Below are 144,179 nucleotides of genomic sequence, written 5' to 3' on the forward strand. Positions count from 1 at the left end.
GTAACTATTTCAAACAGGTGGTTGCTTTGCATGGAGTTACATGCACGCAGACACATGAACTACACATGCACAGATAATTACTTTGACTAACATGCACCAAAGGGTAGTAGTCACACTTTTGCCTTTAGACAAATAGACCAAAAGACCAACCAATAAAAAGAAGCATATTGAGGTTACGGAGCTTTAGGAGGAATACATTAGCAGAGAGGAACAAACTTGAGTTAGAGAAGCTGCTTTAGCTTCACTATTAAAAATAGAGAACATAATGTACCAAGTAATGTACACAGTATTGTGCAAAAGTATTGAGCCACTCATTATTTATTTATATTTTTCTTGTATTTAGTATTCCATGTATTTAGCATACATGAAAATATAGTATATAAGGCAAAAACCTTCCAACACCACCTTTGTTCTTCAACATAGCCTGAACTCTCTTAGACAAGCTTCTTGTAATTTCTTTAAGTGGACTCCAGGAATAGTTCTTCAGGCCTCTGGAAGGACTTTCATGGTTTTGTTCCATTTGCTGTCCAGATGATCCCACACTGATTCAATAATGTTGAAGTCCAGGCTCTGGGGGGAGCAAATCCATGACTGATAGTGTTCAGTTGTTTGCTTTTTCTGCATTGACAGTGTGTTTGGGATCATTGTCAAGCTGAAAAATGAAGCTATTGCCAATCAGATGCTTTCCAGATGGTGTGGCATGATGGATCAAAATCTGATGGTACTTTTCTGTGTTCATAATTCAGTCAGTTTTGACAAGATTCCCAACACCACTGGCTGAAATGTGTCCTGAAACCATGTAAGCGCCTTCCCAGTGATTTACAGATGGCTGTAGCAGACTCACTGTTGTACCTCTATCCTGACCTCCTCTGTACATACTGATGACAATTTGAAGCAAAAAATGTACGTTTGAAGTCATCACTCCAAAAGTCCTGTTGTCACTGTTGTTCAGTCTAGCTTTTGTGTCATTTAGCATACCTCGGACTTTTCTCGCTGTTTCCTTTCATTAAGAATGGCTTCTTCACAGCCGCCCTTCAACTGAGATCATTTCAGATGAGGTCTCAATGAACAGTAGATGGATCAGCTGATGTGCCGGGTGCATCTCTCGGGCCCTATGTCAGGTCTTTGCTGGACTTTCAGATACTGTTTATCTGCTGTACAAAGTTTCTTTTTTTAACTATTCCAGTTTCCTCAGTTTTTCTAGGACACCATTCTGAGATACTCTGATATGTTTTGGGGTTATAGTTCTTTCCAAATCATCTTTTTGGTGCAACAAGACTATTTTATGCCTGGAAAACTGTGTCAAGCATAAAAAAGTATGACAACTGTGTTATATTTGGCATTTTTGTTGGAATTTCAACTTAAGAAATTGGAACAAATTATGTGTCTTTTTGGATGGGCAAGAAAGTGGTAACAATGTGCCTAAATATAAAATGTAAAATATATTATTTGCTTAGGTCTCTGTTAAGTGTAGACACAACAGTGGTTCATCCCGTGAGGTAGGTGCCTTTTTGTGCTTGAATTACTCATTGGCTATTGTTAAGTGGCTGGAAATGTCAGGTACAAAGACTGGACTGAATGAGTTAAAAATGAAAAAACTTTAGAAAGTCTGTCAAAGTCAAAAATGAAAAAGGGTGTCTCAAGACTTGCACAGTACTGTAAAACTTGTGAGTGTTGTCTTTAGGAATCTAGTCTCTAAATTTCCCAGGAAACAGAGCACTCAGTGCTGGAGGGGGGAAAAGACAAAATCCATTTATGTTTGCTGTAATTCTTTATATTTAATCAAACGTATGATTTGTGACTTGAAGCTGAGAAAATTAATTTGACAGTTGGACTTGGAGTGTTCGGACCACCTGGATACAGTCAGAGAAACTCACGAAGCCTCTGGATATGGTGAATACAAGCGATCAAACAGCTCTGCCTGCTTTTGTGAGAGTGTGTATGGAAGTGTATTTGTGAATGTACATTCCTTTGTGTGATACGGGACTCTGAACGCACCTGTGTATACACACTTCTTTTTCTGTTTGTTTGATTGATTATCCAGGAGCCAGTCAACACTTTCCTATCTATCACTCTCTTTTTTCTCTACACACACACACACCCACACCCACACACACATATGTACACAAGCCATATAAGAGGTGAAGGCTCATGGCATATTAGCCACCTGTGGGTAAGCCAAGTACTGTGTAAATACCCCGAGGACTAAAGGGATGAGCCATGGCGCCCCGTCAGCCCTAATCTAGGAGGACACCTAATCTCCACAATCCCCAGAAAGCCTCTTCCATCCCTGCTGGTTGGAAAGGAACAGTACCTGAAGGAACTCCATGAGAATATTGCTGGAGAGAGAATTCCAAAAAACTGTTTTGCTTATTTCCAACTGCCTTTTTTGACTTTTTATAAATCACAGTCTAACATAATCCTCATTAATGTTATACTGCACCTCAGCTGATGCACTGTCTGAAACAAGCACTTTTATGTCTCATCCCAACCTTTTAAGACAGCTTTCTTCTGATTGGCTGTCCCTTGCAAACAAAAGATTTGGCAGATGGCTGGGGCTTTTATGCTCACAGCTAGAATTGTGTGTCTGAGATTACCATTTCATTGTCATCCTCTCTCACTGACATTCAGCATATTCAAGAGTAGAAGAAATGTATGTATAAATTACTCTGCACAAGTCTTGTTTCGTATCTAACCCAAGGGATGAACCAGTGTTAAGTCGAAACATAACACAACTTAGCAAACAAACAATTTTAAATTGCATCTTTAGACACTTTGTTAATAGCAGACATTTAGAAGAACACATATTCAAAAATGTTTTGGGGATCTTGTCAGAATTGATGGAAATATGAATTATGAAGTATCAACAGATTTTCATCCACCATGCAATACCATCTGGAAAGTGTTTGACTTGCAACAGCATCACAAAAACATGTAATAACCTTTTCGCTGTTTAACAGAATCAACAAATTGATGATTTTCACCACTTCATATATAACAAGAAACTTAGTGGTTGTAATAGCACATAGCAAATATTCCATTAACTGTGCTCTGTAGTCGCTGTAGAACGTGCCCACGCTGCAGTTTTGTTTGGTCTGTTCATGCTGTTGGCAAACTGATAATATAATCACACTGAGAAATACAGATGTTGCTTATATAAATAAACAGAAGACAAATATGGGACCCATTGTGTGTTTATACACAGAGAATGCTTTTACATTTATGTATGATTGGGAAACCATGCATTGTCTAAATAATAAGTACAGCACCACACACTATCCACCCCCATAAAGGGTATAGTTAAAAATCGTTATACAAGATTGTCTTCTAACTAAATGTGCATCCATATAGTAAAATATGATGTCACAACTTTTACGATGATTGCATGTTTCCATGTGTTATGGTTTACCTATACATGTCAATAACATGTACCTGATAAAATTATTATAAGGTTGTTTTTTTAATAATAATAATAATAATGATAATCACTTGAAATCCCTTGAAGTTGAGACCTCAGTGAAGATAATACAGGACAGTTTCTTGTTGCTGACTTTCCTAAATATCCTTGATGCATATGCTTATACTTTAGCTTATACTCATAAGAGCGTAGAAGAAAGTGTAATAGAAGTAGACAGATGTAGTGGAAGACAGATGTCCAATAATTTGATTGGATTCTTCTGAGGAACATCTGAATACATTCATCTGAATTGAGCATCTGTTGAAATAAATTCCCAGAATCACGGAACGAAGAGCTATTTATTTATTTTATTTATTTTTTTTACACCGGAACAAGCGCTTTTCTGTGGAAGTGGATTTGAGCTGAACCTCCACCCTAAACCAGTTACTCACACCCAAATGTTACTAATAGCCTATCTGCACTTCAAACAGCACTTGAAAGGTTATTGGGGGAGGGGAGAAAAAACAACAACCAATTTGCATTTTTCAAGCACTGCTCTGGCAGGTGGAGTGCTAATGAACAATTCTATGATCCATTAATCGGGATCTCGTTTGCACATGGGCGTCATCATAAAGTGCCACTTGAGTTTGCGTGGCTCCATCAGAAGGGCTAATCGAGACAATGGTGCTAATCAGTCCAAAGCAAACAGCTCCCCTCCAGTTTAAAATGAACAGAAGCAAATCATGTAGCTAATGGCCTACTGGGGGGAGGGGGCTGGTTTAAATGTGCAGCACTTAAAATGCAGGAGGGGAATAACAGTATACACGGTCTATGATAATGGACAAATACCAGTGAATTTAAATACATTTTTTATGTATGCCCTCAATATGATATGATAATATTATATTAAAATGATTGTGATTATGTCTTGATGCATGCTCAATCATCCAGGTAAGGAAATCCCGAAAGGTTTGGGATTTTGTGATTATGGCCATGATCGACTACGCCTATGTGTCCTAACCACAGCTGCTGTATGGCTTGCTTTGTTACAATGAATTTAACTAGTTACTAATAATAATCTATATAGACATTCTTATGTGTGTATATATATATTCAATTCTTTTGTATATTTTAATACCTTTAGATTTAGATTGTGCAGGCCAGCGGGTGTATGCTCTGAGTGACAATAAAGTGGTTATTCTAGTCTATTCTAGTTAGTTTCTGTTATCATGGTGTGGGTGGTATTTGATAGATTTATAATTTAAGAACTTCAGAACAGTAACAAATTAAAGCAAAACAACACCCAACCATAATTTATCCTGCTCTCAGTGAATAAAAAGCATCAGCGCTTTCTTCTGACAGGCTTTGTTGACAATGTTAAACAAATCAACAAACCCCAAAACTAAAGATTTTTCTTTTTTTTCTTTTTTTTTCCCTCAAAGGTTAGTTATTGTTTTTATTTCATGCTTTTACACATTTAACTTTTCTTTAGTGTAGTTTTAGTAGCTATATCATCCTCCTGCTGTCTTACATAATCTGCCAGTTCCTGTGCTTCTGTTACAGTGGCACCAAAAAGAGTCGATTATCGGCCTGCTATTTAGGCCAACATTTCCTGTTATTGAGAATGAAGATGTCAGGGAAGATTACAAGGTGAGCTGACAATGGCGCTTACAAAGCAAGACACACATACACACCTAGTTACCTTGTTGCTAAACATAAAAGGAGAGTGCAGAGAGATCCAGCCCATCCAGCCTTGAACCTATTAAGTAATCTTCAGCTATAAGCAATTTTCTTATTAAGTAAATCAGATTTATCGAATTTAATGAAAATTATTTAACACGGCATCTTGTACAGCTAACACGACTTGAAAGAAATCTTGATATCATCAAGGAAAAAGGCTCGTTGGTGCAGACTATGTGCATAAAAAACATGAGGATATTTCAATAACTGCAAAAGGTGAGATTTCAGTGATCGGGTACAGTAGGTTAAAATATATTAAGCTTTTACTTTCATTTCCATGACATGATGACATGTTGCATAACAAGCATTTTAATGAACCCATTCAATTCAGATTATCATTGCAATTGTGCCACTGTTATTTCACACCGCATGCATTCACACTCCATACAGTGAGCCATACGTTTATATTGGTGTAAACACTCAACAGGAGCTGGGGAGGGGGTTGCATGCCCTAATGAGTCTGCACAGAGCTGTTTCCTGTGCAGTGATGAATGATTTACAGTCACTGTGAAGATTCTGACAAGTTAACTTATTATTATATAATCAGTTTTTCATCTTATTTTCTCAAAGTGTTTCAATTTCCCGCTGGTGTGATGTTGCAGTAAACCCATAGACAATTAATCTAAAAAGACAGTGATAAAAAATACAATGAATCAAGCAGGAAACAGGGCTCAGTAATCAATAATTAAATGACAGTGACAGAGAACGCACAGTGCGACCTGCAAGGAACGTTCAGTTCCACTTTTGGGAATGCGAGTGCTCATCAGATTTCCTTACACGGCTATTAAAGCAACTTAAACACCATATATGAAGACACTAGATGTTGTGCTTCTCTATCCCTCCTCTCTCTCGGTGCCTATTTGCAGTGATATGCAAATAGGCACCGATCTACTCAGGAGACAAAAAAAAGGAGACAAAGCAAATGTCAAACTCTGCTCCCCTGAACTGGGGACCAGGGGTACAGGACTGGGTGGGTAGGGACTGGTTGGTGGGGTGCTTTAGGCTTATGCATTCAAGCAAATGTGCAGAAACACACATTAGTGCACTTATTCATATGTGGATGTGTGCATGCGTGTTTATATATGCAATTATGAGCTTCTTCAGACATCACCATGTCACAGCTAGGTCCTTCTGTCACCCAGCCATCCCGACAAACGCACACACAAGGCTCACAAGCCTCGATACTTAATGCATGGAGGGGAAGAGGGTGTCTGGTGTTACTGTGAGGCCCTAAGCCGGTTAATGACGCCGGGCACCAGAAGCCCCACAGATGGCTAATCTAACCATTGTCTTCAGCACCCAGTCCCATTCGAGCAAACTCCTACTGGCCCCCCATGCAGCATGCTACTGTTTACCCCTCTTCCAGCTAAATCTAATCCTGTTTAGCAACATTCTCAAAACTCTGAATGGCCTTTTTTCCCCCACTACCCTCTCCTACCTCCAGTCCCTCTACCCTCTTCTTTTGTCTTTTCAAATGATAAAATGGGACGGCTGGGTGAGAAAGGGTCACGGCTATCCTCCCTTCTGTAAAAGGAGAGATAGGACCACTGGGGAAGTGCTGGGGGGATGGAGGGGAGCATAAAAGCAAAAGAGAGGGTGGGAAGACCTTGGAATGTTCTGGGTTTCTTTCAAGGCTAGTTCATGCCCCAGCTAATTAACAATTATTCTCCATAGTTCTTGCATTCACTAATATGTAGGGATGATGGATATGGTGCTGACATTTGCAGCCTCCTCATGCTACTCCCAGAGCCTCCACCCTCTCCCTTTCCTCACATCATCTGTCACTCCAAGTTGACTGTGTCAATCTGGGGCCCAGTCTGCCTGATAGACACTCCAGAATTCCTTTTCCTATATGTGGTGGGAGGTGTCCGAGTGTGAAGAGCTGAATGTAAAAGTCTGCCAGACACACACTGGCTGCCTGTAACCTCTGCCGGTGCAGGAATGTCACAAAGCAGCCCAGCTAGGATCAGTGCATTGGGCCTGCGTGCTCACTCTGCCCTCTCTGCTAGTCTTTTTCACTTTTGTTTCCACACATATCAAAGCATTTTTCAGTTCTTTTTCTCAGCTTGCTAATATGACACACTGCCGTTTATACTGATTTGAATAAGTGGATAAGGGGCACAAAGGCCCACAGAGAATAGGGAATGACTTGAAGCTCTTTCATCGCCCGCTGAAAAGGACATTGTTACTGTCCGAGCTCACCGCCGAGTTCCAGAGGCATTTCAACAGCGAGCAGAGATTACAGGCGATGAAGGAATCCACTTAACATGTTTTGTTTTGTATTTCTATCTTTTCTTCCCCTCCTATTTGCTCAGCGGTGGGGATATGAAAAGGAGGAATTATACACAAATGGGATTGCTTTCTATCTGTTGCACCTAGGCATTGGCACGCTATGACTTCAAAGGCGACTGGAGTGCTTTGAAGTGTAGCTTGAAGAGAGACACATGCTTCTTTCTTGTCGTAATAATTGCTCAGTACATGATACTTAACACCACACCGAATGACAAGCTCGGATTCTATGAACATGACAACTGAGCTGGGTCACTGTCTCCTTTGACGCCCAGTGTTCTGACAGAATAAGGGTCGCAGGGTGTACCAGGAAGATTTTAAAGGTGCTTTTGCAGTTGCTCGGCTCCGTTTGAGCTCAGAGTTCACTACATTTGTCAAAGCGAAAGGTACAGTATTCATATCCATTTGGAAGAGGCTTAGTGTAATTTTTCTCCAGTTAGGCGTACTTATGTCTTCTACACATGGTGTGTATATGCTAAGCTGATCTGAAATGCGGAAATGTACCAGTGATTAGTACAGGACATCGGCATCAAAAGTTGTTCTCTGTATCTGTAGTCTACACACAAAGAAGTTGACCTTTGTGTCCCTTTCTGTTGACTACAACTGAGTTTGCAAGCACGCAAAATTGTGCCAAATGTTGTCCTTGCCTGTGCCCCTAAAGCAAAGCAACACCAGAGAAATACTGATGCACGTAGGCAGCATATTAGTTGGATTTGGCACCTACATTTTTACTGTGTTTACTAGCGCTGGATAGATTAAAATGTAGTTGAGGTCTGATGGCAATCACAGCGGTTACATTCTGTTATCAGGTACCACGTTCCCTAAAAAACTTTAAAGGAGTTCAGGTAATTTGGGAAATATATCATGAGTCTGTGGTGGTGAAATATCCACAAACCCATCCAGAGCTAAATTTGTTGTTAAAGTGAGTCTTTAGACCTGTGACTCCTCATCCTTGGCTCTTGGAAATAAAAAGGTATTATGTTTCCGACCTCGGGCAAGACACCCCGTTTTTGTCGTCTCTCTCCTCTCAATTGAAAGTGTCACATTCCTTCTGCCATCACATCGCTTCATCTTATCATACGCTGAATGCTTCACGCAGCAAATTGTTCACTATGTTTCAAACTTTTTTAAAAATTATTTATTTTTTAAGCTATAAAACCTAGATTCGTGACAACACATTCCCATAAAATAGATAATCTATGAAATCGACCTTGGACGCTGTAACTCTGTAAAGTTTCATTTTTTTCATGGCAAATGGGCAAGCCAGCTTATTTCACAGCCTGCAGATGAAAAGCAGAATTACATTTTTTAAAAAGCAAATGAAAAGCATACAATTGGTGTTTTGGTCACTCGATGTATTAATTCGAGAAGCATTCATTCCTGGTAGAATATAAAATGTTTGTTGTGTCTATTTAGTGAGCTTTTGCTTGTGTTGCTGCCATGTAAGGATTATCCCAAACAAAAATTTGTGTGTTAAATGAAAATAAAGAATAGGTAACAATGAATTAAATTCGCCTGAATATTTTGCTGTTCATTGTTCCTGCTAGAAGCAGAAACTTGGAATTATATTGCTGCGCACAAGGCTGAAAGTTAACAAGTCCATGTTCTTGCATTCAAGTGGTCACATCAATCACCCATCCTTACCTCTGTGATGCATTTTCTTTAGCATTTATTCAGCTCAGGCGAGGTACACCCTGGACCGATCGCCAGCACTGTGGCACGATACTTCAGTCTAAATATATTCCTAGTTCCCCACAACACAGTATGTATATATTTTATATTTTAAACAGTTTTTTTTTTTGTTTATCATGAGACCAATCTGTCAAATCTCAGGTATCCCATGCTGAGACTGAAAAAGAAAAGAAAGAGAGAAAGCAAGACTGGCAGACCAGCAGCATCAGCAGTGTGATTCAACAATGTGGTTTCCATGCTGAGCAATGGGGAGCCTCCAGCACAAAGAGAAGTTCTGTTCCCCCTCTGATGAGCCAGCACAAACTGCCAGCCTCCTCACTGAATCACTCCCCTAGTAAATGTCCTTCACCATCAGCTTTTATGCAGCGCAGCTCTCTCACCCAGACTTCAGGCACTGTAAACGGCAAGCAGGGTCAGAGTAATTGAAATCATTAATCGTGTTTTATTCCACTTTGGGGCAAAGTAAGCTTGAATTGGAAAGAGGTTGGTAATGGCTTTGGATAATGTGCCAGTCTTTGAGGGGAAGCGAATGAAACAATATTGAGTTGCACATGGAATTGAGGTTTAAAGGTAGAATATTTGTAGATTATATATTACGCTGTCGTTATAAAAATCATTGATTTATTCTTTTGAATTACTTTTGTACTGTATTGATTTATCACCTTAAATTGTAACCACAAAAGCATAAAAAGGAACAAACCCTCTTAGATTATCAAATAAACCTGCTCACATGTGCGAAACTAACTGAGATGGGGCCTTTGTGGCTTTGATATTCAACCTCGGGTCATTTCTTGGAGTAATGCAGTAAAGTACTATTATCTGGACCAGATAGGGCTACAGTTCCACATAGCAGAACACGCAAGGGTGAAAGGGCGTAACCTGTCCCCCACTCAGTGCTGACCTCTAGCAGTATGTGATTTGGCTATGACGTTGGGATTTCACCACCACCCCCAGCCCTCACTGGCTCAGTCAAGACAACAATGTCAGCTTGTTTCTGACCTCCCACAACCTCGCAGGCACACTGGGTGAGGACTTCGAAATATGGTAACTTGCTCCATCTAATATTGGGATTCAGCAGTTTAAATTGTTATCCATCACAGCTGTAATCATCCATCCATCCATTTTCTACTGCTTATTGAGGGCAGTAGTCTAAGCAGAGAATTCTAGACTTCCTTTTCCTCTGCCACCTTCTCCAGCTCTTCTGAGGGCCTTCCCAAGATAGTCGAAAGATGTAATCTCTCCAACATATCCTGGGTCTCCCCTGGGGGCCTTCTCCTGGTAGGACATGCCAGAAATACCTCAGCCAGGACACATCCTAGTCAGATGCTCCAGCCAACTTAGCTGGCTTCTTCCATTGTGGAGGAGTGTTTTGTTGACTTGGAGACAAACTTCGACTGCATCCCTCTGGGGATCCTGTGGAGGGTGCTTTGGGAACATGGGGTGTCTGGCCCATCGTTACAGGCTATTTGGTCCCCTGTACAGCTGCAGTGAGAGGTTTGTCTGTATTCCTGGTAATAAGTCTCATTGGCTGCTGGTGGGTGTTGGAGTCCTCCAGGGCTGCCGTTTGTCACAGAATCTGTTCATAATTTTTATTGACGGAATTTCTAGGTGGAAGCACATTCTGGTAAATTTCCACTTTGGTGGCCTCAGGATCTCATCTGCTTGTTGCAGAAGATGTGATTATGTTACCTTCATCAGGTAGTGTCCAGCTCACTCTGTGGTGGATGGCAGCTCAAAGCAGTTTATATTAAATAAGACTGAAAAAGGCAACAAAAAAGATCTGTGTCAGTATTGTGTAATTAACATGAAGTAGAAATATGAAAAGGAAAAAGTTACCGAGGTTATTAAAGATAATATTTACTGGCATGTTCAATGCCATGTGTTCTAAAATAATTTAGATTGCAACACATACCGTAACTATGTAACCAGACATAAAACAACTTCATATTGCTGACATGAATTTACATGAATTCTTTGAGTGATTTGTTTAATGTGTAAAAAATATTTTGATAAGACTCAAGTTCACCGTCATCTCACATCTGTTGCTCACAGCATTTTTGTTTAATCCAAATGTTAACACTTACTGCCACAATCCAATCTGGTGTTCTGACTTTCAATATTAAGAATCATGCAAATGTTTACATTTTAAAATGTCAGGTACTTTCATCTGTCATCTGTCTGAAGTCTAGGTCAAGGCTTCGATCAGTGCAGTAAGTCCAAATGAGTCTGAAATCATTAATCTGCAATGTGAGCCTGTGCCATGTTACCCTAGTCGCCTGCCTCTGTCTCTTAGCCTCTGACTTGGTGTGTGTTATCCTGTGTGTCCCAAAGTGGGAGGCTATTTGAATAGCTGTTAATAACTGTTTTTTCTACATCTAAAGTGAAGCAGGTCAGCCTCCTTTTTTTCATTTTTATGTACAATACTAAATAATATTTACATCTTTTACATTAATTTATAATTTGTAATCACACAATGACTATGTATTTTAATATTTATTGTAATCAGGCTTTAAACAAGTTGTGCTAAGTGTTATGCCACTACAGTCAATGACAGGAATTCAGGAGTACATAGAAAGCTTTTTTTTTAACCTTTTTTCTAATTACAAGTAGAAAGCACTACATTAACATTGCTGTACATCATTATATCATATCCATATAATGCCTGTAAACTTATACAACAAAATTTCAAACTTTAAGAAAAGCTTTAAATTTCAACAAAATGATAAAGTGTTAAGTAATACAAAAATGATGTCTCCATCCTTCGGTCTAAGGGTAGGAAAATAGCATATCACAGTGCTGACTCTGTGTAGGATAGCTGAGCATGCATTAAGTGCTGGCTGCAGAAGGAGTGGGATTGCTTCCCCTGCAGTCCACCAGCAAGCACACCTATCCTTATCAGGATAACTGGCTTTGGACTGGTGTAATAGTGCTTCCTCCATATCATGAAAGGGACACTTACAGCAATAGCAAGAGCGTGACGGTGAATAGTTTAGTTCCTCTTATCAAGTCATGTGTTTGCTTTGATTTTTTTTGTTTATTCTTCTTTATTTTTGACTTTCTGCCTGTTTGACCGAATTAAATCAACATCATACACATGAGTGACAATGTGGTGCAAGACCAAGAAAACACAAACACATTTTTGTCTATCTGGTTCACGTTGATCCTAACATAGCTATGACCACATAGCTTTGTTTATATGCAAAAGACATGCAGAGACATCAGGAAACCAGACAGCTATTACAAGAGATGGGAATCGAGACTCAGGTTCCCAACTGGAGTTGTTAGCCTGCTCGTCAATTGATCCCAATTATTGGTTCCACTTGCACTTGCATTACAATCAGCTAATTTCAGTTTGTTTGCAGGAGGAAGTTGTGCAGTCTACAGCGTGGATATGGACATAAATTTCATTTTTATAGGACAAAAGATGAGAGATAGCAAAGTGTTAACTGCATCCAGGACAGAAACAGCTGCATTATTCTACTAACACAACTCCAGCTCTTTGCAAGCATCTACATGCTAATGCTAAGCTAGCCAGGAACCTAGAGTGACTAAAGCTGAGTGAATGCCGACCCCAGACGCAGCAGCCAGACCATGAACCTCAACAGGTAACAAACTGATGAGCAATCAGGCTGCAGCCTCTGCTTCTACCTGTTCTTATTTCTAAAGTACTATCACCGTGGCGATCACTTTGAAGTCTCTTTGTGCTGGTTTTCATCTTTGGTTTGTGCTGTTGGCGAGTGACGTACTGCAATACTTTTAAGAAAAACATTTTGTGTAATATGTGTTATAATTACTTTTTGAGTGACGACCCCAACACTGATCACAACAAAGAGTGGAAATACCTCCAACCATTTGACCCACAGCTTGCAATTAATTTGCATCAATTTTATGTCTTTGATATGTTGCTTAGCAATGGCGGTCACTTTCGGAGTCAATGAAAACCCAATAAGAATCGATAAGAGAATCAAACCAATAAGTGATGTCTGCGTGGCTTCTCTCCGGAAGTCACAATCGCTAAATTCTTATCCCTATCTCATTCTCACAGTTCCCATCCCTAGCTATTACAGATGTGTAACCTGCTACACACATTTTTAATTCCAGCAAAATGAAAATGGTGAAAAGCTATAAGTTGTGTCACAGACACAACTTGGAAGATTGAAGTATGTGAAGTATGTGATTTAAAGCTAGCAAAACCATCAATGCATAATGTACCAGTAAACCACTAACATTGATATCTTCCTAAATTGCTGCTTATTTAATCCACTGTTGGCCGGCTAGAAAATAACAGTCAAGAGTAAATGCAGTGTGATGTAATAAAATAAATGATGGTATAACTTCAGTCTACCACTTTTAAATTCTACAGATTGATGGCATTTCACCAAAGTGCTCATTCACCTCAACAACTTTCAAACACAAATGAAGTTTAACTTTCACTCATGTCAGGTGAATACAAATGACCTCAAAGACATATTTCAAGTGCCATTCCATCTCATCAGTTTGCAATGAATTTTATAATCCAAATACCCTTTCTTCTGAACAAGCCCTATCTGACTAAACTCTTTTCAACAGGTGTGTGAACCCATTTTTTTGTCTGATTGAAAGCCATTCATCACAGCTGGCAGTCTCTTCACTGCCAGTGTGACATATATATATATATGTGTGTGCCTCATCTCAGCCCTTCAAAAAAACCTGCATGTAATACAGATACATTGGTTATATGCCTGTACTCACTACCTTAAGGCAAATGTAAGATCTTTTATTTTGTTTGGTCGTTGGTCATTTATTGTTCACTGCAAATCAGATGGCAGACCTCATTGAACATATTTGATTAGGTATGTTAGATGGACTATGTTGAAATAACCTTCTATTTTGTGCTTCAGCAAACCATCTAAACGCAAACAGGGACATACAGGATATTACTTGGTAAATGTAGGAATCATGCTGTCATACTGCATTGAAATGGTGGGTGGAACGAGAAGTACAGACAGCAGCGGGAGTAACGTGGCCAATGTGCTTCCCACAGGCTGAACTGTTCGCTCACATTGTATTAAACCTGCGGTAGGTTTATACTTTCTCACTAGAACTGAACCTGATTTTATGAACATGACCTCTCTTTGACACTCGGAGCAGGCGGGCAGATGGTGATGAGGATTAAAAAGGAGCGCATCAGGCGGATGATGGGGGCGAAGGCGTAGCAGATCAAAGACGACGCAACAAAAGGGAACAGTAGAGAGAAATTAACACCCCTCTTACAGTCCAGCTGTATTGTTTTTTTTCTTTCTTCTTTTCAATATGCCATAACAAAGACATATAACCATAATCGCAGTTACTCCACCATCATCAAATCGATTCATTTCTCCTCCAGTGTTCTCCAGGTGCTCTGGGAGAAACTTTAGTATCTTTGTGTTTAAGGTGAGCGATGTGTAGAGGAATGCTTGACAGTGCATGCATGTAACATTTGTCTGTGTGTGTGTGTGTGTGTGTGTGTGAGAGAGAGAGAGAGGAAGGAGAAGATGGACAGTGCTTGTGTGTGTGTATGTGTGTATAGAGAGAATGTTCTCTGGCAGAGGAAATTAAGTCTGGCAATAATCACTAGTCCAGTGAGAGCGTGTATGTCCGGAGGAAAAAATCGGCTCAGTCAGTAACTACAGCCACATTATCTCAACCACACATGGCAGCGAGTTAACAGCGGGAGAATTGAGCTTTTGACCAGAGCTGGCAGTTCAAACCAATTTAGAAACTGTAACAAGAAGGTGTGCAACATGTTGTTTTGCCTCTCAAAGTCTGAATCGAGTTAGCATTTCATTACATTATCGTTACAGTAGCACAAAAATAGGGTTATCTTAAATCAGTTAATGGATTACAGATAAAATGACATCAGGGACCCAGGACCTCAGTCACACAGAGACTGGTCAACAACCCCCTGGCAGCTGTCCAGTTGCTAACGAAAAATGTGTTACTAAGTAAAAATGGTTGCAGTTTTAGCTAGCAATGTTGTACTGTCAGTGTCCATGCATTTTCTTGGGTCCCTAGCAGGTTGCCATGATTGCCAGTAGCGTGCTTGCAAGACGCTGACTGGTCTGTAAAAACTCGCCATCTGCTCGACAAGCAGTCGTGAAAGTGTGAGAAAAGCGACGCAAGCCAGAAACAAAGTAAAAGTTGCTTCGTTTGAAATGTGTTCGCTGCAGCGAGTAGGGCACAAATTGTACTTTCCAGTTTGCATCACACATTTTCAAGTTTCAGTACGTTGAAGGCGGATATTTACCAAGAGTCTACGTACAAGTCAGCATCTTCCATGCAAACTACAGGTGACTGTGACAATCTGGTGCTGACCAAAGAAGCCACAGGAGGTCTTTGCTACAGAACCTTCTTTGCGACAGATTTCACCCACAGACAGCCAGCAATCTGCAGCAAACTGTACCAAACTGTAGGGGAATACACATTTTTCCCTAGCGACAGGAGGATGCCAGGGGTCATTGAGCAGTCTCAAGGCCTGTGTTTTGGAGTAAAAAAAAGGTACTGTTGACACTTATGTTTATAATGCAGTGACAAGATTGTGTCTATGAGGTGGGAGTTCATTTTTCAAGGCATAAAATATAGTAAAGAGAATATTTAAATCAAATGTTCATTTTCTACCCGTGTCTACGTGGGTTCTCAGTGGGTACTCTGGCTCCAAAGACATGCAGTTAGTGGGTTTAGATTAATTGGTGATTCTAAATTGCCCATAGGTGTGAATGTGAGTGTGAATGGTTATTTTAGCACTGGGACAGACTGGTAACCTGTCCAGGGTCGACTTTGCCTGTCTCCCTGTGGTAGCTAAGATATGGATAAGCATAAGAAAATGGAAAGATGGCGTGCAAACTAACAAACAAGTCTTATTTTTTGCACTTATCTTGAAATTAACCGATTACACTTTGGAGCGGTCACACACTATTTTGGCCGGTTTAGAAAATCTACCGTTTAACATCAAGTTTTGGTAAGAGAATTTTGTAATTAACTGATTTTCGATGCACAAGAACAGAAAAACTGAGAGATTCACTATCTAAAGTGACACACTAAGAAAATATACAACAGTTAAAAAAAAGGAAACGGGTGCTACATGTAAGAAATGTTAGTGTGTAGAGTGGATGTTTATTTTTACGCACTTTACTACAAAGACAACTCTGTAAATATGATACAGTCAAACGTTACGTGTGAGTGTAAGGCAGAAAATCAAATCAAAGTAAGTCATTTAATGTTACACTTTCTTAGCCGCCTTCCTTGGAAATAAAACAAATCGAATAATGTGTCACGTTAAATTTGTGTTTGTCGCGTTGAAGCCATTTTGTAAGGTGCAGGTGCGGCCTCGTCTCAACTCAGTGGTGCATAGTGCGCCGAGACAAGTGATATCTATTGGATTGTGCTGTGTCTGTGCATGTCTCCCAACTGTCTGCCATGCCTCTCAGCCTATGCGATGGTTTTTATCACATCACACGAGACCAGTGGAGCATGTGTGGTAGGAGGTATGCTTGTATTGTTGTTGTCAAGCATGTCTAGATTTTTTTCTTTTTAAACCTGCTGCTAATCCTTTTTTCTGCTCCCGTCAGGCAGGGATGGCGTTCGTATGTCAACAACATAGCAAAGCCGCACATACTCTTTCAGCTCAGTACGAAAACATGAAAGCAGTAATGAACAGCAGGCAACGGCGCTCAGTTTCAGTCATGGATTGATATGTACAGTAGTCACCAGTCAAGCACAGGTAGAACCGTGTGAAAACGCTCAGATTACAGGTGGTAGACTTCAGCTAAAATGCTCACAGAAGGAACTAATCATTTTCAAAATGCCAAATTTAACATTTACAGTAACATTTTACCAACTGAACCCGTTTATGCTATCACACGACGCTACTGCGAAAGCTGTAAAATCACTAGCTTTGTACTTAAAGCATGCTCTGTAATTGTACACCGATATATTAAAAGAATCGAGCGTAGGATTAAGGGGAGAAGGATTAAGGGTAGAACAGATGTGCAGAACAAACAGGATGTCACTGCTGTTAAAAGTGCATCTGAAAAATTCTTCCCCTTCTCAAACACTTGCAACATAGCCCTCTAAAATGCAGCTTCACAAATCAGTTCATTTTAATCTTATTATGGAAGCTGAGTTTATGGGATGTCTTTGATGTGTGGAGTATAGCTTTTATTTCACATTTTCCATGTGTTTAATATGACGGCTCTAATGATCTAGAATGTAATGAGAGGTAATTGCCAACGCTAACTACGCCGCTATCGAAAGCCTTTATTGTTCTTTATTGGGCACCATTTGCACCCTGATAGTGCACTCTGCTAAATTAGGCTTGATGCAAATCTTGGTTAATGAGCGATATGTGAGTACTGTGTGTTTAGGCTTGTCTCAATACGGCTATTAAACACAGCGCTCGCTGGTGTGGCACGACGGCAACAACTATCCTCAGAGCATTAATGTCTGATTAGTTTATTTAAATCTGTGTCTAGTTTAACAGAATGACGGCCTCTCTGTTTGCCAGCTGTCCTACATTTTTGCTTCCACAACTGTGCTCCTCCTCCTTCGTGGAAAAAGGGGGCATGCTTTTACCCAGCATGCATCACGATTTGGCCTTTCTGTGACCCCGCGTCCACCGCGACGACGGCGTCTGGCTGCGGGCGGAATCGCGTAACGTTCGTTTTTGACCAATCGGAATTCTCTGCTGCGACTGATTGGCGTGTGGAGCGGCGTCGCCAAGCAACACCAATAAATATAGCAGAAAAACAAAACGCGGCAAGTCTCTTAATCTGTGAAATCTGTCAGTGTTTCACTTTTCACGAGTCATATTATTTTACTGAACAGAGAAAACTTCGTCCCGCTGCGCTTGCCTTACATTTTCTAAACCTTCGCCTTTGTTCCGTGACAACTCATTGTAACTCGTACTGTTTACAGGTCACTGGCGGGCCAGGAAGATGAATCCAAGTTCCTAATGAGTTGACACTTTGTTCCTCATAGAAACAACTCGCAGCTGCGAGAATTATCCAACACCCCCCATCGCCTCACCTTTGTGTCCCTGCCACCTGACATTAGACTGGTCCACACCGGCCTTGTTAGAGGTCCTTAGTGAGGTCAAGGAGTAAGACCGGACACCTGATGGCAGACACAGTTTGTGTGTGAACGAGAAATTAATTTTTATTCCGCATGTTTGCAGTTTATTCTACCAGGGATTTTTTTGACTGCTAAAATGCTTTATTTAAAAAAGCATTTCTGTCTTTTACCTTGTGCTGTCCCTTTATGTTGAAGCCACATGTTGTATGGAAGGACTATTCTTCCCTTCTCCTGTGATGCATCTGTCTGCCTCTGTCTCTGGTGAAATCTTTCCCCTATGAGCGCCAATTTGGTGACCTCCCCAGTACCCTTAATGTACATATACATGTATAAAACATGGTTTGACCATCATTAGATTAATTTCTGGGATTTTCCAAGGGTATCTGCATGTGCAACCAGTCATTTTGTTCTATAAGCAGGCCTGAAACAAGACAGAAAGCACTCAGGCGTTCAAGGGGTTAAAAAACAAATTGTGTGACCAGACAAAGTTATATATCTTGAATGAATAAAAAAGAATTGCATGAATTATAAAAGGCAGTGTCAACCCGAGGTTTTCAATTCACTCTGTTCTCTTATTTAATCATTTTCTGATGTATTAATATTGCTGTTTTCAGGTGAGAACATTTTCCCAGCTTCACATCGGAAATCAAGATTAAATATCGGTTGTTTCTGTGCTCATGTTTCATTTGAAAATGCGAGCGCATGCTATAGATAACGCAAGCAATAAAAAACAAAAAGGAAATCTCACATACAAAATAAATGATCTGATGGGCAAAATGGTTGTTAAAGTTATTCTGAAAATACCAGTAAAAGATGGGCATGGTTATGTATTCAGCACACTGTGAGATGTGAAATCTTGGCTGTTCGATAAATCGTGGTTGTTTATGTTGCAGACGCGCAAACAACAGGTTTCTTTCCCCCCCGTGAAATTTTAAGAAAGAAAAACAAATAGTCTGTCGTGGCTGCCAAGCCTGGATTCTGATATATTCCATCTTGCGCGGTATATTTGCAAATAGAAGCGATAAGGCAGGAGGTGGGAAATATGCTCTTTTTTTCGACTGCATCTTCTCTTTACGTAGTCCTTTCAGACTTCCTCGACCATGCCGGGCTGTTTTTTCCCTCCATAAATCAAGGACAGTGGGGAGGACGAGGTGTGATTGCTTTCACACCCAGGAAGTAATCACACCGGACCTGCCACAGCTCTGATTAAGACTGATAAATATCGACGAGCAGTTAATGAGATGTCAGGCAGGAACAAGGCCCTTTCCTTCATGCCTATGGAGACACCAATGGAGAGGAAAAATGACCTCGACTTTGCAATGTCACGACCGTCTTTCATAAAAGCAGCACGACGTATTCTGTAGTTGGCGTGCCAGATCATCAATAAAGCAGCTGCACTGTTTTGATTGTAAGAAGCGGCCGGCAGTTGTTGCATTTCTTGATTTTGTCAGCTAAAAAGATAACGATTAATAATTTTTTTTTCAAAGGATTGATTTTTTTTAGATAATAAGTAGAGAGAGACAACAAAAGGGTCATTCAGGCAGGGTGCATTTAGCTGATGAAAAGTGCGTCTTAAATGTTTGTTGCTGGCGCCCCGTCATAAAAGTTGACTCCAGTAACCGAGCATACAGTTCTTCACTTTAGAATTCAAATCGATAAAAGCTGTTTGTAGGGTTTTGTAAACACTGCACTGCATTAAACTCCTCCAAAGGCACACGAGTGCAATGCTGCCTGATAAAACTGTGATGATGACACAATGTTAGCTAGATTCAAGTGTCCAGTCCTCTCTCAGTCTAAGCTTGCACTGCGTGGGGCTAGTATCATCTGTTTACAGTAAATTCAGGCTCTGCAGCCATGAGGACATCTTATCTCCATGCAGCGGCCTTTTCATGCGAATGCTCAGTGGCGCTGGTGTACCTGAAGGCTGCCGTACCTCTCACATGTGACAGATTCCCACAAATCGTCCAGTCCTGTGACACTGAACTTCAGGTCACCCCCTGGTCCCTGGGCGCAGTCCTGTTGAATATTGTTTCCCTGGCAGACATACTCATCCCATCAGACAGAAAGCCCATGCAGCTGCACCCATACACCCAACAATAGGATGCTTGTTCTAGGGCAGAAGAGGATGGGTCCCCCCTTTTTTTTTTCTTTTGGGGAAGGGGGCGATGTGAATGGGTGGCCAGATATTTCAGGGGTTTTGCAATGGGATAATCCTTTGTGATGTCTCTTTGAAAGGAAGCGATGGTCTGAAGGTTTCGGGAGCATTAGATAAAGTGAGGAGCTTACGGTTTTCTTTGTACAGTCGAGACGATGCATTCCTACTTTTTATGCAAAACAACATGACACAGTTTTTCAGAAAATGATCTGTTTTTTCTTCCCCTTTTGTTTATGCACGGGTAATGTCTCGATTCATTGTCAGGACACATGAAAGGAGCAAAAATCTTAAAATTCTGGATTTAATAAAATATCAAACAAGGTTACAAGAAAACATGGAATGTGAGTGCTTTTGTTGGAATGTTAAGATGGACTGACCTAATCTAACCAAACAGCAACGCATGTAATTAGCACTGTCATAACAGACAACAAGATAATACAGCAGCAACAAGGCATGTAATGTATGACAAAACATAACTGACACTTTAAGGATAATCGCTGCATGACTCTTCAGTGACGCATCATGCATACTGCTTTTTATTTTTTTGTGCAGTTGATTTCTTTCTCATTTTATTCTGTTTCAAAGGCCCTTAATTCAAGAGAGGAAATGCCGGCTGCAGACAAACGCGTGCACAGAGGCATACACATATTCTTTTGTTGGGAGTATTTGCCAATTAGCAAGTTGTGGGACTGGAGTGGTAATTAGGCTTTCCAGTCGGCTGGTGTCTGTGTACAGCTTAGTTGAGACAGGTCTGAAGCTAAACGCCTCGCTATTTGTCCAGCAATTATGTCAGGTCCCCATGTCATAGTACAGACGTGACCAATTAGCTGTGCCAAGCTGAAGTGAAAGAGAAGGATTATGGGAGAAGAGATGGGAGAGGATGAAAAAAGTAGACAGAGAATGGGCTGTGCGGGTGTTAGTGGGGAGCCCATGCGGGGGTGGGGGGTGATGGGAGGTAGTCTGCAGGGACTAGGAGAGAATAAAGGGACAGACAGACTCTGAGGGGAAGAGGGAGCGGATTTCTCCTTTTTTCCCTGCCGCTGTATGATCCGTGTTTTCCATTGATTCTCTTCCTGACCGACATGTGCCTAAGACATGTTAATGCATAGCAATATTTATGCTAATGCTGCCTTACTGACCGAGCTGGGATAAGAAATTAATCTTTATTGACGTCTTAATAATTCTCCCCTGCAAAATGTGTCCCCCGTGACATATTTTGATGAAACTAGACTGCCGACAATCGATATTCTCCAGCTCGGAGTAACGTGACACAATGTCAATAGGTGTAGGAAAGTATACAGTGCTCTAGTTCATCTTGGCATTTGTCCATATTTACTTCAGACTGATAGATTATACTACAGATCGAGTACTGATAGAGCACTAGCTTCAAGGGCTAGCTCAAAATCTATGCTAGCAGGTAGTCAGGTTTTTAGAGTTCTCTGCTAAGGTGGTTAAGTGTGTTAAGAAAACAAATAAAAAGGAGCAATAGAATGATATGTGTCTGATAAAAAATCAAGAATTGTCCTGTGAATTTTTTACTTTATTTACAATAACTGAAATCAATCTGTAAAAAGGCTAAAAACGTAATTTCGCTTCAACGCATTTCAAATATTTCTATGTTCAAACTTCTCTGAGCACATCTACTACAGGTGGAGCATTTGGAAAATATCTGATTTACCCAGACACCGAGGAAGACTGATCCAAAGCTCTGCGTTTAATTGGAAGAGGAAACGAAGGAGAGGGGAGCCAAGGGACGAGGCGAGGGGCAAATGAGGTAGAATCTATGATCTGAGCGTCTTTGCCTTTCTGCTGGAAAACAAAATTGTTGGCTCAGTGCCTGCAGAGAGGAGTCGAGCTCATATTAATTAGTGAGCTTGAAAGAAAATATGGGGAGCTTTAAAGTTGTCGGTTATTGACATAACTTTTTGATTTGATTGTGACCAAGCTTATTATGGTTTGTTACAACCGAACTAAAAGCTGAAACTGAAAAAAAGAAATACCAACCCATCCTCTAATAAGAAAACTTGCATCACAAAAATCGTTTTATATACACCAGAAATGTCTTTATTTTGTATATTTGGATAAATTATGCATTTGTAGAATTTTAAAAGAAAAGAAAAAATATCTTTAGAGGATATTTTACAGCTTACAATCACATACAGTTAAATGTTAGGTAAATAAAATCTAGATAAAAACATAACCTCTCATACACCCATGTTTTATAGAAAGCATTTTAAAAGTGGTCTAATAAGGATTCTAGCTGCTCAACAGTCCCGGGTCTCTGCTGCTATATTTTTCGCTTCGTGATCCGCCAGATGTTTTCAGTTGGTGAAAGGTCTGGACTCCAGGCAGACCAGTTTAACCGCCCTTTTACTGTGAAGCCATGCTGTTGTAATAGATGCAGGATGTGGTTTAGCATTGTCTTGTTTAAATATGCAAGGCCCTCCCTGAGAAACACACCATCTAGACGGGAGCATATGTTGCTCCAAAACCTGTGTTTACCTTTCAGTGTCTTTCCAGATGTGCGAGCTGCCAGTTCAATAGGCGCTGATGTACTCTCACACCATCAGCCCTCAGTTGAAACGTAGGCTTTGAACTGAGGGCTGATAACAAGCCGGATGGTCTCTCTTCTCTTTAATCTGGTGGAAATGGCGTCCATGTTTTTGAAAAAGAATTTCAAATTTCAACTCCGCTGACCACAGAACAGTTTTCCAATTTGTCTCAGTCCATTTTAAATGAGCTTTGGCCCAGAAAAGACAGCAGCATTTCTCGATCATGTTCACATATGGCTGCTTTGCATGATAGAGCTTTCAGCAAGCGTTCTGGATAGCACAGCGAACTGTGTTCCCAGACAGTGATTTCTATGACAGACTCATTTGATTCTCTTCGATGCAGCTGTGTCTGAGGGATTCGAGATTAAGGGCATTCGGTATTGATTTCCTGCGCACAGAGGTTTCTCCAGATTCTGTGTAGTTTTAGAAAAAATATTATGAACTGTAGATGAGGAGATATTCATTTTATTCATTGAGTAGGTGCAGTTTTTTGCAGACTGGTGAACCTCTGCTCATCTTTATTTCTGAGAAACTCTGCCTCTCTAAGAGACTCTTTTTTTTATACTCAGGCACGTTACTGACCAACTGGCTTTGTAAATGCCATCATGGAACTACAGGTGCAGCAGAAATAGATGAACTCTGGGTAACGTCTTCCATAGATCAGTTTCTATTCATTAGTGTCTTAAAGATTTTGTTATCTTCAGGTTTGGTTTTGTTTGTTTCTGTGGGAAGAGCAGTAATGCAGCTTAAGCCTGTCTTAAACCTTATTGCTTCAGTAGGAGTTAAGAAGGCAGCAAGCAGTACGATGAGTTGCCCTGTTGCCTCACAGCATGAAGTTCCGGAGTTCAATTCCACCACCTGGCCGAGGACCTTCTGTGTGCAGTTTGCATGTTCTCCCCATGTTTACGTGGGCTCTCTCCGAGCACTCCGGCTTCCTCCCACAGTCCAAAGACATGGAATTAGTGGGGTTAGGTTAACTGGTTATTCTAAATTGCCCACAGAGTTGGATCTTAGCACATGTATTGTTTAGCTCAGGGGGAGGCAACTCCAGGCCTCGAGTGCCGGTGTCCTGCAGGTTTTAGATCTCACCCTGGGTCAGCACACCTGAATCAAATGAGTAGTTCATTACTAGGCCTCTGGAGAACTTCATGACATGTTGAGGAGGTCATTTAGCCATTCGAATCAGCTGTGTTGGATCAAGGACACATCTAAAACCTGCAGGACACCGGCAATCGAGACCTGGAGTTGCCTACCCCTGGTTTAGCTGAAGCTGATTTGTCTTTTATTTTTGTAATTCTTATTTATTAATGTGTTTCTTCAGTCTTAATGAAGGGTTTGATGTTGCTTTACCCAAGAAGACATGTTATTGTCATTACTTTAAAGCCCTGGGTTTGTCACAGTAAGATTCAATGTTTGTCTCGGGCAATTATTTGACTGCAAAATATGTGAGTGATTACGAACTGGCATGGCATAAAATAATAACATGATACGTCCAAGTCCACAGGCATAAATGATCAATTCAAAACACAACACAAAGACTTAATTTCTTAAATAATTTAATGCAAAAGGGTCTTTTAAAAATATTTCTACAAGAATGCATCATCACCTTTTAGTAATTTCTTGTTTATGTCTGCATCATTAAATACATCTCAATCCTTTTCAAAGAGGAATCAACAATTGAGTCTATCAGTTCTTCATTCACCCCCACCTCCTGCCCCCATTTCACTAAACATGTACAGTACTCTCTGAAACATGTCGCTTACTTTTACGAGGGTTTTTAAAAGTGGCGAGAAGACATATGCGTAGTGAGAAGAGAAGACAGAAGAAAAGACAGTACTGTATATATTTATTTAAAACACAACTGAAGAAAAAAAAGCTAAAGATATATAAGTGAGGGGCGGGGGTAGGGGCGGGGTTTGGCGAGGGCGGGTGAATGTGCTGTGGTGGATGATGTAAAATGTAAAGAAAGGCAGGAATGTTTGGATAGTTTAAATCCATGTGGCACACAAGGAGAGCAGACAAAGCCCGATCTCTGCTGATCAAAACGGCAATACTTTTCTAACATATGGTCTCACACACAAACACACACGCACATGCTCACACAGACTAAAAGTACCAGTTTATCTCAATTTCAGCATCATAAAGTCTGATAAATGAACAAAGAACACAGGAGAGAAAGCCATTTCCTCTCAGCGATGTTAAATGTGAAACACTCTCCCAAATGTGTGAAAAATACACTTAAAGATTAATTGTTTGCGTTGATGTGGTGACGGTTTAATCTTTTAAATATGTGCAACGCTGCCATTTGAGCTCATCACTCATGGCCGGTTAACTTTGGTGAACCCAACTCCAGGCTCCGGAACACCATGTGCACCTCATCAAGAGTTCATGCGAGCTCCAAAACTGTCATTTTTCATGATTAGGCATGTCTGCCATCTGATTTCGTTGAGCCCCTTTATTCCCTGCTTTCTAGCTTTGTATGCCCGTCAGCTGTGTCTCGTTTGGCACCGCGTCCAAGTTGACAACAGTGGGGTTAAGCTGAGTGACTGAGCCAGTGGAGGAAGTGTATGGTAAGAAACTTTGACAAATAAAAAAAGCTAGACTATGAGTCCGTTATTTCTGCATCTGTCATTTCTCAATGTCTGTCGCTTTTTTCCAACAAAACAGTGTTTTGCATCAGAAGAGGAAACAATATAATTGTGAAAAAAAAGAGCCTGCTAACAGATTCTGCTTGTGTTAGCAAATGTTGTCGCCGGTACTGACACGCCTGGTTGTGAGCCATCATGTCAAATACGACCTGCCAACCTCGATGAAGTCTGACTTTACTGCAGAATTCCTATTTGAGCTTCTCCTACAACTGTTACATGTTAGTAAGCCCTTAATGAGTGTACTAGCAGTAGTGACAACACATGTATGTGGAATGAGAACACGCAAAGGTGGGAACGCATTGTGTGTTTTGCATAACGTCCTCCTCATTTGAAAGAACTTACGAGGGGGTTGGCACGCTCCACGGTCACTAACATCATGCTGTCCTTACATATCTATGGAATCATATTGTCATAATGTGCTGATCACCTCTGGAAGGTCACACCGGTGATGTACCTTGTGGATCCTTATTCAGCTAACTTGAAATACCTCTCTGTGAGGAGTGCAGATGGTGCAGTCTCAGAATTGTGGCTTTCAGTTACGATGAAAGGAGCTGCAGATTTTGACTGCGTGTCTGGGCTGTTGATCCTGCACTGTACTAATCGTGCACTAGCGGCATGAGCTGAAACAGGATGATTACAGGCCACAGAGGGAATGAAGAGCTCTAATGATAGGTCATCTTGCCCTGGATGTCTGCGTCAGCCGCATGCTTATATCCTTGTGAGACCTGATGGGCCTCAGCATTACTTTAACCAACAGTGACCAGCAGGTTTCTCCTCTGATGTCTCTCACGTGAGTATCGTTTTGTAGGGAAGTGCAGGTCACATGATGGAGTTCCACCTCTTGGGGTGCTCTGGTGAAATGACTAGTCTGACACAACAATGCCTCTGGACCTGCTCCCTAATAATAACAGTCCTTGGTAAGATGTGTTGGTCTGCATTTAAGTGACTTTAAGGAGTGAAAATAATGTGCCTGGAAGACGATTAAGTACAGCTTCACAAACGCTCTTCATGTTGCGAATGAGAATGGATTCAGGGAAGCTTAATATCGAGTTTAAATGGCAGACAAAAACTTAAACACACCTACAGTGAGTTGGCAATTCAGACGAGACCCAGACGAGTGGTGTTCAACTCTTCCACCCTACTTCCTGACTTTCCCTCTTCTTCCTTTGTCCTTTTTTCACTCAAAATCAAACATTTCACAACAGCACGTCCGTTTTGTCAAAACACCATTTTTTTCTCTTGTTATTTATCTTATTTTTCGTTACAAAACATGTACAGGCTGTTTAGAACAACAACAAAAATACAATATCCAATTATTATGCAATTTCTCTTCTTTTAATAATCATCAATTCAATAGGTGAATCCTCTTGGGAGTTTCTCTTCCTTCTGATTGTTGCAAGTCCCCAAACGGCCTAAAGTCCTTCTGGGTGTTGTTGGGGAGGGGTGTGTGGGTTGGCGGGTGAGGTACAAATAAATACATAGGGCAGGATGCCAAGAAATTAAAACAAGGATTCTGATTATTTCTAAACCCACACAATAGAAAGTAGAAATCAAAGTGTCCATCATGGTTTGTCTTCAGTTTCTGCATGATGCATATATATATATATATATATAATTTTATATATATATATGTTTACGTCCAAAGTCCATTTTTTTGGATTCAATAAAAAAAAAGAATGTTTTTAACAGTTGTCCACAGAATATAGCATAAGTGTTTCAGATATATTTGCTCCTTATCACAGTTCAGTTCATGCGTAAATTCTCCATGGTGGCAAATAGCGGAAGCCGTATTGTACAGTATATTTGTGTGCAACTCGCCACACCCGCGCATCCAGTCGCACTTGATCACACGTACAAACCCACATGCACACACGCACACATACAAAAATGCACACAAAAAGGCCAAAAGGGTCTTTCTATTTTGTTGCCACAGTCCTCGTCTCCCCCCCAGTCGTCACCACGTATCCAGCGGGGGTACTTCAGTCTGACCAGTCGTTTTGAAACCACAAATCTCCCAAAATATGATCAAGAAAGAAAAACATTAAAATAAAAAAAATCAGACAAACAGAAAATATGGTGCGGACAAACGAAAGTAGCAAAAAAAAAAAAATACCAGGTGTAAAATGCAGTTGATGAGCAGGTGTTCCCATGCTGGGAAACTATCCTGAGTCACTTCAGGTCAGAGTGAAGAGGTCGTCTGCTGAGCTACCGAGGATCCAGCAACCAAAACAGGTGTCCAGAAATATGGCCGCCTCCGTTTGACCTTTATTGACCTCCGTCACTCCTTCGACCTTTAGACCGCAGCCCATCGTATTGCCCTCCTCCACCTCCCACCTTTTTCCAGCAAGTGCCCTTTTAGATAACACACCTTCAATATGAAGATGGAGAACAACACACGTGCACAATAAAACAACTTCTAGCAAGGAAAAAACAAAACAAGGAAACTGTCCTCTCGCTCTCCCGTGGTCTGAAACACTTTTTTTTTTTTTGCTTTAATTTTCGTTATATGTAAAAACTTTTTCACTTTTTATTTATACAAGGGTCTTCCTTCGTTCCTACATAGATCATCCAGCAGAGCTGGGAACAGGAATCAAGGGGAGGGGCTCTTGTGTGAGGATAAGAGTGTGACATTTAAGTGACAGGACTAAGGCCAACTCCACTACAACGCACATGCATGCAAACATCAACTCACTCCAGAGCTGGTGAGGCACGCGTAAGGATATACGGGGGTTAACTATTTCTCCTCTTTAAAAAACACACAAGCTCCGATTGGATGGGGGGAGAAAAAAAAAGAAAACTAACAAAAAATGCAGAAACAGGAAATGTAAGTGGTAATGAAATAAAGAAAAAAAATATTCAGAGGCACTGCAAGCCAGTTTCGTAGTGTCTAATTGGCAGAGATGGGTCAGGCAGCTAGGGTTTTCCAGTGGCAATGTCTGGCACAGTTTCTCCCCCTTTTTCCATCTGGCTGTCCTTCAACTGCATCAGTTTGCGTGTCTTCTCACTCACACCTGGACAGGAAGTGTTTGGTTCATCTGTAGTCTCATGTCCTGAATGCTACCAAGAATTTTCTTCTGATGGCCAGCCAATGTAACCCCTATCCGCAGCAGGTCCCTGTGAGCGAAGAACAAAAAGGAAACAAAAAAAAAAAGGAAAAATGAGAACAGGTGGCTCAGTCGTGAAAACAAAAGAAAAGAAAAGAAAAGAAATAAAAGAAGGAAAACATCACATGAAGCTGAAGTGCAAATTTCACTGTTCACCACAAGTGAACACACACTCGACCAGGTGGGAACGCAACATAGGCCTCACCTTGGCGATGGACCATAAAATGGATTCTGAGAGTGAGGTAACAAAATGGGAGCACTCATCTGAGTGTTAGTCTTAATGCATGATACCTTTGTTACCCAGCAGGCGGGCAAGAGGATGTGAGTCGAGCAGCAGTAATGACAGTTAATGATTAAAGTGCAAACTTCGCTACTGTCTGGCAGGTGGCAGACTTCAGAGAGTCTATACCCGTCTGTCACTTGGCGAGAAAAAAACACGGGAACAGGGAAGCAAAAGGTTTTCTTCATCAACAACAGCCTTTCTCTGTATAACTACAAGCTACTTTCAGCAGGTAGCTCCACCTTTCAACCGCCCAATCAAATCGCCCAATCACTTGGCAGCAACTCAATGCATTTAGACGTGTGCATATGGTCGAGTCAACCTGCTGCAGTTCAAACCAAGCGTCTCCATTGTGAGGCTGGGTTGTTAAGTGACTTTGAACGTGGCAAAGTCAGACGGGCTGGTCTGAATATTTCAGAAACTGCTGATCTGCTGAGTTTTTCGCCGTATAGCCATCTTTAGGGTTTACAGAGGATGGTTTAAAAAAGAGAATTTATACTGTGAGTGGCTGTTCTGTGAGTTAAATATGCTTCAGTGGCATCAGTGACTCAAATACCTACTCGTTACAACAAAGGTATGCAGAAGAGCATCTCTAAACGCACAACAAGTTGAACCTTGAAACAGGAGACCACACCGGGTGTCACCCCTAAGAACAGGAAACTGGGGCTACAGTACGCAGAGGTTAACTAAAACTGGACCATAGCAGGTGCCTGGGTAATGAGTGTCAGTTTCTGCTGCCACATTTTGAAGGGTCAGAACTTAAAACAACATGAAAACATGGATCCATCCGGCCTTGTCGATGGTTCAGAGTCGTGGTGGAGTAATGGTGCGAAGGATATTTTCGTGTCAGGCTTTGGGCCCCAAGCATAATTTAAACACAACAGTCTGCCTGAGTATAGCTGACTGGTCACAGTGGGATGGACTACTTCATGCATAAGGTAATCATGTCACAAACCTCAAATCATCTCAAACTAGTTTCTTGAACATGATGTGTTCACTGCTCTCAAATATCCTCTCAAATCTGCATCAACTGTGTGATGCTATCATGTCAATTTGTACCCAAACCTTGGGGGATTGTTTACAGCACCTTGTTGAATCTATACCACGAAGAATCAGTTCAACTTGGTACTGTGGCCATTTTATTAGGTATTATGTCAGTAATTTCATACTAGTATAAATATGTCTATACATACAGTACACTTGCTTGACTTCTCCAGATAATAGCTGAGGAGAGAGCAGACCATCAGTTGATCAGCTGACCATCAGCGCTCTGCCTCTGTACGCATCCTGTCCCTTCTGATCTAATATAACCTACAGACAACATGCTTTCTGACTTTATGAGTGTCTCTGCTTCAAAAACAAAGGTATACAGTGAAGTCTGTCGCTTAACCAGATATGTACATAATCGCAGATACACACATTCGCAGCGCACATCTGTCCTCTCGCCACAGTCGAGTCACCACAACTTCACACAAACAAATGGTGCCCCCCCCCATATTTTGCCAACCCCATCAGCACAGTGACGGAGGATGAAATGATAATAAATGGGCACCATTAGAGGAATTACTGGCCATTAAGGGCAACAGAGAGCCACAGTACACCACACCTGTCAGCCTAGCCAAATTGAAACAAATTACTCCCACCTCCACTGCCTATTATGCACCTAATGAGAATGATTTATTTATCATTATAATCCTAATTCATTTATTTGATCATCATCGGCCTGCAATTTCCATGGCTTCCATTGCATCATTTCCTGTTTGTAAACATGATAAAAGCTGAACCGAATTGCAGTAAAGGAAACAGCCACAAGAGTCATCTTAAAAAATTGTAGGCTGCGGTGCTGTGCAATTGTGTAACGGTGATTTGTTTGCTTCTAAAACGGGGAACAAAGTATCAGTTTGTGAGCGAGCAACTTCTGATCAACCAATAGAATTACTTTGTCATCTCTGACATCTTCAATTATTAAACTAGTGTTCTGCATATATCAAAGTATGTGAGCATAGCTACTGGAAAACAAATATAAATGTATTCTTTTTCTTATTCTCTGATATCTGAGTTGGTTCAGAGACCTGTTTTCCACATCTCATCATAATATTTAAGTGTTTTTAATTTGACTCTGAAACTCAGTCCCGCTCAGGCGTTGTAGACCTGAGTAGCTCCACTCACTCTGCTGTCATCTGGGCCACCAGGTCAAAGGAAGCAAATCCTGCGTTGACAAAGTTGTCACGGTAGCGGCTCATCTTGATGGCATCCAGCCAGTCCCCCACAGTGGTGAAAGTGGTATAGTCTGGCACACAGCGGTCAAGCAAGGGCTGAGAAACCCTACATTAGGGGACGGGGGGGAAGGGAGGGAGGAGAGAGAGAAAGAGAAACAGAGAGAGAGAGAGGGTTAAGGTAAGGTCGTCACTCTGTGTGCCTCTACCGGCCAACCTCACCCCCAAACGCCCCCCGCTGAGCGCCACCTCTCCATTTCTCTCCTCCTCTGTTCTCCCCCCTCCTCCTCTCCTCTCCTCTGTACTGAGTTGTGTGCAGGGGGAGGGGAGGGGTGGGGCCCGGGGAATGTACAGGGTGGGTGAGGAGCAAGTTATGACTGTGGAGAGACTGGCTGGAGGCTTGGGTGGTGGATGTTGGCGCAACAGCTGTTGAGGGGAGGTCACATGTATTCACAGAGCTTCAAATCTAGCTCAAACCAGCAACAAGTGTTAAAGAAACCAAGTGGAGATCGTTTTAGTCAGGAATGCATCTGTCTGGCAGCATCAGTGATGATGATAATGTTAATAACAATGCAGAAAGTGCCTTCTTTATGAAAACCTCAAGAAATGAAAACCTGGAAATATCTGAAAAGCTCGCTCTTTGTGTTTTGCTTCTCGTTCTTTTTGTTGCAAAGAGATGTCGGGTGTATTGCTTGGGGACTGATGAGAGGAAGAAAAAAAAAGATTAACAACAACTTGAAATTCAATCTGTGTACTGAGTCGCACTATTAAACCATCTACAAACGTGCTTTAAATCTGATCTGGAAAGATTGGACTCTTTGCGGTTTTGCAGGTCATTTCAAATCAAATTTCGTCCGGCTGTGAGAACACGAGCTTAAACGACGGGCTAGGAGCCATATGCCTTTCAGTGCATAATTACCAATGCATAAAACGATGCACTGTGTGCAACACGAGTCCGCAAAGGTGGAAATATTTTTTTAAAATTGCTTTCAGGAAAAACAGGGAGGGAAAAACACTGAAATGTAAACACAGATGTCACTCACATGTGTGCGCGGTTTCGCATTAGCGCCGACTTGCAATGCTGGGGACTCTGGAAGAAATGACTCACAAACTCATACTTCATGTGTGTTTGACAGCGCATGAATGTGATTAGTTGCGCAACGCTTCCCTCAGATGTCTTGAAAACGTGTCGGAGGGCGCTCTGCGTGTTGCTGCGCACCTGTTGACAGCCCCAAAAGGGCTTTTTAGGAAAAAAAAAAAAGAACCTAACCTCCTGCGCTGATCAACGCTGCAGATAGAGAGGCCACCTTGGGAGTTTTAATAAAACGGTGCAACAACTCAGAGCAAAGCGCAGCAGATGAACGACAGAGGAGGTGGAGGTGGAGAGAATGTCCTGGGATGTGAAGGGAAAGAAACAAGAAAGAGCGCCACTGTCTCCACTCCTCTCTGCTCCGTTGATCCCTGTCATCCTTTTTGATGGCATTAGATTCATTAACAATTAAAAGGGATGGAGCGAGAACGAGAGGGGAAAGAGAAAGCACACGGAGGAGGAGGAGGGGAGTTAATAACAGTGATACAGAGGCTCCATTGAGTGGTGTAGATGGAGGGATTTTTAATAAGGCCTGTGCTTGGGCATCCAAGCCCTCGGGCTGTCGTTAACGCACGACTCTGGCTTCTCTTAATGGAGTATTGTTGGTCCTCCCATAAAGTTGGCTTCAAAAGGGGTCCAGACTTATGCTGGCCACATGTTAGCCACAAGCACAACGCAGCAGGAAGGCTGGATAATGCTGTGAGCTAGCTAGTGAGACCGCTACAAGCCGAACTTCATTTCATAAAAAAATGGCTGCTGCATTAGTCAGTGGTTTGGCCTTTTATGCAGTCATTGTTTAGAAAAGTTTGATTTTTCTTTCTTTGCTTGTTCTGACTGACTCAGCTGCAGCACAGGATAGAAATCACCGAAGCTCACACGGGCAAATATTCAGTCAGGTCAGGCATGTGCAACTCCCGCAGCCAAAGTCTTTAATGTCAGACAGCGTTAGCTAACCTCCAGCCACCCTTCAGTGCCGACCAGGACGACTGTAACATCTTTTACTCCTCCCTTGTTAGGTCTATCGGCAGGAGGCCACCTCTCTGCTGGCCCATTTAAAATCTCGTTAGTGGCTAATTAAAAGGCACTCTCATCTCTTTTTTGCATCGCCTTAATCGGGCTAATTAACCGCAAGCTTAATCTTCTAAGAGCGTCGCTCCTGTGGCCAACCGAGACCCTGGTTTCCCCCTTGAGCACAACCCAGGATTGTCTCTGTCCCTCCCTCAAGACAGAAAGACCCCGATGCAGAGACAGATAGGTAGGTCAGCCCCATCAGCTTTGCGCCAACTCTGCCGCCTTCATTCCTCCAAATTCTTTCCAAGAAACCAATTGGATGGAAAGATAGTTCAGCTAAATGTAGATGTGACACGTCGAGCTCCCAGCTGGCGATGAAGCTGCTTTAAGGCTCGTATTGAGCAATGGTAATTTGGATTTGCATAACAGCTTTCCCTGAGCTTGTGCAAACTAAAGAGTTGAATGAGATTATATCAGAACAATTAAAAAGAAGCCTGTTGCAGATGATTCAGGAACATTCATATCCACTATTTAAACTTAGCAATATTTGCATAGTTTTCTACCCTTGGTGCAAATGAAATTGCCTGACCAGAGCTCTCTTTACCGACTGAGTTCCTTAAATCAATAAACTTAACTGACTGAAGGTTCTTGTTATTATATTACACCGCAAAAGCCTAACAAGCCTAATCCGCCATGTGACTCAGGAAAGGTAGTCATTACTAATATCCATTTATGCTATGACCATAATTATGCATTATTAATACAAAGAGCATTACACTTAACAAGAGCCCTCAGGGGCATTTAGAAAAACGCCATCACAGTTAAAGTCCCCTTCTATAATAACACGTTCCTCAGCATAAACAAGCATTTACTGTAAAGCTCCACTTGACATGGCCTTCATACTAATTTTGACTTTAACGTGACCAATGTGCTTTTTATATTAAGGCTTACCCTGAGGACTGTGTGCTGTTGGTGACTACTTTGAGACTGGCAGCATTGCGAATAAGCTTATCCAACGTGGCCACGATCTGGGTGAATTTAGGTCGTAGGTTCCTTTCTTTCACCCAGCAGTCCAACATGAGCTGGTGCAGAGCCGTCGGGCAGTCCATGGGTGGGGGCAGTCGATAGTCCTGCTCCACGGCATTTATCACCTGGGGAAGGACAACAGAGAAATCCTAATTACTTCTAATCACAGAGTGTAGCGCAGAGGGAGGGCGGACGATCCGAGGAGAGAGGCGGGTCAATGGAAAACAGCACAGCAGAAGAGAGTGAATGGTGGGTATTATGAAAACCGGGGATAAAGAAGGAAAAAATGGCTTTAGTTATTCACAGAAACAAGGGCAAGCAAAAGTTGGAGCTGTGGGTGGATGTGTGGTGAGAAAAAGAATGGCTCTTCCACATAAATGGAAGAAGAAGGTGGTTTCTTATATATAAGCATAAATTCTCTTGTGAGCTTACATCTTGATTGCTCATGTCCCAGTACGGCCGCTCGCCATACGACATAACTTCCCACATGACGATGCCGTAGCTCCAGACGTCGCTGGCAGAGGTGAACTTCCTGTAGGCGATTGCCTCCGGGGCGGTCCAGCGAATGGGGATCTTCCCTCCCTGTGGATATGCGAATGAGTAGGTGAGCATGAAATACTGGAGAGATGGAGCGCAAACACAGAGTCACACACATACAAGAGGGAAAGAGAGGGTGAGAAAAAAACTGTCCACGGGAAACGTTGATGCACAACAGATGGGTGCATGCCATAGAACCCAAACACCGCATTCACACAAGGTTAGACGTTTACAGACAAATGACACGTGCAGAGAGGTGAAACTTTAAGGATATGAAATGTGCAGCACAGTGCATTTTTCAGTGTCATTGTTAATCCTCTTCATTCAACTATAGAGCCGATAAACAGTTGCTGACTCATACTAGGAGTGTCTCTTGGAGTAAAGAGCACAAAAATGAACACAACTGCTTCCTGCCATAAGGAGAATTGACCTTCTGCACGCCTCCTGACATTGTCCTGTGCTTTTTCTCCTTCTTTGCTTTACTATACATGGATGTAAAAAATGGTCAGTGTCTTTCATATCGGGCCAAATCAGAGCTGAGTAGAAAAAAACAAAGCTGTCTTTATACCATCATTCATATTCATAAGTCAGTTATGCTCAGTATAGCCTTTCACACATAAATCTTAAACTGCTTTGCCAGTTGAAGAATATTAGAGACTCCAGCAATTTGTCAGCAACCGATTTTGTAACGTTTCTGGGAATCTAAAACATACTCATGTGTAACACCTGCTTGACCTTGAAGTTACTGTTGTGATCTTTAAATTTCACATTTTCGTTAATGTCATTAACTGGATCATTCCACACCCTTTAATCTAGACTTCTATACCCTTAACTCTCCTTATTTTGTCCACTTGTCTGTGCCACAGTGAAAAGGTAAACCTCTGATCTTGTGGGAACAGACCGGGCATTTATTGGACACGATGATTAAAAGAAAACAACAATAATGGGTTGATGTTGGAACAACATGTGTAGCCTTTGTAAACACACGTATACAGACACACACAAAAAGCAGTCACGTGTAATATATCCACTAACTCACCAGTGAGCTGGTGTAGGTTGGATCTGTGGGGTCATCCTCAAGGAAACGAGACAGGCCGAAGTCAGATACCTTACACACCAGATTACTGTTAACCAAGATGTTACGGGCAGCCAAGTCTCTGTGCACGTAGTTCATGTCTGACAGGTACTTCATGCCTGCTGCGATCCCACGGAGCATGCCTACCAGCTGGATCACTGTGAACTGCCCATCATTGAGCTAGCAAAGGAGGAGAGAGTGACACGTATGAACTGCATTGCAGATCAAGGATCTATTTTCAAAGGAGAAAACAGTCTGTGTGCCTCTTCTTTCATGGTTTAGCCCATCTCTCTATATTCAGTGTCTTCTAGGCTTTTTTTCCATATGTCCTCTTACCTATATCTTTAATCTCTCATCATCTCACACTGTAATGTCTTTCTCTTTTCTACCTGTCCATTCTATATTCTTCCATTCTCCATTATCTCTGTATCACCCCCCCTCTTTTCTCTGGCAGACAGTGTATGATGTGACTTTGAGGCAGAGATTCATTGGAGACTGAGCTCTGTAAATGTCACCAACTGCCAGAATACAGGATTTGTAAGATATCCATAGTGAGCTGTGCAGCTGCACTTAAGAAGACCTTTTAAGGTTGCAAAGACAGTGAGATAACTACAAACAAAAATCCAGCGGCTTTGGATGGGCTTATTTACCCAGTAGTGTTGCATTAATCATAAAATTGTATTTTATACAGAGTAACTAATTTTAGGGCTATTCTGGTGTGTGCTTGTTTTTTTAATTAGTTTTTTCTCACCCTTAGAAAAGAGTCCAGCGCTCCATTCTCCATAAATTCGGTCACAATCATCACCGGACGACTTTTGGTGACCACACCTTCCAGGCGGATAATGTTGGGGTGGTCGAACTGGCCCATGATGGAAGCTTCAGATAGGAAGTCTCGCCTCTGCCGGTCGGTGTAGCCCACCTTGAGAGTCTTGATGGCTACGATGATCTCCCGGCGCCCGGGCAGCTTTAGGCGACCGCGACACACCTCCCCAAACTCTCCTGCGAGAGCCCAGGTGAGACAGCCAGAAAAACAGCAAAAGAGGAGAGATGGAAAGACAGACAGAGAGAGAGAGAGGGAGGGAAGAGAGGCATGACGGAAGAGTGGAGGAGAGTGGGGGGAAAGAGGGAAGAGGGGACAGTTAACTGGTTAGAACCAAGGAGCCAGGGAAGGGTAGCTGGGGGCAGGGTGGGACAAGGGGTGAGTGGGACTGCAAGAGAAGCCAAGACTCTAGGCCAGTCTTAAGGGATTGTGATATATGGGGAGGCATACAGTGACTTTATACTGTTAACTTACATACTAAAAGAAAAACAAATGGTGAGTGAAAGGCATAATGGCACAATGTGAAATGACACAGGACTGAAAAAAAGCATAACATTTTTAGGGTAAAGTTGGGTGACATTATAGGCCAGACTTAGGGTGATTACGGGGGAAAGGGGGTCAAGGGTTTGGGGGGTGTGGCAGGTGGGGGGGTGCTAAGCTTCAGAGGGGCAGGAGAAGTGAGCACAGGAGGAAGAGATGGGTGGAGACAGAAGCTTGGGGGTTGTGGACGCTTTATGTTTACACTCTACACCAAGCGTGTGCAAGAAGCCAAGAAAAATCAGGTGATGAAAGTGATGCGTGTCAACACAGGTGCAAAGGTAACAAAGTGGGGGAGGTCGGGGAAGGCGGGGGCAAAGGGTTGAGGGGCATGGAGGGACGGATTGAGGAAGGGGGAGAGGAGAGGAAGGGGACAGGGAAGACAGGGGTTGAGGGTTTGTCACTTTAAAGGCGAATGCTGGGGAGCGAGGGTTTCAAGAAGTTGCCTCAGCAGTAGAAGAGCTGTCGTAGTAGTAGTAGTAGTAGTAGTAGTAATGGTAGTAGCAGAAGCAGTGGTAAGCGATTCCCATCTCTGCCATCACAACGTCTTCCATTTTTGGCTCAGAAACATATGCTAAAATATCTCAACCTCACATGGCACAGTCCTGTAGCTTTTAGGCAGAGATATAACTGTCAAATATATCAAAGACATAAAATATTTCACTGTCTACAACATCATGTGAGGGAGGGTTTCTAAAACAAGGGGGTTACAACCACATAGTGGAAAGGGTGTGAGTACCAGGGAAAAAAAGGTCAAACATAACGATCCAGTAAAAATCCTCTTTTTAATTAAGAGGTTCTCCGGATATAAAAAAGTGGGCAGGGTTACAGGCAGCCAATCCTGGACTTGGAGCAATTTAATATATTTTACACCCCAACCAGACAGATTTAAACCTCTAGAAGAGTACAACAGATAAATATTAGCCATGGCTCTTAGAGACAGGAATTCCCCAAGCTTACACACACACACAAAACCAGACACAGAGCCAAAGAGCTGGACTTTAAGTCCTCTAAAGTACATATCCATTACAATCAAGCTCTCGCAGGTTCACACAGTGCTCATTAAGGCTATCGCTGGCTAGTAAATCTCTCGATATTTCACCACATACACAAGTTTAACCACCATTGGTTAACATAGTGAGCTACAGCAACTACAGCAAATTTTCACATTACCTTCAGTCTTCCTTCTTTTAAAATTTCAATTTTCTTTGCATCAGTTTTGATGTGCAGAGTAGTGCAATGGGGTATGAAAGAAGTAAAAAAACAAGCCCACTTTAAGAGGTAGATAAGGTATCCTACAGCATTCCTGCATGGTGTGCCAGTAGCCAGATATAATTACCACTAGAATTACAACATCCTGCATTATTTCAATGATGGCAGCTGCTGAAACTCAAAACCTTAACGCTTAGTGTTTATCTGTGCACACAAAAGTTCAATAAGTGTGCAAAAAAACAGGTTTGTAGCTTATACTGGAAAAGGTAAAAGAAGACTCTCATATACATGCAATCAAATGGGATTAAAATCTCCCCTAGAGAAATAAATCCTGTCTGTATGGGGTTGTGCTTTTACAAAAATTTAATCAGTTATCAATAACTCTTGTGTCATACTTATTGCATTGCTCCCATTCCAGGATTGGTTTAATTTTTGCCTTTTAGGACATGGGTGAAATAATAATCTACCATACAATGGGTATTAAAACTAGTCTAAACGCACACGGCGTGGTAAATGTAGGGGGTGCTACCACTGTGAGTCACACTAACACAGTGCTGGACATCTGGAAGGCTAAAAAAACAAAAAACACAAAAACGTTCCTAAGAGGTGACGGTGTGCGGTAGGGAGGCGAGCAAGAAGAGGGCTAGCGATGAATTGAGTGAAAGTACCGCTTGGTGTGAAGTCCTCTAATGGTATGGCCTGGAGGTGACTAGCAGTCTTCCCCCTGTAGCTCAGGAGCTTTGGTGGGTTACCTGCGCCAATGACCTCCTCGATCTTCACGCAGGACACATCGATCTCCTTGGCAAACTCGCGCACTGCCTCGTTGGGGTCCTCATAGGTGAAGGGGTCAATGTAGACCTTCATTCCCGGCGTTACTATTGGGGATTCAGTGGCAAGAACAGGAAAGTGAATCTCCATTGCCAAACAATAAATATTCAATGTGATATCTGTCTGATCACTTCTGACGACAGCGAGAAGCACAGACATGCTGCCGTTGGAACAGGTAAGTGAGCTTAGCAGAGAGACTTACTGTACTGCTGCAGTTTCTCTGTGTACTCTGACTCTGAACCGTTTCTCTGCTTTCTGTTGAGAAAGATGAAAACACAAACTGAGTCACGTGGTCCCCGCACAGTGGGGCACAAACACTGCTGAGGAACAAAGGCACGGGGAGAAAACAGATCCCTAATAATGCCTAGTTGTAGCGTGAGATGCAGTCGCACTGTGATGTGGCTTGGTAAATATGTGTAGTCTTTTTGTGCGCTGGAAGCAAGGGATACGCTGATAAAGATTGTATCAATGCCGAGTGGTAAAAATGATTCATACTCGGGGACTGTAGCGCAAGTGTAAACAAAAGGATATCATACTATTGTCTGAAGCGCCAAGTGAAAGCCATTCACTCTCGGTACCCCCCAACCCCTCCAAAAATGAGCAGCCGAGACAAAAGCGGACTCAAACAGCAAGCTCAGCTGTCTCGCCTTCCTCGCCCCGCAGACACCACACTGCGCATTTCAATTCAATCTCAATCGTATTTTTCTCCTCATGGATCTTACTCTCTGGTTGTCCGTCTCCCTTTTTTGTTTTTACGAATTTATTTACTCTTGTCCTCTTTTACCCACTCAGTTCCTCCAGCCTCACCTCCATGCATCTGTCCCTTTCGCACCCAGCGGGGTTGGGGTGTGGGCTCGGATACGGGGCTGGGTTGTTGAAATCACATGTTAATGTGCTTTCTTTGTTGTCTAACCAGTAACCGGGGCAAAAAATACCCGATGGTAATTTGCATTTTATTTTAAATTCTAATTTTCTTCTGGTATACGCCGAAGCTGTGTATTTTGTATCATTTCTATTTTTCTCCCTTCTTCTGTAGCAGTCAGAGCAGTGGCTAAGCCAAGACCCTGAGAGAGAGAGACACAATGTAGCGGTGTGAAAATTAGGGAGAGCGAAGAGGCAGGAGGGAGAAAGAAAAGGAGGGGGATCCAGGGAGATTATTATTCAGTCTAGCATGACCGATGCCCACGCTTGTCAGCAGCTGCCTGAACTGGCTTGCGGAGAGAACCCAAGTGGGCACCAGTCAGCAGTGGGTGCCAGCCTCTCGCACATATATACACCCTCGCACGGCATTTTCTGCTTGACAAATGAATGGTATAAAGGATAAACGAGTGCGGTTAGACCCAGCTGATGTAGTGTCAGACTTTCTGAAAGGTATGAGCAGCCACTTGCAGCTTCCCAGTCAATTGGGCTCAGCAGACAGGGGTGCATCTGGGTTCTTTGTGGTCGGGCAACCGCACAGTTGATTCTGAGTGCTGGGCCGTGAGGGCAGGCCTATCAGGCCCAACAGCTGCTCCACCATGCTGTTTCCACTGAGCAAAGTAGCATTTTGGCCAAAGCTGTTTACTATTCACAGATTCAGAAGGCTAATCTGGCATTCAGTGGGCTCACAGGTGGCAAAGCAATCCGCTGAGACTGTTCCGGGGCAGTTTGGAGGACAAGCAAACAAAGCTGACATTTGAAGCTATCTCAGTGTTTTGTTTTGGGTTTTTTTTTTTCAAATTGACGGAAAAACAAAAGTTTGGCACCAATGCTTCTGTAAGCCTTGCTGTTTCAGTAACGGGATTCTCACCTCAGGCAGACAATAGCGATGACCACAACTGCAATGATGAAGACTAAGGTGGCGGTGGCTGATCCAACGATGAGCGGCAGCTGCTCCTGCAGTGACTTTGGGGGGTCAGCTTTACAAGGTTAAAGAGAGAAAGTGGTCAGTTAGTTAGTTAGTTGCCACAAGCATCGACCAAACTAGCTACAATCCAGCTCAGTACACCAGTACAGGGTTTATTAATCCTTTATAAAGCAGAGGAAGGGTATGGCTGATACACAGACTGGCTGACAGGAGGTACATTTTTATCAAATCATAAATCCGTTACAGGAATTTCAGTTTTTTTCGTTTCTCACATATTGGCTTCTTACACTACAAACTCTTGAAAAAATCCAACACATCTATAAGCTTTGCATTGCACTATTTGTACAGACATATCCCAGTATATCCCCGGGTAGTAACGCAGGCGGGGTGTAGCGTACTTTGGAGGTTGGTGCTGAAGTCGGCTGGGCTGCTGTAGCGACCGTAACCAGCGACTGTTCGAGCGCGGACCTGCACCACGTAAGGTGTACCAGCCTTAAGACCTTCAATGCGGGCGTTGCTCCGTTGGGCAGTCATGGTATGGGCAATGGCCTCACCCTGATCCTGCACATACAAATACAGTGATTAAACAACGCACCCCTGCTCCTCATTATCCCTTCTCTAAAACTTTTGATGCAGGTTAACAAAAGCTGACAGATATATAAAAAAATAAGACAAGAGGAAGCGAGAGAGAGAGAGGGAGAAAAGGAGAGCCATATCATAGCTGGTATGTTAATCTGACAGCAGAAGACAGCATATAGTGAGTGACTGCGTTCTTTCCCCAAGGAAAACTCTAAACTTTCTGGGGTTTTAGAAACTTTTTAAGGCATGGATTGACAGAGGATGGGAGGGATAAGAAGAAAAGGGAAGAGTACAACAGGGAAGGGATTGGAAGGATAGAAAGAGATGGAAAGAGTGGAATAAGAAGAAAAGGAAGCCTCACGGCCAACATGTGTTTATCAGCAGAGCCATTGTTTTCCCCATTTACAGAAACACAGATGATACAGAAACCATGCGAGTCATTGAAATTGGATTGAATTACAGGCGTTCGCTAACATCGGCGCTTACCTTCTCATGGTACTTAATCTCATAATCCAGAATGATTCCGTTGGGTTTCTCTGGAGGCAGCCAGGACAGGCTCATGGTGCTCGCTGTGGCCGCCATCAGGTGAACTGTGGGCACTGCAGAGGGAGCTTCACAGGGGGAAAATAAATAAAGGGAAATCCGCTTTATTTATTGTTTTTCGTGTTATGTCTTTTGAAGTTCTGTGCCCTTTGTCTGTCCACAGAAGCCCAAATACAAAGTCTTAGCTGTGAGCTTTGTGAAAAGCTTCGGCCACTAGTTAGTATGCAGAGCCATTCCCGACTAATGCTCAAATTCTCCCTCCCAGAGTCCTAGGGGAAGGAGAGGCTATGTCTAATTCTCCTGTAGCAAGAGAATCAAACTTCAGAAACTGATGGATAAGGTCTATGCAGTTCCCTCTGTCATACATTAACGGCAGGCGAGCGAAGGAACAGCCACACATACAGATTTTTGCACGTATGTGTCTGTGCACTTGCTTCACTGCTGCTACGTTGTTACTCCACACTAACAAAATGTTTGAGAGGAACCGTGCTTTCCTTTTTTTTCTTGGCTGTAGAAAAAGATCTTGTTCTTTATGTGCTGTGCATGAATATAATATACAAATAAGAAAATGTGCACACACCATCCGATCTAATTATTTTATGAAACATGTAATAACTCGAGTTTTCCATGCTTAGTTTACATTTGCCACATTAACAGTAAGCCCATGGCGCTCTTTCCTTTACTCCCTCCTCCACTCATCTACCCCTTTAACTTTATTTCATACCTTCCACTGTCTATCTCCACTATTACCTTTACTTAAATATAAATAATATATTTCCTGCTTTTTCAGTGGACTTTTCAACTCTTTTGCTTCTCTTTCACTGCTGCAGCCCTCCATCCACTCCCCCTTCCTCCAGAGTTTTATGACTTCTTCACAAGATGTCCTGTCTAACCAAGACAGATGTGTTGATAATCACTTTAGGTCAATAAGGAAAGTGAAGTGAAATGAAGGAAATCAAGTGTTGCACAATAATATTATTCGATACTGTACCACACTCACTTTAGGAAAATCCCTGGATCAGTGTTTCTCATTCCCCCACACCACACACCAATTTTCGCTGGCTTTGTTAAAAACTTTTACATCCCATTTTTACATTCTTTCATCCTCCCCATTCCATTTCCTTTCTAACCTCGCTGCTTGTCTTGGAGACCAGACAACCTTCTGTTGCTCTGTCTTTCTTTCTGGTGTCTGCACCTCCCCTTTCCTGAGTTTTTCCCTTCCTTGTAAGTCCCATCTATTCCATTTCTCCTTGCCTCTCTTATTCCCCCAGAAGACAATGCTTCCTAGGCAGATCCCCTGGTTACTCTAGCCAAGGGATTAGGGGCCCTCCTCCAGGAGGAGACGTTGGGAGTAACCATGGAGGTGGCCCCAGGGGCTTATCACCAACTCAGTATTTATTTTGATTCTTAAAAGGTGACTGCACATGCAGGGATGGTCTTGGGACTACACAAATGGATAATCTGATCACAGATGATGCTCTCTTGCCCTGTTCTTTCTCTTTACTGCTCCCTCCGCACCCACCTGACCCCAAGCACCCAAGGGTGGACATTGGTCCCTGTCAGCCCAGCACCAAACCTCCCCATGAAACAATGAGGCCCTCATGTGGGGCTGGTGGAGCCTTTGGGTTCCAGACCCACAAAAAGAAGGCATTCCTAAAGAATCTTTTAGGAGTAGGCACACAAGGTCAAAGGTGAGGAGGACAAGGCCATGGAGAGAAGGAAAAAGGATGGGGGAGGAGGAGCCAAGGAATAATCCTTGGTGTTTACTAGGCTAGCCGAAAGAGCAAACTTAACACAGCAGCAAAGAGTTCAATTCACAAGTGAAAAAAAAAAAAAAAAGCTAAGCAGCACTGGAAAAAAACTGGGTTGAGTAAAAGTACATCAGTGAAAATAGTGAGATTTCCTAGGTAACTGAAAAAAATGATCATAAGAGTCCCCCAGCTGTAGTGTCAAACATAAGGCTCGGTGGCCAAAGACTCCAATCTAAGGAGGGCACACATTCTGGACTTTTAAATGTATTTTAACAAGTTTTGGAGTTTTTCCTTCTGATAAAGACGTTCATACTGCACCAAAGCAGGTAAGTAATAGATAAACAGTTTAAAAGAGTTCCTGTTTTTCACAGTAGGTCCACAAAGGACCTTTTCTGTGAATTAATGGAAACTTTCTAAACCTTTCAGATTTTTTTCTGTAATTGAAAACATTTATTTCTTATAATTTAAGCCCAAAGAATAAAACTGAAAGCTTTCTTTCATTTATTAGAGAAGCATTTCTTTATCATGTGGACAAACTGAGACATACTGTTGAAACTGCACTTCTTTTTCTTATATTAAGATATCTTAGGATACTTATCCTTTTTCACTGACAGGTGGAGTTTTACTGGTCCAATGCACGATATACAATTATTCTGAAGTCCCTGGTCTACAGTCTCCCTCCATTTATTGATTTATTTTCATCACCTAGCTTATCAATAGCGGGTTCTATTACTCCGTATATCTATATATACCAGATGGGTTTTAGAAAAAAATCATCTCAGCTCTGATTGCTACATTGGCCTAGTTACTGTTTTTTGCTGAGAGCTGAAGGATCGGTGGGTTGGAACCAGTGGGCAGCCAGAATACTAAAGGTTCCACACTTTGAATATACACTGCCTCGCTATTGCTATTTGCAGTGGTGTTAGCACAGAGCATGCTGTGGGCGTGTGAAAAAAAGGTCCCTTTCTAAGCTCATTCAGAAGAATGTCTTCCTTCTCAATCCCTGTTCAAAGGAAAAATATGTAACACACTCCTACATACATACAAGAAATTGATCTCTGCTTTTTAGGTGCAGAGCGTATTCTCTGACATCCTTTTGTGTCTTTTCCCAGCCTTTGAAAGTTGGCATCGCCCGAAACATCAATGCTGATCTTTCCCAGGTAGCCACAGTGCTGCAGCTGCACCTACCGGCCTGATTTGTGGTGATGTTCACGGCGGAGAACTGGGGCGTGTAGGGGCTCTTGTTGGAAACGCCGTTGACCGCCTGGATCTCGAAGCTGTACTGTGTGTGGGCTTGCAGGTTCCGGACCGCCACACGCCGCTGGGTCAAGCCCAGGTGGCGCGGTGAGATGTCTACGTTGTCATCGCAGCGCGAACACATTCCCCGGTCGGGGAGGCACTTCTTACAGATGACATTGTAGAGGACGTCATCGCGGCCGCCCAGGTCACGAGGCTCGCTCCACTCCAGCACGAGCGAGGTTTCGTTGACGCTGGAGATGACGCTGCGCGGGGCGGATGGAACGGCTGCAAAAGGAAGGATGGGATGAGGAAAATATAGGTCGCAATGAGAATGCATTCAATCTCCGTGCACAATAGGTGTAAAGAAATTTGTCCTGGTGACAGCACAGAGACATCAGGACAATAGACAAAAGATTCATACTGGAAAGCACAGTTTATATATCATTACACACACATGCATTCATTATTCCATAACTGCGCTGCGGTATTAGTACATTTCTTATGCATTAACCAGACCATTTTCTTGTCTTTCACTTTAACAAGAGACTGTTCCAGCAGTTCTTCAAAAAAATAGAAAAAGAAAAGAGGACAGGAGTTCAAATTTGAATTGCATGCTTATTTCCACTGTGTGTCTGTGTGTGTCTGTGTGTACAGAGTGCTTGGGGCAACGAGCAAGACAAACTATTGGCAGAGTCTTGGCAATTCTTATCCAATTACCGGAGCCTTATCTCTCACTGCACTGTGGGAGAATCAGCCCCACACCCCAGCAACAGAAAAAAGGATCTTCTCTCTTCACTTCTGAATAAATTCACCCCTCGGTGTGTGTTTGCTTTTAATAGAGCCAACAGTAAAAAAAAAAAAGACAAAACGCACAAAAAAAAGCTAGTTTCACTTTCCGGCCGTAGTGGAGCAGAGACGTTGTGAGTGCAGGTTGGTGGGAAGGGGAGGGGCTGGATGATAAAGTTGTGGATAACGCTGGGAAAGCAAGCAGACTTGTTTGCAGTCTGTGTGGCGTGGCAGGAGCATTGTGCTAGGAGCTTTTATCAGCAGTTGATGGAAATATCTAAAGACGTTTAATACACAATAACTTTAACTTTATGATTACAACACATTTGACCCAGTTCTGGTGGGAAAAAAAGAATGGATGTACGTCTATTAGCATTAAAACATACTGACGTTATACAGATGGCTGAAGGAAGCATTACTTACTAGTGCAGGGGGAGTCGGGAGAATCTGTGTCTGAGCGGTAATAACCGTTTCGACAGGAGCAAACACTGGCTGCTCCCGAGCTGGCACGGCTGTTGGCTGGGCAGGGCAAGCACAAACTGTCCCCCTGTTTGGACTTGAAGGTGCCAGGGCTGCAAGCTGATGGCAAAAGAGGGAATGATGAAGAAAGCATGAACAACAGCTTAAAAAAAACAACAAACAAACTGATTTTAACAGTTTCAAACTACAGTGATCTACATTCATATTAGAAAGTGTCTTACTCTGGAATGAAAGCACAAAATTTACTTTTGCCAATCCATCCCAATAACGTACAATTCTACTCATTTTTTAGTGGAAAAAGTATTATAGTACTTGTAGTAGTATCGGATAGACACTAGCACAATAGGATCGATACTTTGTTTCTAATTTCAGTATGTAGCCCACTGAATCGTTTTAAATAAATTACGTTTTTGGAAGTGAAGAAAAAACTATACCTCAAACATATCGGTGTGTGTTGACTGCCATGTTCATTTTATTTATTGCCTACAGCACACTTAAACAACAGAAGCTGACTCAAAGTGCTTTAGAGGTAACATTTGCAACCCAGTTCTCCTAAAAACGCGGTGTCAAAAAACATGAAAATCTGACTGTTTTTGTTATATTGACTAATCACTGTTGAATGTACAAATAACATTTACTTAGTGGATGATGTGTTCAGAACTTGCAAATTGAGGGAATCAGAAAGGCCCTCGTGCAAATGTGCAAACATAAACGTTTTTATAGAGACAGAGAACATGTCAAAGTGTCTTTTTAAAAAAAAATTATTTATCTCTGTATTTCTACTGAGACTACTTCTATACAGAAAACTACTTTCAGCATAACTTTACCTAAACTGGCTCTTGAAAGCAAGTCAGTCACATGAAAACACTCCTAGCATTTGAAAATGCCATATCTCCATTTATAGCTGCTGTTTGGACGTTTATAACTCGTGTGATAAGTTACAGACGTGCAGGGAAACTGTAACGGCAACATTGTGATTCAGGACGCTTTGGCAGGCTCCATATCTTTCATAAACTGTCTCGTTAAAAGATGAATGAGTTTGCCGCCATGCCTAATAAAAAAAAAGAGGCAGGAGCAGGTAAGAGAGGCAAAGTTTATAAGGGCCAGTTGATTAGCTGACCCACTAGCGCGTTAGCTCGTCAACGTCAAGGACAAACTGCAATGTTTGTCCCCCCCCAATGATAATTATCGTCACAGATTCCATGTTGGATTTATGCTCCCCTTTGAAAACGACTGAGGTCAGAGGTCAAATTTACAGCAGACCACTTACTGCTCCTGCTGTTTTCCTGCTTCTGAAAGTTCAATATTAGCTCAAAACCACCAGCTGGCTGCACCGTGTACATTAGCACTGAGTATATTTGTTCTCCCACCAATTTGTCAGAGTTATCCACACTGCTGGCTAACAGGAAGTATGGTTTGATAAACAGATAAAGAACTGACCTTGAATTTAGGTGTCAGGACTCCTTTAAACAAGTTTGTTCATATTTTTTCACCTAACACAGAGCAAATTTCAAGCTAATTCTGAGCTCACAGGGCAAGAAAATATATATATTTTTAACTGTTAGCAAAGATGTTGAAGAAGCATTCCCGCTAAAGGAAGCGTTTTTTTTTTTTACACCAAAAGGTTGAAAGTGCTGATCAATCACTTCCAGCGAGTAAAGGGGTCATCCTGTTCCTTTTATCCATTTTCCCTTAGAGGAACCATTAAAGAATGAGGAAGAAAGGGAGACAAGGGGGTAGAGCGAAAAGGGAGGGAGAGGTGGAAGAGGTGGAGGCATAGAAAATGCTAATCCTGTAGGACCCCCACCTCCCCTCTTCCTCGCTCCCCTGTGTCTTATCCTCTCATGCAGAACATAGAGCTTAAGGAACTGATTAAAATGTATGCTGAAATTGGAAAGTCTGAGGCATGAAAAAGTAAAGAATATTGGGGGTAAAAAATGTGCAGCTAATGAGTGGGAAGGCAAAAAAGGCTCATCGATTAATATTAATACTGACATCCTTACTGTAACTCTAGTGGCTTATTAATGAGCACAACGGCCTTCAGATTAGGAAGGAATTGGAGAAGTAAAGACTGGCGCAGAGAGAAATGGAGAGCTGCGAGAGATACTGTATGCTGGAAGGAGGACAGAAAAAGCACAGAAAAGGGTGATGAGAAATGAGTATGGAATAATATAGAAGGAGAGGAAGGAAAAGGAGAGAGGACCTAACGAGAACAAGAAAGCGAGATTTATCCCTTGTGGTTTCTAGTGATTAGAGAGCATTTTATCAGCGGCCAGTCACCAGAGCTTCAACCTTGAGGTGCCAGAAACAAACAAATGAGTTTTTAACCACGTACGCTTTAGATATACTACACTCTCCCCTTTGTCTCACGCAAACACTCTCCTTCTAAAGGTGAGCGCATATTCAGTATCCACCCACTCTTTGCTGGATCAGTGGAGTGGATACTAAATATAAGGCCTGTGCAACATCATCGCTTCCTTCTATTATAGGAAGAAGGACCCGGACAAGCAGGGATCACCCTCGAACCCGAAGCCCAGTGAACACGCACGGGGCACCTTGCAGTCACGTGATCGATAACCTCACCAGATCGCTCTTTCACTCTTCACACACTTTCTGCACGCCCAGGCCTAATTTTACGCCCACGTACACACAGGCACAAATTTTTCCATTTATCCTTCATGATTCTCATGCTGTCACCTGCACTCCATTTCAGTCGGGACCTTGCTGTTTAAATTTACCTTTCTCTTTCACCTCTGTGAACCTGTCATGTTTTCCATCAGACCTGAAGCCATTAGCCACTCGCTTTCATAAAGAGACAACACACTGCGCATTCATTTTGCAACCAACCTCAAGGCAAAGCTGAGGTCACGGGAGTGCGTAGCCCTGCTAGTCTGTATTATTATAGCTTGTAATCACTGGATTAACATGTCAAAAGAAAACAAGATAAAATAAATTATTCATTATGATGTGTTGAGTGAACAATCCAGCATAAAAGAGTGTATCCTGTAGCCAAAATAATGTCCAATTAATCTCTCAGGCAATCAGTGTGTTTTTTTCCACAGCAGTCAAGTCTTTGTGAAGACTAGGACGACTAGTCTAATACCATAATACCGTGTTCGCAAAATGTAAACGTAAACGTCTTCTCATATGATCTTCGTAAGAAAACTCCATCCTAAAATCTGAGGACTGTAACATAAGATGGAGTAGCACACTATTCTGTTGTGGGTTTGAACCTTGAGCAACCTGTTGAAGAATGTCTAATCCACTTAATCCGCCACAACACGTCATAAACAGACCTAAATTATATATTGTGAAAACACTCACCTTGACACTGGGTGTCCTTCATGGCCGGTTCAAAACCAGCCATGCAGGTACAGGCTCCTACAGGAACCATCCACTCCCCATCTCCGTTGCAATAAAGCTTCAGCGGCACAGACACCTCCAAGGCATTGGGGACACAAGTTCCTGGGGCTATCACCAGCGATGTTGCTTCAGCCCCCGTTGCCGTTTCGGGAAATACGGCGAAGTTGGCGATTGTGGTGGAGCACTTCTTATAAAACACTCTGACTGAGATGAGCGACATGCAAGCACCGAGATCCTGGAAGGCCAAGTAGAAGCCAGCTTTGGACAGCGGGCCAAAACTTCTGACTTTCGTGTTTACCCGTCCAGACTCGAGCATGGAAAAGCTCTCATCTGGGGCGATGGTGTCAACCTTCACATAAGGGTTCTCCATCCAGAAAGGGCTGGTAGCCGTGGCTGAATCCGAGTCAGACTCATAGTAGAAGAGGTTAAATGTTTCTTTGCAGGAACCAGGGATGTTGGGAATGCTGTTGCAGTCACGCACTGTGAATTTCATCTCCACATATACGCGCAGTACATCTTTTCGCGGGATGAAGTCGCTACGTAGCCAGTTATTTTGGTTGAGTTCACGTACATTGCAGACTTGATACGTCCGGATGGGGTTCATGGCATCGTCGTAGCCACTGACCTCTTCCCACTGAAAAGAAATCAGATGAAGAACATAAAAAATTAGCAGCTGTAAATGTCTGATAGATATTGAGTAGCTACTGGGCATCTTCCATTGAACCTAGATGAGCTACATTAAATCAAGTGGCATAAAAAGCACGTGATTAAAGTACCAGGACACAAGTCTTGAGGGAACGAGAATTGGATTTTTTCCGTTTAGCTGTATTTCTTTTACTTCCATTCCCTTGCTTTTGCCATGATGCACCTTTCATTCCTGATTAGTGTGGCGAAAAGCCAGGCACAAGGACTGCAAATTCATCACAATTACAGGAACCTGTCACCTCCTCGCCACAGAGCCACCAAAGCATGTTTACCTCATATCTGTTTGGAAGAACCAGCCACACTGCTTCACAACCAATTACGCTTCAATTACCGAGCAATGACTGCAACGTCCTCTAATAAAAGCGGGGAAAAGGCGCCAGTTAACCTTCATGCTTTTCTGTTTTTACACTCTACATCTTTCAATGCTACTACAGTACCCAGGGGGTGAATTACTCGGGATAAAATGGGATTAAATTTTCTAAACTTTGATTACCAGCTTCATTAAATGAGTGCAAGCAAACCAGACTGTAAAAGCTTTGCTGTGAGACGCGGTAATGTTATGTCTTTTTTTCTTCTTCTTTTCCTCATCTCGAATGAGGACACCGCGATTAAATCATTTCACTTCAAACAGCAATTCCTGTGTGTATAATATATCTAAGTGTGTGAGTGTGTGAGTGTGTTTGTGTGCGTGTGTGCGCACGCTGAGGGATCTGCTCCCCTTTCTTTTATCAGACAAACATTTGAGTCAAAGTATTTTTAGACACGTTTAAATACAACAGTAGTTAACAGTGCTATGCAAAAGACGTGCCAGTGCTTTAGAGCATTTAATGGAGAGGGAACAGGGGAGGAAAATAAAACTAGAGAAGGGAATAATGGGTGGCTGTAGCTCAGGAGGTAGAGCGGGTCACCTGCTAATCGGAAGGTTGGTGGTTTGATTGCCGGCTGCACCAGTCTGCATGCAAAAGTATCCTTGGGCAAGATCCTGAACTCCAAGTTGCTCTGATGCATTGACTGGAGTGTGAATGTGTGACAATGTGAGATACTGAAAAAAGTCCTTGTATGGATGAGGCAAGTTGTATAAAGTGCTGCGAGTGACTATATATAAACTAGTCCATTTACCAATATAAGTTGCAGGGCAGTCAAAAGCTAATACACCACTTTGCATTTAGGTATTGATCATTATTAATCTCTGGCTCTCTTACACTGTGTACCAGTCGTGACAGATTGCTGTCATTTCTTCCTGCTAAAAGCCAGTTTTTCCTTCCTACTGTCACCAAGTGCTTTCTCAGAATTTGTTTGATTTTGGGGTTTTTCTCTGTATTACCTTGCAAAATCCTCAAGCGCCTTGAGGTGACTGCTAAAACTATACACCAAATGCATAGTGCATATTTAACGTAACTGGTGAACTCGCTACCTGAACCTGTGACATTGCTATATGAGATATCTATAGCAAAATTAAATCTACAGTTATGTTCTTGGGGCTGGATTTTGCCTCAACACTCGGGTAAATAGATACCGCTTTTCCTCTTCAGAGCCAGTCGTTTCCTTCTGAGCTCGAAACATCTTAATTAAGGCTGTGATATGGATGTGGTGGAGACAAGGCTATTCATCCAAGACCGTGGAGGCCATAAGGGACATAGGGGGAAGAATGGGTGTAGTTTGGCTGTGGCATTAAAATGATGGCCCCACAAGAGCGGGAGAGAAGGAGGAAGCGACCAGAGGGAATCGATAATCACCAGCCAGGTCAATGGAATGGCTAAAAGCATGAAGTGTCAATGGGTATTTAGTTTAGTGTAATAAATCACCCTGCGCAAAAGAGCAATGTGGCCAAGTGTTTTGTGGGTGTGCGTTTGTATAAATTTGCTCGTACGAGCTTGTCTGGCCAAGTTTGCGCTCACTCTGTGTGTTTGTTTGAGAGTATATATATATGTATAGGTGTGGGTCTGTTTGTGTATGCGTGCATTTAGAAAGGGGTCAACCAACCCCCCCGTCAGACATGCACCAGTGGGCAAACAATCTGAGAGCCTGCTTACCAAGCCTGAATGAATTAAGCATGTTGTGTGAAAAAGGGTCAAGTTTCTTGGCATCGATTTTCAACAAGATGAATTGTTATGCAAGATTGGCGAGCCTCTCTGTTTTCTCTTTGTCCTTTCCAATCAAAGCTTTAACTTTCACCTCAAGACGGCAATGCACAGGCCTTACACATTGCACATTTTGGTGCAACAGTAATTCTCAAAATCATCATTTAAAGCTGTTTTTTTTGCCAGTTTAGATATGTTTTTTCATCCTTCGACCTTGGATTAATTAAAAGAGCACATTTACTCCAAGCAACCTTCATGGCAACATGGATAAACTATTATTATTAGCTTTAGGCATTGGCTGAAATGCTGAAAGTTCCAACAAGCTCAGTGCAACCAATTAGTGTGTTTTTATTTTGTTGTTTGTTTAGCCGGTTCAATAATCCCACTAAGGCTAATTTAAGACCGTTCCAGCTTGTTTATGACATATTTTGTGCAGGAAAGGTGGTCTTGTGAAGGAGACAGCTATATACCGACAATACTTATTATCTCCGTAGGCTCGCTAACTTCATATATTGTTGTCAACGTATGCTTAGGGAAAGCCCTGTGGGTATTGTTCCGGGTCTGAGGAGAGCTACACAACGGAATTCCCCCTTCTTTTTCGCCCATCTGGTTCGGAACATAAACGGCATGATTGATAGACAAATATTCACACGTCACACATGGAGACATAATGAATGCTGGAAATCCAAACGCATCACCAAACTGGTGGTGAGCTGCACGCACACACGCATGCAAGCCTCATACAGAGATGCTACAGGCTATAAAGACAGATGCAGACAGTGAGACTGAGAAATGCACATACCATAGCAAACAGAGACGTGAAAGAATATAAAAGAATGTGTGTAAAACACAACAACCTAGTGTTGGAGCATGTAAAGACACCTCCTTAGGATTATCAACGCTTACAAATGCAGCTTCTGTGTAGCTTTATGTTTGTAGCTTCATTTGCATGTGTTTTGCAATGTTGTTTAAAAAGATGGAGACAATATGACTCGTGCTTGGCATGACTGAGAGAATGTGTAGTGTTATATTTGCTTTTTGAGAAACTGATTTTCTTGTCTCATACACTCTTTCCTTCTCGACGCACGGACATTGCTCTGGATTTTCCTGAAACCCTGTCTCTCTCTCCCTCTCTCGTCCCTTTCCCTGCAGGCTGCTTTGTTTGTCCTCTTATCCACGGCATCGGTTTCTCTTAAACACTCGTCACACACAACAAAAACAGGTTGGGTCGTTCCCACCGCAAGACTGCGAGAGCAAACAAACACGTATACAATAAAAGTCTGCGTGAAGAAAGGAACAAGGCAACACGGACGATTGATTTTGCGAGAGTGAGGGACTGAGAGCGAAAGTGAGGGAGGGAGGGAAAAAAATAAAAGGAGGGAAAACGTGCACACAAACACACAAAGGGTGGAAAAATAACTCAGGGACGACAAGTGCCGTCTGTGGCACAGTCTGCTGCAAACACACCCACCCAAAAAAAGGGGCCAAGGGGACAAATTCATCTCCACCCTTTTGGCAGGTAATGTGGGAAATCTGGATTGCAAAAGGGTAGCCACTGTATGTACATCTACTGAGAAAGAGCATCTGTTGCAGGTTTGGTTAGAAGAGAAACAGAGAGGCATGTTTTTTAGGTTGCTAAACCATGTCTGGCTGGAACTCGTGGGACCATCACCACTGCATTGTAGAAAGGGGGCATGCCAGGCTGTGAGAGGGTTTGTCCTCCTGATTGTTTACAGCTGAGGTGGCTAGTGTGTGTCTGGCACAGTTAATGCTTAATGGCTAGGAGAAAAGGAGCATAAGTAGGGTGGGTGACTTCGAACAGCTGGGGAAGAATCCTCCGACAAGTGTGTTGTGGTAAGAGCAAAAATATATTTAAAAAAAGGGGCCCATCGCTCAAAACACAAGGGCCAAGTCAGAGGACCACACAAAGGCAAGGAAGGAGTGCTGGCAGTCTTTGAAGTATAGCCGAGGAGGGGTCGAGGCTCTTTTTGCCCTATTGTGGAGACCACATGGGAAAGCCAGATGAGGCTGTCACGGACACTTTGTGTGAGGTAGATTTGGGTGCTGAGACATTTATCAGTGTTTAAAAGGGACTTCATGACAACACCAATGGTTTTTTTGGGGGGGTTTTTTTTTTTGGTTTTTTGCATTTTCCAAGAGGAGGCAGCAGGGAGTCAATCAGGTCAGTTAGGTGAATTAGAAAGCAGTGGATCATTTGTTGCTGCCTAAAATATTTTATTGCATCAAATGGTAAAACATAGCCTGGAGTATTGCTCATTATTAACACAACACAATGCACACTATGCCCAGTAAACTCACCCCAGTCTCAGGGTGTGCAGTCCAAGCCAATTCTGTCGTGGCCCACTTTGTGTCCATCAACGTCTCTGAAAAATGGAAGCAGAAAGAAAACAACACAATCAAACAAGGAAGGAAAAAAAAGAGATCAGTAGAATAAAACTTGTAAAATGATCCAAGGAGCAGATACGAGGCTCTGACCAAAGCTGCTTTTAGAAAAACTGTGTGAATAAAGCACAGAAAGTACAAGCTCACAACTAACTGAATCGATTAAGACAAAGGAGTACTTTATGTGCAAGTGAGCATGTGTGGGTGTGTGTGAGTGAATGTATTACAGATGAAACACGAGACAGACGAAGGTCCAGATAGGTGATCAGTGAGGTATTGTGTGATATTTTACTGTTGCTCCTCATTAGGCTAATTAGTCCCAATTAGGCGTTTCCTTTAAACAAAGGTCTCACTGCGAAACAGTTCCGCTTCCCACAGAACACGTGACACACAGACACACACTTGATAAGATATAGACACAGTTAGTAACATGTTGTAAAACTCAACAAGATATACAACCCAACAGAATACTTGAATGGAGAGCGGGGGCAATAAATTTCGGTGTCACAAAAGAGGAGCTCTCGAGTGGAACAGAGGTCGGTAAACTTCAATAGGGTTCGTTTTTCGTCAATACTTGAAGGCACTTCAGTTTAGAGCATTCTTAGATGTATCTATATGCCACACACGGAGGATTTCACACACAAATACATCAACAAACGGCTCACACAAGTTGTGGTGGACAGAGATCTCCCCTGCAAAACCGTTTTTGCTCTCCACTTTCCACTTTCTTGTTTCTGCTGGCAGAGATGGGAGCTTTGCGAGAGCAGGGAAGGAAGACTATAAATGTCGAGTCTTTTACTACCTGGCGCTCAAGGCACGATGTGCAGCCACCGTTATTATCTCAACCGCTGTGCTGTTCTACAAGATAGTGAAAGATGATGAAACGGTGCAGCCAGTGAGTGCTTGGTCGTCAAAGGAAGTTTGAGATTTTCCAAGTCTTTGCAGGCTTCTTTTTTTCTTTTGGCTTGCTAACTAATTGTAAATAGGTCCTAGGTATAAGTGCAATACTATAACTCAAGGATTTTTACCACACATCTTCAAGTAACTGCTACTGTAACAAAAAGAACCTCAAGCCCCTGATGAGTTATATCTAACTTTGTCCAAGTGTCATGCTCTTACAGCAGGGAATCCCCACTGATTTTCACCCCTGCAGACTTTGACTGAAAAAGGTCTAAAACTGTCACCATGAGCCAAATCAAAGCCTTTGTCATAAGTGATCCCTTTTGCTTAGTGGGTTTGCAATATTCTCAATGTGTTTCCAGTGTTAAAGCAGGGAACTCATGAATGCAGCGTTTACTGAGAGCTCCCTTTGTACCCAGATGTAGCCACATGTGAGCAGCTGAGGGCTTGCTAGTGTTTTCTCAGAGAATGTGCCAGCACTCACTAGCTGCAGGACTTCCTGTGACTCATACTGTGACAGTGTGTGATTTGGGACCTGTTACCGACAGCCGTGCAGGTAGGTAAGCTGGTGAGGTGAAAATGATATATGTTTGCCGCCTGGTATTTATTATTACAAGTCGGCCTTGTGTTTGATGTGCTGGCTTGTCATTAGAGCTGGCCTCGCTGAAAATGACAGCACGGCAAAACGCAAAGACGAACGGGGAGGGAGGGGGATGCGGGGATGAAGCAGAAGGGACGTGAAGTGAAAGAGAGAGAGAGAGAGAGAGATATGCAAAGTGCAAACAGACACACCTGTCCAGCCTGACTCAGTTGTTGGGACAGCAGATGATTCGAGACCACACGCTCATGGCTGAACCCCTCCTTTCTCGCTGCATCTGCATTGTTTGATCTGGCCAGGGGTTGTGTTTTGTGTGCGTGCATAACTGTGTGCTTGCAAGTCTGTGTCAGAGGGCAATTGTATGTGTGTGTATGTGTGTGTATTTGGTGCAAAGTCCTGCATTGTGCCCAAAGTGGAGCACCAATCCTGAGTCAATGGGCCAGAGCAAAAGTGGTGAATGACCCTGACCTAACCCGGCCGCTCCCTCTCCGTCAGTGTATGTGTGCTCATGTGTGTCAGGATGTGTGTGAGTGTGTATGGGTGCCTACCATGCTCTGTCCACTATATTCCTGTGATTTTAAATAACACACCTGGCATTACAAGCACATTGCAACAATAAAGCCTGCACTGAAAGTCCAAGCAACCTAAAATCATCTAATACACGGACAAAAAAATCTAATAAAGTGTGTTGTTCATGTGCAAAGCAGACTCGTACAGATAATAAAGGACAAGAATGAGGCAGAAGGAACCAGATTATAGAGCGAAAGGTATTCTGTAAAGGAAACAAGCCCTGAAAGCTTAGAAGACTAAAATGGCAGCACGACTTAAGGGCCCGAGTGAGACAAAAGAAAAATAAATGGAAAGAAAACCAGAAGGACAAGTCGGTTAAGAAAAAACAAATCTCAGTTAGACTCTGAGATCATTTCTAAACACATTGAGTGCACTGGTTTGCCCTCTATGCATTTCATTTTACTCTTTCAAATCTTGTAAATTGAGATAGGGGAAAATTGAAGGGAGCAAACAAAGGAAATCAGGCAAATGAACATGCAAATTGGCTGCAGTAAAACACACACGTGGTGAGAGCGAGGCATCGATGGGTCACAAACAGAGAGGCACAAGGCTTCACTTTTCTCACACTTTCTCCTTTTTTCAATCTCTTTCTCAACCAACTCTCCCATTTTTATGCATCTTCTATTTGTCCCACTTTTCTCTCCTACTTCAACTAAAAAATTTGAGGTTTTTGTTTTTTTAAAATCTCCTTCTCTTTTCTCTGCCTTCGATGCCAATCTCTGCAGCCGTGCTCGTGTGTTCTTGTTGCACAGTGATGAATGTGACGTGCGCTGTTCGGGGGGGGGGGGGGGGGGGGGTTTCAACCCCCTGTTGCTCACAAAGACTTTTCAATTAGCAAGTCACTGTTTGAGTAACCTAAGGATTGCTTTAGTAAAGTGTTATTTATGGTAGAGGTCAAATGAACCTGGGATTATCATAAAAACCATGGGGGGGAAAAACGGCTGTGACATTTGTTTTCTCTGTGCGCTCTGACTGTGTGAGAAAAATTGTAGGAATACAAACAGGCTTGGAGAGATCGCACTCTGGCAAATAAATACACACACACACACACATACATGCATACAGACACGCATGCAAAGCCAAACCCCTACACTCTAATCCTGTAATGACAGGGCAGGCCTAATAACAGGAGAGGGCACTGAAGCGTTCGTCCTTATGGCCGCATCCAACGTACGAGCACGCACACACGCACACGCACACACAGAGTTACAAGCCTCTTAAAATATTTCTTTGTTCAAACAAGCAGACTTCTTAAAAGAAAGAAAAAAGAGAAGGAGCAAAGCAGGAAAGGAGAAGAAAGGCTATTATTGAGAGGGAGGAATGCGCAGTCGTTTTCAGGGTGAAGGCTGCAGGTCACAGGGAGCACACAGGTGAGTGATTTAGCTCAGGTCTTGCTTTGAGCTTCTGAGTGTGGATGTCTTTGGTATGTGTGATTCTCGGAAATTCAGACAGCAGTCACCAAACTAATATTTTTAATGAAATGCTCTTTTCCCCCCTTGACAATCAAGCCGACTAGGTTCTCTGCTATTAGTGCAAAACAAAACGGCTTCACCTTAGAAATTACCACTAACTTGTGTGTTAATGAAACGTGATGAAAGCAAGATTTTGTGTCCGGGAAAACCCATAATAACGTAAAAATGAACTCAACTCCAAACCCTAATGACTCCCTTCCCATAATCCTTTGCTCGGGGCTTCTTCAGTAGTTAATTATCTTCTCCCCACCTCTCCTCTGAGTTGCTTTTGTTGTTGTTTTTTTTGTATCTTTTTTTTTTGCAGTTGAACAGACCAAGCACATGGCAACCTGGCATGGGGTAGCCACTCCATTAAAATACTATGCCGTCTGGTTGCCAAACACTTGAGCCTCTGTTTAGCCACTGAAACAGTGGAAAGTGTCAACACTGAGAGCGAGGACCCCACACTCAACTTATTAGCGCTATTAGCCTGATTGCTTTGTGCGCTATCTTTGTTGGCTCCACTTTTGTCATCCAGTGCGAGGCTGAGGCAGAGAAAGAGGAAGCGGGGCAGGAAAAAAAAAGGAAAGCGGGAGGAGAGATGCTATTCAAATTCAAATCGTCCGAGCAGTCTTTTTTGCCTTTGTGCGGGGCCAGAGGGCGATGATTAGGAGAAGTCCCCTCCATTTTATGGCCAGACCTCCCCTTCAGCATCCCCACACCCCCACTCCCCCTGTGCGCACACACACACACACAGTCACGGTAATTGGTTGCTGCAACACGGACAAGCCAAGGAGTTGATTCCTCTGTGGAATTCCTGAAGGGACTCGCCTCCCATGACAACAACCCCCCCACCTCCCATTAGCACAAATACACACACAGACACACACACATACTTCATCCTACTACTGCAGTCAGTCATCACACAATGGCTGTCACAAAAGAGGTGTGTCCTGCCTGTATGCTAACAGGGAATGCTGCTGAAGCTTCATGAGTAAGTTGTCTTTACCTCTCAGTCGCTTTCTCTTATTTATTTATTAAATATTGTTTTTTACATCACTGGAAACGTCAAATCAAATCAAATCTTTGCTGTATGAATACGTGGCTGCGACCTTGCCCTCGGTTACTTTCCCCTCATCAAGCGATATCTCAAGGCTGAATACCTTTTTTGTGCGTTGGGGGGGGGGGGATTTTGAACGCCTGCCTGCTTAGCCCACCTTGTCTCCGGAGGCAGTTTCTGTCAAGCATCTCTTACCTGTCGACGCTGTGACTTTTGTGATAAATAAACAAAAAACAAACAGCTTTTTTTTTCTTTTTGCTGTGAGATGCTTTTAGAGAGCAGAGCTGAGCAAAGTGGTTGAAATGGAAAAAGAAAGAGCTTTGATCGCAGCAAGGAGGATGCAAGCTAGCGGAGCTGAGCCAATACATAGGCCTATGTGTGAGAGAATGTGTGTGTGTGTGTGTGTGTGCCTGCTTCAAACTGAGGAGGGGTATAGCCTCGTTTGGAAGTCTCGTCTAGTTCCTGTCCTGTCAGTGGAACCGGCTTCTTTGTCTTAACCCACCCACCCCTCCTTCGCTGTTTCTCTCTCACTCACTCATTCCTTCTGTCCTTCTCTCATCTGTCTCCTTCCCTCTCTTCACCCCACCCTCCCCCCCTTTTACTCCTAATTACTAACCGCAGAGGATCTGACGAACAGGTAGCCCTCAGGGCAGCTGTCTACAAAACCAGGTGTGCCTTTACGGGTGGGAACACATGTTTGTCAGTACGTGTGCGTGTCTGAGTGAATAAGTGCATGTGTGTATGTTGAGCCTTAGTTTGACTCACAGAATTTCTGTTTAGCTTACTGCATAGTTATGTGGTATTCTGACTGAGTTAATTACTACACAACCCAGTTAACTGTTAATATAACTGGTTTTCTGGGAATGCTTGAAATCCCCCTCACCTCACCTTAACCAACCCGAGCCTGAGACCCAGCACTCGCAGGAGCCGACACTGTGCCGTGGTTTTATTGGACGGCTCTGTGTTTTGCCTGCTTTTGAATAAGTCGCAGCACCTTCATCAGCAGTACTGACAACATAATACGTACCCACTCAAACACGCACATTCACAGTTGGGGGTGAGTCATTAGCGCTTGTTTTATTGGCTGACACAAGCACTTCGGATTGCCTTCAGAATCCAATCCTGCTAAGATTTAATGGAGGTCCTTCATAGTGAGTGTATCAGCATTTCATTAGGAGAGCAACCTCGGCTTTGTTACGGCGCCTCGACCTGATCAATTATTCTTTTTATTGTTCTGAAAATATGAATGTAGTCACAACGAGATCACATATCACATTACTTGGCTTTGTAGCTTATGCTTACAACTTCCATTTCCCATACTGCTTTTGTTTCATAACATCCACTTATTGCTTTCTTCCTCTCGCTCTGCCTCGCCACTGAATATAAACACTGCCTAGTCATATTCATATACCAGTGTATGAAGCAGTATATGAGCAGATACAAGCTTCCACAACACTGCAGAGGTAATAGCACAGTTTTCAGGGTGTTTTTTTTATAGTGTTTTTACAGTGATGCATCCTGTGTGACACAAAGCTTACTCGAATTCATCCCCTACTGAAATATTCCCGCGGAGGAGTCATTCCAGCCACTGCGGATTTACCACACGGAGATGTCTGGCCTTGTCTTTTGAAATCTGAATAAGGCTCTCTGTGATTTTTCTTACTCATTATTGAAAAACAAGCATGACATCATGTACCATGCTCAGATCAGCTGAAACAGAACAGCACTTTTTACATTTACAGTTAAATGTGGATATCGTTGCCACAAACTATCACGTACTTTGGCAAAAATGTCAAGAGGCAAACAGATAATTAAGACTTCAGTATTGTTTCGTTGTAATCATCATTTTTAAGGTTTGGTGTAATATTTATCATTTACAACCTGCTCTGGAAAGGCGTGTGCTTCATTTGCAAATGATTACTTTAAGGGCATCAGGTCTGGCTTTGTTTAAAAACCAGCAGGAAATGGGCGCAAAACCAGATTTCTGTAGAAACGATTGGTGTTTACATCACCCAACATGGAAACTATTGCCTCAAACTTTACCATAGATGAAGTAATTTTTTTTTTTTGCTTACAGCCCTTCCTGGAAATTAAGCACCCCACTCTCCTTCTAAATTTTACAACATTTTATATTTAAGTCTAAGACTTTTTTTTAACTGAAATACGATTAAAAATCAAATGCTGACAATTAACAGCGTTTAAGCAGAGCCCTCTAGTCATGAATTAGATGGCTGAACGAATGCGAGCACTGGGTGAACTGCGCGTGCCTCTGCGTGAGACGCTTAGATGCCATCATCAGATTTCCTGGCAAATGACTCAGCCGGCTGCAACTTAAAAATACAAGTAAGCGAGTAGCAGGTTCGCTTTTACCTCAAAGGCGTGCATATGGAAATGTGGCTCTCCTTATCAAACTCTGTGGTAATTTGTCTTTTTGCATCTGCGTGGTTGTGTATGATGGAGTGTGCATGCGTCGCTACAGCTGTTGATTTCATTTAGTGTTTACCCCACACTCCCTCTGAGGGGGCAGCAATACCTGGTATACGATTCATATTCAAAACGCAATATAGCACAACTGCGACCGGAATGAGATTGATTTACTAGACTGTAAAACAAATACACTGCATACTCGTGTGCATGAACACGAGGAGCAACGCATGTCAAACTTCTATAAAAAGACTTCTTTTGATACGCGCCAAAATAAGAAGCAGGCAACAGATCTTCTAGCATGTGCACCTCAATTATCTTTCACTTCTTTTTAAACTTTTACTGTGTAATACACAAATTATTTTTTTCACCAAGGCTTCCCTTTTTGCGAAAGGGTTCAAAGCCTTGCTCAGGGGCACCTCGGCAGAGAGCTGCTGTGCAGTTCTGCAAACAGTGCAGCATAAAATCATTATTTTAGAAATTATTTAACACAATATAAAACTTCTTTTTTCAGTTTAGGTATAAAAATCAGGCATCCATCTTTTTGCACTGCCTGCCTATGTGTGTCTGTCTGTGAGCAGAAGCTCTGGGGGATTTTGGGTATTAGTGGTCCAGGCTAACTGTGACAGGCGAGAGTCGGGGCTCTCTGCTACTTCCCATCTAGGCCACACTTAGCATAGCATATCTAGGACTTTCTCAGCCATCAGTTCGGTCTTATATTTGATCTTAATCAATCCCTCAGCACCACAACATTTGTTCAAAAACTGTAATTCACCCCGGATCAAAGCAATAAGTAAAAGTTTTTGCAGCAATACTGAAATGTTGGAACACATACTCCAGATACGAAAGGGAGCAAAAGAGGGATGATCAGTGGAAAATTAAAAAGAAAAAAAAGATGTGTATTGAATTTTCAGCACCTCCCAGCCCTCCACACAAAGTACAAAGAAAAGAACTACTGAACACTGTTTTATGTGAGATATGCAAAGGAGAATTAGGTGGAGTGAGGAAGCAGAATCAGAGGGAAAACGGTTTGCAGCTTTGGGTGTGGCTGTTTTTGATTACAAAAAAATAACTCAGTGCACATTCATTCATACTGGCATTGCTTAAAAGTCTTAATAGAATTCAGCAAAAATCAGACAGAATGAGGAAAGGGGGGAGGCAGGAGTCAGGGAAAACTGGGGGAGGGGAGAAGGAGGGAGCAAGGGATGGGAATGCAGAGAAAGGAAGAGATATTCAAAGTACAGACAAAGAGAGGGGGTGCAAAGCAGAGGAAAAAGATGGGAATGAAAGGCAAAGAGGGGCCGGTAAGGTAACAAAGGGGGTGGGGGGCAGACGCAGAGGAGAGGATGGAGAGCTGCTGCACGCTCTCTTGTATTCCCCACAGCTCCGGCACGTCTTTCTTTGCCACTGTGTCGCTGGCATGCTAACACGCTGTCGCCTTCAGAGACAGTATGTGACTGTGTGCATGTACACAACTGCAGTGTCTTCTGTATGTTTGTGTGCCTGCCTTGAGTGTCTGTGTTTAACATGCAGCCTGATGGGCTCATTGCCCTACTGCTGCCCAGGGAGCCATTGTCTAGTACTTCACTGCTGTACTTCTCTGCTCTGCTCTCTCCTCCCTGGCCTTCCTCTGCTCCGCTGCCCTTTGCTAACCAAGGCATCCATTCATAACAGCTTGATAGCTGCCCTGGTATCAGTCTGTACAGACGATAGCAGCCCGGTTTCTGAAGCCAAATACCAAACAGCGATAGCAGCAACGTGCCCTTGGGGAATCTATGTGTGGATTTGAGGGGAAGCATTTCATTGGTGCGGAGCAGAGTGTTTGAAATACACCTGTATGAATGGATGCGCATTTGCTTGTATAGGTGGAAGCTGTTGATTATCTGACTGTCACGGGGGTGCTGGAAGCATAAACATACACAAGAGCGTGCACACATGCACGCACCTTTTGTTCAATAGGAGATGGGCTATTGTGCTGCCTGTGCAGTCGGATTGTGTGCGAGCAGTTCCCTCACAGCTCTTAATAGCAGTTTTCAGGCAATTTTGTGTGTCAGCAGTGGCTGACTCAACAAACTCAAACACAGGGGAACACAAACCATACACTTACATAATGCTAATGCATACACATTATCGGCAACACATACAAACAGAAAATGAGACATGTTATTAAGACTTATACACATGCACACAAATGCACACATACACACACACAAATCCTGTTTGTTCACTGGGGGTGTAGCCTAGAAAGAGCTGGAACCGGGCTTTGAATAAAAGCCGTGGCTTTTTGAATGGCTGAGCACCACAAGAAAAGGGCTTAGCAGCCAGCTTTGCCATTCTGTATCAACAGCCACTGAGTCTCTCTCACAAACACATGGCCGCTCTCTCTCACTAACTCTCTGACAGACACACACGCACACACACACACTGTGTCCCTCTATCGTTGTTTCTGTTAATACAGTCATTGCTAATGCAGTCATCTGCCAACATATCAGGTCACCTTACACTGCACTTTCCTGCGCAGCATGTAGTGATTGTGTTGAATCTAATTAAAGATGGCTACTTCCTGTTACACCCGGAACAGCTGCCTGTGTGTCTGCAGTAAGGGGCAAAGCCCCAAAGCGGTTCGCATTTTCCACATGCCAGTGGCTTCCAATTACTTTAAAACAGTTTAAAAAACACTGCGGCGGTCGAAACCAACCGGCTTTTGAGGTTTGCTTGTTTCTTTTCTGCTTCTCCTCGGAAACTTTCGCAGACAGGATAAACAAAATAACAAAACCAAAATAGAGCCGGGGACTACCCTATTAGCAGGGATTTCCAGCTAGTCTAACCAAAGGCTGTCTTTCGGCTCATCGAGCACCCGCTGATGATTTATGAAGACGTTGCTAGATAATTATCAAGTCAGTTATCACCGCCAGTCATGTTAATTTGCCAGGTATGCCCTCATTTACCTGTGAATAAAAAATGAAAATGGAAAAGATGAATAATGGCGAATGGGGAATTTTAAGAGATGAGTAATTATACCCTATCATCCCTCACCACAACTTTTTTTTTGAAAGATGACGGAACCGGGTGACATGAAGACACTGGGTTGTGGGAGCCTCTGTCATCAGTATGCAGGCGCTTTGTTAAAGTTTACCTGGTAGCCCAGTCATTAGCCATTCAGGTCGAAGATACCAGAAACAAAAGAGAGGTTAGGGCAGGTAATGCCAGGAATGCAACCTGCCGGGTAAGGTCTCTGGAGACCAGTGACTGGCACAATCTCACACACACACACACACACACACCCTTTCTGTAACAACCACACAAATCCATAAACACAAAGATCGCACAAAAGTATGCGCTTTCTCTTCTCTCTTTTTCTTTGTACCCTCAAACACTAGCTCGGGAGTGGTTCCTTACGAGAAAAAAAAACAACAAAAAAACAGGAAGCTCTAATGTATCACGCAGCACTGGAAATAAAAACAGAAACAATGACCCACATGCACTCACGCACCGGATATACAACACTGGGCAAGGTAAACTGGGTAGGTCAGCTGCATTGTTTTGTCCCTTTTCTCCCCATCACAAATCCTTTCTCTTCTTTCAGCTTTGCCTTTTTTCCCCATCACGATTCCCTCGGCTTTACACATATCGCTGCCGCTCCCTTTCATTCCCGTTCTTCCCTCCTGCTCCACCTGGTCTTGCAGAAATACACACAAGTCGCCAAAAACACTTAACACCTCTAAATCTCTTCTGTTACAGTGGGTAGATATTACAATCAAATGAAATGCTGGTAGCACAGAAGGCAGCGACTTCTTTGTAATTTGAGCAATTTTTCAAGATAATGCTGGCATTTCACTTCACGCAGTTCTGCGAGACAGGCTTGGTTTGATGGATATCACAAACTAGCCAGTGTCACAGCAATTCATGCTTCACCTTTGCAAAGCCGGGACAATGGCATTGCTCTCTTGCGTGAGATACCTTGGTGCAACTTCATTCTGGACAGTCTTTATCATATCACAACTGTTAATGATCTCTGACGGCAAACAACAGCAGACTGATTGCTGAAAAGGCTTTACGCATTTATTTCAGAATCCAGACTTTATGTCACTTTCGGAAGATTGTGATAGTGGATATATGTGTTTGTTTGTTTCTTGGCACCTATAACTTAGATTAAAAGGTAAAGGAGAGTGCTACTATTATTATTAAAGGACATTCTTACAAATAGCTATCTGTGAGATTAATCACATTCATATGTTTTGGGGTGGAAAGCTCTCTCTCTGTCTCTTTCTCCGTCTCACTCCCTCCCTTCTTGCTGCCACCGAGATTCTTTCTGGCCCCTTATTCTTAATCGCCACTAAGTTAATTAATCTCACACTTGGCCACTGTAATAACTTGACTTGTTAGACCTCTTCCGTGCAAATGGACTTTGCCTCTTTAGCAGCTAAAAGCACCAGTAATGAGCCATCTGAAAAAACACGGCTGTGTCAGTGTTAATATCCGCTCAACCTTTCATAATGTTACAATTACATATTAGCCAAGCGTCCTCCTGTAAATATAGAAACAGAAAAAAAAGCTATATAACTATAACTAACTAACTATATATCAAAGTCTGAAGCCATGGAAATTAGCAGAAGGCTCAGAGTAGGAGAGCCGGTTTGAAAAGTAATGATTTTTAATCATTTTATTTCATGTATGAGTCAAAGTATAATCAATAATCAAAGTATATGAAAATCAGCACTGTGACTTTAACCTTAAAACTACAGACAAAGAACCTTAACATTTATATTGCAAATAGTGCAAAATGTTGTTCTACTTCCACCACAATGTATTTGATTCAGATTCATATGTTTACTACTAGCAGCATTGTTTTATGACAAATCACAGAAACGCATATACGATTATTTATAATACTAATAATCAAAAAGAGATAAGACAGGAAAAGGATAGGATAGCTTAAGTTGAGTTAATAGGATAGGAAAAGTTAAAGCCAGACTAAAACTTTTAGTATTTGCACTCCTTGTCCTCAGCCCCGCTCAGCATTATCTGGTCAATCTCATGGTCTGGGATTGTCGAGGTCCCAAACCTTATTACATATTAATGTATTTAACCTATTGAGAAACCACTCAATAGACAGTCACAGCACAGAATCCTGGCGCTGGGCAATTAAAAGAAATTGAGGGATGGACAGACAGACTGCCATCCAAGGCTGTTGGGGTCCATATGGCGGGGGGCTTTCAGAGGCGCTCTTCAATTACATAAAGACCTTTGTGCATTGGCATGACACACAGACGAGCCCAGACAGCAACACCAGAGAAAGAAGGAATAAATCATATTGCACTTAGTAACACACACACACTCATATGCATATACACAAGCGCAGAAACAGACAGAATGGCAAATACAGAATTCCCAAATTGCAGACACACAGAGCAGGTCAACAAAGGCACAACAAGATTTTGGATTCTCCCTAAATCACTGCAACATGACAACAGAACCACTTGCATCAAGACTCAAGCACCGTGACACACTACAAGCAAGCCTGACTGATCCCAAGCTTGCTTATGGCTCGTCTCCTCTTTCTTCTGAAAGCAGCTCCAATGCAAAAGAAAAAGACTGACTGTACATCAGCACAAGGAAGGTAAGGTAAGGACACTAGCTACAATAGGTAAGTTCAAGGTAAGCTGAGCTTAGATGGTCTGGCTGAAGATGTGTAGATGACAAATGGGATACGTCAGGGGACGGAGAGCTCAGGGTTAAATACCTTTTCTAGCATTTTCCCCCCAATTTAAGATATTTTTCATTTTGTCATCTGCCTACCTTGCCCCCACCCCCTCATCTCTTGGGATGTGTAGGAGGGACATGCACTACCCTAGCTAATGTATTATTCACCCTTCATTGATGTGTAACTAAACCTGGCAGTTCGGAGGGAGCATGGTGTCACCAATTAACCCACACTACCACCACCTACACATACACACAGAAGCTCTAGTCACAAGGCCACCAGGAACCCATTTATTAATGTGCTGACACACAGCACACACAGCTCGCACACACTGTTTTTCCTGTATCGAAAACATGGGTTTCAGTCTAACATGCATGTGCGTCACTGTGGTTTAAGAGTTACTCGTATTTTGGGAATGTGTCGTCGTTATGTGGCCAAAAATCAAAGTCGTTATAATTTACGTTGTTAACGTGGAGGTGAGGACGTGTTTTAAGGTTAGGGTAAAATTAGGTAAAGTTAGGGTAGCGGTATGGGTTATTGTTAAGGTTAGACTAATTACCACATAATAAGGAGAGCAACAGATTAAATGAATTTATTACTTCTCCCTGTGCTTCTTTAAACACACAAATGTGCGAATGTAATTGCTTTCAGATGCACACAAACAACAGAAAGCTTGTTTCTCACCTGGGCTGTCCAAGTCAAGCAACAGTTAACTTTTTTCATAACTAACCCAAAAGTTTCCCCCACATTTCCCACCTGCATTATTGTTATACTTATAACACAGCCTGTGGCAAAGTTAGCTAGTTAAAAAAAATAACAATCCCACTGTTTATGCCTAAGCTCACCCATTAGCGCATGTGTTCGGCTGGGTTCAGTTCTGTTGTGGCCTTTGGCGATAAAATCTGAAGGGAATAAACAAGAACGAGGTAAAAGTTTGTTTTTCTCCACGACTGGAGACATGGGAAATGAGATGCACCAAAAATATCAGCTCGTTTCCATCCAGCTTGTGTGTGTTCCCTCTACCTTCAGCACAAATACACTTGGTGGTCCAAGTGAGCTAGGTGGGGTTGGTAGTGCTCCGACCGCAGGGTGTGGATCAGTCCTGACCTGATTAGTCATCATGCCTGACCCTGAACCAGCCAAAGGGGAAGAATACAAATGAATCTCCAGGACTGCTCGCCAGTAAATTTGACTTGGGACCAGTGTTTATGTGATGCAAACCACACCACACAAGGCCACAGTGGATGAGCCTGCTGACCCTGAACAGTGACTGTGCCATTAAAACCAAGGGAAAAATGCTTCTGGGCAGGGTGTTCGCCGAGTTAAAAGTAAGTAGTTAAAGTAATTGCACGATGGTGTTTAGAGAAGTGATGTCATGCCGTTGGCTTACTTTGATCAATAAGGCGATATAAAGTCAGCAGCATGCTGTTTGCAACAACCCAAGACAATAATAATTAATAATGACAATTAATCATGCCAGAGTTAAGCCCCTCTTTCCCTGAGCGTACCGGGAAAATGTTCATATTTCACCAGCATGAAGCTTCTTGTTTTCTTTCGTCAGGTTCTCTTCTTGTCAAGGCTCAACACATCCAGAGTACTCTATTCTTGGGTTAATGAACAGGTGAGGAATTACTTAGACAGATGGAGAAGGAAATTGATTTTTTTTAAGTGTCGCCTCATTATCCCATGTGGGGCACTTTATTCAGCACCACAGAAACACAACACCAGAAAACATGGGTTGTGTAACGTCAAGGTCGTATGGTTTGGTGTGTGCATAAACAAAATGGGGGTCAGCGGTTTGAAATTGTCTGGAAGCCTGGCCATTAGTGAGAGACTAATTAGGGGAGACCAAGTGGTTTCCAGTACCGGTCGAAGCCAAGATTCATAAATAAGTAAGTGCAGGGGCAGCTTGGGCGCTTAATTAACAAAGCGTGAAAAAAGGGCGTGAATCCCAAGAGGCACAAACCCAATCTGGTTGCAAGGACGGGCTATCGGCAGCAATCCTGTCTATCTTGGTGGCATTGATTGATAGCAAGCCAAATTGAATCCCCAATCATCACCACCCTTTTAGTTCCCGCACCCTGGGGGATTTACAGAGGCCAAAATTGGCACACAGGGTCATGCTTTTGAGTCCCTTTTTTGACATCGGTGCCATAAACAGCGCAACCCCCCACCCGACAACCTTTCTCCTGTGTTCACTTGACCATCCCCATCTGGCCAGAGGTTATCTGACCCCTGTGTGTGTGTTCTTGCTCACACTTTCATGTCTTTGCCAATTGTTTTCACACTCTTAAGCTGTTTGCCTTGGTATTTAAACCCCAGACACCTCCTGCAACTCACACTTAGAAACCCTCTGCCACCTAAAGCAACATATTAAGTTACAGCCAAGTGAGATGCTATTGTCTTTCTTTTTTCCTTTTTTTTTTGCAGTCGTTCTTTCTGTCCTAATCTTTTATATTGTTAAAGCTGACAGGCGAAGAACGTGTTTTGTGGAAGAAGAAAAAAAAGCAGTGTGTCACGAAAAGCGACAAGCTGTCATGTAAGCGTTAGGCTTTGAACCTTTTTTTTGTTTCTATTTTCTGTATATGGAACACCATTTGGTTTTTGTGACATACAGGAAGCTGTTTCAGTCGGTGGAACGAGCAGAGGTGGCGTGCATTCACCCCACCTTTCCACTGTATCTTTCTTTCCCTACAGACAATGGGGGAAGTCATCTTGACAATCAAGACCTTATCACACAGTAGGCAACAACAATGGGTCTCCAAGTAGTAAATAGCAACTGTCTCCCAGCTGCTTACTGTCGCTGTTGGGATTTTGATATCACAAGGCCGTGAGATAACAGGCGTAGGAAAATAATACTGTAATTAGGGCCTACTGCAAGTGTGATAAGCTGCAGTCACAGAAGAGGTAACTGAAAAGGGGCAGAGGGAAGAACCACAGAAAAAAAGCATGAAATAATGAAAAAAGGACTAAATAACAGTGTAACTCAGAGATCATGGCTTCAAGCTGAAAGGGCTTAAAACTTATGGTTTTATTCTGTTAATGGCTTACCAAAGAAGACGAGCTGTATGGTAGGATAACAATGAACGTGGAACGATCTAGAATACAAGTAAGACTAAATAAAGTGTACAGGCCATCTTAATCAATGCCAGATTCAACCAGCTGTTTAGAAACCTTGTGATGGATTAACAACCCGTCTATGGCGTTGTCGCCTTTTGCCCAGTGACAGCTGGGATAGGCGCAAGCTCAACTGTGACCCTGAACTGGATAAGTGGAAGAAAATGGATGGATGGATGGATGGATGGAGCTTCTTCCCTTATATATTATTGACCTAATTTTTTTTCATGTGTTTTCGACCCCCATTCTGATCATTTCAGTGAATGCATTTCAAAATTGTCGTACAATGCCAGTGATTACTACTGGTCGTTTGCAACATTCATTAAAAAGCCACGAGCAGGCCTGTTAAAGCCTGGTTCCTTCAAGTGGGAACATGTGCATGTGTTCAAGGTACAGAGTTAGTGAAAGGCACTAATGGGAAGCAGTGGCTCTTCCCTGGTGTAATCTTCTACCTGAGAGGAAATACCATTGTGTAGTGAAAGCTTTGCTGATAGGTTAGTGGCAGAATTCCAAATGATGGGATGATCTTTGTTGTGCTCAAATGGATCTCTCAGATACTCCTCCTCTTCTGAAGCTCAGCTCGTCACACTCCTTCCTCCCAGTCTTCTGCCACCTACCTGTCCACTACCATCCTCGGCCATCCTCCCCCTCCCCAAACTCAGTTGAGGCGACCTTGGCTCCCAACAACCTCTGGCCTGCATAGTTGCTTCGCTCAACACCTTTTGAAATGAACTGGCAGCCCAATAAACAGAACTAAGTGGGTTTTGAAAATGAAAAGCCTCTGAACCCTCTCTTCTGGCCTGCCTCTCCTTTCTCTGCATGGCCTTGTACACACACACACAAACAGCTTAAACTTTGAGGGGCTTGGAAAAAAAATCATAACCTTTCTGACTTTGACTCAGTGGGGGAGTGGAGCGTGGCGAGAGTTGGACTCACCAAACACATTGCTCCCCTAGCCAAGTTAGAGGCTCAAACTCCAGAGGAGTGTGGGCTAGTTTATGCATCATTGCTACCTTCTATCTGCTATTCCATTTCAGCATCAACAGAATCCGCTGTGCTAAATTGTGATTCCCGCTAACGGTAAGATGAACGCTGAATACCGTGTATAATTTTTAGCATAATTTTTTTTTAATCCCTTGTCTTTCATTTAGTTCACATACATAAGTACCTCTGAACGCTCTCAAACTACATTTCTACTAAACCAAAGAGAAAAAGAAATGAGGAGTCTTTGAACTGTCTGGATGTTTCAAGCACCCCCCTTTTTTCCCTCCCCTCAATCTCTGAGGTCCCCCGCTGCTCTGTTAGGACAGGAAGAAAGAGGCTGATCGATTGGGTCTGACAGAAATGAAATGAATGGAACCACTCGATTGATTCATTAGCCGAGGAGTGAATGAATGTAGATGTGGGCTCTGACCCTAAGAAGCGGGTGTAAGGATCAAGATTTTGTGGGGTTTATGTGCACATGTGTGTCCAGCCGCGTGATTAAGAAACTGTCACCGCTCGTGCGTTCAATGTGTGTGTGTGTGTGTGTGTGAGAGAGAGAGAGAAAGGTCACAAGGGATTTCCATAAGGTGTAAGAGGGGAAGGGGAAGCCGTTTATGGCCTGACTTGGCACAGAGGGAGGAGGTCAGCCTATATTGTGTGGTGCTTTCATCTGGCTCATGCAATTAGTGTTTCACAGCACTTGTCAAATCCCTGTTAAAGTCACAGCCAGCAAGCACTCTGACAAACAGGCATGGTGGTACAAAAGACACAGAAGAGTGTTTAAAATTGTCCCAAATTAGCAAACTTAGAAATCAACTTTCTTCTAACGGTGAAACACCAGCTTTGTGAGATGACTGAAGCTGATATCAAAACCAGAGGGTGGCCTCTGTTTCCTTCTTATCCCACATACGTCATCTACACTTCTACCACATGCAGAGGTGTTAGGACAAACTCAGTAACAACATGGCAGCAGTGACACCTCCACATTTGCAAGATTGCCCTGAAATGTTTACTTTTAAAACAGTCGCTGAGGCTTTTTTATTTGTTGGCTTATTTTATTTTATTTTATTTAGTTTTTTACATTTGCTTCAGCGTCCTCTAAATGTTGTACTCATTGTATGGCAACTTTCATCTCCATTTGATTTTGCAGTGATATCAGTTTGCAGGACTTACTCACAGATAATACGTGGATGCAATGAAAGCAGTTCCTGTGTGCAATACAAGCAAAACCAATTAAGCTCGTCTTACTGTGAGAAAAAAAGAAACCGGAATAAACAAGTTTCTTTAACAGTGAAACACCAGGTTTCTGAGATGACTGAAGCTGATATCAAAACCACAGGGTGGCCTCTGTTTCAGCAACAAACATCGCTTTATAGCTGTATGTGAGCTACACTTCGACCAAATGGGCAGGTGTTAGGGCAATCTGAGTAACAACATGCCAAAAGTGACACCTCTACATTTGTAAGATTGCCCTCATGAAATGTTTACTTTTATAACAGTCGTTGAGGCTTTTTTTTTTACCTTTCCTTCAGCGTCCTCTAAATATTGCACTCACTTGGAACATAAAAGTCACGGTGTCACTGAAACTCGGTTTCACTGTGAGCCGAGGTTAAGTAAATGCTCCCCACAGCCGGCAGTGTCTGAAGGGAAGCTGCAGGGTGGAACTGTGGAGATTATGTAAAAATATGGACATCGGGTCACATGTTATTGCTGCTTCTGTCACCCAGATGTGTTGGTTTCACCCACCCTGTGCGAGCTGTGCTGGAGAGCGTGTTTAAGATGTTCAGAGTGAATAGGATGAGCTGTTGATAAGAGAGCAGAGGTCTAGTTAAACCCGCCATTCTCCAGAAGACGAGAGAAAAAAAGGGGGAGAAATATTTAATAGAGGTGGGGAGTCTTCCTGGGTCTTGTGAAGTGTAGATGAAGTGTGGGTGGTTAGTGTTTTTGACACCCAGGATGAGAAGTGGGGCACAATAAGTTGTAATAGAGTTCTACTGCAACACTGTACAGTGTGAGCAGGAACACTCCCGCGCAGACCTCTTACCAAGTAAAATATACACTCCTGTTCTCATACATGCATTATGGTTAATTACAGTGGACATTTGAGCCCATCACATCAGTTCTGACTACAGCTGTTCCTTTGAAGCAGTGCCTATCATCACACATGGGCTTACTCAGGATGGCTATTTGAAAATTAGCAAAAGCTGTTTCTCTGCTCTTGAAAAGGAATAAGGGCCTGGAGCTAGGCTGTCTGCCACAAAATGTCTTACCATTAACCACCCAGCTATGGTTAAACTCAACAAAGAAATCTCCCTCCCTGCTTCCTGCATCTCTCTTTCCTTCTTACATTTAACAAGGCCGGCAAAGGCTGAAACCAGGTAATGTGGCCTTTATTCCCCCTGAAGGCACGCTGTTTTACAGCTGTGTCCACTCTCCCGACAGATGTAACTAGCCATTTTCAAAGACAAATATCAAAGATCTCTTTTCTGCTCCATTGGCAAAAATTTGTTACAAGAGCCTGTAGCTCGTAAAGAAATGGTAGGAGGATGCCCTGAGGTGGATCAAACTGCTGCGAGGAGAAGTGTGCTCCTTTAAACTCCACCTTTCAAACCTCCCGCTGACCCGGTCTTTTTCGACTCTCCGAGAGGCAAGAGGCGCGTTAGCTTTTTATGCTTACTATTTGTCGTCTGTCATAAGCAGACTGAGTCTTACATGCAAACACCACTCATCTACAGATTAGCCATATGGGACAAAATGGAGTCGTGCACACATCAGTCACCCACTGTGCTCTAAACCTGCTCTGCTTGTGAGTTTTTACATGTGAGCCTTAGAAAAGTTGCCAAAGTTTGTCTTTATAAATATGCACATCCTCTTTTATGATATACTTTGTTTCCCCCACTGGAATAGGACAAGCTCTGGGCTTTGATTGTTCAGCTATTGCGAAGCGTGAACAAGACTAGCCTTAGGGAGAGAGCCCCACATCAAAAAATAGATGACCTCATGACCTCTCGATAGGGGTCACAAGACATGGGCTGAGCGTGAGTGGAAAGCACAGCAGATACTAACTCACCTATAATATGAACATTCTGACACATGGTCATTTGAGTAGCAGACAGAGCCTATAAAATGTCAGCTCAGACAGCCATTATTATTATTAAGTTAACGTTTTTTTAACAGTATTCAAGTCATAAGTCAGTTAAACACAGCGGGGGGAATATCACACTCAGGCTCAATTTAGTGATGTGCTTCCTCATCTGATTTATGGCTTTTTTTCTGTAGTCAAAGCACCCTGAGAAAACCGTTGTTGTGATTTGGCGCTTTAGTTTTATATAGTTAAAATTGAATCAATGAATCGACCATCAGCTTACACATTAAAAGGTTAATATGCAGGGAGTTTGCAGGACAAAAGTCATCAGGTTATATAAAAGTTTGGAATAATATACATATACTAGAGATCTTATTTTTAATATTTGACAGGTGTTTTTAAAAACTAGATTCTCATTCAAAAAAATATCAGCATTGCTGGACGTTGAGCTTGAGTGCCTCCATCTCTCAATGCAGTCAAAACATTACTTAAAAAACAAAAAAGTTAATTGAGACTGCACACATGGACAAACTGTACCTCCAGCAGTGCACACACAAACCCTCCCTAACCCCTGTAATCTCCCAAACACACTCCTCTCCCGTAGAACAACCCATCTTGCCCCCTGCCCGTAAGTGAAAAATCTCTCCTTGCTCTCCTTTTCGTTCCCTGTGTCTGTGTGTGTCTCTTTTCCCTTTCTCTCGTGTTCTGCTTGGCTAACTATAGACAGCAGCAGTGTGTCTGTGTGGTGGGCTGGCCCAGACACATTCACCCTCCCCTGCTTGCTCTCCACACTGAGTGTCAAAGACCTGCCATCCCACAAGGCCCCTCTGTTGGAGACCAGGACAGACTGCGCGCACAGTGCCATATGCAAGGAAATCCATACACAAAAACTGTACGCACACATTTTGTTTGGCATTAAAAAAAAAGATCTGGAACCACCTCTCGTAAAGCTACCATCAATTCTGAATACTTACAAGTGCTTGTTTACATTAACGTAACAACAAAGTCCTCACGGCAGTAATGTGAGTAGGATAAACCCAGTTAAACATCATACACGCGTATATTCGTGTGATTACATTCGTCATGGTTTCTGTGCGGTAAAATATTTTACGTGCTTTACTTCACTTAATAGTGCATGTGTCTATATAACATTCTTGTAATCACAAGAATGTTATATAAACTCGACTAATGGCACTGTCATTCATTAACAGTGTCGTGTACATGTCCAATATAAATATTTGGTGAATCTGAGGTGGATATAAACATAGTCGCTGATATGATAAACACTGCTTAGTGGGATTATTGTAACTATATTTTAAGGCAAAGTAGTCACATCCTAGAGAAACTATTATATTTCTGTAATTGTTTTACTTATATGTCTGAAACGGTACAGTTTTGTTGAAGCTGAAGCGACGCTGCAGCCTGCCTCCATATTCTAAAGCCCTAAGCAAACATAGGAAAATTGACTCGGTCACACTCTTTGTGTCACATTGAGGTTCATATTCATTAATTGTTCTTCACTGTAGTTCCTCAGAAAAAATATCCTGTTTTGACTATATCCATATTTGCATTCTTGCTCCCTTATTTTGACTAGTAATCCTCGCTCATTCACTTCCTGGTGTATGAAGGCTCATGCAGGCCTGACATGGCTGCCGCTTGTCTGCATGTGAAATTCCAGCTCGGTGAATCTTTCCATGCCGCCGTCAGAGCCATGAATCGTCCTTCGGTGTGCATGAGTGCTCCCGCAGGCCCGCTGCATCTGTAAAGTCTGTCAGCTCTGTTGCCCTCTGGGTTGCTGATCCAAATCCAACCCCTCACCCTGAAAACCACCAGACTGCTCCCCTGTACCATCATATCCCAACTCCCTACATGTCGTCATCCACTCGCCATTTCTTCCCGAGCGCCTTACGCCAATCTGAACCTATGTCAGAATGCATCTGTTCAACGCGGCTCCAGCCTACCATACGACCTGCAGACGGTTTGGGATCCCTGTTGGCTGATTGACTGGCATAACTGCCTCTTATGACTTTATCATTTCTTTTGTTTGTTGTTCAAAACATTGAAAAATGTAAATAGGATGAGATCATCATGCAGTGCAGCATGCAATCCAATCAGAGCCAGAGCCAGAAAATAATAGATAGATAGATAGATAGATAGATAGATAGATAGATAGATAGATAGATAGATAGATAGATAGATAGATAGACTTTTCATTATGTAGAAAATATACTTATAAATGTAGTGAACATATAGTTTGCAGCAAAAAACAATAACAACAACAATAATAATAAATTATATGTATACTTATATATAATAAATTATAATTAGTAGTAGTAGTAATAATAGCACTGCTACTATTTGAAATGCATTTTGGGGTATATTTCACAACATACACAGTCTTCCTTCATCGGGCCAATTGATTCAGCAGATATCGATAATTATCCTTATGAGTTGTTTATTACCTTTAGTAAGTGTTCCGAATGAAACCTGAATCTGTGGTTTCAAAAGGCTGAGCAAGGGCGAATGGCTAGATCAATAAGACCGCATTAATTGAGACTTTACGCATTCCCGTGTTGAGGGTGTCCATCTGTGCATCTATGTTTTATTCATCTTATATATCTTTCATAATCGCATTAAGCTAACATAGATAGATAGATAGATAGATAGATAGATAGATAGATAGATTCCACATCCCCTTGTAGAATGATTGATTAGCAGAACTGACGCTTTTATTTTGCAAATTCACTTTCACGCCTCTTTAGCGCCACATCCACTTAGCCCTTCAATGGTCTCTGTGATAGGCACCATAGGGTCACTAATATGTCCTTTTGTTACTTCAATGACGACCTTAAACAGATTTGTTCAGTAAATTTGCTTTTGAATGTTATGTAGACGAGCTCCGGAGGAAAAGTTTGACTTAGCTGCTTCACTGGGAGTCCCGCTCAGGCCACACAGACTGATCCTGCGCCCTTAAATAAAGCCCGGTGTATGTAGGCCTTGGGACAGCTAGTCCCGGCCAGAATGTCCCAATTACTCTCTTTATTACGAAGGTTAATTGCGTTTCAGCAAGATGTGGTCACCTGAAATCTGTACACGGGTAAAGTGAAAAATATCAATCAAGCAGTCACATGACCAAAGGAGCAGAAAGAAATCAAGTTCGATAAGACTCAAGCGTTTACGGTATGGACAGAGTTTACGCATATTTTTTTGTATGTGTTGTTAATATATTAATCACAACCTGGAATTGATAATTAAATATATATATATATATGTATGTATAACATGTTTATGACGACTAGGGGGACTCCCCTGCTGGAAAAAAAGAGCGAGAATAAATCACAGGAGAGAGTTTGATGAGAAATGTGCCAACTGCAAACAGGCACAGGAAAGCTCCCGTGGAGGTGTGATCTCACCCACATAAAAACATAAACATGTGCGCTACAAAGCCGTTGCTTGTGCGTAATCAGTCATCGAAACACACAGCCATAAATAGCAAAAAAAAAAAAAAAAAAAAAAAGGACTGGGGAACTCTCTGTCGCTGTGTATGTGGCTTCAGCTAACAATAAAAAAACGGTCTAAGTTTAGTAAAAAATGTGTTCCAGTGGGTCCAGTGTTTGAGTTTACAGAAAAATATATTAAAAAAGAATAAGAAAAAATCTAGCCTGCTCTTAAGACACTTGTATAGTATTAGCGGGGTGTTTTGCCGGTTTTGCCTGTCCTGAATATCATCAGGGAGCCCCTTCATACTTTTTTGTGCCTTCATTCTCCCAAAACATCTGCGCACTAAAGAGCACAATTATCGACACAGTTTGTCTCCACAGCACTCTGCTAAGCACCTCAAAGTTCAAGGCCACGGTAGCATCCACCGAGGACGATCCTACACGCCAGGCCATCAGTCAACCCCGACATAAACACAGGTTAATGGTTTCATCTCTTATTTAACTGAGATACAATTAAGACACTTAACCCACCTGAACAGTCCAACCCATAACAAAGATTACATAAAATTCAATAGCATAAATAACTCTTATGTTAAGGTTTCGTGTACAGCCACATTAAGAAAATTACCAGAAGTATCAAATCCAGCAAGAAAACAACCGTCATGCTTTTACGTGCCTGATGTGCGCCACATCAAACACCCAATCAGTTAAATGAGGTATGCTGAATGAGGAGTCAAATTAATGTTTTGCGCTGATGTTGCCACGGAGAACTCAGAAACACTGGGTTTAACTGTCCCATAATTACACGATTACAAATAAACTGAATTTACACTGTTGAAGACCTTGGCAGTGACTTTTATCCTACATGGCTTTTTAAAATATCAAATGTGAAACCAAAGGGGCAAAAAGAAAACATGAAATAATTAACAGCTTTTTCCGCGGGCAGTGTGACCCCGGGACCGGAGAGGCGCACAGTGGGCCTGGGCAAACGTCCCCCCGCCGGGCCGCTTGTTTCTCCCTAACTCTCCATAAACCCATATATCCCAGAAAGAAGTCCTAGCAGCAGCCATAAATCATCCGGCTGTATTACAAGTTTAGGTAAACCCCCAGCCAGGTCAGTAGAGCAGAGTTTATGGCATCACTTAGGTAGGGAATAGATTGTTCTAACAAAATACATCAACTTCAAGCAGTCCGAAGGAAAACTTTCTGCTTTTGTTAAGGCCAAGCCCTCTCTCGCTCTCTGTCTCCCTTTCCCGGTTCACTCCCGGTGTCTACTTCTTTAGCCCACAACTTTTGTACGACAGGAATCCACTCATCCATTCAAAGCCATATGTTTTAAGTCAGTGGTTCCTCACTGGGGTCCGGTGAGGTACAGGGGCCATTGAGAGGCATTCAAGGTTCCTTAGAAGAAAAAAGATATATGGGACTTTTTTTTAAAGGTGGAAATAGATATTAGAATTTGATTGTTCTAATAAAAGATTTTCAGTGAAAATATTTCTTTTTTTAAAATCAAAGCCTACTTCGGTCTTCTTTTGTGTAGAATTAATTAAATAAATGAATAAAACCAAACAAAATACATCTTAACCGGTAACCATACTGTTACTAAAGTCACTCTTAGTAACTGAGTTTTGACTCTATCCTGACCGAGGAAATATTACTGCGTGGAAATCAGAATAATTGGTTCTGTAGAGTTCAAGAGAGTGTGGGATATAAGAATTTCTTAAATTGTGGACAACATGGATTGGGAGCGATCTCAGTGGTGGCAGGCTGTAAAACAATCTTCATTTAGAATAATTTGTGTTTGTATTAGTTTAGCTGACAAAACGACTTTCCACTGCAGATAAATAAATAAATAAAACTAAACTCTTTTTTCCGTGCAGCCTGCTGTCAGTTTTTTTTTTAATCAAAGGCCCTGTGTATCTACAGCAGGCTAGTTTATTCTTAGTGGAAAGCTGGTGCGCCACTTGTATTTCAAACAATCGGTGACAAATCGGCAGAAAGTAAAATGTACCTTGGGGAAAAAATATCCATCAGCAACAACCTTTTTTCAGCTTCTGAGAGTGAAAAAACAAAAACTTCAGACGTTATGTGGACAGGTGGAGAAATAAGCTGAGACCGAGACGCGTTTGCTGAGCCAGTGGCCCACTGTCCTACTTTCCTACTGGCATCACAAGCCAACCGGGAGCCTCGCCTGGGCTCCGACATTCATACTCTCAAGCTTTAGGCCTCTTTCAACCTTATTTCGACTAGTCCATATTTTTTTTTTAAATTCCCAAACATCGCAGAGTGAAACAAAGTACGAGGAAGACGTAATAGAAGAGCGGGACAGTCGTTTACATCGCTGGGAAAAACGACAGATGGAATTTCTCATTGATTTTACGCACTGCAAACATCCACACAGAGCTAAGACAGATGAGCTGTCAGAGGAAACTGGTAGAAATATATAACTGAGGATTTCCAAATTCATATCACGTTAATAAAAACAATAAATAAAATAAAAACATTGATAAAACTAAAACAATAATTACTGCAAAGATGAGAGAAGAAACAACTCAGTCATAAAAACGACTTTAGCAAATCACACGTCGCGTTTCAGATTTTTCAGATTAATAAAAAAAATATTCAAAATGTGGGTTATGATCCACTCCCCCCGTTCTTTTGGAGCGCACTTAAATATACGCGTCCAGATGTCAGAAGGCCACACACCGAAGCAATCCCTTAAAATGCACGCTGTTGACCTGGGGAAAGTGCTGGGTGTGTGTGCGTGGGGGGGAAAGCCGCGACTCCCTAGTGAGATACAGTGTGGAGCGAATGTCCTTAAGTGACAAAGAAAGCACTGGCAGCCCTCACAATCCTGTGCTCCAAAAAAGAATACACAACGATCATTGAAATGGATGAGCTTTCGTGGACGCATAACAATTGAATCCTGCACCGGGGCCACAGCGCCTGGCTGCCGGTAAAGTCAGTAATTTCATTAGAGATGCTTAAAAAAAGAAAGAAAACAGCCACGGCTGGTCACTTCCAAAATGAAATTAATTCGGGGGTAGAAATGGAATCATGATTTTTTGGGTACGGCTACATGAGCTTCAGGGTGCAGTGCCCAGCCTTTAAGAGGCACGGGTGCGGACTCGCTTGGTGTGGAGAAATATTAGGCTTTAGGAAAGCTGCAACATGAAACCTCCAGAACAGTTAAAATTTCTTACCTTCCACGGCAGACACCACAGGCAGCAAGAGGCTGCATAAAAGCAGAAAGTAATCCATTGTCATAAAGCGGTCAGGTCGGACATGTAAATAGACCCACGGCAGAGAGAGTGAGGAGGGAATACAATCCTGGGTGATCCGACGCTCCACGCACCCAGTCCCGTCCCGGTCCCCGCTGTGTCAAACCTCCAGGACCAGAGTTACCTCCATTCACCAAAACACATAGAGGTGAGAGTTCAGATCAAATATCGCCTTTGATATGAAAAATGTCAGCCCTTCTCCCCTTTTCAGTGATTTCCAAAGTGCCTTATTAAACCAGGGAAAAGACAACAGGCGCAAGTCTCACTGTCCCTTCCCCTCGCATTGAGTGAATGCACTGAAAACAGGTAGTCCAGCCCGTGGTCACCATCCGGAGAATATTTCCAGCAGCGTTTGGATGATACTAGGTAACAAAAAAAGAAAGAAAAAATGGAAATGCCAACCTTCTCCGAGAGATCCAAGCACTTTCTCTATAGTCAGAGCAGAGGCAGAGATAGCGGCAGTGCTGTCAGGATTATGCTGTATAGTCCCATACGTGCACGCTCACGTGCGTCAAGTGGTATTCCTATAAGGAGAGAGCCGCGGTTTATAGATATTTATTCCCTGAGCGAATTTATCGGCTTTGGCTGCCGCGTAAACCGTCTTGTTTCGCTCGGCTTGTGCACTGGAATGAAGCACAAGGCGGTGGATGAATAAGGAGAGGAGAGAGAGAGGGAGAGGGAGAGAGAGCGAGCGAGAGAGACCAAGGGGGGACCAAGAGGAGGGGTTACGGCTGAAGCAGCTGCACTGAAAAACTCTACCTTGACAATCATTTAGTTTCCACATTTATTCTAAAATAAAAATCTGTCTCTGCTCCAAACAAGAATGCATCGCTACATTTTTCTGTACTTATCCCCGGAGCAGCCTTTGTTTGTGCCACATCCACAATAAAGCAAACACAGGAGACGGTTTCTCTGCTCCTCTGCCAGATGTTTAACTGTGTAGTGACTACCTATAAGAAGCTTTAACAGACTTATACAATCGCAGCTTTGTTAACTTGATGTTTTTAAAAAAAAAAAAAAAAAAAAAAATCTAGTTTACTTTTTTCTGCAGCAGGTCACTGACTTGGCTTAGGGCTCAAAGCGCATGCACAAGCATGGACACACAGCGCCCCCTTGCGGGTCGCTTCCGTTTCGATGGATAGGATCTGATTAAAACTTCTTTCTCCTCAATTATTTGACTCCAGAGCACTTAAACATTCCGGGAAATTTCCGTCGGACTTTAAATGTTTGTTTTCCCCCTCAGATATATAAAATAGGACCTCACCTGTTTTCAAATTCGGTGCTTTCGACATTACATCTTGGTTTTTATTTGAAAGAGTACACACATAAATAAAAGGCGATTTAGTGATTATATTCCAGTCGGAAAGGCAAATGAAGGTGATAAAAGTTTTTCTCCAGTGTTCGATTTAGGAAACGTCGGCATCGGACTTTCCTTTAAGATTTAAAATAATAACAAAAATGGAAAAACTTTTAAAGAAACGACACCCTTAACTTGAGCTGAACATTACAGCTCCCGTATGTAAATCGCTTCTCTGTGTTTATAATTCAATGAGACATTTAACTCAATTGGTCGGGCAAGATGTTGCCAGCAGCGGATTTTGTTTCCTTCGGGACCATGGAGCTACTATTTACTTTTCCTCTTCCCTGGATGAGTTAAGCAGAGGGCATCTGTCACGAATGGGCTTTTCCAGCCGTTCTCCTCAAGCTCCCTGAATTATTCTCAAAACACCAGTAAACAGAGGGGTTTGAAATAAGTTTACGTTCCAGTCGGAAGTGAGGTCGCTTTTTGTCTCACAGGGAAATAATTTACTTTATGCACCATTTGTCAGTTTTAGGGGTCATTACAGCACTTTGAATTAACGGAAATAGCCATTTGGTCATTTGCACAAAAACCTGTGATTTATTGATTAATTATAGGACACTGGTACTTACTTTAGCGGTGAGTAAAACTGTGTCTTGTTTGTTATTTTATGCTTAGTAATAATTATCTGGTACCAGAGATGCCAGAACATGTTCTCCACTGAACAGTTCTGCAGTGGGCGATTAAATAGCATAACTACAGTGTTGTTACCACGCTGTTTTCTCTCGTGTCTTTGGAGATAAGGGAATGATCTTGCTTACACTGGTTTATTCTACTTGGAACTAATAGCGCTTTTGCTGCTACACAATGAAGCCAAAGTGAAGCTAAATGAGGGGTTTGTCATCATTAGTGTAGAGCTGTAAAGCGATTGTGGGCCATATCCTGAGAACTGCAGTCAGACAAGATGAGACCATGTTTTCCTGCGTGTGTTAGGTCGCCAGTGTCGATGAGATTGCTGCTATTTATTTGTATATTTATTTATTTAAAGACTTCATTTTCCACATATTTTGGTATTTGTGGAATTTAAGTTTTCTGTTGTCATCAACAAGCAGTTGAATAAATTGAAAAGCTAATACATTTTATTTTAATTATTTGGTAATTAAGCATTTATCATTATGCAATATTCTGTGAAGTTAGACATTTTCTCAGAATTTAGATTTTCGCTAGTAAACCGAAACAACAGCAGTTTACACCACTGTTAGCACAGTTGCCTACCAAACACTCTTTTACTTTTGTTGTTTAATGTAATTTTGTTTTTAATGTATAATTTATTCAGTGAATTGTTCTAACATTTGTAAAACTGAATTAAAGTTTAACTTTTTTTAATTTAGATTTTCAGTTTTTCTGTTTTTTTTCATTAATTATGAAAAACACATTGTTTATATGAGATTACAAAAAGTTCACAAAGAGGTTGGATTTATGTATGAATACTCTCTTACTCTCTTACATTTACTCCATGTAAGAGAGTAATAAAACTCATATGAGACTTTTGCAATATTTCCTTCAGATGGTTATTAGTAATTGTTTGTTTCTCCTCTTTTGGTAACACAGCAACTCAGCATATGGGGAAACCTCATTTGAAAATCCAAAATCTATCGTATCCACATGAAGCAAAATAAATGCTCTTCATGCTCTCTATATGAAAGTTGATTTTAAACCAGCATGTACTGTCAGACTTTGTGTTATTGCAAGAAAATATTCAATATTTCTGTGCAGTGAAATTTCTTTGGCATTAAAGGTTGCCTATATTATGGGTTAGGGCTCACTGACACAAAATTTGTCCATTTCCCATAAGAATTCCTGTATACCTCACAATGACATAGTCCATTTGAAAGGAAAATCAATTTACAAGTTTAGCAACGTGGGTAGAAGGATCTGCGGTGGCTTCAAAGAAGACTTTTCATTGCCAAAAGCCACTGAAGCCCAGACTCTCCTGCCTGCTCGCTATTAATGGGCAACTTGAAGCACACAAGTTCATGACTACCACCTTTGTTACTTTTATGTGCTTCTAACTTCTCTTTGCAGGAAATGAGGAGCAACTTTGTAAAGGAAAGAAAAACATAATTATAACTTCAAAATTATGACTTTTTAGCTGCATTTATTTTTAAAGAATTTTATAAGTACTGCTTTTCACTGTTGATTTTGTTTCTTTCCGGAGATCACAGAGCACAAATCGTGGTCTACGATAAGCAAAACAGTGCCAGGGCAAGTTTTAGAGAACCCTCGTGTTTGGCAATGTAAAAAGATAAAGATAAATGTGTCAAACCATAAATATAGTCTTGATATAAACCAACAGACTTTGGAGGAGGGGGTGTTTTTTTCCACATTAATGAATCCAGGGCCTGTAGTTGAGAGCTATGGTTTGATTTTTCATGAAACTTATGGAGATTTATTTGTCTGTATTTTATAGTTTGAGTCCAGCCGATGACTGATTGAGTTTTCACTGGCACTCACAAACAACACACACACACACACACACACACACACACACACACACACACACACACAATATATATATATACATATATATATATATATACTGAGGACAGGATAATAGCAGGATATTTTGCAGTTTTTCAATGCTGCCTCTCTGAAATGAAATTGTTGTCCATTATCTTCCCAAATATAACCTCAAACAAATACATATACAGACATACTCTCCACAAACAAAGAGGGAAACAGTCCACTAAGTCCTGAGAGCGTCACAACAGCACCTGGCACACATTAGAAACTCAATAAGTAAAGTGGCAGACATTTTACTGCCATATGGAAATTTCTCAAGCTTACACCTACTGAGCCCTCGCCAGACCCTCACTAACCTCATCCATCCTTCCTCCCACTCATCTTGTGCCAGGGTAACAGCGTCTCTACTTTCTGTTTTAAAGCAGCTCTGCACGGACGCACATAAGCATTGAAAAAAAGACCTTTTATTATACACAATGAACTTCCTTCACAAATCACATGCATGGGTGCAAACACAAACACGCATGGTCACCCCTCTAGCATGTATAAAACTAATGCAGACACACACTACACACACACACACACACTGCAGCTCTTATGTCTGGGTCTGGTCTAATAGCAGCACTAATGCGATGTGAGTGTGAGAGGATCGCTTTACTCCGGCAATATTAGGGGAATGGTGAGCTGTTGGTTATGTTAGAGTGTCTTTTGATGTATGTGTGTGTGTGTATGTGTGTGTGAACCGCCAAAGTACAGCCAAAGCCAAAGTACTGGTAGTACTGTTGGAGGAGGAGAACTTGGTAGTGTTGGTGGCTCTGGAGAATCTCACAAAAGCTCAAAGCTGGAATCCAGGAAGAGAGGAGTTGTGTGTGTGTGTGTGTGTGTGTGTGTGTGTGTGTGTGTAGGAGACTCGAGGGCTGTTCACGAGAGTTTTGAGGGTGGGGGTCTAATCCTCCAGGCCTTCACCACTGACCCAGCACTTAACACAGGATCACAAACGTAGTCCCAACTGAACTCCCCGAAGACCACCATCATCCACACTCCTCTGCACATACCAGGACAAACACACATTCGATAGCAGTTCCAGATCCTTGTGTCTGTAAATCGGCACCTTTTTGCTGCCTTCTCTCCTCTTTCCTTACCATGACTGAGAGCCCAATCTCAGCCACAATCAGCTACTGTCTGTCTCTGGTGATCTATCGCCTTTCGGCACTTTCTTTACCTAACTGAGAAAAGATATGCTTCACTGTCTCAGCTGACTGCAGATTTATGACTCAAACTGCCGTCATCCTGATTTTGCTGTTTGTACGCTGACAGAGACACCGACAGGAAGGCATTTAGATAGACGGGGAGTCTCTTTAGATGGGCACAGTCAAATAGACGTATGGGGATCATGACGTCATGCAGGCGCAAGCATACATGGCTGACAAACCACCTGAGCATGCTAATTATACGCTGTGCAGAGAAAAAGCAAAAGAAATAACCCTTCAGCACTATGGCAGCAATGCACAGAGAACACAAACTTGTTTGACATGGTTCAAAAAACTGATAATGAAATTTAACTTTTAATCAAGACATTCTCCCCTAAAAACACCTATCCTAATCTCAGCTGGAAAAGCAGGTAATAAAGCACTGAAACAACTAAATGAGTAGTTGTGTTTACAATCATACTGTGTGTGAGTTTGTATATATGAAGCCTGTGACATGACTACCTTAATCTTCTGCTGTAGCTTAAAAAACATATTATTGCTTAACATTACTTCATGTGGGTCGGGGATTTGTTTTTGGCTTTTTTTTAAACCAAAAATGGAAATTGTGTTTATATAGCACATTTTATTACACGCAAACTTAATGTCCACCCAGAGAAAACCTATGTGTACATATGGAGAGTAAGCCAACTGTATTTAGAAAGACCCCAATGACCAGCAGATTCAAATCCCCAAACTGTAGAATAAATGTAGAAAACTGGGTAACCAAGACAACACTAACAACAATAAACATAATAGGGGTGAATTCGAGAAGTGTGCCTTTGATTAGCTGAACACATTACTCTAAAACTATTCTTTTTTTTTTATTCATACCCCCACACGTGTGTTTTCTCCGTGTTACAGTATTTTTTCAAGCCAGAGTATCCAGAGCAGGTGGAGGAGGTCAAGGCAGGTACACCGGCCAGGAGAAACAGCTTCAAAGCTATTCCTTTAAGATAATGGAAAAGCTCCAACACGTCTTCTGGATGTTGCTACTATCACTGACAATGTAAATGCTTATTCTTCTCAAAGTGCGTTCTATTCCCTCTCTGCTTCCGAGGCATGTCTGTCTGTGTATTACAGATTAATATGCTGTCTTCTTACATCCTTGGCTGAGCTTGAACTGTCTTGAGTGGAACTTGTGCCAACACAATCATTTTAGATGAATAAATATTCTGGACCTTTCCAATGTAGCTGTGGATTACGCTCACGTTGGGCTGAAAATGAACACTCAATTCACTTTAATACCTAAATGTTCCGAGGAAATACAGCCGTGACAAATTCCCAAGGACAAAGTCCAGACAGTGAGCGAGTAAAGGAAGCGCGTGAGGGATCAGTTTGACATCGACTGATATCAAAGGTCCAGGATGAATAATCACCGGAGCCGGTCCAATAACAGAATGATTGATTGGCCCGTAGCCCCGCACTGTCTGAGATAACAATGTTCAAAGTGTCCAAACACAATGTCAACACAGCGTCTCCCCCAGCGGGCTCCATTTTTCCTCCATACCAACAATCCACGCGTTGACCCTTAACACTTTCGCATGTCCAGCTGCAAAGCGCAATCATCCATCGTGCCCGTGACCTGAAAGGTTGGCAACAGTGGCACATGCTGTCTGATGCTCTCTTACTGTATGTCATCGGAGGCCACAATCAAAATTCCTCTGAAATAAAGCCTGAAAATGAAGTCATTAAATGGGCCTGGAGGAATTTTCCGCTATTTGAAAGCGCATCAAAGCCTGTGATAGCATAGGAACTGCTGCAGCCCTCTCTTTTAGCGAATACTTTAGCTTGTTGACTGAAGCAGAGGTCAGTAGCTTTTGGTGTCAACTTTTTACGAGCATCAAATCACAATAAATCGTCCCTGTCTAGTTACCGTCAGTCATGTGAAAAAGGGTTTTTTCTTCCCCTCTGTGTCCAGCTTTGTGTCTGCTCTCCCAGAGGTAGTTAGTCATGACAAAACTTCTAACCACAAAAGCACATGGTTTCAGTTTAGCTCTTGCTACCATTCAATGTGGCTCCCATCCGGTTGCACTCGCTCTCTCTGCATGATCACACCACTTGTATATGACATACCATAACCCAAAGGATGCATAATGGGAAGCAGAGAGCCTTAACCGCCACTGCTAAATGTGGGCACCCGATAGGAAATGTCAGCCGTATCCCTGAGTAAATTGCGAAGACTTTGCTTGTATGTGTAAGAGAGCTCTGGTGAATCATCTGAAAGCAGGGTAAAGATGTCAAAATGAGAGCGAATTGCTTTGTAAGGGTGGTAGTGCGAGCCTAAAGGGAGTCAGATGGTCAGCTGGCTTGGTCTGCTGGCTCTTAGGCATGTAGTAAAAGAGCACCTGGCGAGATGGTGGAATACCGTAGCGTCTGTGTGAATGTTTGTGTGTAAGTCAAGCCCTCATTACGTCAGTTTGGGAGGGTGTGTGGTGGTCTGTGCATTCATGCTCAGACCTTAATACCTTTGCATATACACTGACATGGCATTAAGTGTCTAATGTTTATACTGTATGTGTGTATTTGCTTCTTCCTCCTCACTAGATGATACACCTTGGCCACTACTGAGCACATACAAAAAGCACAGCGGTAACTCTTTCATGACTACCATAAACACTGGGAACAAGGGAAAATTGCAGGTTAATAGCCTTAATTATTATCGTCACATGGAAGCAAACAGCTGTATATGGAAATGGCTTCATTTAGTGGGAGGAAATACTCTGTCCCAGTGCATTTGGAAGCTGTGAAATTTATTCAGTGCCTTCACAACACAGGAAAATTTGCATTTAGCATATTGAACTGTAGTCTTTTCATTAAAAAGAAGTAGTTATGCAAAGCCAGAGTAAAATTTAAAAGAAGAGAAAAAAAAAGCTGAGAGGGAGGCAAAATTGTTTAGAAATGTAAAAAAATTCCCAAAAGGGTTCTAAAGTCATTCACAGCTTGGTTGGTCACAAAAAAGGGCCTCATTTTCAGCACGTAGTGGATGTGAATGTCAGGTTGTCTCTGTTAAACATTACACATCTTATCCAAAACAGCTCTCTGTATTTTAAAGATAAAAAACCCACTGATTCAGAGCTCAGAGATGCACAGGTAACTCGCGTTTTCTTTCTTTTCTCTCTCTGCAAAGACAGTAAAGTTACATGTTCTTCGAACTAAGCTACAGCTTTTGCGTAAATACCGCCTCAAAGAGGATGTTATGACATGTAAAAACCCAACCTTAGATGAAACAACAGTTTTGCAGTTGTCTCGGCCTACATCGGCTCCACCGTTGGCCTCAGGGTAAAGGCTTGTCCGTGCACTTACACTTGATTACATCATTAATATTTGGGAAAACTAGCACTACTCAGCTGGAGTTCATAACATCTCACCTATGAGTCACAACACGTTTTGCTGTTATAGAAACAGATGGATCGGTTTCACTCTATAGTATTTTGTCTGGTATGACTATTATAACCCCTAATTTTAGAGTGACTGGTGATGACTCTGACTGAATGTTGTTGTATTTTATTTTTAAAAGGTTATACACCTCTTAAAACTCCTGAGAACCCAAAGTCAGCTCTAAAGCTCTATGCTCTTAGTTGCCTTGCTTCTGCAAGATAAATAGGACATAAATCCAAAGCTAAAAGCTGAACGCAAACTGCTGCTGCTTGTGAATATGATGCTTGGAATAATGCTGTAGCGTGTTACTCTCACGTTCTGTATTCATGCTGTGGCAACCAATGGGGCAGACGAGGAGAAAAGCAAGATGCCTGGCAGAGAAAGTAATTTGGTAAGGCGGATATGTAATTCAAGAACATGCACCCATGTACAAGCAAGCCTGCACAGTATGCACATGGCACATGGCAATAGGGATGAATGCATGCAGTTGTGCCTGCACACACACACACACACACACACACACACACACACACACACACACACACATGACTGTACCCAGCAATCATTTGACAGACAGCAACACACAGGAGGTGGCCAAGTTCAACCACTTTCCAATCCCCAGTGACATTTACATGACACACAGGTTGACATTAACCCAAACAAGCACACTTTCTTTCCCCACAATATGATAGTATGACTCTCCAAGAAAACATTGAACCAGGTATGGAAAATGTTTGAAGCTGACTGCATAAAGGTATTTAGTTTCACATTGCACAGAGTAATTAATTTCGAAGGAATATAATTGATGCAATATATCATAACTTCCGCTTCTTTTATGTGTGGAAATACACACGCGTGCAGACAGAGCCTCTCTTTCTCCACATTTCCAATCCCACCAGTCTTTATAGCCCAGATACATGCATGAAAAACCAGTCACTGGCAGCACTTACCCGCACAACAACCACCATTCAGCGGCCTTATGCCTGCCATTGATACAAACAGACAACACAAAATGCTCTGCCAAGAAGCAATCAGTCAGAAAGAGAGCCTCGGTGATTTGTTATGAGCAGGTGCTGTGAAGAAAATTGACAGGCAATGTTTTATCAAGACAGAGTGAATTTACTGCCAGTAAATTGATAGTAGGCATAATGAAACAATAAAAGTGTGTGCAGCACCAGCCAGGGCAAGACGGTCTGTAGCCGCATGCTTGTGTGTGCACACATTTGCATGTGCGCGTGGCGCGCATGCGGATGAGATTCATTGCCTCGCAATTCACCGGATCCCGGCATTACATGCTCGCTCTTTGATGTCCCATTGTTTCTTTTTTAACTGATAAGGAAGTACTTGAGCTATTTGCAAACAGTGCTTCAACAGCGACAGAGGACAATAGAGCCATTCAAAAGCCAGAGAGAATAAAAGCAGGGTAACGGGAGGGGAAAAAGAAACAGTCCGAAGAACAGCCACGTGTGTAGGGGATGTGGATGTGCACGTGTTTTGCAAGGCCAGTGAATGGGTGTTGTTCAAACAAACAAACTTCTCCAGAGTGGCCAATTTTCAGCATTGTTGCATTATTTTATGTCTCTCTGCTGCAGGTCGTCATATGGTGTTTAATGACTTTGCACATTGCTCTCTCTATACCCTTTCTCCTTCCGTGACTCACACACACACACACACACACACAGAGTTCTGTCACCCACGGTGAGGTGAGTGATGCCTCTATGGACGCTGCTGCTGAGCTGCTCAAGGGGGGCATCTGGTCTTTTTCCCCTCTCAGTCGCTGAAATGTAAACACCCCAGTTGCCTGGATTTGCCAAATGAGCACCTGGTATTTCAAAGTGGCCTCCTGGCTGTGACTTTTTTTTGTTTCAAGTTGGAGTGGGAGGCAAGGCTGTTCTGCATTATGTTCTGTGAGCAGGCTCTCACACACATCCAATGTTGTTCACCACAAACGTGTAGTGTTGGAGACACAGGCTGAGCTGGCCCACCAGGCCCACACATGCACATGTGGATGTACACACACTGACATCACACACATGCACAAAAGAAAGCACGCTCAGGCACACAAACACGCATGCTATGAACTCACGTGCACACACCACTCTGTCATTCTCTCACCTGGTTTTGTGTTTAGTCTATGTGCAGTGTAATGGTATACGGTAGGATTACTGCATCCCTCAGAGGTGCTGCGGTACAGCGGTGTGGTGTGTGTCAAGTCCTCGTCCCGTTAGGCTGCGAGGACTTGTCATCTGAACAGTTCGCCACGCGGAGCTAAGCCAGATCCCAGAGCTTCACTGTTAATCTGAGGAAAAATTGGGGTCATCACACTGAATATCCATTGTAAAAATAAAGAGTAGCAAAAAACCCAAAGGTTTTGCAGTGTTTCATCTTCTCATTTGAAAGAACAAAAAGTTTTCTTTTACACAGACAAAGTAAAGACAACTTTTTTTTCATCCAATTTAAGTTTTCTCACTAAGAAGCCCAAAGAAAAGATACAGCCCGGGCTTCAAAGCAGATAACTGCTCACTGGAGGATAAGGACGCCTATCCAAACATTCACACCCAAAGCAAAATAGGAAGGACCAAAGTGAGCTCAAGATGTGTAAAAAAAAGAAGCCTTTATTTTCCTTGTTAATTTAAAGAATAAAAACCAAACTAATATTGTTTACAAGAAACTGTACTGAATGAATTTTCATCTTCATCATCATTAGAGTGTAAGAGAGGAAACCAAAACTTCAGCAGCTAAAGTGGAAATTCAAACACCAGCTAATTATCACATAAGCTTGAGATGATAGAGAAGAAGAAAGAGAAAAGTCAGAATAAGCATTTCTTCATCCATGATTACGATGCTTCGGTTTTTGGACATTTCCAATAAAAGTTTGATTTTTTTCTCCTAAATATTGCTAACAAGCTTACACCCCTCCCACTCCTCCTGCTTTCTTCCCTCGTCAAAAGGGTGGAGAGAAGAAAAAAAGAGAAGTTGCTTCTTTTTATTTTTAGGTTTTTTTGGGGTGTACTTCGTTCCCAGCACACAAAGGAGAATGTAGTCTGTGTAGTAGCACTTGCCAAGCTGGATTTTAATTTGAAATAAAGAGCATGTTTCAAAACACATTGTTGTGGTCCTTTTGCCAAAACCAACTGAAGAAGAAGAGTCCCGTGATAATGGCTTAAAACACTGTTAAAAAAAAAAAAGAATAATGAAAAGCCGTGATATCATTTTGCATACCCACAGTGTTTCATAAACTACAGTCGCTCTCATGACAAACCTTCAGCCTGTCACAAAAAAATAGATATACAGACAAAATCTCCATTTGGCCCTGGGGGCCTTTTACTCATCCCGCTGCCCTCCTCCTAAAATGAAAAATGTTGCCTTGTTGATTTGTAGTCTGTTGCTTTTGGGGCTGATTCACATTCATGTGATAACAGACTATATCGTGCTGCTGCATGCCTCATCTTTGACAGCAGTCAGTGTTGATAGCCAACACTGTCTGGTGCACAATGACACATCCAGGCCTACACCTACTCAGACCAGAATGAAGCATCAAGGATACAACCTCATCTGCCTCTTTTTCCATTTCCCAAACACATTCCAACTCACTAAATCACCAAAACAACAGTCTGGAGCATGAGTTGTGCATATTGATCATGTGTATACACAAATTCGGTGACAGTAGTACAGTATGGGATTACATGACCGGATAAATTAGAGAAAAAAAGTGGTTTGTGGGAGAAGTGTAATAATAAAAGCATGCTTTAAAGTATGTTTGCGTGTGTTTGTGGATGTATGTGAGCATTCTTACGTGTCCCAGTGAACAAATCAAGCACACTTCTCCTCTCATGCTTTCAGGAAAAAAAACCTTTTCACATGGGACCGTGATACCCTCTTTTACCCACTCCAGCAAAAAAGTGATGCTCTGTCTTTGTAGCAAATCCCTGTTTTCTCAGCTGGCTGCGTCCACCGGGGAAACAGAACACATTCTACAGACAAGCATGAGAAACACCCTGACAAAACAGACTACAAACACTGTGCGCCGATACAGAAATGCTGATAACGTCAGTCTTTTCTGTTCCCCCCCTCCCGTCTCCGTCTTCTACTATCTGTCATTATTTGTCATTTTGTCTTGGGCATTATCTGCTGTTCTATTTGAATGTTCAAATGTTTCCCATGGGTGGTGGCGGGGAAAGAAAAATCCTGTCAACATTTCTTCTAGACTCTCTCCAAGGTTACAGGACCTTGAGTCTTCCTCCCTCCTTAACAGAGGCCCACCTTTGCCTTTCATTGTCACTTTTTGACTTCCTCTATTTCTCCTTTTGCCCTTCCTCTTCCTTTCATCAAAACTTTACCAAACGGGAGCTTTGTGGTCTCCTATGCGCTGGGGGCAAAGGTGCTCTAGATTAAAAAGAACGTTGCAAATTGAATTCACACTTGATGAAACAAACAGATTTGCATGTGTCTATCCGCCTGAGACGAGGTGGCCAGCTCCAGGCAAAGAACTGTCCCACCTCTGAACAGTGTAATGTGCTCAACTAATTAATGGGCTGTTATTGGAGAATTGTGTCACTGAGTCTGAGGTGAGACGATGTAGAGTGGTGTGACCCCAGTCCAATAAAGGTCGAGGTCCCTGATAATAGGATGTAACCGTGTCATTTCTTCTGCTAATGAAAGTTTCAAGGTGTTCCGCGATAAGTTTTGTATCAGCCTGTCTTATACACGTCTCACAGAGCAAAAAAAAAAAAAACTGATTCCATTGGTCTCTCTTGTTAAAAGGCCCACATTGTCACATCTTTGTAATATGGTGACAATATGCAATGTATTCAGGCTGCTTTGAAGCCATATTGTGGTGACAGCTGTGGATTTGTGTTGACAGCCGAGTCTATTATGCCCAACTTTTTTTTTTCTATTTTTTTTCATCAAAAGACATATTTCTTCACATTACATCATCTCTGAAATAACACTGATGTGCTGAGGCAAAAACACTCCTGGAATTCTTTGCGCTGTAATGCTCATTCACACGATGCATTTTTTTCTCCATCTGTTGCCCTTTGGTCCCAAGCGGCGATATTATTTTATAATCGCTGTTTCTGTAAGAGCTCAGACCACACACCTTTACAGCAGGACCACCTCAGCTAGAGCTTTATTGGCCTTTATGGCAGTTTCCCTGCTGGCTGCCAACAGAGGTCAGTGGGGAGATAGGTTGGGCATCAGTGACCACAGATAAACCGTCCTCTCTCTGTAGGCATGATGGGAAGGATCAGGGGAACAGTGTGGGCAGACAGGCTGACGCGTTTCCTCCCCTCTTTGTCCCCGCAGCTATGTACTGGAGGTCCCATCTAAGCAGGAATTTCACACCCTATTGACAACGAGGCTTCTCTCAGCTGCCGCTCCAGCACTCATCAACAGGAGCTCATCCTTCCATCTCTTCCTTGTTTCCTTCTCTGTCACTTCCTGCCTTGCCTAACCTTTTGAGTTCTGCTTTCTAGGTTGTATAAATAAAAGACAGGATCTGGACTTTGTAATCATGGATTGATGCCTGGTGAGAGATGTGTGGCTCCAGGGTGTGGCATTGCTTTTAAGGTGCTGTGCTGGAGGAAGTTTGTTCAGAGTCGGTGTTAAAGAAAGAGGGATGTGTGACCAGCCTAGCACTCACTTTCTAATTCATCTTAGTTAAACTGCAGCCACAACCCACTCACAGCTAACAGTCATGTGAAGGTGTGAAGCTTTGTCTTTATTCTCATCAAGATGTTTTGATCTCCTAGAAGCGCCTCAGAAGGAACTAGCAGAATTTTTATTTTTTATCAAGAGAGGTAAAGAGAGGTCGGACTTTGTGACCGACTGTTCAAAATGTCGAACCGTTCAGTCAAATCCGTTTAGGTTAAAACATAATACAATGCAAGAAAAATGGCAGAGGGAAAGCAGATTTGCTGGGGTCGGATGACAAAATACATTTGCCTAGCATTAAGTCGACTTGCTAATCTCAACCTTTTCACTTTGCATTAAATCCATTATGTTCTCTTTGTGGTTGTTTATATGATATCTTGTTTGCAGTGTGGCCGGGCCCTACCTGAGCAGAGTATTATTAAAGAAATTAGTGTGAAATGTTGCTCTGGTATGGACAGGTTTTCAAAGGCTGATAAAATATGATTTTCAGTACAAATACCAGCACGCTCTCAGTGAATGTAGGTTGCCCATTACCACCTGCGGTGAAATCCAGACAGCATGAAAAATTGCAGCCATGTTAAAGCCAATCATTTGTAAGGAGCACCATTAACTAGAAGTTTATTTCTTTACAAATTGCTGGCTTTCTTGACTGAAAGTTGGCAATGTGAAAACAACAACAAGAACAAAAAGATATGGCTGTTATTCTGAAGGAAGGTGCTCTGGGTTCCCTTGACTAGCACTGTCATAAAATGTCTCTCATCACACTTAAGTGTTCCTTCCTGAAAGCAAAAGGTCACATCCTTTCCTACAGAGAGGTGTGTGCTTCGAGGAAGGGGAATTTTGGTTGCCGGTCTCTGTTTATGTGTTGGTGTAAACATCACGACTGAGAAGATTAAAGTTGGACCACATATGTTTATTATAAATTTCACTTCGGAGTCCACGGTATGTGTTGTGATTGATAGACTTGTCAAAGTAAGCCTAATTCAAGATGTTTATGATTTATTTATGGTGGAAATATGATAACGCTTCAAACAGCCAAGCAGAAGGGTAGTAATAATTTGGCTTGGATAAAATACACAGAGAGCAGCACATCTCAAGATGAATATTCTTCTCTGAGATCTACATGTGTAGTTTGTTAATTTTATTGATACAGCATCTGACTGGGAAGAGCGCATTATTCAGTTCTGAACTGGCATACCTGTAGGAATTAAACCAGTTATCACAGGAAATATTTAAAACCACGTATGTGAAAAAATAAATAAATCAAATTTAAGCAACAAATAATTTTATTACCATTTGGATGGGTCACAAATATATTGTCTAAAAAGTACTTGTTGTTTGGTGCTTCTGTTAAATCTAGAAGTAATTTTGTTGGCCCATGTTTTATTTTTTGCACTAAAACAATGCATCATTACAGCTGAAATATTCACACATATTAACATGATCAGCCAACTACAAGTTAACGGTTGAGAAATAAAAATTTGAGGGAAAAAAATAAAATAAATGGATTTTGTATGAAAAAATGTTCAGCCTGTAGTATCTGCTGCTAGTTTCCTTGCTTGAGGAAAAGTCCAGCCTAAGACACTCATATGGTATGCTACTTGAAGCTTGACTAAGTCCATATTGCCATGGAAACTGAATATTTTTGGTCTCCTTTTCAGGAGATACAGTTTGAACAAACACATTCTTAATAGCAAGCTCTTCTCTGTCACTCACATGATGCCCGAGAGCAAGCGAGCCTGGTAGAGGTGCATTAAATTTACCTTAAACGTGATTAAAGATGGGGTCGGGGGTGGCAGAAGAAACTAAATGAGATGGAATAATATTGGTGGAGGGGGAAAGAGTTAATTAGTTTAATAAGATTGGGGAGACGGGGGGTTGGTCGGAGCAACGGAGGTGAGAAGTGGGGGTAGCACTGGTGTTTTTCAAGGGCTGTGCCGTTGCGTGTCTCTGGAACATGCCAGAGGTACAACAGTGGTGCTAATCTGGCAAATTGAAAGGTGCTCATGGGGAGGGGTGTGTGTACGGGAGAGGGGCTTGGGATCCCATCCCTGGAATAGCAAAAACAAATTAAATTTTTGTAGCCTAAGAATAGTCCCCCCCTTTCACTTCACACTTGGTTTCTTGATTGAATTTGTGCCTCGTGCATGAGCCTGGATACAATTTTACAAAGGAGAGAGGGCTGTGAAGGGAAAGTGCGTCCATAATTTTGCAAAGGTGACTTTATGCCCACTTTGGTCGCTGACATTTTATTGAAATAACAATGTGGTTTTTGTCTGGCCTTGCTAATGAAATATCGTATTTGGTGTGACTTATAAAAAGCAACTGAGTGACTTTGTGTTGTCACAAACAAACCTCAAAGCCAACAATGAAGACACAAAAAACTGCAGATCCTCAAATAGCTTGTAAGTTATAGACTGAACATGTATGTTTACAGCTCACCACTTCAGTGCATTGGGTTTCTATAGCAAATGCCTTCTTTGTGTGTCTATCTGTGTTTATTCAATTTAATGTAATTTGTAACAAGGTGAAAATTATAGCTTAAACATGTGCTGATTGAGAAACAGGTAATTTTGTGTTAGCATAGATTTTATTTAGTTATTTCTTTGCAGATTGCTGACCAAGCTAGCCAGCACTACTATTAGCGTACAACTCTACAGGCCTATTTTCTCATAAGGGATCTTGAGATTACAACTCGAGAGAGGATCTATAATAATAATAATAATATTATAATGTATACTTTATTGATCCCCGTGGGGAAATTCCTCTCTGCATTAAACCCGTTCACTCAGTGAAGCAGTGGGCAGCCACCAATGTAGTAATTTCATTGGGTAATAGGTCGGTTGTTCTTTATATTTTAGGAACGTTTTGTTTCTTATTTTTGTAATGATCACCCCGATACCCTGATGACACTTAAGCAAAAATAATGAATACAAATTTGGTTTGGACTAACGGCTGAGGCTCTGATCCTTTCATTGGATAGCGCATGTTGGCAAATACAAATTAAAATATGTTGTGGCAACCAGGAAACTGTCTATCTAATGTGGTAATGGTAAATTTCTAACAATAATTAACTGCCTGTTAAAAATGATAAGACATGTTTGAGAATAATGAGTCAGAAAAATGTCAGAGGTTACAAATCATTTTCTTTGGTTATCCTTCGTCTAGGAGCCCAGATTCCCAATAACAAGTGACTGAATGTCACCACTTCATGTAAACTCCTTTCTCAAACAGTCCTACAGTTAAAAAAAACATAATAAACTGTTGTCTGATGGTTGGAAGTAAATTTTAACACACTTTGCATCATGAGTTTGTCATGCAGTGTTGAGCGGTTGTGCTCTTTTCTTGGACTTCTATGAGCTCAGAGCTTCTAATGAATATCAATATAATATTTAGGACAGGTATGTATTTTTTCTTAGTCTTTGGCATTATTAAAATTATTTTAGTTAGACACAATGTACCTTAAGTGACAATTTATATGAGTATTTAACATTGATGGCCAATATCCATATACTTTTTACAGTTATAAAGATAGATAGATGGCAAGATATATATTATATAAACATGGACAGATTGTCACTGCCTAAAATGTTAGAAAAATAAACTATTTCAGGAATTCATTTCCTCTTCTGAGACTGTTCTATTAGCCTGACTGCATCTTCCTATCTCACATTCTCTGTCTACATCAGCGGCTCTACAATATGTTGCCCTAGAAAAATGCAGATAAATAATGCATGGCTGATTAAATTACAATTTCCATTGTAAATGCACTGATGTAAATGCAAAAAGTAACTTGCTGGCAAAGAATTTAGAAAAGGTTCATTTCATTATGTAAAGAAGTGCTCTCTGGAGTCAAGAAAAAGAAGTTGGCAGTGACCTGTTATTGGAAGCTGGACCTGGCTCATTACACTGTGTTTTACTGAGCTTCCTGTCCCAACATATTGATGAAGTCTTATGGGAAAAAGCAGTGTGTCATACAATACGGGTTTTCTCTATATTTTCTTTATGCATCAGTTAAAGTTAAACATTACAATGGTGATGTTGTCTCTAAACATATCTTTATTGTAACCATCATTTGGCCCTGGTCTCAGATTCACTCATGCTCTTTTCTCAGCAGCAGCGTTTAACCCTGAAACATGGACTGGTCTGCGTCTCTTTCTACTGGCATAGGGACCTTTTTTTTTACTACAATGCCATGTTGAAAATAAACAGCTTTCACTTCCATTATGTGGTTGTCAGGGAAATCCACATTTATCCCACTAAATGGAACACAGACACTAAGACTGGGTGTCAATCAGAGAGTAAGATGCCAGCAAGATGGGGGAGATGAAGGAACCTGAAATGAAAATTTTCTAATTGAAATTCCAACTTTGGATTTAAATGTCTGAGTGGAGGTTCAGTGTGGATTTTGTCATTGAAATGCAAACCATTTCGCTTGCAGTCTTGTATACTGAGGGATGAAAAATTTACATATTTTGATTTTCAACACATAAAGCTGCTACTTTTTAGTCAAAATGCGAGGATTGGAAATGCATTTATTCAGCAAGCAGGCATTCATTATTCGTGTTTATGTATGATCAGGCTTGATTCAGAGTTGGTGTCTTTTTGATATAGGGGCTTTCGATGGTTTACACCTCAGCTTACTGAAATTGAGCAGTTTTGGTGTCTTTTCAATGGACACACCCTCACCAAGTCTAAAGAAGCTTAGTCACCCCCTTTGAAAACAAGTCACACAGGACATCCTGGTGGCCAAGTGGCTCAAACTTCCTGCTGAATGTGTCAAATCGTGTTTTAGGCTGGCTGTGAGTCTATTAAGACAGTCTGGTTCAAAGCACAAAGCTGTCTGGTATTATAAAACCACTAACCCCTCACCATTTGTTCCTAGTAGTGTCCCCAAAACCAAACATACCAGACACATTTTGTATGGTCAGAAATAAGGTCTTTTGTACCATGGCAATTGCCATTTTTGCTTTAACCAGACTGTCAAAAGTGACCTGGTTCACATGTAATTAAAGAAAAAAAATGATTCAAGCTTAAGTGGGCTGAAGGATTATTCCACTCGATCCCCCTGTGTTCTTTATTCGTTCTTTTTTTCTGGATGACTACATTCCTTTAATATGATGAATGAGAATGCAACAGCCCAGTAATTTCATTCTCCAACTATGGCCATTTCATAATTTCTTGGGGCAGAAAAAAAGAGAAAAGACTGGAACAAAACCACTTCAAAGTCACACCAGACCTCAGGGCTATCGAGACTGTGAGCAAACAGTCTCCAAAATTGAAATGACACAGAGCGAGCATGAATTTAATCCTTGATAAAATTCTGACCAACATTCTCCTGGACAAAAAAAAAGGGAAACATCACGGTTATTAAGTCCCGTTTATGTTCACTTTGCATTTCAAAGGTGTGGTCTCCCCTCATTGTAATACCCTAGTTAAAAGTTTACAACACACCAGCCGGACAGCCCGTGAGGAGCAATGGCACCATCAGCTTGACCAGTGGTAATATGGATCCCAGAATTCATGCTCGACACAACCGCCCCAGGACAATGGTGCACACCAAACTCTTTCCTTCTGATAAGTTCACCAGTAAAGGGCTGCTCCGTCAAAATGATGCATAAAGATAATAATCCGATACCTTTAGCCATAGCAGGCCTTAAAAAAGGCTTCTTGTAGCAGTTAAATAAGAGGGGAAGGTAAATGGAGATGTGCTACAGGGTGCTTTATCTGCCAGAAGTCACACTAAGTGATTGCCATCAATAAGCCAAAGAGATTAGTGAGGGGGTGTTAAGTGGGTGGACAGGGGGACTAAAGTAAAACATCAGAGACTTCTGGAAGTCAGGAGGTGAGAAAAGAATGTGTGAACATGTATGTGTGGCTGCAGTTTTGAATAAGTCTTGCTTAGAATAAGCATTCGACTCTGTTGTGCATAGCCAAGTTTCAATTTCTTATCATCAATTCATTTCCCACAAATGGGAAAGTGTAGCATAACAACAGTGAGTAATGTTTGTGAGTTCGTACCAGCACTGCACTTCTGGCAAAATAAGTGGTTCCATCATCTTATGGGAATGCAGTGATTTTCACTATATTCCAACAGAAAACACAAGTATACGTATTATCCTGATGATGCTTAAAAGGAAACCCATTGTTAACACATCGAAGAGGTCGTGGAGGTCTGTGTTGTAAATTGCACCATTTACCCGTTTCGCCATATCTGCAAAACTTTGTGACCGATTTCACTGTGAAGAAACAACAAAGTGGAACAATTGTTTTGGGAGAAATCAGTCTCCTTGCAGCCCCTGAAAATTCCTGGTTTTCACCAAATAAGCAACAACAAAAAGTCTGGGGGGAAAAGTGCATTCATTGGTTTTAGTTATTATGAGTTAAACAGTTAATGTGTAAAATGAAGACATTAATCATGACCTGTTACCTGCATTCTACACACTTTAGATGTTTTCCAGCGAAACCTCTGACCCAACCATTACAGAGCATGCAGGGTTATCCTTGTAAACGAAAATGAAGATGGTGGTCCATTTGAGGGGATACAGTTTATTCTTATGTAAGTAAACAGACATGCAATCTTGCTTTGGCTGTTATTGTTGTTTTAAGGTCAGAGACAAAATGGCTAGAGACAGCCAAATCCTTATTTGAAAAAAATTCAAACTGATACACAAATATTTGCACTCTAGCTTTTGTTAAGTGGCACAAAAAAAGGTAGCTTCAAAGTATAACCATACCCTTTCAGTTCTGATGGAAAGAAATCTGAATGCCTGCTGTCAGGGATGTTGTAACTGCAATGACTGTAATACTTTAATCGCATCAAAATAAAGTGTGCTCTCAAACTTTAAATCCATCAGCTCACTTCGTAGTTTTTACTGTCTCCAAAGTATCTATGAAATTCAGGATGAGTGAACAGGAAATGTATAACTAATTAAATAGCAGACATCAGGAAATAAAGCCACGTGGCATGTTGTGCGAGTGAAGAGAGGAAGTGAGACTGATTGTGTATCTGGGTTTGTTGTGTCTGCGAAATAGGTGGAGGAAAAAGCGATATGGAAAAAACCAGAGGACTGAGAAGTTGATCAAAGAAGAAAAGAGACAGAAAAATTCATGTGTGCCTATTGACACACTTACAAAGGTTCTTGTGTGAGTTTATGTGCATGCTTGCCAGTAATTGTCTTTGAAGTCAGAGGAAAAGAGACTTGAATTTCAGAGGCTATGCTTTATTAAGCAGGACACACACGTGCACGGGCCTAAACATATTCATAATGAACCATGACTCCTATTTTGGGGTAAAAGAAAGGAGACACAATTTATTTAAGAGTCTACTTTTAAAAGTAGCACTGAACAAACTTATGCTCCCTGTTTGTGAAGCAACACAAAAGCTTGACTATAACCGGCACCTCCTCGCCCCTATCCTCTGCCCTCTCTGGAAGTGGACTTGATCTTTTGACCTCTCTCCAAGACCTTTCCCGGTCACATGGTTAGCTACGCTTTGACCCATCATGACCTCACTGGTTAAGGGGGACCCAGCTGTGTTAAGAAGGTCAGGAGGAGCAACTGCTAATAACACTTTACTCACCTTTAAGATGTGGAGCTGCTGGCTGAATCACTAAGATACAGTGGAAACTATCCGAACTATGTTGGGTCCCAGTGTGTCATCTCATGCAGACTCAGAATTCACTGGAAATGCAGAGGGGTTTTTTGGCTTCAGACTACAGTCACACAAACCAACACAAATCCCTATCCTAATAAGGCCACACATAGTTTTTTTTTTTTTTTCATATTTACGTATGAATACAAAACCGACAACACAAAGCAAAGAAACTTCAAAGTGATCGCCACGGTGATAGTTGATAACATAAACAGGTAGAAACGGAGGATGCCTGACTGCTCATCACTGCTTTTGTCACCTGTTGAAGATCAGGTTCTGGCTGCTGGACTGGGGTCAGCATACACTCTGCTTTACCATCGTTCTGGGTTCTTAGCTAGCCAAGGGTAACAGTACTGTAGCAGTATAAAGCAGTTGTTTCTCTTCTGAACACAGTTTGATTTTTTTCTTTCTATTCAGAACAGATAACTGAAGAGCCATTGTATTGCTAGTAACAATGTAATTGCAGTAAAATGTAACATACTTTCTGTGCGAAGGCTCGCTTCAGGTACTCTGACTTCCTCCATAGTCAGAGTACCCAGAGAGAGTAATAGTGGGGTTAGATTAACTGGTGTTTTTATATTTGAATGTGAGTGTGAATGGTTGTCTGTCTATCTGTGTTAGCCTTGTGACAAACTAAGCTCACTGTCCAGGGTGTACCATGCCTATCACCCCATGGCAGCTGGGATAGGCTCCAGTGCCACCGTGACCCTGAATTGGTGAAAATGATAGAACGCATAACATTACCAAAAAATGTAATGTGATTACAGTGGGTAATAACCATGACATCGTCCAATTTATTTGAAATGTCCAGGATATTTGAAAACAAAGCACAAACCTGTTTGTTAAGACAGCGATGACTCCCAGTCAAACTGCTATATACTATATACAGTATGTCTTTGTAGCGTGGGCTGTGATGACAGTGCCTCACTCTGGCGATTTCCAAGAAAAAAAAAGGTCTAACATGGTTTTGGCTGTAATTAAAAAACCACATGTTTGAAAGTGTGAGCATTTTTTTCTTCAATGTACTTTTTCAGATTCATATTAATGCTTTCGAGGTCAGAGAATTTTTGAACTCTGCACTGAGCTGCAAACCTAAATAAATCCCAAGCACGAAGTGTTTTAAGAAATAAACTTGACATTTATTGAATCAAAGCAAAATTTAAAAAGAAAAAATGGTGAAATGTAAGCCAACCCTCTGTAACCTACTCTTGGCCTCATTTCAAAGATTTAAGCTGTTAGAGGGCTATTCCTTTTTTTTCCACAGACATCTCCCCACTCCCACTCCCACACACAAGACACACTAAAACTGATACACTCTAGCACAATGTGCTGCTCTGTACAAATAGTTACATATTGCCACAGTTACTAGCTACAGCAAAAAGGGATTTCACAGAGCACTTACAGAAAATCCTTTCTTATTCCCCATAATCTCCGATAGACCCGATGTTAAAGGGTCTTCGTGGCTTTTTCTTCCTGGGCAAGTTCACTTCCAGATTATGTCCAGGCCGGGACTTTAACCACTTTATATGGCAGTTTTTGTCTTTAGAACTGAGCTGGCCTAGTTTCACCTGTGTCTAATCATAGGGACAGTCCATTCTTTAAAGAATACAGAACTGTTTGTTTCAGCTCATTAGTTCGGCTTGGCAAAACTTAAAAACAGCAGTGCGATACATACGAACCCTAGTGGCATAAAATCAGCACCGTGGTGCTGGTTTCTGTCAGAAGAATAAATATGGTGTGATATTGGGGTCAGTGCCACTGGCTGTGTGCTTCAGTCCAACGTTCAAAAAAACAAGACTGCTTTAGTTTCTCAGTGTACGTTTTCTGAGCTATGTAATTAGCCTTGTCATCTCTATCGCACAGCCACTGCAGCAGTGCCAACACAAATGTACAAAAGCAATTTGGAATCGGGTTAAAAAAATGAAATATCTTGGCTCATAAAATTCTGCTAGGAGGGGTTTCCAGTCTGCTGTCTTTGTTCAAAGTGTTTGCTGCAGAAAACTGTGGATTGCCCCAAGGGTTTAATTCTTCCTTTGCTGTCAGTGGAAGAGATGGGTGGGTGGCCCAGGGAATGCTGCACAAATAACATGCTTGTTTACACTGCTTGGATGCAAATGATAGACTGAGGTCACAAACTTGGAGAGTTTATGAGACAAAAGGCGTCTTACATGCGGCCATGCTTTGTGGATGAGATTGGAGGTTTCGCTCTGAGATTCAGCGTTGCTCCCCGAGGGGCGCGTTTGATCTGGCCCCTCGTCGCCTCGGTCTGATGTGCGCTGCTCTGTTACGGCTGCATCTTCTCTGCTTCATATCGTTACAAATTCTGATTCTAAAAGTTCAAACAAGAAGTCCCCGAGGAGGACGGCTGGTTCTACTGCAGAGCAGAGAATGTGAGCACCCCCGCTGATACTCGCTTTTTCGAAAAACTGGGAAAGATGAGGTCAGAATGGGCGGGGAGGGGGACTAGAGAAGGAGAAACGGTTTGAGAAGCTGGCCATCTTCTCAGCAGCTGTGCAGCAGGATGGGCCGGAGTTTACAAGCTCTGAGTGTCAAACACATGGAGAATATGGTTGCGAAGAATGTGGAGTGACAACACATCACAGAACTTGAAAGCTAAGTTGAGTCTTGTACTGGGTTTTTGTTTTCATTTTTCAGTCACAGAGTGGCACACATACTAACAAACCGGGCACTCTAATCTATATTAGGGAGGGGGGAACACATGGAACTATTGAAGGTAACAAAAATAGCAGAGGACGGAGTTTAGTGGAGAGTCCACCTCAGTCTTCTGTGATCATTGCTAAGGTCAGACTGAAAATGCCACATTGCAAACAGACCAGACACACATGTCAAGTGCATCAGTTTAAATAGGTGAAAGGATGATGAGAGACAGACAGGAGGACCGGAGGCAGACAGATACAGGGGAGGGGAGAGCAGACCACTGTGTCAAGTACAGAGCACAGGCAGAAGGAAGAGAGGCAGAGATAGTGATGGGGTACAAAGAGAAAAGAAAAAAAAAGACCCAGAGAGAGAGAACAAGCCTCCAAGTAATGAGCGTCAACTGGGGGCAGAGAAGTTTTGATGACAGGAGCGGCTAGTGCCGGACAAACGCATGTGTGTAGATGGATTTCACTCCCCGGTAGCTTATTGCAAAGTTTCTATGCTTTTAACTCAGAGGGTGAGCATTAGATTGATTTTCCCTGCAGAAATATCTGGGTGCCTGCAAGACAAATTCCAACCTAATTGTGACTTTAAAATGACAGCCAGCTGAATGTTTATGTTCTCCAACATGTCAACCTGAGCGATACGAAGTCATCTAGGAGGGAATAATGAGCACATCGATAGTGCCTTCTGCATTCGTCTTCAAAGCGATGCCCCCGAAAATAGCAAAATACCGACAATTTAGCGACTAAACAAAATAATTATGTGTATGACATTTAGAGCGATTCTGCTGTTAAATCTTTGGTTTGCAAGGGACATGCCATTGTTGGCTGAGAGAGGGTGATGAGAAGGGAGGAGGAAGGAGGTGGAAGAAAAAATCGGTAAGGAAGAGAGAAATGTGAAGAGGGGGGGTCCCAGTCCCCTGGAGAGCCTGGCCAGGCATTAATCTTCTCCCTTGACAGCTCTCTGAAAGTTTCTCAAGAAGGGCCATTTCCTTGAGCTATTATAATGCTTCACTCAAGCACAACCCCAATGCTGAGCATTTCAGGGAAGGAGGGAGGGCCGGATGGATAGAAGGGGAGAAGAGCGGATAAGTTTGTCGGACCTCAGGAGCACAATATATAGGATCATTTGATGGATCAGCAGCGATCTGTCATACAGGGGAAGGAGGCACTAAAACTATTGCTAATTTTGCGTTTCATTATGAAACCCCAATAAAAAAAAAAAAACCAAAAACCCCCTAAAACTCAGACTAGGATACACCCTGAAGATGTATCCAGACCAAATTAAACATTTTACAAACAGACAAATGCTGTTTGGAAGATTATATACTTACAGGCATCAGAATCAGGTTTTCCTCAGTTAGCAAAACAACACTATCTATCCAAAGATCTAACTTTAAAGATAAAATTTGACAAGCTCCCCCAGTACCCTTAATGACCAGTTTCAACACCTCAGTATTCATTAAATAAAGACATGGTTTTATGACCATTAGTATAGTTTCAGCTTTTTTCCAAGAGTAGCTGCATAGGAAGCTAAATTCTGACGCACACCCTGCCTACTTGTTCGATAAGCAGGCCTGAAATATGACAATTCAAAAAATGAGCTTCATGGGTTAGTCTGAGTAGGAGTTAAGGTGTTTTGGAAAAAGTGCACTTCAACATTAAAATCAGAATATGACATTAGCTTTTCTTCTGCTGACCTAAAATAATCCATCTTTTTCAGTACATTGCATTTAAACCCACCATTGATGTTATTTACTTAAACCAAATGTAATCGCTATTCTTTAATTACTGTCAATGTAGAAATGAGCTGCATGGGTTATGTGGGTTGATTATAAAACACTTTTTCAAATTCAGTGTAACACAATACTGATAAAAACAAATTCATCAACAGGTGAGTCAGATTGTTAGTGATGCTGACAGCAGATCTTCACAGAGAGGGACATAAGAAAGACCATGTTTTATTCTGCAGGATTGATTTTTATATTTTCATTAAATAACATCTATAATGATGTACTGTTGTAGAAGTTAAATACTAAATGGGCAAAACAGCCTAATAAGTGGGATGAGCACAGTGTGATAAGAACATTTAACTGAGCCAAGTTCTTTTTTCAGATTTCCAACTCCCAACTATGAGAAATGCAGATTGATTCCCAAACGCTGCTTGGGAAATATCCATGGTTCTGCAAACATGGGCTATCACACACTAATATCTATTAATCAGTACATGAAGTGACACGGACAGTCTATCATTAATGTCAGTTTGCACCATATTGTGCATCATGCCATGTGAATATCTGCTGAAGCTACTAACAGATGCATTAGAATCCAATTCACCACACACAAGCACGATTATTTGTTGCAGCGAGGACTGGCAGTGCAGGCAGCGAGGCTATCGCAGATTGCCCTTCAGGTAAGGTGCAAATGGGCACTAATAACCAACTATACCTTCACCTGTGATTAAAATTCACCACGAATCGCATAGGGTCGGAGCCACAGACTGGGCTGGGTAGCCTTCTAAATCATACAACAAATTCGTTTCTTGACCCTTCTCCTGTTCAAGGACAGCAGTGGTCTCCATCGGAAGGGGCTTGAAAAAAGTGGAGAGAATGGAGACGGCATAAAGCAAGAGGGTGGCCTTACAGAAAATCAGGAACAAAAGGAGGTAATGAAAACAGGGACGAAATGCGGAAGATGACAAGAGACCTTAATTTTCTTAGTTTGAGTGCAACTGAGGAAAAGTTAGATTATAAAAACAAAGAGGACTGGAAAAATGCAAAAGAAGAGTTAATGTATAACTGTTGAGAGATCCCGAGTCTGTGCCTCTGCTTGCCAAAAAACCTGAAAAGCAGACAGGGCACATTGTTGGCATAATCAAATGAGTGAATGTGGGGAAGTGTGATGAATCACCTTGGAACAGGTGAAAATTAGATGCTCTGTTGAATTACAATGCAGCGGGGAACTAAATTATTCAACCAGTGACAGAACAGACATTTACATGGTACTCTGTAGCTTTCAGGATGGTAGTGAACTGAAGTTTAACATTTAAATTGTAATTAGATTTTAGCCTACTGCATGCTTAATTTTCTGTAGTTATGAAAACTTTTCCAAGCCAGGAATGCTAATGTTTTCCATCTGTCTTGTAAGCAGTTTGTTGTTTACAATCAATTCACTGTGTTAAACATACATATAATAAGTTTACGCTACTTTTTCAAATGCCAAATACGCTTCTCAGTCCATGAGTCACGTGCCATCCACGGCCATGATTCCCTTAATATGATTTTATTGGTTTTCCACTCAGTATTTTCACTCTTTTATGTATTCAGTGATTTGTTCAGTAGGACATTCTGTGGTTACTGTTAAAATACTGCTTCGAGGTTACTCATTCAGCCTTTCATGCACATCTTTTGTGGACCTTGATCAACAGGAACGTGTCCTGAGAATGTCCTTGAAGAGCGGATTTTTTCAGCATTTCCTTTCTTTTTGCCTCTAGTTATGGTATGTCCGTGTAAACTAGCCCTTGATTTCCAGTACTAAAAAACATCAAAGGTTTTTATGTGTACAAGGGAAATTACTGCACTTTTTACACTCATAGCTACATGATGGATAAAAAAAATCACTTAAAAACAAGAACAAATTCACAGTACTAAGCAAGAGTCTCATTTCTTTATATTCCGCTTGGAAAATTTGAAGTAGATATAGAAATGTACTGACTAATGTATAAACATACATGGAAATACAGTACATAAGACAAAGAAAAAGTTTGTATAGTTCTGGCGAGCTTGAAAGTCAGTATTTGGTGCGACTTCCCTCTATTCTTTATCACAACCTGAACTCTCTTAAACTGTGTTGTAATATCTTCAAGTTGTCGTCAGGAAACGTTCTCCAGGCCTTTTGAAGGGTATGCAAAGCTCGTCTGTGGATGTTGACTCCCTTTTTTTCTGTTCTCTGTCAAGATGATCCAACAATGCTTCAATAATGTTGAGGTCAATTTTTGGTTTTTCCATCGAGCTATCCTTGTGTCTTTGGGATCATATTCATAATGAAAAATGACGCAGTAATCAAGACACTTTGCAGATAGTATTTGATGATGGATCAAAATCTGACAGTACTTTCCTGCATTCGTGACTCCATTGATTTTGACAAGATCCCCAACACCACTGACTGAAATGCCACCTGAACCATACAAAGCCCCTACTGTATTTTACAGTAGGCTGTAGACCCTCACTGTCGTACCTCTCTCCTGACCTAATTTGCACATGTTGATGATGAGTAAGACGCTGTTGCCGCTGACTCCAGATCTTGTGCAATTTGGAACAACTTGGTGTTTTCTCTGTTTCTCTTTCATAAGAATGGCTTCTTGACAGCCACTCTTCCAACAATTTCTGATGAGACTTCCGTGAACGGTAGATGGACCACCTGAAGGGCGAGAGGTAGCTCAGGTCTTTGTTTTTATGAGGGCAGAGACCATCAAGTTTTCTGTTATGTGTAGACATAACATGGCTTCATCTCTTCAGGTAGGTGCCTTTTTATGCTTGAAAGAAAAGGGTCAGGTACAAAAACTCAACTGAAAATGACAATAAAAAATGAGGGTGTGGCTCAAGACTTTTGCACAATAGTGTGGGCATTTTTCATGAAGACTGATGGGCTTAAGAGAGAAGCAAACATTGTGTGAGTTAGGCTCAACTGCAGTACATTGTGTACTGGAAGCAGTCAAGAGAAAACTCACTTAAAATGGGCATTTTGTTATTAAGCCAAGAGGACATTGTGACTGGCATCTGTGTTTGTCAATTTGTGTCTTGTCATCATGCTTAAAAGTGTGCGTTTTGAGTCAAATAAGAGCATGTTAGTGCTTATATAGTGATGTTATTGCTGTTTTTTTGGTTTTTTTTAGATAAACTAGAAGAGGCAGCAGTGTGACCTACAAAGAAATTCAAAGCAAAATTTCACAGTGGAATAACACAGTGAGACAGATAACCTGCAGCTGATGCATGACCGGCTGGGAAATTGATATTTAAGTATCAGACTCCACATTGCATGGTATGCGATGGCATTCCCGTACCATCGATCAGCACGTGGGATCCGGAGTAAAAGCAAGACAGATTTTTGTCTTAAGATCAAAACACAAGTTTTCACTGTCATGGTGGAGAGGTAAAGAAGGCATCTCAAATGACCTTGCGGTGCTCTGCTCACCAATCATCTGCAGGTCATCAAATAGACAAGGACAGTGAAGAGCAAGACAATTGGATTCCCTAGTTGTGATGGATCCAATCCTGATAGCTAGATAGGCTTTTTTTCTGGAAGGTGATGGGAACAGTGGGCTAGAGAACATGTTTGGTTTCAGTAGTTATGGAAGCAGAGGTATGTGGTTATGTGGCTTTAGTAAAAAAAAAGAAATAAATGTGTTTCTGTTTTACATTATATAACAAACACATGCATACACTCAAAGAGGCCAAACTTTGTGAGTGTGCACACACTCACACAGTTTAGCCTTTAAACAAGGTCATGACTGTAGCTAGGTAACAATCGTAACTCATTAACATCCAGGAAGATCCACCGCCCTTGATATTGGGCTGGACAGTCCCTCTGAAGCAGACTGTCTTTGGACATTTCAAGCCTGTCAGTTCTATCTCATACAGCCCGTAGCAGAGGGACATCTGCAGCCCAGAAAATCTGTCTTTTCTACTTTCACTATTCCAATATTTCCACTCCTCACAGTGCTACGATTAAAGACCAAGCAGTTAAAGCTCCCGTTATAGGCACTTACACTGGCAATTATGCAGAGGCTTTCCCCACTGACTGGTACACCACAAAAGGCAGAATTGTGACTGAACTTTCAAAGCATTTGCTATGATGTTAAGATTTGATATGTTGTGGTGCAAACCAATAACAATGGCAGTAATGAGTAGGCTTGCAATAGGTGAAAAAGAGATCATCAGTTAAGCATTACCAAGAAAGAGGCAGTCTTACTCGATACATTTCACACACTTCAGTGCCATCACTGTCTATTAACATTTACTAATGGAAGCAAAGTGGCACTAAGGTACCTAAGTGCAACATTAAATAATCTAGCCTTATTAACTTACTTCTTCCATATTTTGAGGCAATATAGCTCCATAACGTCTGTAGTAACTGGTTACCGCTGCATATATTTGAGTGCAGAACTGCCTAAAAATACAGTTACTTGAAGTTATGATGACTTATCATGACCCCAGCTTGTGGCGGGCATTTTGCACATGTGCCGGCTGCATTACAAAGGACACAGCTACTCAACCACCCAAAAAAAGATCAGCTGATAACCTTCTACATAGCCAGCTGGTGAATCTTATAGAGGACACATCATTTAACTTCCTTCAGCCTGCCAACAACTGTCGCCCATTTGGAAGCTGCGATTCAATCCATGTCCACCTGTCACAAACTGGCTCAAAGTAGGTGACAAGGAGGCAGCTCACACAAGAAGTTTACTTAAATATTAAATCATTTATTACACATACCCTAACCAAGACGCCACCAAAGCTCCTGCTTTCAACAAAAACTAAATTTTACAGTTTTTAAAGGTATTTTTTTTTATAGCAGATTCTTCATATTCCAAATGTAAAAATAAAATAAAATAAAGCATTGACAGCATTGTTAAAAAAAAGAAGAAAGGGGTACAAAAGTGCGAGTAAAAATTTAAAATCCAGATGACAAAATTCTCCATCAAATGAAAGAATATTCCACTTACTCTGACTTTGCCAGGGTCTCTGTGTGTGTGCTCACCTGCACACGCTGGGCTGTGTTGCATTCGCTGCTATTTGAGATCAGAGGGAGGCGGCAGTTCAGGTGGTCGGCAGATTGGCTTAACGCTGGAGGACTGTGGCTGCTGGCAAAGTCAGCTCTTCAGTTCCCACAATTACCAGGGACAACGCTGTGCTCGGCTTTTTGAGACATTTTAATGACTTGGATTTGATTTTTTGGTCACATCAGTCTGCACATTCATGTGGGCAAGCAATTTTGCTGATTACTGCAAGGGTATTGGAAATTGTTGTGAATACCAGGACGGTTGTTTTGTGCAGCTGGATTCTTTAATAACCTGACTTAACTGATTAATTCTCAAGCTTTGACCCAATGGCATGCCGATTATGCGAGTTAGTGCACAAATATGAATCACGGTTAGGAAGTTTCTAAAAAGTGCATCTTTAGGCCTTAGTTTGTGTATTACATCCCTTCAAGCAGGAATTATGGAATCAGGAAATTTAGGACTAAACTGTTGATTAGCAGGAAGGTTTAAAAGGGTCATAAGAAATGAACATCGTAAAATCATGTTGACATGCTGTCAAAGTCAGCTATGGGAAGAGGTTATGTGTGAACGTGCGGTGGTGGCAGAGATGACTGCTGTGAGTAATGGCTCCTGTGTGACAGGGCCTTGGGAAATGGAGTCGAAGCGATCAATATGTTATAATGTTAACAACGATCCCTCCTTCCATTGTGCTGCCAGAGACAACCTATTACAGATCCATCCCATCCCATCATCACCGTCCGCTGCTGACACAATGTGAAGACAAGAAAGGAAAGAAAGCAAAGAGGGAAAGTATGAGGGTTTGAATGCCAAAGCACAAAGCAAGACTTTTTAAATTTTAGTTTTTCATGCACTTGTTGGTTGTTTGCTTTGTTCGATTTGCAGCTCAATGGGAGGCGCCTTGCAGTGAAGTGATCTCCTTGCCACTGGATTGATTACCTATTAATGAAAAAATATTGACAAAAGCATTTGACGTCTCTGAAATAATTTCTGAAAAGACTGCGTCTCACAAATATCAAAGATGCCAGTTCTTGTGAATGCAAAGCCTTAGGATGCAAAACACTTTTATTTCAGAATGAGCTCACACGATAGCGATATAAACCATTTTTTGGTGACTATTAGTTATTGAAAGTGAGTTGTACCATGAAAAACTACCGTTGTCTTAAAGTAGTTTGAAACCGCGGCTTAAACGAGTTCGTCCTGTCACTATGTCACTATACCCATCCATTTGTTGTGTTTTTCCTCCAGGGGATTTGTGTATGTCTGTACTGGTGAATGTGCAATCCGAGGGGCCTGTCAGACCAGGATGAGCGGTGAGCAGTGAAGACAGATAACATCAAGCATGTCTTATGTGCTACATGTGGAATTTTCATTACATAGGAAAGTCAAATAGTCACACATGCCTGCAACGCCATCCGCATGACAAGGATGAATGGGGGGACATGGTCAGCTGACGCTGGGCAAAGTCTCAGCTTCTGACCTCCTGTCTCCACCGCCACACATACACAAACACACATACCCACACATGCACTCATTGTGTCTCTCTCGTCTCTCTCTCTATATATAACTATTTTTCTAAATTTGCCATTATCTGGGCTGCTAACGCTTATGCAGCAATACTTGTACCAGAAACATGTGATGCAAACATGCACACAAATATGTTGACACGGCATTGGATACAAACAGTTCTCGTCTCCACCGGGGGGCCTCGACCTGGGGGCCCTGCAACCCCACCAACTGTACATTCTAAAGTTTTATGATCTTGACCTCATATGCAAGTGCCACAGGGGCACGTAGGAGGGATCAGCTTAAGTGAAAAGGCCATTACTCGTTCTTCCTGCTGTGACCCCCCAAGCTGTGGACACAGATCAAGTTGCCCTCCCTCCAGATGTGAGACATGCGGGCATCTTCGGGCTCCGGCAATGTGCATGTGTGGGCACACTCTAGTGTCGGCATTGTGACACTACCTGGCACTTGATGCCGGTGACCTGTCAGGGAGATGGATAGGTTTGGGATGCTAATGTAACGTCAGGGTGGATCCTTTTGCACTTTTTGATGCCTTGCTTTGCCATAACAAGCACCTCGTGGGTAGCTTGCCCTGCAAAATCGAGTCCCGCCTGCATGTCTGGAGACAGGACTCCTGCGTCGACTGCTCACTTTCAACTCAAGCTTGGTGATCTATCACCTCTGATGTCTTTATTAACAGCTTTATTTTAAGCCCTGCGACCAGACAGGGTTGTTTGTCAGCATCCCTGTGCATTTACAAAAGTCACCGGGAGTCGTGAATCTCCCCGCCTGTTCCTAAATAGACAGGCAGTCCGTGCAGATCAAAGGAAATCTGGATTTTATGACAGCATGACTGTCAGGTCACCCGTGCCGTTTATAACTTAATCAACATCTGTTTTCTTTATCGATCCCCCTGCTCAAATTTTTATAGTGGTCAAATGCAGAGAGGAGATTGCATTTCTTGTTCTGAGTGGCCAGCTTATCAGATTTTCCCTTCACACTAACGTTGTCAAACACCGGGCATAGATTTGAGCATTAAGCAGGCAATAAGTCAATATGAAGACCAAAGCGGTAACACTTAAAAACCTTTCATCCCACCGCTGCCACTTGAAAATTTAATACATTGCCGTCTGGTGTTATGAATCGCAAGATGGCTGCTGAGGACCTGTCATTACTTAGGATGTGCCAAGTCCCTCCTAATGCAGAGCACAGGTTTGCACGTCAGCAGGTGTTAATTTATGTTCAAGCCACAGAGTTGCAGTCAGATTCCAATCAATGAAGTATCACCAGGAGGCTGGGGGATTGACCTGGCCCTGGAATCAATTTCCTTATCCATAACAAAACTGAGACGCTCTTTTTTTTCCAGTTCCCTCAACTGCTTCAAGTATTTGCAATTTGAATTTCAGATTAACCTGATGTGTTACTTATTTATTTATTTATTCTGCAAATGTGGAGAAGTAGCCCGAAATGTTATTAAATGTTTGCCACAATGGTTTAACCCTGAACCATGAAAAATGGAGTGTTTACTTTACTTTTTGGCTATTAAAAAAAAACAATATATATATGAATATGCATGTTTCTACATCCAGTATTTTTGTGCAATTTATTACTTTAAAATTTATTGTGCAATTTTTTTCTTTGGGTTTTTCGGGGAGGGTCGGAGGGATCACAGTGATGATATAGAAGTCTAAAAAAAACACATGTATCAAATATGATACAGTAGGTGTTAAGGGGTTAAGCAGCATGATTTGTATTTATTCTATTATTCCTTGTAGCATGTCAGTTGACATGATACTGATTCTGTGCCGTGGTCTCGACACTTGGTATGGAAAAATTGCCTGTTAATCTTTTTTTCTTCCATAAAACAAATTATTCCGACGAGTTTAGGGTGCATTCCTCGCTGCACTGAGGCAAAACCCTCCCTTCGCCAGGAAGGCGAGACATCCCACAAGTTGCTTCTTCACTCACGCATGTTTCCACACATGCAAGGAGATACTCAGACAGACAAATGCTCTCAGACAGATAGATTTGCACACGCTGAGCCAAGATCATTTTCAGCCAACTCCAACACACAGACAGCCACACTCACACACCCTCTCAGTGGATATAACCTAACCCCTATCCTTTTACATTGCTCCTCAGATGGCAGCGCAGGACTAATGATTGTGTATACACACTGTATACCATGCACATATTAATGTTTCTGGGGTTTGTGGGAAGCATTGTTACGCTTGGGAATCTACACGAATGCTCGCCCATTCACCCAAATCATTTCCAACAGCAAGAAGACACGCGCTAACGCAAACAAATGTGCCCATGGACAGACAAATATACCCACTCACAGCACATTCCTATAGATGCACTAATTCCCATGGGATAAGTTTTCTCCTGGGGTGATTCTGCTGAGAGAGATATACAAATATCAGCGATACTATTCACATGATGATTCTGGCATATTTCTGAGTAACATGGCACGCTGAGAAATGTGGTCATGTAGGCTCCTAACACGACAGGCGTGGCTGTCCCACATACAGATGTTTTCCTTCTCACAGTGGGGTGGAATATCAGAGTTTAGATTCAAAGTAAGGGCTTACAATTACCTCCTAACTTACTGTGTTCAGTTTGTGTCGGTTTCTCAAGACATGAGGGTGGATAGGAGGATGTTAGCAAAACTAGCAAAAAAGTTTTTTGACCAAAACTTAAAAAAAAAAGAAAAGTCCAATTCTGTGTACAGTGGTCACTTGCTATAACGCGGTTCACCTTTTGCGGTCTCTGTGTTTTGCAGATTTTTTTTTTCTTTGCGCAATTTTGCATGTTTTTTTTTTTTTTTTTTTTTTTTAGAGTGTATTGTGTTCTGCGTCCTGATTGGCTGTAGATCATTGTCAATCAATCTTGTGCCGTGTCTCCTGTACGGTAAAGAGTGCGTTCAGCTTGTCAAATTTACATAAATCTTCGATTGCTAGCAGTGTGACTCTGAAGTGCTGTACTGTATGTTTGTTGTGAGTTTTCTCCCCAACAAACACAACAATGTCGACGAAACGTTTTGCACCATCAAAGGCTCCTGTGGTAGCTCCCAAAAGGCAGAGGAAGATGTTAACCATCGCACAAAAAGTTGGACTTCTGGAAGTAGGAGTTACTGTATTTTTTTGGACCATAAGGCACATTAAGCGAAACAAAGCAGTCAAATAAGTCAAACTTTACTCAACTCATTCTTCTTGCTTCCTCTACTTCCGTACCATTGATTCATTAATGTTGAATTCTCTGGCAGCTGCTCTATTCCCATGTTCTGGACCTGAAAACAGGGTTTGATCTTTGGTTTCATTCTATAATACTGGACTTATTTTTCTACGAAGGTTTGAACTTTGAGAGTGTTAAACAAGAGAAAAAAGTGTGAAAATGTTCATGCCTGTCTGAGAAAAGTGTATAAAGTGTGTAGTGAGGGGCTTTACAGCCTTAAAACATCTATAATAACTGGAAAATATAAAGCTGGCTACTTCGCTGATTTCACTTATTGCGGGTTATTTTTAGAACGTAACTCCCACAATAAACAAGGGACCACTGTACACACAAACACACATGCATACGCAAAGCGGAGTCTTTAAAATGCATCTTTGCACCCATGGTAAACAAGGACACATGCACTCAAGCAGATATTGTTACACGCATATCGAAATTAAATTAGCCAAAGCTATCGTCTTTCTCCCATGAGTGGCAGAGCCCGTCTGAAACATCAGACAAACTCTCTACAAAGGACCCGTCGGATGTCATTGTTTGTAGCCAGTTCCAGCCTCCCAAACCCCAACTCAATAAGCACTCCTGTGTTTATGCCAAACGTATTTTCATTAACTGTAGCAAATTACATTTTAATCCATGAAACGCATTTCACAGAAGAAACTGTCTGACTGGTCCGAGATTGGCACGAGTTACCGCAGTGGATAACGCAGGAAAAATAAAATTGAGAGATGATGAAAGCAGTTGTTTGTTTTCGTTTTTCCTCTGTCACGTTGGTAGAAATTAGCTGCGATACAGGAATCTCAGTTGTGGCTCTGAGCTGTAAAATTCTGTCGGCTGGATTCCGTTCAACCTTTTTTTCTCTTTTTAACATCTCATCTGTAACAAGTTGAAAGACCAACTTGTGAATTTCCATTTATTGTAGAAGTTTGTCTATATCCCGACAACTTTACTTTCATGGTTAGACAGCATCCAGCCCATTTTAAAAACAATGCTCTTTTTGTTTCACTTGGAAATTACGAAGAAATTATGGAGAACAAAATGCATGAACCAATGCATTTTCATTGTTCTGATTCCTATTAAGCCAGACTATAGCTGCTTTATCAAACTGCTTAGCTCTCCAGAGTGGCTTTTGCTCCAGTAGCTTGCTTTGATCTCTCTGCTGTTTCAATGCTTTAATTGCCTCTTAATTTGTGTGACCAGCAGACCCTGATGATGCAGGCTGATAAAGAGGCAAAGTGGAGCTGGGTAAAAACATTGACCCATTACGTGTTGACTATGTGACATAGTCAACATGCTCCATTGCCCCACATAGTTCTTAGGTGCACCCCTGATGGTCAGAGAGCCTGGGGGCCCTGTGGTAGAGGGGAGAAGCACTAGCGCTGGAGCTGGGATCACAGCTTTCTGGCACTTAATTAGCATTGTTAGTTGGGTAACTGGAAGTTGGATCAGTTCACCAGAACAGAAATCCTCTCCCTCTGGCGTGTTCTGCTTGGAGTACTTATAATGAAGGAGGACTCTTTCTGAAGTCAGCAAACATATAACTAACACAGTTCTTCAATCTCACAAAAAACACTTGGAAGCACAGCACTAAAATTCACATCTCTGCGCTGAAGCATCAACACTAGCAATATGTGTAGACAATGTAGACACAGAAGGTCTTGTCCACTGCAGAAAAGGAAATAGTTCATGACTGTAATGCATGTATCTTAGCTTTGTGACAAAATAAATAGCATTCAACAAGAATGAATGGAATCTTGCTCCTGTGATCTGGGCGATTTTCCCAATGCAAAGCAGTGCACTCCCTTTCCTCAACAAATCATGTCATCATATCTGTGTGTGAAGCAGTCAACCACAGTTGCTGCACTGGCTTTCCTTGCTGGATAGAAACAAGGCTGCAATAGCACTGACGTGTCCAATGTGAATATTTACGGTCCAACATGCGCAGCAGTTTTGATATCCAGGAATAAGTAAATGAATAAAGGCTTAACAACAACAGGCTGCAATACAAAAAACCGCCACAGTTAGTAATTTAAATATAAGCAATATTTCTGCTGCATCTGCTGTAGTTCAAACCTACTAAAGTTATTCTTATACTAATTATTTTATTGTTAATATGCTGATTGGACTAGCAGCACAATGATGCACTGAAGGTTCTGGGCAGCATGGTTTCTGTCTGTGTTTTCAGGTTTCCTTCCACAGTCCAAACACAGCATTTTAGCTTAACTATTGATTCTAAATGCCACATAGATAAGGATGTAAATGTGTCCATCCCTCTATGTTAGCCATAGGATGGATTTTCAGCCTGTATAGGAAGTACCGTGTCTCCTGCTTTGGTACTTGGGATAAGCTTAAGCTTCCCCATTAGACTAGTTTGTTAAACAGTCATAAAATGCATACAGGATGAGTCTGTCATATAATTGATCTGGTAAAACATTAATTGTAACTTTGGGTCAGTTTATATACCTGTAAAAAAAAATGGCCCTGGTGGTTCATTTTACGGCGTAGTCAAACTGCTAACTAACAGCAGCAAAACTTTTCTGTCTCACCAACAGAAAAGTTCAGCATCAGTATCGCTGTCATTGGTCAGGAGTGAGCTTCTCTGACTCAGTGACCTGTATCAGACTCCTTTCACAAAGTTTTTCAGCCTCTTCTAGTGTAAATAAAGGTGGACACTTCTCATTCAGCATTAACAGCTGGATCTGACAGCCTTCCACAGGTAGGGAAACACTCTTGGGCCAGTCCGGTCCAGTCCAAATAGTAGTAGACATATTCCGGCAGGCTGCAGCCATTATGGGATACACTTTAAATGTAATGTCTCTTGGCCGACTAAAACATGTTTGTCCTACAGCGCTCTCCGTAGTTAGGATTATGCACGTGAATTGGGAGGGGGATGAAAGTAGAACTGAAATCTACTGACATCTTGCTGTTACACACCGTAACTTTAAAGTAGTAGTATTAAATGGTGATTTTGAGACTAAACCATGTTAATAAATTTAAAGACAAAGGGACTTTGTTAAAAACGTCAATCAATGTTGTTCATACATGTCAACAAAAATGGAAAATCGGGGCTACTACACAAAGAGAAACCTAAATACTCTCTCCTCTTTTCCTTTTTTCTCACTTTCTTTTACAGCTTTAAAACCCACTTTTACTCCTATTTTGTCGTCATATTTTCAATGGAGCTTGTTACTGTTCTGTCCACTGAAGCAAGCACAACAACTCTAGAAGTGAAAACCATGTTCTGAGCTGTTGACAGTCACTGCTGAAAGATCATGCCATTAAAGTGGAAAATAATATGCCTTCGCGTCTAAAAAGCAAAATAGAAACTGACAGGTAAAGGGATATGGAAGAGGTACAGTATTTCAGAATTGGAAGCTATTCAACATGATTTTGCCAAGAGTGTAGATGTAGCAAAATTCACACTGTTTTTCTCCCACTTTGGGGTTGAGGAGTAAGAGGATAAGATGTGAACTGCTGACATCAAATTGTTGGATTCTTCCCAAGTCTGAGATTTTTTGCGGCTGTCCGTGGCAAGGACCTCGAGGCACAATCATGGGGACTCACCGACAAGGGAAGATACAAGTTTGAGAGGAGTCGAGTTTATTTTTGACCTTGTTATTTTAGACCATCCTGCTAAAGAGGTCATCACAGAGTGTCTTGACACTGATGTAATAGGTGGAAAGTTGTCCTCTTGCCACATCATCATTTGGTCCTCCAGCTTGCTAAGCCCAGAGCCAAATCTGAGCTGTAGAAAATCCCTCACTAATAGCTGTTTATGAGTGGCTGAGTCACCTTAATAAATCCTTACTTCTGACCAATGAGAAAATACCCAGCACAACCTGCTGGTTTTACAGCACGTGGGCCTGTGACAGTGGTCTGGGGCTTTATCTCCACATGTCACGAGAAACAAAAAGGTCCAGTTCCTCTCTGAAATTATTTCCACTGCTCCTTGTCATCCTCGTCATCCTCGGCTCTTTACCTTGTCCCCATCGGGCTCCAGCGTCTTGCACATACCAGGGTGGCCCAGCCAAGAGGCCACCCCAGTTGCTTTGGAGATGTACAGACATAGGGAAAAAGAGATCCGAACACACAACTGGTGCACATTCATAGCATAGTGGCGCCAAATGACTACGAGGCATTTAGTCATACTTAGTCTGAAAAATGTAATAATACAAACAAAGCACTCTGGTTTGAATTCCCTGCTCTGGAATAGCTTCATTTGCAATTTTCCTGCATAATCTCACTGAAACTGGTCACATACTAGAGCATGTGGCTAACACACACCATCTATCTGCACATGCACATAGAGATATGCCCCGAAAAGGTGTTAGTGGGTTGTTCATTTTCATTTTTCATGAGACATAACTGTTCAGACTGAATATGAATGATGCTTTTAATTCAATTGCCCTTGACGATTGATGCCCAGCAGGAAACTGATACCTCAACTGGCAGCCCCGTGACAGTCTGAAAAAAAAAACATTATCAGGCAAAAAATAACTTTTTGTTTCTGCTCAGCATCTCTCGAATTCTTAGTGACCCTTCAAAGTCGCATCTACTCGCGCCATAATCTGCACGTAAGCCTATAAATGCCACCGATCTCCTCATCTTGTTTACCATCTCTCGTCTAAACGCGAGATAGCACAGCTGTTGTCTCCTCTCAATAAATGCCATTTAATAAAACATCATTAACTTTGATTGGGGTTATGCTTATTATTGCCTAACACTTGTGAAGGGGACTGTTTATTTTTATCTCTGCTATAATGTCGTCAGCCAAGCCTGGACCCACTTCATCCCACACATCAATCTCTCTCTCCCACCCCGGCCACTGGATGAGACACATCTCATACATCTCAATGCCAAGGTCCATTATCCTGACACAGAAATACAGGTACTTAAATATAACTAGTCTATAGAATGGTACATAATGTCTTCTCACAGAACAGCTGAGTGGCTTTATTGGCATGAAGAGGAGGAAGGGGGATGAGGGGAAATGAAACCTTTCATATGGTTCTTGGTGTGTCTAACCAAGGCAATTACACTCAATCTAATGGGTTTTATTTCTTTACTGGTCCTTGTGAACAGGCAGCATTCTCTTACATTTCATACTGACTCAATTAATTGGGGACATTTACAACCTCTGAGTTGCTCGATCACGAGCGGGAGAGTAAGTAGAAGCAAAGAGTAAATGCTCCGTAATGGAGCATATGATCCACATTGAGCACAACTGTTCTTCCTGTAACAAAATCTTTATTAAACCGCTTTCTGAACAAATTGACTGCACGTGTCAGATGCTTGAATCATTTCTTTTTCCTACCCAGGCCAGCATATTCTCATGCCGATGGTCTGTGGTGCCAGTGTAAAAGAAAAAAAAAAGAAATGCAGGGCAACAAAACTACACCAACATCAGCTGCTGGTGCTTTGGGCTGGAATTAGAAGCAGAACCCGTCCGCAGCATGCTTCATGTGAGTCATGATCAATGCCACAGAGAAATCCAATCAAGTGCAGGAATTTGCTCAAAGTCAACCTAGGTCATAAAAAAAAATGAAGTCAATATTATTGTCATTCTTCCAGGGTGGTCAGTTTCTATTCTTAAACATCATATCCAGAAGGATATGGGGATTTTTGTTGTTTTTTTGTTTTAAATAATCATTCTGAATCAGAACCAGAGCAATCATTTCAATGTTTCATTCTTTCATCAGTGTTGACCAGGAAGGACGACTTAAAAAGGAAATTATTATTAATCAGAATTATCTGCCTGAGACTCATTACGAGTTCTAATGACTTTACACTGGAAACAATTGGCCCTACTTTCTCTGGTGGCTGTTCCAGCACGGATTTTTAATAGACGGGATATGAGAGATTATCCAGGGGTATGTTTTTAATAAGACTTGAAAAACAGAGCAAGAACTTGCCGGTTCATTTTCTCTTTCTTATCACTTCTCAAAAAGTGAAATTCTTCCCTGTATTTCTTATATTTTTTGGGTGATCTCCTGTTATTTTCTTTACTTTTGCTCTCCCTTTCCTAAAATCTTGTTCTGTTTTAATACTTAAGAAAAAAAAAACAGATCTGGGACACAGACATAGCAGACCACACAAAAAGTAAATACCCCCCTCCTTGCTCCTTTTCCACACTGGGAAAGCAATTGCAATCCAGTGTAAACAGATAGCACTGATAGTAATTCAATTGAGCTGAACTGACACAGACCGTGACAGGACGTGTTTCCCAGCGGTGGCACCGAGCCTAACGCTCCCTCTCTGCTTTCACTGCTACATCTCTGGCTCTTTGGCATATCGGGAAAGGTGCAGCAGAAGAGTAAAGCCTGTGTGATGTGAGGTAAGGCGAACAGGGTGGGAAGCAGCGTACGAGCACAGCATAGTGAGAAAAGTGACGGGCGGTGCCGAGAATGAAGAAAAGGAGAAGCCGGGGGAAGAGGTTTGAAGTTCAATTCACCGTTAAACATTGTTCATCCGAACTTTCAATCTATTCTGTATGTCAGAGTGTCCTGACCCCTAATTTGCATGCATCATCTATGTATGTGTGTGCCTGGGTGTTTTCTCTATATAAAAGCATTAAATGCGGCTTCAGTGCTAAATGTAGAATGTCAGTGAGACTAGGTAAGCATATCCATTTATTAACGACTGCTATATGAATTTATAAATCTGATCACATGTGTCATGTTTGTCATGGCGTAAATGTCACCCTGAGAAGTTTGACTGATTCAGTGTTTAATAACACAACAATTAGAACATGTTTGGTAGAACTTATAAAGAAAATAATGCATCTTTTTCTCTTTTAGTTAATATTTCAATCAGATTTGGTTTGACTGCTTGTCCACACGAGTTACTGTGATGAGAATGACATGAGCATACACACATACACACACATACACGCGAGTTAAAGCAAAAGATTTGCAATCTAGATACGGATAGAATAAGAAAGACAAAGATAAATGGGCAAAGTAGAGTGTCAAAGAGAAAATAGGAAACAAAGATGGGTGGGAGAAAGGAGAGAGGGAATTAGCTGGATACTCAGGAGTGAGAATGGGGGGGGGAATGCAGACTGAGTATGAGCCAGTGTTGGGAAAGACTGAGAGAGAGAGAGAGAGAGAGCGGGAAAGGGACAGACTTAAGGGGAAGGAGGGGGGAAATTGAGAGGCTGCGTAGCACTTTCCTCTGCAAGCTGACAGGGCTTGACGCTCAGCTAACAGGGCTGTTTTGACAGGTGTCAGATGGTCCATATTACTATTTCACCGCCGAGCCCTTGGGACCTTGCATCACGGGCCACAACAGGACTGGCCAAGCTGGTAAAAAAAAGAGAAATAATAAGAAAAGTGGCATGGAAGGGAAGCAAAAAAACTTCTACACTTGACTTGCTTTCTGTGCAGCTCACTGGCTCTGCACTCTCCCACAGTCTGGGCATCTTTTGCATGTATGTATGCGTGCCATGTGTGCACTAGTGCAGGTATGCGTAAGAGTGAACGCGTGAAAAAAAAGGATACTGATTATTTTAACTTTTTTTTAAAAGATTCTTTGAAAATAATTTGGATAAAGAATTTTATCCCCTAATATATCAATGCTACACTTTTTACCCACAACGGACTAAGCAGAATAACTATGACCACTATCAGATTGTTTGCACGTGGAACGAATAAAATCATCCCTTTTAGGGGTGAGGTTTTTGGCAATACTGACTTTCTTTAATGTGGTTAAAAAATCTCAACAGCCACTAAAAGAATATCGATCACATTCCTTTTATGCTGGAATCGGTTATCTGCACCTGACAAGCTTGCCAAAAATGTGATAAGTGAGTGAAAGGTTGCTTGATTTGATTATTCCCTGTGTCTTTGTGATTTAGGCTCAGCTTTAAAGAGAATACAGCTTCTAGTCAGCGCAGATTATATATTTATCAACATTTCATGCCAGCCAGCTTTTCTATTGTTAAAAAAAAGAAGAAAATACAGTCTTTGACAGTGATTGCATTATTCCTGAGCAAGCATTCTACAGTAATGCTGCCTAGACAAATAGTAAGATGACGTTAGAGAACTCCTTTGGGTTTAAAAGTTTTGAAGTTGACTTAAGTCACCTGACAGCTCCCACATTTGCATGGCGATAATTTGCAACAAGGCTGCGTTGCAGTGAAAGATGTGATAAAATAAGAAACAAGGATGGGAGGGAGAAAGGACAGAGGGAACCAGCTGGAGACTCAGGAGTGAGAATTTTTTGAGGGGGGTTGGGAGGTTGTGGCTGCGGCTTAGTTGCAAGTACTTGGGGCATGTTTTATGGTTACCACATGAAACGAGATTCCCAACTTGTCTGATGCACTGGGACTCAGAGGGTGGATCTGATGCTGCTTCTCCCAGTTGATCAAAGTTCTGTGGTGACCAATGGAATGGTGCAGTTAGGGATGTCATTTAAAAAGAAATGCATGTAGAAGATTGTCTGCATTGGATTAACCATGGGAAATCCTAAAACAATAAAGTGAGTTCCAATGGTGTTGCATTTTGTTAAGTTCTTCTTCAAGTATGCATACATTTGTTTGACTATGTGTTTGGAGCACATTTGGAACAAAGTAAAACCAAAAGTTAGCATTATTTTATAAAATGTTTTTCTCTTTTCTTAAGATGTCCATGTATCCATCTATCTTTTTAACCACTTATTCAAGATAACTTATTATCTCTTCAGGAGGCCTGGAATACATATACAACCCAGCCACCTAAAAAAAAATCCAAAATTGCAATTTGGATTAAAAGACAGCGACACCTGCAGGGCAGGTAGCAAAAAGATGAGTGTCTATGTGAAGTAGTGGTGGGAGTGTGAATGAGATTTTATGATACTCTTTTTTTTTTTTTAGCTTCTAAGTGTAAAGCATGAGCTGTGAAAATCTGCAGCAAACCAGTGAGATTTCCTCCCTTGATTTGCATAGAAAATAAATAACCAATTGAAGCTCAGCTTAATTCATAATGTCCCTCCATCCCTGCTAACTCCTTCCAGAGTCAGTGAGAAGTGGAGGATGCTAAGACAAACCTGCTGTTGCTAATTGTTAGCTCTGATTTTACGCACATGGTTCTGAGCTGTGGGGAAAATGTAATACTGAGGCACAACCATAAATAACAGTGGAAACTTCAAGAGCTGATTTACAACCAGTAGATATGTATTGGTGTGTACAAGTCTGTGTTAAAGCCACTTTATGTTCTTCATTTCAGCTAAACTTAGCTCGCTTTGCTAAACACAAGTTTAGTGTCTTAGCCGTTCACATCTGTTCTCTTCTTCCCTGCTCTTTAGATTTATTATTGGGCTGAAACTTGAAAAATACAGCAGCAAGCTGGTGTGAAATGACAGTGTGGGTTGGTATTCCTTCCACCTTCCCCAGTGTTTTCACTGAGTGCCACTTCTTTGGTGTCACCTACCTAAAAACTTTTTCAGTACACGGGACCCTAAACAACACCTCAAATTTACATAAAACTAAAAAAAAAATATCCAGACACTTAAGTAACACTTAAAAAATATGTGTAAAATCATAGCAATATCAAAGCAAATGGGATATATTTTAATGAAAGGTAGCATTAGTGTGCTTGTCTAGCAAAGCAAAACTTTTTTCAGACAAATGATAAAAGGGGAAGTGCAGTTTAAAATTACAGTAAAAGTGCTACATGCTACGGTGGTTTCACTAAAGATCAAAGTACAGTGTTTTACTATTTAAATTGCAGTATTTGCTGTAAATGCTTGACAGCATAAAATTAAACAGTTTCTTTAACAGCTGCGGTGTAAGCTTCCTCCATATTTCACCTTAACTAAGTACCATAGCATCCCATATGGCTCTCTGGGACAGCCATTTTTCTCTGGGGAAAGTATTATTCAACAGCTGACTGGTATGTTTTGGAGCAATATCATGGTGACAGATGAACTTCTGTCAACTGAATATTTTCTCTTGACAGATCTCTTCTTCTACAACCATCAGAGTTTCTGATTCCATCTATAAATATGTTATCTACACTACCTTTAAAAAAGATGTGAAAAGAAATATCCCAAACTCTACACCCATACTACAGAAACCTTCTATCATCAAATGTAATCTAAAAATAATATCCACAAAGGCTACTGTCTTTGTGCAGATGGTTTTTGTTTTTAAATTTTATCCTGCTGTGTTATTCTCTGAGCTCATAAAGGATTCTCACACCATCCTGCCCGGCTGTACCAATACTTATATTTGAAGAATCCCATTGCTGCTGTTTCTTACCAGTTTCTTTGATTTTAGTCCACCACTTTTAGACTTTCTTAGTCAGCCAGCACCACATGTTCACAATAATATTATCTAACATTTTATCTCCCTTTTCTACTTTTTTATTTATGTATTTATTTTACTGAGCTGACAAGTGATGGCTTTCCTTGTTCATATGGGTTATTCCTTTCTTTCTTTGCATTTTAATAGATGCTTTGACTTAAATAGTTTCCGTGTGATTGAGAGTAGATCTTGATTCAAATTAAGTTTCTCATGCTAGAATCAGAAAGCAGTGGTTGGAGACTGCAGCACAACCCAAATTATTGCAACACTTGCAGTTTTTGTTGCCCTTGAAATGGTCGCTTCAGAGAAGGGACCAGGTCTATGACCACTCGCAGCCAACTGCCATTTGCAAAGAAACTTTGGTATCTCAAGATAATGATAAAATGACAATAAAAAAGAGTGAAACTGCTGTCAGTCTGCTATTAATTTGAGATTGAATGAGGTCAGACTGATAATTACATGCAATCTGTTAGCAATAAAATGGCAATTAACTGTGATAAACTGGCAAAAATAACAAATCTGTTGCTGTCTGCAAAAACAGAAACTCACATTAAACAGAATTACCTACTTACATTCAGAGTCCAGCCACATCCTCATCTGGAACAGAAATGCCTTCACAAATAGTGATTTTGTTGCTGCAGGACCGCGATTTAACAGCAAAATGATGCTGCACTCAGCAGACTTGCTTTTATATTGGAAAAATAATAAGAATACAAGCAGCTGGCAACCAGTCTCCCATTCCAAAGAGACATGACATTGATAAGTTGCACTCGAACATGTTGTCAGTTGCCTCCCACCAAATCACTGTAATCACTGGACAATCATTGATTTTTCCTTGTCCCAAGGAGGTTGGCATCCTATTTTTACTCTAGTGTACCAGATTTATTCATCTCAAAAAGAGTGGGAGAACTTCAAAATATGACAAGCAAAACTTGTTAAAATCCATTTTCATTACCATTTATTGTTCAAGTAAGAATCCCTTTAATTTATTTTAGTAGAAAATGAATTTGTTGTTACAATGTGTTGTGCTTATTGCATTTTTGTATGGATCGAGAACATGTTTATCGTATTAAATATTTCTTAACTTCATGGACAAAATGCTTTTTTGGGACAGTGTATCAGAAAATAAACAAACAAAAATTCAGATAGGAATACTAGAATGATAAATCATTTCTGTTCACCTTGGAATAATGTTTTGTTAGCTGTAGCAATTTCACAATTCAGCTCTAAACACAACACGGGAATGCAGTCTCATACAAACAGCATGCATATGTTTCAAATTCCAGTATGCAGTCATGAAGTAATCTGCTAAATCTCTAAAGCACTTTATATGATTGACATACCAATGAAATGCCCTTAACCTGCATGATGTCATATTTACTCTACTAATGTACTTTTATGTTTTTTTTGTCTTGTCGTCGTCCTCCCTGCTTCCTCCAATAACCCTTAACCAGATAAAAAAGGGCACAGGTTTGCAAATGTCAATCAGCAAAACTGAAGGCAAATCTAAAGCTTTCACATGCTCCTATAGACCCTCATCCCAGTTTTAACCTCAGAACAGCAGCCAAATAACATTGAAAACACCGCGTCATACTCTGAAATAACAGGCAACTGCAGCTTGCTTATGTTTTGTCTCAGAACACAGTTCACTGTTTATGTACCCATGAATATACCGCCCAAAACGGTCGAAGTAAGTTAAAGCACAATCACAATAAAATGCTGCTGAACTTTGCCTTTCACATTTCATTGTCCTTCAGTCCAGCACAAGTGCTCTTTTCACAAAGAGTCTGATTCAGACGCCCCCCCGAGTATGTTAAAACAAGAGGCCTTTTTCAGGCTTTTATGGGGTGTCCTGTTTTTGCAGCGTACCTCCAGTGATTTAGGTAATATGCCTGAAATAAAGAGTTCTGAAGGGTAAGAGGCAACTCAAGTTTTACTGTGGCCTCACTTAAATGAAAATAAAAAAAAAGTGAAATGAACAAATGGCAGACATGAGCACAACGTTCTCAGGAGCAGACTGGCGTAATAGCTGCTGCCTACGGCCCTATTTTCAGTCCTTTGACCTGTTAGTTGGTGTCGCATGCTGCACTTAGGTGTAACGTTTGCACACCTTTCCAATTAAGCGGCACCTCTGTACCAAGAATATCATCCCCACCGAAATGTGGAAAATGGATAAGAATTTACTGCATTTAAAGGGACTGAAGAGGGTGAGAATTTATGGTAGGATGGGTGAGGTGAGCTTGTTAGCTGAGCGTTCCAGCAGTCTCATAGCACCTCAGCCTTCCAAGCCAAATACTCTGCTTGAGTTTCCCGAGTGCGCATATCTGTCTATGGTCCAATCACATCAGTTAAAAGTGCACACAAAGAGGCAATTTACTTATGTCCACTGGAAATACAACTTTCTCCACGCCGTGTTTGTCAACACTAGGATGAATAAAATGCAGGATTTTTTTTATAAAGTGTCAAATGATTTTGTTTTTTCAGGTTTAAATGTGGGTTATTGCAATCTTTACTGCACAGACACGTCCAGAAAATTTGAATAGTTTGAACAGAATTCTGCTTTTAGAAAGCAAAGAGAACAGGAGAGTCATAAAACCCTATAATCACAAGCTGAGAGTCTCTTCTTTTATTCATGTTTTTCATGTCAAATCTGTTTAACATTCATGGCTCAGAGCTGGAATGGACTAACATTAACTCACTGTCCAAATATTTAACTTTAATCAGTAATACTGTATTTCAACTGATCTCTGCTTGTTTGTTGGCTTTTATACTTAAGTTTCCATTAAATTAGTATTCCGTTCATTTGTTCATTTACTTTAACTCTGTGTTTTTTTTATCTCTATTTTACATTCTCCTTGTGCCACAGCTTGATAACATAAAGAGAATACAATTGCTAATCTGTCAGGTATTATTTCAACCGAGTCTCATATATTGCAGCATGAAGCATCTGCTTTTGTTCAGCAAACATTTTACAATCCATATATGTTTTACATTGTTGTCTTTTACAAATTAGACCTGTAGCATGGGTGATTTGTTGCATGAGCTAACACCTGCAGCTGGAGGAATTAAATAGGTTCCTTGGCACTCTTCCAGCCCTTTAACGGGGCTCTTTTGCCATTCCAAGTGTAGGGTTTACAGTGTTTAATGATGCTCTATATTTTTACTGAAGCCTTATTTCCCAGTACTGGCTAATGAGAAGGATGGAGACTAAAGCTAAAGCGACTGGTGGTGGTGATAAAAAGAGTTTGCGGATGTGTTACGCACGCTTTAAAAGAAGAGGGAGAAGAAGAAAAGTAGTCCTATCTATGCGTGTGTGTGCACGTGCACGCGTTTATGTGCTTGAGTGTGTAGCGATTAGACCAGCACAGCAAGCTGACATTGGTCTTTCAGTAAAAACTGGAAAATGGCCAGGCAGCATAGACTACTAAGAATGCAAGTTTAACCAGAAGTTTCAAAGGTCAGAGTCAGAGTAAACCCTGCAAAATTACCCAACTCATCCACTTGCATGAGCGTAATATTCCACCTATAAAAATAGACACTTAGTGCACACACATATCATTACAAAGCCACAATGGTTTTAGGGACACTTTGAATCCATTTTCACCTACAAATAAAGATCATTTTATGTAAATGATTAATTATTAAAAGTCCTCCAAAACCTACTTTCTGTATCAGTGAGAAATGGGATTTTTACACTGTGATGAATTTAAAATATTGTTTCACATCATGAATTTGCATCTTTGTGTTCTGTGCATTTTTCTCTGCTTGTCTTGACACTAGATGTGTTGTTTGGTTTATCTTTTGTTGCCAGTGTCATTGAAATATTCATTATTTGCTCAAAACAACAAAAAACTATCACAGCAAGCTACAATTTACCGTTTTAAAATAAAGGAATTTTCCCTATTAAATATTTTTGTGTGTGTATTTTCTTAACCACACATTTTAAAGAAACAGATAATGTACTGGCAGAAAATTATCAGGGCATTTTCTGTATTATTTATTTATTTATTTTGAACATTTGCACAGTTTTGTTAAAATCTTAAATAATAACACCAAAAACATGTTTCTTTTTTAGATCTCGTTGCTTTCTAAAGGAACAGCAAGTTGAGCTTTGAACTCACTATAATTACGTGTCACACATTTCAATGTTTTAAATATGTCAAATTTAGTGCTGTTTTGCCAGGAAATACTAAAAAATACTAACAAACAAAACGAAATAAGACTGCAGTTCAAACAATATCAAGCTAGCAGTTCCACAAACCTCAAACATTTTAGTCCTTGATCGTCTTAAGCTGCCTGAAACTGTCACTTAGTGTGCAGACGTTCTGGACTTGAGGCCACACTGGCAGGCTGTAGCCGAATGTCCACGCTGAGACATGTCACAATAATATTTACTGAACAACGGCAGGGGATTTTCTGACAGTGAAATAAATCTAAAAGCACACACAAGTGATAATGATGACTGGTTCACTGTTTACTGTGACTTCATCAAGTGCTGTCATCGTGTGGTTGCAGAATGCAGCCTGGCCCAGATGTTGTCTACAAACTCTCAGCGAACGCACACACATGCATAGAAAAGGAAAAAAAAAGAGTGCAGACACATTGTTTCAGATCACTGCACTCACAGAAAGTCTTAAACCAACATAAAAGAGGCAGACATGAAAAATGAGCTGTTTTCCACAAAGAATTAGCTGACCGCCTCTGGCTGCGTAAGCTTTGTTTTAATTTCCTGCATGAAATTAAACAACCATATGGACAGAGTCGCTCCCCTTCACACGAGATAGATGCCAGCAAATGACCCCAGACATGTTACTAAATAATGTCAGTTGATACATTTATAGTTACTTTTAATAATTAATTTTAGTCCAGTAAACTGACTGGGTTAACTTAGCCATTGTATTTGATCTCCATAGGTTGTTACAGTAGCTTTGCTTCCATATCTGATCAGAGGGATGCTATAACTGGAATAAGTCAAGGTCACTGAGAAAGCAGGGTGCTCAACAGGAAAATAAAAAGGGCTCTCTCCGGAAGGACACAGATAATCTCTCTGTAAAACACCCTTTCATCCTCACTTGGTTTACTCTTAATCTAAGGCATCATGATCTTATCACTGTCTTTATCTAAAATACCAATTTTTATGGTTTCAAGCTGCCCCCAAGGCACATTTGACCTTATCTACTCCTCTTTCACTGCTACTGTTGCTACATGCCTTTCTTCTGACTAATGCACATTAATATTCTATGCTGACCCACACACATACACAAATCAGGGAGTACATGCAACACTAATGTAACCTCCCATAACACTGGCCATGTTCTCATGAGGGTTAAATTTCTCTTCTTTTATGAGTGGCTACATAATATAGGCCACTAGCGAATGTTCAGCAAAATGATAATTAGCTCAGAAATGGATAATCTTTAAATGTTAAAGATCTTTAAATGCTTCAAAAACATCGAAGGAACAGGTGAAGAATAGAAAAAGACAAAGAATGCTTCTCATTTGAAGCAGGAGGTTCTTGTAAGAGCATGTAGATATTTGTAACATCATCCTCTACTATTCTATTATTCATTGTTGTCTTGGATCAAAACCACACTTTCTGACTTAGACAGCTAGAAGTTTCTCAACACGTTTTGGCTCAAAGAAGAATAAGGATGTTGTTCTTGGTTTAGTTTTTGATTGCATCCCTAACCACAACCCCCGACACACTGGTCTGCTAGTATCATTAGACATGCACAAATCTATTAATTGACTTAGTCAGACCGAACCCCCACATGTAAAGACAGCATCATCTGCAAGCTATGTTATGCTTGGACCCTAATCAAATGAGGCTTATGCAGGCTAAACGTGATATATTGCATCTTTCTCTTCATATCCTTAACTCCTTACTCTTTACCAGTAAAAAAAAAAATCCTGACAAAAACTGGATGCTCATTATTTATGGCTGCAGCAGGAAGAGACAAGAGATGGCCCTAAGTTACCGAGAGCCATTAGCCACAAATGAACGAGCAGGAAAAAGGTCCTCCAGGAAGATATTTTATGCTCATTTGAAAAGTCTCTGATTGCAACAAATAGGGTTTTATATCTCGAAAAATTTGCACAATTGCATATATACTGTTCTTAGTGTACTTTATCAAGCCTTTATCAAAATATACAAGAGTAATATTGCAAAAAGAGTGAATATATTCTTCAGCGATTAAAGGGAATTGCCTAATTATTCACAAACAATGCTGTGCATGAGCTTATATAGATGCTAAAGTCATGAGTGGTAATATTAATCCCCAGTACTGGTGTTTGGATTTAAAACAATGAGTGGAAACCAAAGAGAGGAGTCTAGAAATGTCTGGTCTGCACAGTAGCGCCAAGATAAAACACAGAAAACTTATTGTGATCAAAGAAGCACTAAACACTGATAGACACCCGCACTTTTTAGCTCAGCACAAAATAAAGCAGTTCAGTTGGGGGAAAATATGGAATAAAAATAAAGTGCATTACCAAATGTCACCCAGACATGGTGGAAGCCAGACATGAGGGGAGCAAAAGCCAATGTACTCCTCATCTCAAGTTTGGATAAATGTGAAGCACTGCATCTGCAAGGTCAATCTGGCCATAAAATTTTTGCCACATCAAAATGGGACTCGGAATAATTTCATACCGGAACAGATGAGGTCCAAATGGAGACAGATGAGCCACCGTGAAGAATAAGAAGAAGATCAAGTAAAAGGCTGGTTTTACACTCTAAAAAATGTCTTAGATTTACAGTGTGATGTGAGTCGATAATACCTGAAATGATTCTCTTTAATATAAAAAAAGGAAGAGAAATGGTTTAAGTTGAACACGTGTGTTTGTGCCGGGTGCGTTTCCACCCTGGAGCAGGTTTTGTGGGTGCTGGGTGCTCAAAGAATTTATGGTGTTCTTACAGCAGCAACAAAGTCCCCACCTCACACGCCTAGGGTGATAAATCAAACATAGTGATAACAATCTCAACCCCCCCAGCAGTCATGGATGTTTATACGGTACTAGATATATATATAAGGCTGAATAAACGTTGGGAACCTCACAATATATTAAATATGAACAAGAGAGGATCTCTAATTTCCCTGTTAGTTTTGGTTTGTGCAATCTCCAGAAATTTGTTCAGCTCATTACATATGCACACAGAGCCAAACAGGCCAAACCTCCGTGACTCCTTATAGCTGGTCTGCTCTGACCAGCCAGCTATAACATTGGCTGAGAGACCTGATTACACTACATTTTATAGGTTTCCTTCCTTCAATTTAATTTTTTTTTTATCCCCGTGTCCTCAGGCTACTGCCTTGATTTGCTGCGATAGTGCTTTTGGTGTGTATTTAAGAGCCTCTGTACAAATCTCTTTCATAACACACATCCCTTTCTTTTTGTGCATGTTTTGTTTCTCTGCTTTTAAGCACTTGTAATTTCAGGTCAGAGACAAAACTCCAGTTCAGTTTTTGATTTATGGCTTTTTTCAGTAAGGACATTCACACTACACCATTGCAACACAGTGACTTTATATCTCTGTCTCTGTGGTCTTGTACCTAAGTGGCTTTATGCATGACTGTAGTGCTGACAGGGCTAGACAACCACACTGGGAGGAAATAATGAATTCTCAAAAACACTGGTTTATAAAGACAAGTCTTTAAACTGACTTGTAATCCGTTATACAGCTGACTAGATTCCCTTTAGCTTTGTGTTTTGATTGGAATAAAAATCATTTTGCCTCAAAACAACAAAGTTACACATTTCCCCCCATCAATCCCCACTAAGAGAAAATCTTTTTTCAGCTTTAAAACCACAGCAGCAGCAGCAGCAGCATTCAAAGCAATGCTAATGAAAGTCAAGCAGGCTGAACACCATGTCTATGAAAAATATACAGTCTCCTTCAAATAGTCACTTAACCGTTTCACAGCTTTTGGAACTGTAGCGATGAACAGACGTTCTCTCTGCAAAATGGATGTTCATAAGAAGTGCTCTCAGGTTTTTTTGTTTTTTGGAATTTGAATTGTGTGTTTTCATATTTTCATAATAAGTCAAAACTTTAATAAACTTAAGTTTGAAAAAAGTCAAAGGTCAGTCACTACGTCTAAAAAAAATCTATGTGCAAGATGAAATCTATTTGAAGCTCGCAGATGTGTGAGGGACACAGCGGTATTCATCTACCGTGACACAAAAGGTCTGTACTGTTGAAACCTTGACAAACTTTTTCATCTCAGCCTCTCAGTGAAATCAATGTATCAATTGTCTGAGAATAACTTGTCTAGGATGAAACATTGCAGGTATTATGATAATAAAGTCTTTAAAAAAGGATTTAAAATGTAGCTACGAGAGGCGATGATTAGGGTTCAAGCCTTTGAACTATTAGCATCCATTGACATTATATGAACACTTTGAAAACATGCCGTGAATCGTACCACTGGTAAGACTCTAGATGACTAGATTCAGAGGATGTTTACCCAGAGAAGGGGACTCTCTGGAGGATTGTGAATAAACGGTTGTACACACAATACCTTTCACGAGTTGAGGCAACAACATCACGTGAAAAAATATGCTCCTTTGTCTATTTAAACATAAAACGCTTACAACAATTTAAACGTTAGTAATAAAAGAATCTGAAATGCATCAGATGATCAACAGAGGAGACAACCAAGGGATCCAAAGAAGAGCCAAAATGCAAACTTGATTAACACTCATTATGGGTGTAATAGGAGTAGTAATTTTATTTTTATAGACGTGAAAGTGCACTGGTATGCAAGCTCTTCTAAGTTGGTTGCTCTGGTCTGAATGCACTGCAAAACTGATTGCATTTTTCTCACTTTTTCTCTTTCCTTTGGTCTTCTTGTTAAGGAAAACGTGTTTTGCACATGTACATTGAAGTGGAACCAGGTTTAATTGCCATGCACACACAGCCAGAAGACATCACTATGTGATCTGCATAGCCATTCTTCCTTAAAAATATGAAGATCTGACAGCCTTGGGTTACGATTATGTGAGGATGTTATCCACCAAAGCACCCAGGTGGATTGCGGGCATCTATTCAATCCTGAATCATTTGCTAACACTACAATATTTTCAGGGGGCCCTTGGTGCTTTACTTAAGTGGTTTTGTTTTGAACCTGTGACAGCCGTGACAACAGATTTATGTTACTGCATAAATAGCATTATTTAGGAGAACAGGGTTAATCTTTGGTGTATAGTTCAAACTATATTGCTGTCTGTGCTGTTCCTTAGTGGAGGTTGAGGTTTAAAGAAGCAATTTTAAACCTTTCTGTTGATTGCACACAATGTATTACTCCAAGAGGAAAATATGAGGACCTCAGCTGAACAGAGTTTACAACATATGGCAAGTAGCCAGTGGATGAATAACCAAATGCTTGTATCCTATGTGACCGTAAATGCAGATATACTATTTGGGTGGAGCCTTCACAAAGTCATTTTGAAGGCGTATGGTGGAATTGTCTGGAGAATAATAAGATCAAGGCCCAAAAGTCTCACCTCTCTAGTTTGAGGGGACATTATGTTCTTTCTCCTTGTAATAACTAACATTGGCATTTTGTGTTGTTTTACACATAAAGTAAAGAAGAATTCAGGCCCAACAGTGGCTGATAGTGGGTACGGCACAATACATTTTTAGTGAATTACTCTAAACATGGCATTCACAAAGGCAAGAAAGATTTATTTCATAATCGTTAAGTTTATTTATTTATGAATCATGGTCTTTCTGTGTGGAGTTTGCATGTTCCCCTCGTGTTTGCGTGGATTCTCTCTGGGTTCTCCGGCTTCCACAGTCCAAAGACATGCAGTTAGTCAGGTTAGATTAATTGATGATTCTAAACTGCCCATAGGTGTGAAGGTGAGTGTCAGTGGTTGTCTGTCTCTATGTGTTCGTCCTGCGACACACTGGTGACCTGTCCAGGTTGTATCCCCCCCGTGATCCTGAAATGGATAAGCGGACGAGCATGGATGGATGGTTAACAATGAAAGAAATCTCTGTCCATCCATCTCTTTGTTCTCAGCAACTGCTCACCTGATCCATTTAAACTCGGCAGGTGTATTGCTCAGGAGCCAAGTGAGCACAGTTTGTTTGGATGAGTACTTCTTACATTTTGGCTAAAAGTTGCTCTCTGTTACGGGGCTTCACCTCGTGTGACCGCTTGACTTCTGACCATCATAAGCAGTTGCCAAATGCTTACCCTAGGTGTGTAAAAGCATGCGAGCATTCCTAAACGATTGCTTCATTCTCATGATCTAAATCTCAAACTGGCACTGACAAAGAGAGTTGGATATGCTTTTGGGGTTTTTTGTTTCGTTTTATTTATATCTTTGACTTACTTTGATGAATGAATTTGGTTACTCACTTGTGTGTTTTGGACAAGCAGCACTTGAGAAAACTGGAAACCCCAATCGCACACATACAAACTTTAATTTTTTTGTAATATCTATATAATAAGATACGTTAAACCACCATCTCTCTTTCATTAACCTGGGATTATGGAAAGGCAGCACTGTTGAAATTGCTCAAACATGCCAGTTTCAATATATATATAAATTTATTACCGTTTAAAGCTATTGTTTTCAGTCTGTGTTGCTTCATTAAATTTATCCTATGCCTTGTTTTCTTTCTCCTTTTTTCTCAAAACAGCACAAATATTGCTAAACAGTTGAACCATAACACAAGCTTGAGTCTCTGACGATCCACTATAGGGCAGCTAAGATGTGCCTGAATGTTGATGGTTAATTATTGTTGATAGAACGAAAAATTAGACATTTAAGTAAAGTGTGTGAATCATTTTTTGATTTTATCTGTGCTGTACTATAGGAAGCAGTTAAATGAGCTTAGGAACCTGCAACAAAGTTTCAGAAACCTGGTGAATATCTTGCACAAATCTAGACAAAGACATCCAACCTTGTCATTCTTTATGCATTCTCTATAAATCTTAACTATCATACTCTTGGATTGTGCGAAATAAAATGAGATGAGGCGGCACCATCATTTCTCTCGCGCCTTTTGTTTTCTGCACCTGCCTAGCATTAGATCAGAATTCATAGTCAGCCTTGGTCTGTCCTACAGAGTGAACCCAACAGTCCTCTCCAGAGCTTCAGATTGAATTACAGATCTTCACGCTCCCAGAACCCCTCATCCGCTCCCTCCCCAAACGCTCTCACATGCAGATGTGATGCTTTCCAGAGAGTGCATTTTCTCAAAACACATCGACACTGCTGGGGACAGAAATGGAGATTATGTAGGGGAAGGGGCTTTTTACAGGAACTTTACATTTTGGAGGATACATCTTCAAAATTAAACAGAATTTCCCTCCAATCTGCTTATTTGTCCTTTCTTCTCTCAGGCAGACCGGCTGCCAGCATCTCACACATATTTGATCTTTGCCAGTTTATCTTATTTATGTTACACAAAAACCACTTGAGGATTTTCTTTGTTCCTTCCAATATTTCACTTCATAAATAAGCAGAACTCAGTTATGGGAACTCTGTCAGTTCACAGAAACTTGGAGAGAAATCAGAGTCAGTGAGCAGGCTTAGTCAACAAGGTCAAGTTAATCATCATCTCTTTGTAATCTCAAATCTCCTTCAAGTGGGTTTCGAGTCTGAGGTTTCATAAAACAAAAAGAAAAGAAACACCATTCTTGTTTTTAATGACCAGCTCGTATAGTGTCAAAGTGGACAGAAGGGACAATGCACAGTTGGGATGATAATTATTTGATCCCCTGCTGAATTTGTAAGTTTGCTCAACTACAAAGAAATGAGTGGTCTCTAATTTTTATGGCAGTTTTGTTTTAATGAAGAGAGACAGAATATCAACCCAAAATCCAGAAAAATAAATATTTATATATAAAAGTTATAAATTGATTTGCACATCACTGAGTGAAATAAGTATTTGATCCCCTGCAACCCAGCCAGACTTCTGGCTCCCATAAATCAGCTATGTGGCCATGTGGCACACAGATTACAATCTATCAATCGACTGCAGACACAACGGATTTAAACTCATAATGTGTATAATACTCAACTTTCCACAGAATCAGTTTCTTCCATTCCAACCTTTCCACCACCAAAGAGCTGTCACAGAAAATCAGGAACAAGATTGTAGACCTGCACAAGGCTGAAATGGGCTACAAGACCATCAGCAAGAACCTTGGTGAGAACTGTTGGTGCGATTATTTGGAAATGGAAGAACAATAAATAGATCATCAATGACCCTCGGACTGGAACTTTCTGCAAGATCTTACCTCATGGGGTGAGGATGATCATGAGGAAGGTGGTAGAAAACTATACAGGAGGAGTTTGTTTATGGGAAGAGAAATGGTGAGTATGACCTAAAGAACACCATCAGTGCAGTCAAGGGTAGATGTGGAAAGATTATGCTTTGGGGCTGCTTTTCTGCTAAGGCTATACAACAACTTCCCTGCACTGAGGATGCAATGCATGGGCCACATACCAAAAAATCTTGGATGAAAACCACTGTGCTTGCCAACAACGGTTTCTCCACTAAGTCATGCTTTGCTTGGGGATCGAAGTCTTATTTCACTCAATGGTGTAAAAATCATAAATGCATAACTTTTATATATGTTTTTCTGGGTTTTAGTTGATATTTGTGAGGCTCTGTCCATTAAAATGAATTAACAAAGGGTAAAGGGAAGTGGGGATAGTAGGGACATAAGAATGAGTGTAGTGCGTACAGTGTGCAAAGAACTGCTGCATACACATGTTCTTTTATTTTCAGATTTCTTTATGTCATTCCTTTGTCTGGTTGTTATGTCTGAACATAGCAAATACTGAAAAGAAGTTTGGCCAAATGCAACCATGCAAGATCAGCAATTTTCACTCAAAAGCATCTCAGATCAACTTTACTAATAAGCAAAAGGTTCACTTGCAGCAGAGTTTCTGATGTCTGCAACGCTGAGGAGTGCAGCTATTGCCAAATGAGAAAATGCCCTCGGGTATCCATTCAGGACATTTGTGTGCAGAGGACTTTGAGTGCTGTCAGTGTTAAGCTTCACAGGTTCATAGGATTTGTATGGAAAATAGATGCTGAGAGCACAAAAACACTGCCTGTGGACACAGGCCCTAATTTATGCTTGGCTTTATTTACAGTATTATGTGTTCCTACTGATATTTTTTCTCTTACACCCACTGAGATACACACAAACTCTCTTGCTACTCTTACACATGCCCATACGGATAAATATTCTCTGCTTCTATGCCAATCCTTTTTTTGAAGAATGAAGCATGGGATATGCATTCGTATCAAAAAAAGAGTCACCTCAATGTAAAAATGGGATTTAAGGGAGCAAGAGGGGGTAAATCTTACTTTGCAAGCATATTTCTTACAGCTATAAATAGTGTATCCACCTCCAGCTTTAAACACACATACACATGACAGAAACCTGCTACTTTTATATGGGTTCATCACCCACAGCTAATGTGTGATCCTGAATAATAAGTCCTTGGGAGACAAAGTTCTTTAAACACCATCTTACCTCATTCAGAGTGATTTTGATGAATGTGTGTGTTTGCGCAAAGTACCCTGCAGAGCTTTTATTCATACATATTCATAACATCTAATGAAATATATATGTGTCATGCATACTCAAGTGCCTTTCTTAGAAGCAGCTTGTCAGTATCAATAAGCCTTACTGTCCTAAAAAAAAAAAAAAGAAGCAAATAAAGTAAAACAAAAAACCAAAATCTTGTCACTTGTAAAATGCAAAATGATGACTGAACATAGACTTGCACATCAGCAACTGTTGTTATAAATCCAGTTATATCTGCGGTGACATTTTTGTAATTAGCCTCATAACACTGACTGTGTTTGCCCTGTTGGAATTGCTCCATTTATAATTATTTATTAAAATGAATCTCCTTTCTGGGAGCCTAAAAAAAAAAAAAACCTAATGAAATTTTAACCGCACCTGAGGAGCAGTGAAAATGTACATACCTTACTGGTCTGACTGTTGTGCAAGCAAAACGGCTACACAGCGCCCACTAGGAAACTGCAACAGAAGAGCTGTTGAAATGAAAAATGCCAAGACTTCCAAAAAAAGAGTCATGCCCTAAATCCTACAGAAAGTTTGCTATTTAAAATTTAAGAAACATTCTTTTGAAATTTTCAGTTGCTACACTTTAACAAACTTTTAGAGATTTAACTGGATTATTTTCTTATTTGGTGAGTCTAAAGTAAAGACTTGCTGTTGTATTTCACGTATATATAGATTGTCTGACCCACACTTCTCTGTTTGATAATGATCCCAGTCTATACACAGCTCCATAACAATATTTAATGACAATAATAATCCTACCTAGTCCTATCTTACTTTATGTACCTCACCAAACTGGTGGAATTGAGCTCTGTGAAATTTGTCCATGAACACCCGAAGAGATCTGATTATCTATTCAGCATTGCGAATTGTAATGGCTATCATGCTACCTGGCACCCATCTCAGTTGTAGTATTTTATGGATCTTGCATATGGGGGAGGGGCTCCTGTGATGCACTACAACTTATACAAAAGGCACACTCTAAAGCCAACAGGAAGTCGGACATTTTGAATTTAATTTTGGCGCAATTTTCATCAATGTTAGGTCTCGAATCATAACCATTCGTCAGTTGAATCTAAAGGCACTATACACGGAGACATATACACGCTGTATACAACAACATGAAATTGAATTCTTTTCTCCAGTGCCACCTAATGAACAAAGGAGCTCATGTGTAACTCAGAGTTCAGGTCTTCAGACATCCACATGCTGCAGGAACTGCGTGGGTGCAATCATCGCTCCTTGCAGCATTAATTTTACTTTACGGTTCTTACAGTAGTATGTGATTTGGACACAAATTTGTTTTTCTAGTCACAGTTGCTAAACCAAAAGACCAAAAGCCAGACTACTTTTGCCACCTAAAATCTCTATAATCTAAAAAAACATAACAAAAAAATTCCCCAAACAATTAACCATATGCAGAGGACACAAACATATACAAGAAGAATTAGATAAAGGTAAAATAACCCCTCTACCTGCCTTAAAAAAGAAATCTCAGCCTTTTTCTATTTTTTTAAATTCATGTGGAAAGTAGCTCTGTCATCAGGGAGGTTGCTCAGATTCTTTCCACGGGTATTTTCAGCAATTTCATCAAGGTCTCCTGACTAAAAGCAAACATTCCTGATATTACTTCAAACTTCTTTCCCATTGATTAAAGCTCAGGTATACACAACTAAATCACTTCTGTTGGCACAAGGGAAACTTAACACCAAACCCAATGGCCATCTTACTTTCGATAACGCCTATTAAAATACCTGACTCCTCCTGCGCCCAAAGCTGGATTCTAACCATTAACCATTCTCAGGCCAGCCCCAAGGACATTGACTGGAACTCTGTGGCAAACATTAACAAACTCTGTGATCGTTCAGAAAATGTAAGCTTGGTCCACTCACTGCTTGCGAAAACAAGCTCAGGAAGAGTGCTGGGACTGATTTCACAGAACAAAGACCTGTATTTTTAGTGTAAAATCTGGAATTGAGACATGAGGGTTTTATTTTCTGTAATGGCTCGGGTGGACTGTGCCCTGAGAGATATAATTTGATTTGCCTTGAAAACAGACTGGCTGCATGTGGGGGGCAGAAACAGCCATCTGTGCTGCGAAATCAATAAAGATGTTCTTAGCTGTAAGTAGAGAAAAACTAGCAATACCTGCTAACAGTCTTCTGTCACCAGTCTGACTCCAGCGCTCTCCAAAAACTGTCAGTCTGAAAAATATTTTAGACACTCAAGTCAGGGTGCTTTCATAAATGACGAGATCAGAAAAGAAAGCTTTTCATCAACATTTGGTGACATCGACAATAGTCCAAGACAAATATTAAATGTATGCAGACTTTTTTTTAAAGCTACTTGGCAGGCAAGATGTTTCTTTCACAGGATTTTTTTCTGTGTGTTAGTGTTATCCAAGACCGACTTTATGATGTTGAGATCAGGGCTCTGTGGGGGTAACACCATCTGCTGCAGGATCCCTTTTTTCTTTTTTCTTTTGGTTCCATTTTGTGTCTCTATGGCTCTAGCTGTATGTTTCTTGATTTGAAATTATTTGGTTCCATTTAAATGTCACCCTGCAAGCTAGAGTGAAGGCAAATATTGAAATTCCTCAAACCTTTGTAGAGTTCGTTGTATCCGTGTATCAAACTGTAAAGGTACATACGATGCCTCAGTTGTAAAGCTAGACGTCATTACTTTAGAGAAAAGAAAATGTACGA

The 144,179-nt window shown here is 41.4% G+C and overlaps 1 protein-coding gene across 9 annotated transcripts; it reads right to left on the reverse strand.

The window, feature by feature from the left end:
• Nucleotides 1–24,451: 24,451 nt before the first annotated feature.
• Nucleotides 24,452–82,326, reverse strand: ephb3b (eph receptor B3b). Of its 9 annotated transcripts, none has more exons than XM_025898944.1 (16): nucleotides 81,609–82,326; nucleotides 54,989–55,053; nucleotides 49,845–50,517; nucleotides 46,464–46,619; nucleotides 45,204–45,539; nucleotides 42,208–42,332; nucleotides 41,541–41,703; nucleotides 41,086–41,194; nucleotides 39,499–39,551; nucleotides 39,137–39,343; nucleotides 36,651–36,898; nucleotides 35,864–36,079; nucleotides 34,720–34,905; nucleotides 34,213–34,412; nucleotides 31,114–31,269; nucleotides 24,452–28,674 (listed from the first exon to the last, which is right to left on the reverse strand). In XM_025898944.1, exons 1-16 carry the CDS (start codon nucleotides 81,670–81,672, stop codon nucleotides 28,566–28,568), a joined length of 3,066 nt encoding a protein of 1,021 aa, XP_025754729.1. In that variant the 5' UTR covers nucleotides 81,673–82,326; the 3' UTR covers nucleotides 24,452–28,565. The 9 variants fall into 9 exon arrangements, with proteins under 9 accessions (XP_025754729.1, XP_025754731.1, XP_025754728.1 ...); XM_025898946.1 differs by having other exon boundaries at nucleotides 39,221–39,343; nucleotides 81,609–82,325; XM_025898943.1 differs by having other exon boundaries at nucleotides 39,137–39,355; nucleotides 81,609–82,325.
• Nucleotides 82,327–144,179: the final 61,853 nt, after the last annotated feature.

This window comes from Oreochromis niloticus, linkage group LG15, assembly GCF_001858045.2.
Source record: "Oreochromis niloticus isolate F11D_XX linkage group LG15, O_niloticus_UMD_NMBU, whole genome shotgun sequence".
NCBI classification, from domain to species: domain Eukaryota; kingdom Metazoa; phylum Chordata; class Actinopteri; order Cichliformes; family Cichlidae; genus Oreochromis; species Oreochromis niloticus.

Bases quoted from the DNA above. Each gene is read 5' to 3' on its own strand.
- ephb3b (XM_025898943.1), bottom strand. From the start codon at position 81,672: ATGACAATGGATTACTTTCTGCTTTTATGCAGCCTCTTGCTGCCTGTG. The intron at 42,333-45,203 runs GTAGGTGCAGCT...CCCCCTGTGAAG, and splicing joins CATCACCACAAATCAGGCCG to CTCCCTCTGCAGTGCCCACA. The intron at 36,899-39,136 runs GTACTTTCACTC...GGGCTCTCGCAG, and splicing joins AGAGGACTTCACACCAAGCG to GAGAGTTTGGGGAGGTGTGT.